Source organism: Malus domestica, chromosome 14 (assembly GCF_042453785.1).
Source record: "Malus domestica chromosome 14, GDT2T_hap1".
NCBI classification, from domain to species: Eukaryota; Viridiplantae; Streptophyta; class Magnoliopsida; order Rosales; family Rosaceae; genus Malus; species Malus domestica.
This window is the reverse complement of record NC_091674.1, coordinates 9,609,412-9,753,590: the sequence shown is the minus strand read 5'-3', so window position 1 is coordinate 9,753,590 and position 144,179 is coordinate 9,609,412. Positions and strand designations below refer to the sequence as shown.

Below are 144,179 nucleotides of genomic sequence, written 5' to 3'. Positions count from 1 at the left end.
CCTAAGCCTCTTGGGGTGGGATGAGCTTAAAGCAAGAGCTTTTGAATTGGCCATAAAGGTAAAGTTAGGAAAGAGATAGTAGACAGAAAGGCAAGAGAGATAAAAAGAATTAGAGACAATGAACAAGGTTAGAGCAACCCAAAACAAATACACCTGCTTAGGGGGAAGCCAACAATCATACATGCACAAAAACGAAACGAAATAATTATAAAAAAATCCAAAAGGAAGCCAACCATAGCATCAGTCATGATTGCCCACAAAGACCGAGAATTGAGTTTAGGATAGCTAGGTTGGTAAGGAGGAGTAATAATGATTAAAACCTAGCTTGAATAGTAAAGCATGGAGAACGAGGCTAAAAAATCTTGACAACCCAACCGCCCCACCTAACCCTAGCAGACCCATGTACATCTTTTGTTCATGCCCTCTGCAAGCACATGATATGGACGTCATGCACATGTCTCATGAAATGTAAAATTTATCCATAAATTCCTAATTAATTATCTTAATACAGAGCTTTTAAATTGGAGTAAGTAAACTTTTGATATTTTGTTATGTTATTTTAAGCATAACTGAAAGATGGTGAACTAATGCATGAGTGCCTAGCAAAGTGGGCCATAAAGTGGCGCCAAAACTTGTTCTCTTGGCTTATACAAGGAAGGGGAAAATTGCGGCAAAAATGACAAGTGGGACCAAGTGTTGTGGGTCTAGGAATTCTCTTGAGCACTTGCTACCAAAAGGGACAAGGCTTACCCCAAATTTTAAAGGTTTTTTATCTTGGAAAAAGCACCAACCGCATCTTAGTGTAAATCCCAAACTAAAAACTACTACTTGCTTAGCAATTTTTGGCTTCCATGGTTTGTTGCTAAATGAATTGGTTGGCTTCATAATCTTAGTGATAAGACAAAGTAGATATAAGGTTTTGTAAAATTTACTATATCATTTGCCTCTATCGTTTGGGTTCCCAAAATATTTTGGGATGAGCTCTTAATAATTTGATTTGCATGCTCTTACATGGTAATGATAAGACCTTGGGTACCGTCTATGACTACCATTCATTGTTGGTAATGATGAGACCTTAGATTGCCCATGAAGATCAAGGATTCGCTTAAAGTGTAAACAACCTTACCGAAATCAGGAATCAACCTTACCGAAACAATGACAATCAAAGAGCAATATGCAAAAATTGGTCAATTTCAAAAGGCTGTGTTGGAATTCAAACGACATTATTACAAGAAAAGTAAAGGAAAATAAACAAATTTACTCAACCTATCTTTACCATATAATATATCACAAAACATACTTACTTCATGATGCCATTTGCACGAATTACAGCTACTGAATTTGTCACAGTCAAAGAAATCCCAATGTGATCAAAACGTGAAAGGACCATGTGGACTTCCACATTCGTTGCATGCTTTTAGGGTAGCATTTTCATTGTGAACTTTTATAATTCTAGCTCTTACCTCCCTATCCACCCAAAATGTCGAAAAACACCGTTGAACCATCTCTCTACATTCCATTACGCTCAACCATCCCAATTTGTGATGGTTGAGAGAATAGAAAAGCTTGAGGCCTTCCTACTTCGAATCCCCACCGTAGCACACCAAGATCACGCCATACACGTACATTGCTACTTCATGACCCTTTGAGATTGCCATCTTTAAAGACTCAATTTCAGGTTCTATTATATTGTCTTGGAAGTAGTATCGCATCCCTAGCCTGTACTGGACCTAAAAATTGCCGAAATCCCTGCATCGTTTCAGGAACATGGAAACATTTTCATATCTGTTCCATGAATTAAGCAGATTGAAGCTTTCAAATTTGCTAATGTCTATGTGTTCGAATATGCAATCGTCTTGGGGGATTTGGTTGAACTTTTTGCAACTTATCTTTGCTGAAAACAAGTCATTAAAAGAGCATGAAGCAACCTTCGTGAGTATTTGGACAAGAAGCTCGTCCAAAAGAGATTATACGGACGATGAGGTGGTTCTAGCTTTCTTCACACTCTGGTTTTGGATTAAAACATAATTTCTACAAGAAAACTTAAATAGATGGTTTATACTTCAATAAGAAGCGGAAGATTTGTATGGACCCAATAAGGCGTTAACACTGCCTTCAAATGAAGTAGATAGTAAATACAAATTCATGGATAATAACAAATACATTTAAAAATAGGTTTTTGTTATCGATTACAAGTCCATGTAAACCCAATGCATGAATTAATAACAAATAAATTTTAAAGATGGGTTTATGCTATTAATTACAAATCCATAGTCCAAATACATGAATTATAAGGTCACTAATTCTAGAAATAATGGCCAATTGTTAGTTATATGCTATTGATTACAAATCCATGTACAAATACATGAATTATAAGGTTAGTAATTCTAGAATAATGGCCAATTGTTAGTTATATATTACATACCTTCATTGTTCCGAAAACATCACTACCAAAAGCAAGTATCAAATATGAAAAACATCACCACAAAACACAAGTAGTGCGTGATCTAAGAAAATGGCATCAAAGCTAACAACTTCTTCTCCAGCTTCCGCTGTTACTTATGCACACCACATGCACTCATATGTACACTATATTCATGATCTGCACAAAACTGGAGATTGGGCAGGGAGCTGCTTCTGACATTTATAAGATACATTAATAGCATGTTATTCATCTACTAGATACAATTGCAACATAATCCACAACGATCACATATATAAGTTTAGACTAATGGTTAAATATATGTGAAGAATTACCATGACATCAGAAGAATCATATGGTCACATATAAAATTAGAACATAATCCACAACGATGGCATACATAATCCACAACAATCACATACACAATTATAATATAATCTACAATAGTCACATAACAAATTAAATATTAGCATGACATCGGAAGAATCATGTGGTCTCGGGGATTGTAACAAGTTCCCTGCAAGTTTGCTCATTATAACCAAGCTTTCGGCAACTCCTTTCTCTTCACCGCCTATGCACTCCTTTTCATTATCGCATGTTACCCGCCTCCCACTGTAACAAACCATTACAGGTACTTCCCCCATGTTATGTTGCACAAACTTGAAATTACATATAACATACATGCATCAAAACTAGTGAACATTCCTGCTTGTCATATTAAGTTACAGCCACGCACACCAGGAAATTTTTCCCAAAATTCCCAAATTTTATGAATATCCTAAATTTGTGCAATTGAATACTTGAAACAGAAATTAGAACATACCCAGTATTCTAGCATGTCAAAAATAAAGTTTTTTCCACAACCCTAGCCCCAACATGAAACATAGACCCTAATTGACCTTCTAAGTATTAGTTCATCTTACAAACAACCCACATATCCCATAAATCATTGATATAGGACTTGGAATTGAACACCCTACCTTACTAGCCTCCAAAATCGAGCCAATGCTTGGGGTGCCGAAATATGTTTGTCGAAGCTAAAATAACAGTCAAAATGGAAAATATAGTACAAACGTGTTATCTTTAAGGATGGAAGACTTTGTTGTGTTTGGTTATGGAAGAATAACACACATAGCTCACAAATCTAAGCTTAACCAACCCCGACCTCACTATTCTCACCTCACTCTCGACAACGATGTGTTCGAAATCAGGGCTCAGAGTTCTAAGCTAAACCCAAAACGCACGAGCTCACTCTTTTATGCTCTATCTCGACTTCCCTCTCTTCAAAATTAGAGCTCAATAATTTGCTCAACCCAAAAACTCAGAGTTCACAACTCTCTCTCTCGACATCCTTTTCTTCGAAATCAAACAAATGACTCCATCATCTGTGAATTTTTACAATTTTTATGTGCGTATTTTCGTCATTTCACTATTATGCACGGTGAGCATGGAGTGTACATGGCAGGTTTGTCCTATTTTGGTCCCAAGAACAACAAAATGGCCAATTTGTGCCAATTTCCCTTTTTTATATGAGTTCTTCGATTAATCTCACGGTATATTAAGCTATCAACTTAAATATTTTTTGTTACACAGAAATAAAATATTAATTGATAAAAACTAAAAAACTAAAAAAAATAAGAAGAAAAAAGAATGTTTCACATCATATATCAAATCTCTTCCATCTACAAAACCTGGTCACCTAATCAAATATCTAAACCCTCTAATTTAATAACTTTACATCCAATTTCATTCATTCTTTTATCAATAATATTCAAACCCATTTAGTTAAAAGCACCCCAAAATTGAGATTGTGTGGCTTCGAAAATTCGGATATCTTTTTCTTGAATGAGTGAACGCTTTTTCATATGAAATTTTCTAAAGACAGTGAAAATTTTGAAATATATACATCTCCCTTTTTCATGCGAGAAAAGGAAAAAACAAAAAGCTCAAGAGGAGAGAAGGAGAGTGAACAATCGAGAGAGAGATGGATAAAAGAAGGGGATGTGGAGGAGAGAGAAGATAGGAGAAGAAGATGGAAAGTTTCATATGATAATTTTTTTTAAATTTAACTACTTCACAAATTATTGTGTTTCAATGTAATAGGATTATTCAAGTTGATAACTTAATATATCATAAAATTAATCTAATGGCTCATATGAAATACATCATCCATCTTATCCCATTAAAAAATGTAACAAGTAGGCTACTTGTGTGTATAGACATCAACAATGTGAACTCAAGTCTTCATTAATTAGATATCATTTCTATATTAACTGGTCAGTACTTAGTACTACATTGGATGCTTAAATTATGAGATTATATCTCATTTCTTAAACAAATTGTAACAACTAGATTACTTGCATATATAAATTTATTCCATAGTGGCCCTATATATAAATTATGCTTGACCATAAAAATAAAATAACAATTGTTTTGTGTGGGATGCTTCATATTGAATTCATAATTAGGTTAATATATTTTATAGTCAGAAAAATTGATAGTTTTTATTTATCGATGTTCTAATCTAATTCGATTTATGAAAAAGAAAATTAGAATTCAAATGAGCACACTATTCTAATCAAGTCAAGTGCAAAAGGAAAGATTAGGTTTAGTCTCATTTCAAAAAAAAATTTAAGATGGAGCTAATTACTCTACATTTCATGTACAATCGCCACAACAACAACAACAACAACAACAAAGCCTTTTCCCACTAAGTGGGGTCGGCTATATGAATCCTAGAACGCCATTGCGCTCGGTTTTGTGTCATGCCCTCCGTTAGATCCAAGTACTCTAAGTCTTTTCTTAGAGTCTCTTCCAAAGTTTTCCTAGGTCTTCCTCTACCCCTTCGGCCCTGAACCTCTGTCCCGTAGTCACATCTTCGAACCGGAGCGTCAGTCGGCCTTCTTTGCACATGTCCAAATCACCAGAGCCGATTTTCTCTCATCTTTCCTACAATTTCGGCTACTCCTACTTTACCTCGGATATCCTCATTCCCAATCTTATCCTTTCTCGTGTGCCCACACATCCCACGAAGCATCCTCATCTCCGCTACACCCATTTTGTGTACGTGTTGATGCTTCACCACCCAACATTCTCTGCCATACAACATCGCTGGCCTTATTGCCGTCCTATAAAATTTTTCCTTGAGCTTCAGTGGCCTACGACGGTCACACAACACGCCGGATGCACTCTTTCCATCCAACTCGTATTCTATGGTTGAGATCTCCATCTAATTCTCCGTTCTCTTGCAAGATAGATCCTAGGTAACGAAAACGGTCGCTTTTTGTGATCTTCGCTAGATTGCTCCGGTCATTAGTGTGGATAAGTATATAAATGGATAGAGATAGGAAAGCAAACACAAGATGTACGTGGTTCACCCAGATTGGCTACGTCCACGGAATAGAAGAGTTCTCATTAATTGTGAAGGGTTTACACAAGTACATAGGTTCAAGCTCTCCTTTAGTGAGTACGAGTGAATGATTTAGTACAAATGACATTAGGAAATATTGTGGGAGAATGATCTCGTAATCACGAAACTTCTAAGTATCGGAGTGTGGTGTCGTCTTGACTTGCCTTATCTGTCTCATAGGTAGATGTGGCATCTTCTCTGGAAGTACTCTTCCTCCATCCAGGGGTGGTATCTTTAACTGGTGGAGATGCACAAGGTAATGTATCAATTTCACTTGAAGCTTACTTGTAGTTTCAGGCTTGGTCAAGCGCGATACAAACCATGTAGTAGGAGTCCCCCAAGTCGCCGAGCTAGGGGGTCTGCTGAAAGAGGTGACAGACAAGGTAAGCAATCAGAGCTCCGACTGATTGTTCACATTCTCCCCATCTTGCAGCAGCATGAAGGATAAAGAGAAGAAAAATGAGAAGAGATGATATGAGATACTTTTGCTTTTGAAGAAGTAACTTTCCACAGGCTTATTCTTGAACTGAGCTGGAGGGTTTTCTGGTTTCCTCCAGAGTATAAGGCCGACTGAAGAATTTGAGGGTCAAAACAAGTCCATCAAATCTAGAGTACGTTCCACCCTGCTGATATGGGATACTTTTGCTTTTGACAGAGTAATGGATGTATCGGCACGTGTGCTGTTACGCTTGTCTCCACATGCTTCCTTGTATCCTTCGCACTTGCCCTATCTGTTCCTCAAGCAGATGCGGAATCTTCCCTGGAAACATAAGATGATGAAGATGAGTACTCGAGAGCAATGCCAGGTAAGTAATCAGGTAAGGGGTTCCAGGCAGTCAGTTCCTGGCTGGAAGCTTGATTCCAAGTGCTGACATATTGCTCTCTTTCTCCTTGTCTTGCAGGTAAAAACAAGGCCAAAAGAAAAAACAGGGAAAAAGCATGATATGGGATACTCTTGCTTTTAACCCTGATGATATGAGATATTCTTGCTCTAGTATAGCTTGTTTGCAGAGGTATTATCGGGGGGAAAGAAAGCTGAATATTTCGAAAGGCTTTGTTGGGAGTGCCCTCTCAGATATGATGAAGGGTTGAGCATTTTTGCAGGTCTGCCTGTCCGTTGGGATGGACGTCGACATATATAGGAGTCTCCCTAACAACAAGTAGTAATGCTATTCCTTTACCCTGCTTGGTCATAGCACGGTAGTGGGAGCTGCCAGTTTCACATGTTTTAACTCTGTCAGAGCACTTTGAAAAAGTGGTCTGTGGTATCTGGCTCTCGAGATTCGGAGAACGATGCCTCTTCGATTTTTGAGAAAGCAATCATGCTGGGGGTCTGACTCTCGAGATTCGGAGAGCAGTGTCTCTTCGATTTTTGAGGAAGTAATCATGTTGGGAGTCTGGCTCTCAAGATTCGGAGGGCGGTGCCTCTTCGATTTTGGAGCAAGCAATCTTGTTGGGAGTGTTGTCTCGAATGTGAGTAAAGGTTGGACATGTTTGCTAGTCTACCTTGCCACGAAGCACAAAGGTTGACACACAGGGACTTTCCAATTATCCAGCAATGGTACTGTTCCTTTACCCTCTCTTCGATTTTGAGAAAGTAGTCATGTTGGGAGTCTGGCTCTCGAGATTCGGAGGACGGTGCATCTTCGATTTTGGAGCAAGCAATCTTGTTGGGACTGTTTTCTCGAATGTGAGTAAAGGTTGGGCATGTTTGCTAGTCTACCTTGCCACGAAGCACAGAGGTTGACACACAGGGACTTTCCAATTATCCAGCAGTGGTACTGTTCCTTTACCCTTGTGGGTAATAATATGGTAGCTAGACCTTCAAAATTTATGTGTCTAAACTTTGTTAGTGCTGTTTCTTTGCTATTCTTTTACCTTTCTTGGTCAGAGCGATGTAGTGGGAGCTGCAAGCTTCACGTGCTCAACTTTGGCAGAGAACTTTGGCAAAGTGATCTATGGTACCCATGAGTTATTGTTGCGTGTGGGAAGTGGGTGATTGAACAGTAAGATTCATGTGCTTTCTACTTCACCAGAAGTCTTCGACAGAATGCCCATAATTTCTGCAAAGCTGAGTGTGCGTGTGACAGGTGCTGACAAGGCTAGAAAAGTAGATGCCTCTTCGATTTCTGAGATCGGCCCTCGTGGTATCTGAGCAGCCCAGCTTTTGAGAAAGCGAGCGCCTCTTCGATTGATTCGGAGAACGGTGCCTCACCGATTTTTGAGAAAGCACTCATGCTGGGGGTCTGGCTCTCGAGATTCGGGGAGCAGTGTCTCTTCGATTTTTGAGAAAGTAATCATGTTGGGAGAGTGGCTCTCGAGATTCGGAGGGCGGTGCCTCTTCGATTTTGGAGCAAGCAATCTTGTTGGGAGTGTTTTCTCGAATGTGAGTAAAGGTTGGGCATGTTTGCTAGTCTACCTTGCCACGAAGCACAGAGGTTGACACACAGGGACTTTCCAATTATCCAGCAATGGTACTGTTCCTTTACCATCTCTTCGATTTTTAAGAAAGTAGTCATGTTGGGAGTCTGGCTCTTTAGATTCGGAGGACGGTGCCTCTTCGATTTTGGAGCAAGCAATCTTATTGGGAGTGTTTTCTCGAATGTGAGTAAAGGTTGGGCATGTTTGCTAGTCTACCTTGCCACGAAGCACAGAGGTTGACATACATGGACTTTCCAATTATCCAGCAGTGGTACTGTTCCTTTACCCTTGTGGGTAATAATATGGTAGCTAGACCTTCAAAATTTATGGGTCTAAACTTTGTTAGTGCTGTTTCTTTGCTATTCTTTTACCCTTCTTGGTCAGAGCGATGTAGTGGGAGCTGCAAGCTTCACGTGCTCAACTTTGGCAGAGAACTTTGGCAAAGTTATCTGTGGTACCCATGAGCTATTGTTGCGTGTGGGAAGTGGGTGATTGAACAGTAAGATTCATGTGTTTTCTACTTCCCCAGAAGTCTTTGACAGAATGCCCATAATTTCCGCAAAGCTGAGTGTGCGTGTGACAGGTGCTGACAAGGCTGGAAAAGTAGGTGCCTCTTCGATTTCTGAGATCGGCCCTCGTGGTCTCTAGGGAGCCCAGCTTTTGAGAAAGCGAGCGCCTCTTCGATTTCTGAGATCGGCCTTCGTGGTCTTTGAGCAGCCCAACTTTTGAGAAAGCAAACGGCTCTTCGATTTCTGAGATCAACCCTCGTGATCTCTAAGCAGCCCAACTTTTGAGAAAGCAAACGCCTCTTCGATTTCTGAGCAGGCGCCTCTTTGATTTCTGAAGCTCCGTCGAGTGCAGATTTTTATAGAGGCTGGCATTAAGTTCCAAAGCACACTTGAATCTCCACCAGTAGAAGCTTCATTCTTGCACTTCTAAGATCTTGATTTGTCCGACCTCTTCTCTCTTCAACACCTTTGAAAATGTCTGGCCCCTCCGACCGTCGTTTTGACTTGAACCTTGTTGAAGAGGCAGCCCCGCCTTCTCCAGACAACATATGGCGCCCATCCTTCGTCTCCTCAACTGGTCCTCTTACCGTTGGGGATTCCGTGATGAAGAATGATATGACCGCTGCGGTGGTGGCCAGGAACCTTCTCACTCCCAAAGATAACAGACTACTTTCCAAACGGTCTGATGAGTTAGCTGTTAAGGATTCGCTGGCTCTCAGTGTTCAGTGTGCAGGTTCTGTGTCTAATATGGCCCAACGCCTATTTGCTCGAACCCGCCAAGTTGAATCATTGGCGGCTGAAGTGATGAGTCTCAAACAGGAGATTAGAGGGCTCAAGCATGAGAATAAACAGTTGCACCGGCTCGCACATGACTATGCTACAAACATGAAGAGGAAGCTTGACCAGATGAAGGAAACTGATGGTCAGGTTTTACTTGATCATCAGAGATTTGTGGGTTTGTTCCAAAGGCATTTATTGCCTTCGTCTTCTGGGGCTGTACCGCGTAATGAAGCTCCAAATGATCAACCTCTGATGCCTCCTCCTTCTAGGGTTCTGTCCAGTACTGAGGCTCCAAATGATCCCCCTCCGGTGCCTTCTCTTTCTGGGGCTCTACCGACTGCTGAGACTTCTCCTAAGCAACCTTTGTGAAGGCTCCCTCTTGTGTGTTTATTTTGACTCATGTATATGTACATATTTGTAGCTTATCGGGGATATCAATAAATAAGCTTTCCTTCATTTCAACGTATTGTGTTAAATACACCAAAGCCTTCTTCGCTAAGTTCTTTGAATTTTCTTTTGTTGAAGCTTGTATGTTGAAGCTTTCTGAGTGGAGCATGTAGGTTGGGGTAGTGTTCCCTTAAGTTCCCGAGTGAGGAAAACTTCTTGGTTGGAGACTTGGAAAATCCAAGTCACTGAGTGGGATCGGCTATATGAATCTTAGAACGCCATTGTGCTCGATCCTGTGTCATGTCCTTCGTTAGATCCAAGTACTCTAAGTCTTTTCTTAGAGTCTCTTCCAAAGTTTTCCTAGGTCTTCCTCTACCCCTTCGGCCCTGAACCTCTGTCCCATAGTCGCATCTTCTAATCGGAGCGTCAGTAGGCCTTCTTTGCACATGTCCAAACCACCGTAACCGATTTTCTCTCATCTTTCCTTCAATTTCGGCTACTCCTACTTTACCCCGGATATCCTCATTCCTAATCTTATCCTTTCTCGTGTGCCCACACATCCAACGAAGCATCCTCATCTCCGCTACACCCATTTTGTGTACGTGTTGATGTTTCACCGCCCAACATTCTGTGCCATACATCATCGCCGACCTTATTGCCGTCCTATAAAATTTTCCCTTGAGCTTCAATGGCATACGGCGGTCACACAACACGCCAATATATATAAATCGATGAACTGGAAAAAGCAGCAAATGATCGAGCGATGGTGAAAGAAATGAAGGTCGAGATCATTTCAAGAAAAACAATTAGGCCATCCTCCCCAACTCCTCATCATCACAAAAACTTCAAGCTCTCTCTTTTGGACCAAAGACATAGTCCTAATTTGTATGGCAATATGATCTTCTTCTACTCGTCTACCAGCAACTATGATCATACTTATGGCGACTTCAATCCCCATGCATTGAAAATGTCAAGCCACCTTCAGAAGTCGTTGTCCAAAACCTTGGTTCATTTCTATCCACTTGCCGGGCGGCTCAAAGACGCTGCTACCATTGAGTGCAATGACCAAGGGGTTTATTTTGTAGAAGCTCGAATGGATTGCCACCTCTTGAATTTTCTCTCCCAACCTGATTCCACCTTATTCCAGCACTTTATTCCCACCTCCAGTGCTGAAAAGGAAGATGTTATTGTTCTGCTTGTTCAACTCACTGTCTTTAACTGTGGAGGAATTGCTATTGCAGTCTCTCTTTTACACAAGATCGCGGACGCTTCATCCTTGTGCACTTTTGTCCAAAGTTGGACGGCAGCCAGTACTGCTCTTGATCAATCAGAATTCATTGGTCATGACCAGAGATTAGGTCAAGTGCTTCCTTTGTTTATTGGATCGTCGTTGCTGCCGCCTTCAGAGATGTTGATCACACGCACCTTGGACATCCCAGACCCACATCAAAATTTCACCACTAGGCGTTTTGTGTTCAGCACCTCAAAGATGGCCAGTCTCAAGGCAAAAGCAGCTATTACTACTAACAACCCTACAAATGTGGAACTAGTATCTGCAGTTGTGGTCAAATGTGCTATTGCTGCTGCACAGTCCATATCAACATCGTCATCAAGGCCATCGGTGTTGTTCCACGCCATGAACTTGCGCAAAAGAATGGTCTCTCCACTGCCGGCCAATACTGTAGGTAATCTCGTTTGGGCGTTTCCAGTGCTTATTGAAGAAAGTGATATAAAATTACATGAGGTTGTTGTCAAGTTGAGGAAAGGCTTAACGGACTTTTGCAACGACAAGGCTAATAGGTTTAAAGGCGAAGATGGTTTTGCCGTGGTTTCCGAATATCATACAAAGGAGGTTGAATTCATCTCAAGGGGAGTTAATATTTTTCGTTGTACAAGTTTGTGCAAATTTCCAATATATGATATGGATTTTGGGTGGGGGAAACCCACTTGGGTTGCTACTTCTATGGGCTTTAAAAACTTTATAGTTTTGATTGATAGTAAACTTGGTGAAAATATTGAAGCGTGGGTAACACTGGCAGAACAAGAGATGGCTATCTTTCAAAGGGATGAGATGCTTCTTTCATTTGCTTCCTTAAACCCCAGTGCAGCTGTCCATGAAAGCCGTATGTGATGGAAGTATATGGTGAATTTATGGTTGTAATAAGATTGTTCATCCTATATATCTTTGTGTCATCATAACTCTATAATTTATAGTTCTATATAAATGTCAAAACCAATTTCGATAGTTTTTGTTAAGCAATGGAGAAGCAGCTTCTGGCTTTTCAAAACCAATTTATATTTCTAGTCCAATAGGTTATTCTACTGTTTTGCAGGTAGACGCTATGGCGTTAAAAGCAAGCTCTAAATTGGCGACTTTCCTCACTCATTAACGATATATGGTACTTAATGATCTAATTTCTTAACGATACCATATATATGTTACATACATTGAGAAGCTAATATGATTGCAGAAGGATTTGCTAATATCGGACATCTTCGATCAGTCTTGTATTTGGTTTAGCAATTTCCTGTTAACATCATAACTAACATACATTACGATTTGTATGATTGAGGAATCTACAAAGGATCCTCTTTGTAATATTCTTTAGTTTGTACACAATTACAAGCTACGCCTTGGAATGAAAGACAATTTCGAATTCACTTTATTTAAAAACAAGGAAGCTATAAGCAATAGAACTTTGAATCTCCAATTCTCCATGTTTGGAGGAAAATTACCATCCAAAAATACGGAAAGAGGGGGACTTTTTACTACCTTAATTTAATAAGCAGTTGAATATTTTCCATAAACATCTGTAAACAACAAATTTGATGTAACATGCAGAATTTTAAGTCTAATCAAATTTAAGTACACAGTTTAAAACGCTGACATAAGCAATTATAATTTGAAAGATAATTGTCATTAACACTAAAAAAATCAACATGAACTTCGTCCTTTGTTATTTATTTCACTAAGGAGTACAGAATGACATTTTTTGTGTGGAATGGCTGGTTCAAGGACATTTGGGGCCTCCTCTCTTGGTCTTCCAGTTGTTGTAGCAAGGGCAGAATTGCTTGTTCCCATATGTGCCTGGAGGGACGCACAAGCACTTGGCACAGCACTTTTGGCAGAAAAACAAACATGGTTTCTTGTACTGTGTGTTTGAGCATCTTGTGGTGCAACGAGGACCGCACTCTACAATGTTTCACTTAATCAGTTTCAATAAAAATAATAAAAAAATTTATCTACCTTTTTTTTTCATTTTCCCTTTTTTTTTTTTTTGGTTAAGAAGCATTTAATTTTTAGGAAATTACACGTAAAGTTACATTATAAAACTATAGTTTAGAAAGAGATAAAGTTTTTTATTTATTGCATAGGGGGACAAAATCTACCCACGTGGCAAGTAATGTCATATACCCTTTTTATTTTAATTGTAAATTGTCTTTACCTTGTTCCCTTCTTCAAATTGTTGCCTAGATTTATGAGTGTTTTTTTCCTTATATGAAAACCATTGGGATTTTTAATTTTGGCTTTTTTATTGTAGTATTTTCTGAAAGTATTTGATTTTGAGATTTTGATGATTTGGAATTTGGATGCCTATATTTTGAAATTGATCTTACAAAAATGCTAAAAGTTTGAAACTAATCTTTCAGAATTGTAGAATTTTGAAACTGATCTTGCAAAAGTGTAAGAATATCAAAACTGATCTTGCATAAGTGCAGTAATTTTGCAATTAATCTTGTAGAAGTGCAAAAAATTTGAAATGAATCTTGCGGAAGTGTAGAAAATTTTGAAACCGATCTAGCAAAAGTGCATGAATTGTGAAACTAATCTTGCATAAATTAGTTTTTACAGATCTAAAATCAATTTGGAGTTTTTTATTAATGGTGTAGTTTTGGACAAGTCTATTAGGGGCATAGCTGGGATTTTAAAATTTTGGTTTGCTTGTTTTTTAGCTAGATTTGTTGGGGTTTGGGCTTTTATCTCTACTTAAACTGATTCAAAACTAGTAAAATTGTATAAAATGTAATTTGTGTTTTTGTCTCTCTAGGTAAAGTTTCCTTAATATTTTAAATATTGCTAATACGATTGTAATGTATACATGCTTAATTAGCATCCCTACCTTGAGGTTGAAGGCTGCCTTCAGTGATTCCATTCTGAATTGCATAAGAGCAAGAGATAATTATAAACTTGAGATTTCATTTAATTAACAATCTAATACTGTAAAAAAAATGTATCTAAAACTGAGGCAGAAAAATCAGATAATTTAAAAAAGTTGCAGTCTGAAAATAAATAAATTTCACCATGGTATGGTTGTTACTGCTTTGGGGCTGCGGTGCTGGAGCTTCAGTGCCAGTGGCATTAGCCTGCTTCATTTTCAAGTATACTGTTAGAATTCAAGCAAAGGAATAATCTACATGCATGCACTCAATAATTTTAGTTTTTTTTTTTTTTTCAATTTAAATTTAACACCCAATTTCTTTGCGAGTGTCTCGGCATATAATAATGTACATGCCTTCTTTTTTTCTGAATAAAACATTCTGCTTTGTTTTTACAATCCTACTGCAATGAAATTATCTCTGTTTCAAGTATACTGTTAGAATTCAAGCCAAGGAGCTAACGGCAGGTTAAGATGGTCAACATGGAAAGAATTTTCATCTGACTACAACTTGCAGATCTTGCTAGTAGAAAGCAGGCATGTTATACAAATTTATAATTTTTTTTTAATGCAAGCGATATTCCTACTCTAAACTATATTAAGTGAGTTCAAATTTGAAATGCAGTGGGCCGACAACAACCCCACACTTGCATGACCAGGTGTATATATATGTGTGTGTATATACAATGATGCATATTTATCTCTAGAGGGAGAGAGATGAAAGATGGCTTACATGGTTCTCTACTGTTAGGGCAAAGAACAGTATAACAAGGAAGAACATCACAAAATTTAAAGCCCTTGCCATTGCCGGCTGTACCAGAAAAATAAAATTCTTGAACTCAAGAAGCAACTAGCTAGAGAGATAGAGAAGAGTGAGAATTATATGTTTTCCTGAACTGTGGCCCTGTGGGTGGAGTTAGTCATATATATATAGGGCTATTTATATACAAGAGAGAATTCTATGTATGCCTTTTGCATAGAAAGGGATGTGTGTGTGTCATATATATTGCCATGCATGCAAGTAAGTTCTAGGGATCAACATTATTTTTATGCAACTTTGTTGTTTTCAACATGTAAGACGCAGAAAGTCTAGACCACGTACTGACAGAAACGACCAACTCACCACTTACAGTTTATTAATTACTTTACATATAAAAAGGCCTTCTTTTGGTAAATATGAAAAACGCTTTAGTTATTACCCGAACAAAGACGAGGTAATTGCATGTTCAAGTTTTGTAGTTGAGAATTATTGTGAGAACTAGCAAACACTATATGAGTCCAAGAAATGAGAAGAGACCAAAAAAATAAAAAATAAAAAAAAATTGTCTTTGAATCCACGAGACATGTGATGAAAGTTGAGAACCACATGTAAGCAACAGATTGCAAGTTTTCTTTTCCATATAAGTTACCTAAAAAACTAGAACAAAAGTTTATTTAATTAATTAGAACTGTATGACAAATGTTAATATTAGTGAAAAACGCTTCAAGATATCAAGTTTTTGAAGGAAAAAAATAACTACATTTATTCTGATTGGATCTTGGATATATATCATGGATCGATATATTTTGCTTTCCTCAAGTTTAGTGATTCTTCTCATGCATGTGAATGATGGCATTGTGAAAGCGATAGGGTATATAGGATGCCACCTCACACATGTGCCCTCACATGTCCCTGCTACTGTTAGGCCGGTTTCTAATGGCCAACATATATACAACTGATGAAATCAACTGAATCGTTAGAGAGTGAAACATGCAAGAACATAAAACTATTATATATTACAACCATGCAAGCACTCACCTCTCATACCCACTTCTCTGTTTGTCCTCACAGGAAAGCATTGCCAGTACCGTAGAGCCCTTTCGTTTGGTCTAACTTAACTCAATGCCCGTGACCAATTTTGTTTGCTCCCTCCCTATATCTTTTTCTTTCTGTTTTTTAATTAATTCTTGGAAATGTGTGTGTGTGTGTGTGTGAGCGAGAGCGAGAGAGCCTACATCAACCATATGGAAACTAGAGTTTATGTGTTGAAATCAGCTATGTTAGTTTGATCTCGTGAATCATTCATGTATGATAGTTATGAATTGTTTTCGTTGCTTAGACAGCATCCAAGGAAAAAATCCACAAGAAAACCAAAAAATTGTTGCCAGGTGTTACACTATACGGTGTTGAAATCAGTTATGTTAGTTTGATCTCGTGAACCATTCATGTATGATAGTTATGAATTGTTGTCGTTGCTTAGACAACATCCAAGGAAAAAATCCACAAGAAAACCAAAAAAATGTTGCCAGGTGTTACACTATATGATGTGCATTTAGTGACAAAGTCAGAATTTCATGTGAAGATAAGTCTTTTCACAATGTAAAAAAAGGCAGGTAATAATTACAAAACTATTAACCACAGCATAACACTATTACAGTAAACAATTTTCGCTACGAACAAAAGTTCATCACATAAAGTCAATTTTCGTAGCATAAACATTGGCTCAACGAAAACTTTGTCTCGCAGACGCAGTCGCGCAAGGCTCTTTCCTTGACAAATAATGCGTTTGTCACCTCAAAGATAGGGGAACGAAGCGTACCGTAGCACCAAACTAAAGGGTACGACAGCTTGTTGTCAGATTGAGTTTACAGCGACAACTAGTCGTTAGGTAAGACTCAGTGTGACAAATTTTTTCATTGAGTAAACAAGGATGCTACGAAATTTGTCCAATAAAATTTGGATTTCAAGTATTTTAATATTTTTGAATTATGAAATTTTCGTTGTCCAAGGCCCTGCGGGATGAAAGCTTCCTTTTTAATCATATGCAACGAAGGTCTTTCGTCGAACAAAGGTTTTTTTTTTTTTTAATTTGTTTTCCTTTATTTATGATTTTATTAAATTACTCATTTTAATTTTTTTTTGTAATTATTTTAATTAAAATAAACAATAATTAAAAACAAAAAAAAATTATTTGTTTATAATATATATGAAAATGTATGTACATGCTGAAATATTTCTATAATACCCGAATATAACAAAAAATACCAAAAAAGGTTGTCAAGGTCTGCTGGGTTAGAATGCTAGGTGGACCAACTACGAAACAATTTTATAATACCAACAATTCTACTACTGCGTCTCCGATTTTGACTTCGTTTGTCTTTCGTACTTACTTTTTACGCCCCTTTTCTTTTAACTTGAATAGGATCCTTAAGCACCTTGGTTTGAGAACTCCTGCCTCCTTCTTCAGTTTGTTTTCTTTTCTGACCACGGTTACCACCTAGGGGTGGGCACAGGCCGGGCCGAGCCCAAATTTGAAGAATGGACTGGATTCGTTAAAAAATGCAACGGGACAGGCGGGGTCGGTTATAGGAAATTTGAGTTTTGAAACCGGACCTAACTCAACCCATTTAAAATGGGCCGAATCGGGATTGGTCCATGGGTCCAATCCATTTTTTTTTTCCAGAACAGTTGGATTCAATCAACAGCTTCGTCAAACAATCGAATTCAACAATTAACACATTCTCCAATTATCAAAATCACAAAAACGCAATACTGTGGATACACAATTTCATCAATCAGTTAAAAACATATAAAATTTCCAAATTTTTTTATCACAAAAAGTGTTCTTCCTCAACACCGCAACAATGAACACACATACCAATAAACATGTCAGTATTAAGCCACCCCAATATTTGCCCACCAATCCCCAATGCCCTAAATCTGAAAATTCTCATAATTCCAATCTCATTTAAAAACAAAATGCAAAGCTTCAAAATTAGAAAACTAATCAGTCAATTCCATCATCAGACAACTAGAAATTATTAGGTCCACACCCCCAAAATTCCTATATCTAAAAAATCCTAAATCCTAAATCTCTAACAATCAATACATTAAAATTGAAGACTCCGAACAGAATAGCAGAGTGTTGGTCGGATTTAAGAAGATATGATGGTGGTGGTCGGAGTGGGGAGAGAGAAAGACCTTAAGGTTGTGTCTCAAGTTGGGTAAATTTGAGGATAGAGTCGACAGAGGAGAGACCAAGAGACGAGGGATGGATGAAAGGAGTACTGTGCAGCCACTGCCGTTACGAATTCGAGTCAAGAGACAAGTTCAATACTTCAATTTGAGTCTTTGAGGAATCAAGAAAGGTGGAGAGACTCAGAGAGAATGAAAACGGTGGAGAGAGAGTGATCTAATGTTTAAGAAATACATGGTGAAGATTTAATCTCATATAATGGACAATTGAATCAGTCTGGGCCCGGGGCCCATTTTCTCATATATTGGGATCCACCCCACCCCATTTTGAGTTTACAATATTTGTACCCGCCCGGAACAGTATGGACCCTCCCCCCAACCCGCAGGTACAAGGCCCGTTTGCCCACTGCTATTAACACCACCTAAAGAGTTGAGCTTCATATCCTATGATTTCAAAGCCCGGGATAGAAGTTGGGTACCTTCCTCCAGCATCAACGCCTTGCTAATTAAATCTGAAACTTTTATTGAAAACTGAGCTCTTTTGAACAAGATAGAATTGTCGGCGTGTTTGCCCACTTCTTTCCCTCCAGTGTAAAAAACAATGCCGGATTTGGCGACTTGAAGCCACCTTTTCAGTATGTAACGTTCCGGTAACAACTCTATTTGTTCCATTCTCAAATCGACAAATATGTGTCAACAAGGAAGTCCCCAAAACTTCATCTATTTGCAGCTGCATTTAGCATATCCCGAGATCGTATCAACCACCAACCTCTTCATCTTTGTCACCCTGCAGCACTCTCAAGTACTTTGTACAATGCCTTATTGCCATCCCACCACTGCTCCCTCAAGAAATAAGTCGAACTCTTCAATTCCTCACTTAAAATTTTTCGAACATAAATCGTGTGTACAATTTGGCCAATTTAGTTTCCACTGAGGTGCAAAGCTGCAATGGAAGGGCACGGTTTTCATCATTAAGGTCACCAACCACCTCTTTCTGACGTTGCCGTCTAAGAGCTCGATTTAATGGAATGATGAATTCAATCAAAGAGTGCTTCATATGCACATATTGCTTGAAAAAAGAATGACAACTCTCGGCACGTTGACTATTTGACATTTCGACTAAAAAGCATGCTTACAAAATGTTGAAACCTTGCACGCAACTTATAAATGTTCTTAAGCCACGTTTTATGAACCAGTTCATGTTCTTCTACCAACACCTTCCACCTTGCCTCAAATTCTTCTTTGCTTTCAATATCTCATATGCAAGCATGCAATCCTTGAAAACGTCCTCAACCCAACCCTTGTCATTGAACTTATTAATAATATGTCATATGCAGTACCGATGAAAGGTGGTTGGTAGTTTGCTGACATTAACCCTTGCTATAACTTCATCTTGATCTATAGTTATGACATTTGGCGACTCACTCAGTTAAGATTTAAGCATTTCTTCAAACAACTACTTAAAGATCGTGGTTTTTTCATTTTTCAAAATGCACAACCCAATACCATGGTTTAACCGTGGTTATTAACTCCTAACAAAGGAGCAAGCATCATCCCGTGCACATTGGTATTGCAAGTGGTGTCAAACACAATCACATCACCAAAATGGCAATAAACACGTCATGACTTAGCATCCGCCCAAAATGAATTCTTAAGTGTCCCACCTTCATCAATCTCTATCTTGAAATAAAATGAATCATTTTTCTCTTTCTCATCCTCAAAATGCTCTTTCAACATTTTCGCATTATGCCTGATTAGATGAGTTCGCAGTTGTTGTTCAACGTTATACATATTCTTGGGGGTGCAACCAATATTTCTAATTCCTCCATTTTGCACCTCCAATAAACCCACTTGTTTACTTATTGGAATATTGTCCTATGCACATTGTTCAATCATCACCCTCATTGCCTCTAAAACTCAACGAAGTGATCTAAATAAGTGTGATGCACTTGACATAGGGTGCTTTTGTCAATCATTGAAAACTATTACACCAAATGTTTCACAACCAATTCCCTTATTCATCGCAAGTTTCGCCTTTGCACTCAGTTCTAGCATCTCCCCTCCTACCTTTCATATTAGGTATGGGATTAGCATCCACCCTCTTCTTGCCTTGTTTGTAACAAACAATTTCATAACCAACTTTCACTGTACCTGGACTTTTTACTACTATACTCATGAATCTCAAACCCCGCTACAAGTGCATAATTGTTGTAAAAAGCATACCCTTCATCCAATGGCTCAAACTCCATTTTTAATTTCAATTTCAACTCATCATCTACCGTTAGAAAAAACTAATTCAACCCTCCTTGCACCACATTGATCCCCCATATCTACATCCTCTCTTTCCATCACAATTTCGTCTGTTTCTAACTCATCCCCATCGAATTACACTTCTATGTCTACCTACTACCAATCTACACCACTTATCACAACCCAGCACAAGTTTTGCACATATGTATCTAATATCCAATTTCACGATTTTGACTAAGTAAAATCCCAGAATTGTACAAACCGAAATGGAATGGAAATTGATTATACCAGAGGTTCTAAAATTCTTCAAAAAGTCACCTTCACAATCTTGGTTTCTTCACAGCTTCTGGATGAACCACCATTGTCAACTTCAACACAAGCACAACTTCACATGAAATCGAACCTTGACACTCTTCACCACCTCCCTCTCTCCGCCTCTCTTTCTCGACGAAGACAACCCTAATCTCTCCCTCTCTTAATGACAAAAAAAAAATTAAAAATTAAAAAGAAAAAAAATCTAGTAAACCAAAAGAATTAAAGGTATAAGATTACTAGGTCACCGCCACAACGCAATTTCAATCCAGCTAAAATCGGTTCTTCAGCTCAGCTCCCTCTCAGCCTCTTTTTCCCTCTTCAGCGCACCAATATTACCTCAACTACCCACCTACCCCTTTCTCTCTGGCAACAAGATGCCTAATGAAGAAAAAAAAAATTAACGGTATAACATGATTGGGTCACAATCGCAACGCAACTTCAATCCACCTCAAATACAATCCTCACCCCAGCTCACACTCTGTCTCTTTCCCTCTTAAACGTGCGAACTCTCAGTCCCCCCCCCCCCCCCCTTTTCTCTCCAAATAAAAGATACCTAGTGAAGAAAATAATTAAAAATAATTTAATTCCTTTATATCACACCAATCGAGTTCTACCGTGAGCTCAACAAATCAAGACTGTCTTATTCCCGTCTGCACGCAAGGTCTATTTCTAAGGTCTGCACCTCAGAAATGCCCAAAGGTCCATATAGATTCATTGAGTTCATTTTGGACTTTTCAAATTGGGTGGACAAGTCCATTAAATTTTGACTTTAAAACATAAAAGAGCATATCTAATGGAGATCCCAAATGTTAATATGATGGCTGACGTGGCTGATCGCTGTCTAACACCTAGGCGGCCGCCTAGGCTGATTTTTAGAACACTCGTATGTATCACAAGCACGAAAGTCAACAACAAGTCAATAATTACCTTAAGAGGCATTTTTGTCATGTCACAATTTCAAAAAATAAAATACACTTAAAATTGGGAGATTTAACCACATGTCCAGCCATCTTTTGATCTAGAGCATAGTAAGCTTTTCGCACAAGGAAACAAAACAAGAATAAATGTAGGTCGGCATCAACTCAGTTTTATGCAGCAATCATAGCCTTGAAACGTGTGGGTTTTGCTTCTTTACGAAAGTACTGGTCTTCACTTGAGATCTGCAACTTAGGCAGAACATGAAGCTTCCAAGTGTAAAAGCATTTCGTAACGTTTCTGTCTGCTTTTCAGTTAGCTCTCTGCCGGCTGAATTGTGACCTAACTAAGCCCAACAATAGCTCTGTCACTCGATGTTAGTGCAATGGAAATTCTCCCCGGCACATTTTTATTCTCGACCGAACCGTTAACACCTGTTATCAATTATCCAGGTATGGGCGTCGGCCCGTGACTTGCAACTGCAGGTGATGACCCCACTGAAAGGAGACAAGCAGTGTTATAGCTCAATTCATCCCAGTTGAACCGTCCACACCTGTTATCAATTATCTTAGGTCAGAATCAACCAACAGCACACTTCCGATCGCCTGAGACTTGAATCACGTCAATTACGCAACAGAGCAGACATTTTAGATGAAACAGATGAATTAACTATAACAAATTTAAAAAATAACTTGGTTTTCATTTACCAAAAAAAACCCTTCATCCTACAATCCTTCAAAATTGAATCGGATATGTTGCCTGTACGGTCCTAAACAAATCGATGAACAGAAAAATTGGTTTACATGGGAGAACAAAATTTCAGGTTAGGTTAAATAAATGCAGTTAGGTGTTAACTGGCAGCAGCAAGACTGGTTACATGTCACGCTCTGTAGCATACAAGAACTGAATCGCGGCAGAGACGCCAATACTCTTTGTAGGAGATTAGCATCCACGGAAATGTTGGAAGATCAGTTCCAATTGAAGATGGAATCCTGGAATCAATTTATTAAAAATTTAAAATTAAAACAGCCATGAAAACGATCAAATTTGAATTCAATTTTCAACTCACCGTCTGCCAGTGAGGACTCCATAAGCTGCAGTGGCAACCAATGTCCGAGGTTTCCCAGAAAGAACCTTGTTGTAGTGAGGCATGACTATTTGTCCTGGTATATATATTCCATCAATATAGTTACGAGAAAAGCCAAGACCGAGTAATTAACATGTGAAACTTTCAGACTTGAGATACAGTAGACTACAGAAATATCACTAATGCACTAGACAGAGATCAAGCTCTCACCTACAGTCAAGAAGTTACTATGAAGAAATGAAACCACCACAGATGATTTTTCTCCGGTGAGGCCCTTTCCGGGCTGCAGTTTCTCTGACGGTGAATTAATATCACTAGGAGAATCAATTCCACCACTCCAAACAGATACAATTTCAAACCATATCCCAGATGGAAATCTTCTCGGCCTCACCAACCAAAGGAAAATTTTGATATATGGTGTGGCATGAATGAAAGATATAGTGACTTCAATCAGTATACACATAAGGCTGATAGTTGTGTTCATAATGGTAAAAAAGATGTAGAAAACAGAAGTTGTCGGTAATAGAAGTAGGAGTGGTGTGAACAGAAGAGATCCAACGATGTGCTGCTTGACAGTATAGTCATAGCTATCTAATCTCTGACGAAGAGGATTCCACTTTCGGCCCCTGAAAAACATCCAGTAAGTACATGAGCACCTAGATGTAGTAAAACAGCAAAACAATTACTGATAAAGGACATATTTTACTTATACCTTCACCAGCAATATACAATTGAAATTCTAAATTTATAATTGAATTGTGGTCAGGTGCGCAATAAAAAGGGAGCTTTTCTCAGAAAATAGCAATTTAAGTCAATTAATTATAACAAAATTAACTACAATACAATATAGACAAGCATGTCTTGTATGGGCGTACATTGTATATTATTATGGGAATATACATACAGACATTATTCCATACATATATGAGTATATCAACAGATAAATAGATATAAAAAACACAGCAATATTATAAAGGGAATGTTGTACTTTTATGCGCAAACGGAAGCGAATTATAACAAAGTACCAAATATCAATGTCGTAGGTGAAAGCTAAAACAAACAATCTCAAACTAACACAAGAGATTTACGTGGTTCAGCGTAAAGCCTACTCCACGGGTGAAGCACGGCGAGGAATTTTACTAAACAAACGGAGATTACAAAAGAGTGTTTAAACTCTCACAACCCAAATCCCACAAATTACAAACCCTAAACCAAATGAGTAGAGAACCCAAAACTAACGGAGAAGATTCTCCCAAATTGCTCTCTAACTCACAAACTCACAAATTGACTCTCACCAAATTGTCACACGAATGAGCCACCTAAAATACACTAACCCTAAGGTCCTATTTATAGTGCATAGGACTTAAATTACAATAGGAATCCTAATAGGAAATAAATCCAAATCCTAATCAAATAGGTAATTAACAAACACTCTCCACCAAGGAAACTAACTAAGAAGTCAAAACCAAACCCAAATAGGACACCAAAACCAAATAGGTAACACAAACCTAAGCATAGAAAAGCGTATGATAGGGTCCCAAAAGACATTCTTTGGAGGATTTTAGAGAAGAAAGGAGTACGAGTAGCATATATCCAAGCTATAAAGGATATGTATGAAGAAGCAAAGACTGCCGTAAGAACTCATGAAGGACAAACCGAAAGCTTTCCCATAACTGTAAGATTACATCAAGGCTCATCCTTAAGTCCTTACCTTTTTGCGTTGGTAATGGATGAGTTAACAGGACATATTCAAGATGATATTCCTTGGTGTATGCTTTTCGCAGACGATATAGTGTTGATAGATGAAACTCAGGAAGGGGTAAATGCAAAGCTTAACCTTTGGAGAGAAGTGTTGGAATCTAAAGGTCTTCGCCTAAGCCGATCAAAGACAGAATATATAGAGTGCAAGTTCAGTGCAAATGGAAGCCAAAACGAGTTAGGGGTGAGGATCGGAGATCAAGAAATACCAAAGAGCGATCGTTTTCGTTACCTAGGATCTATCTTGCAAAAGAACGGAGAATTAGATGGAGATCTCAACCATAGAATACAAGCTGGATGGATGAAGTGGAAGAGTGCATCCGGCGTGTTGTGTGACCGCCGTATGCCACTGAAGCTCAAGGGAAAATTTTATAGAACGGCAACAAGGCCGGCGATGCTGTATGGCATAGAATGTTGAGCGGTGAAGCATCAACACGTACACAAAATGGGTGTAGCGGAGATGAGGATGCTTCGTTGGATGTGTGGGCACACAAGAAAGGATAAGATTAGGAATGAGGATATCCGGGGTAAAGTAGGAGTAGCCGAAATTGAAGGAAAGATGAGAGAAAATCAGTTACAGTGGTTTGGACATGTGCAAAGAAAGCCTACTGACGCTCCGATTAGAATATGCGACTATGGGACAGAGGTTCAGGGCCGAAGGGGTAGAGGAAGACCTAGGAAAACTTTGGAAGAGACTCTAAGAAAAGACTTAGAGTACTTGGATCTAACGGAGGACATGACACAGGACCGAGCACAATGGCGTTGAAAGATTCATATAGCCGATCCCACTCAGTGACTTGGATTTTCCAAGTCTCCAACCGAGAAGTTTTCCTCACTCGGGAAATTAAGGGAATACTACCTCAACCTACATGCTCCACTCACAAAGCTTCAACATACAAGCTTCAACAAAAGAAAATTCAGAGAACTTAGCGAAGAAGGCTTTGGTGTATTTAACACAATACGTTGAAATGAAGGAAAGCTATTTATTGATATCCCCGATAAGTCACAAATATGTACATATACATGAGTCAAAATAAACAAACAAGAGGGAGCCTTCACAAAGGTTGCTTAGAAGAAGTCTCAGCAGTCGGTAGAGCCCCAGAAAGAGCAGGCACTGGAGGGGGATCATTTGGAGCCTCAGTACTGGACAGAACCCTAGAAGGAGGAGGCAGCAGAGGTTGATCATTTGGAGCTTCATTACGCGGTACAGCCCCAGAAGACGAAGACAATAAATGCCTTTGGAACAAACCCACAAATCTCTGATGATCAAGTAAAACCTGACCATCAGATTCCTTCATCTGGTCAAGCTTCCTATTCATGTTTGTAGCATAGTCATGTGCGAGCCGGTGCAACTGTTTATTCTCATGCTTGAGCCCTCTAATCTCCTGTTTGAGACTCATCACTTCAGCCGCCAATGATTCAACTTGGCGGGTTCGAGCAAATAGGCGTTGGGCCATGTTAGACACAGAACCTGCACACTGAACACTGAGAGCTAGAGAATCCTTAACAGCCAACTCATCAGACCGTTTGGCAAGTAGTCTGTTATCTTTGGGAGTGAGAAGGTTCCTGGCCACTACCGCAGCGATCATATCATTCTTCATCACGGAATCCCCAATGGTAAGAGGACCAGTAGGGGAGACGAAGGATGGGCACCATATGTTGTCTGGAGAAGGCGTGGCTGCCTCTTCAACAAGGTTCAAGTCAAAACGACGGTCGGAGGGGCCAGACATTTTCAAAGGTGTTGAAGAGAGAAGAGGTCGGACAAATCAAGATCTTAGAAGTGCAAGAATGGAGCTTCTACTGGTGGAGATTCAAGTGTGCTTTGGAACTTAATGTCAGCCTCTATAAAAATTTGCACTCGACGGAACTTCAAAAATCGAAGAGGCGTTTGCTTTCTCAAAAGCTGGGCTACTCAGAGACCACGAGACGTTCGCCTTCTCAAAAGTTGGGCTGCTCAAATACCACGAAGGCCGATCTCAGAAATCGAAGAGGCGCTTGCTTTCTCAAAAGCTGGGCTGCTCAGAGACCACGAGGGCCGATCTCAGAAATCGAAGAGGCACCTACTTTTCCAGCCTTGTCAGCACCTGTCAGCTTTGCGGAAATTATGGGCATTATGTCGAAGATTTCTGGTGAAGTAGAAAGCACATGAATCTTACTGTTCAATCACCCACTTCCCACACGCAACATTAGCTCATGGGTACCACAGATAACTTTGCCAAAGTTCTCTGACAAAGTTGAGACACGTGAAGCTTGCAGCTCCCACTACACCGCTCTGACCAAGAAGGGTAAAAGAATAGCAAAGAAACAGCACTAACAAAGTTTAGACACATAAATTTTGAAGATCTAGCTACCATATTATTACCCACAAGGGTAAAGGAACAGTACCACTGCTGGATAATTGGAAAGTCCCTGTGTGTCAACCTCTGTGCTTCGTGGCAAGATAGACTAGCAAACATGCCCAACATTTTCTCACTTTCGAGAAAACACTCTCAACAAGATTGCTTGCTCCAAAATCGAAGAGGCACCGCCCTCCGAATCTCGAGAGCTAGACTCCCAACATGATTACTTTCTCAAAAATCGAAGAGACACCGCTCTCCGAATCTCGAGAGCCAAACCCCTAGCAGGATTGCTTTCTCAAAAATCGAAAAGGCATCGTTCTCCGAATCTCGAGAGCCAGATCTTCGACAGGATTGCTTGTTCGAAAACCGAAGAGGCACCACTTTCCCAACTTCAAGAGCCGGATCTCCTTGGATAAAGCTTGTCTGTAATCTTTACATGCAACATCAGCTTTCCAGATACCACATACCACTTTTTCAAAGTGCTCTGACAGAGTTAAAACATGTGAAGCTGGCAGCTCCCACTACCGTGTTATGACCAAGCAGGGTAAAGGAATAGCATTACTACTTGTTGTTAGGGAGACTCCTATATATGTTGACCTCCATCCCCAACAGACAGGCAGACCTGCAAAAATGCTCAACCCTTCCTCATATCTGAGAGGGCATTCCCAAAGAAGCCTTTCGAAATATTCAGCTTTCTTTCCCCCCGATAATACCTCTGCAAATAAGCTATACTAGAGCAAGAATATTTCATATCATCAGGGTTAAAAGCAAGAGTATCCCATATCATGTTTTTTCCCTGTCTTTTCCTTTGGCCTTGTTCTTACCTGCAAGACAAGGAGAAAGAGAGCAATCAGTCAACACTTGGAATCAAGCTTCCAGTCAGGAACTGACTGCCTGGAACCCCTTACTTGATTACTTACCTGGCATTACTCTCGAGTACTCATCTTCAACATCTTATGCTTCCAGGGAAGATACCGCATCTGCCTGAGGAACATATAGGGCAAGTGAGAAGGATACAAGGAAGCATGTGGAGACAAGCGTAACAGCACACGTGCCGATACATCCACTACTCTGTCAAAAGCAAAAGTATCCCATATCAGCAGGGTCGAATGTACTATAGATTTGATGGACTTGTTTTGACCCTCAAATTCTTCAGTCGGCCTTATGAGGAAACCAGAAAACCCTCCAGCCCAGTTCAAGAATAAGCCTGTGGAAAGTTACTTCTTCAAAAGCAAAAGTATCCCATATCATCTCTTCTCATTTTTCTTCTCTTTATCCTTCATGCTGCCTGCAAGATAGGGAGAATGTGAACAATCAGCTGGAACTCGAAATCAAAGTTCTGATCTGGGACTGATTGCTTGGAGCTTTGATTGCTTACCTTGTCTGTCACCTCTTTCAGCAGATCCCCTAGCTCGGCGACTTGGAGGACTCCTACTACACGGTTGGTATCGCGCTTGACCAAGCCTGAAACTACAAGTAAGCTTCAAGTGAAATTGATACATTACCTTGTGCATCTCCACCAGTTAAAGATACCACCCCTGGATGGAGGAAGAGTACTTTCAGAGAAGATGCCACATCTACCTACGAGACAGATAAGGCAAGTCAAGACGATACCACACTCCGGAACTTAGAAGTTTCGTGATTACGAGATCATTCTCCCACAATATTTCCTAATGTCATTTGTATTAAATCATTCACTTGTACTCACTAAAAGAGAGTTTGAACCTATGTACTTGTGTAAACCCTTCACAATTAATGAGAACTCCTCTATTTCGTGGACGTAGCCAATATGGGTGAACCATGTACATCTGGTGTTTGCTTTCCTATCTCTATCCATTTATATACTTATCCACACTAATGACCGGAGCAATCTAGCGAAGATCACAAAAAGCGACCGTTTTCGCTACCTAGGATCTATCTTGCAAGAGAACGGAGAATTAGATGGATATCTCAACCATAGAATACAAGCTGGATGGATGAAGTGTAAGAGTGCATCCGGCGTGTTGTGTGACCGTCGTAGGTCACTGAAGCTCAAAGGAAAATTTTATAGGACGGCAATAAGGCCAGCGATGTTGTATGGCACAGAATGTTGGGCTGTGAAGCATCAACACGTACACAAAATGGGTGTAGCGGAGATAAGGATGCTTCGTGGGATGTGTGGGCACACGAGAAAGGATAAGATTGTGAATGAGGATATCCGAGGTAAAGTAGGAGTAGCCGAAGTTGAAGGAAAGATGAGAGAAAATCGGTTACGGTGGTTTGCACATGTGCAAAGAAGGCCTACTGACGCTCCGGTTCGAAGATGTGACTACGGAACAAAGGTTCGGGGCCGAAGGGGTAGAGGAAGACCTAGGAAAACTTTAGAAGAGACCCTAAGAAAAGACTTAGAGTACTTGGATCTAACGGAGGACATGACACAAAACCGAGCGCAATGGCGTTCTAGGATTCATATAGCCGACCCCACTTAGTGGGAAAAGGCTTTGTTGTTGTTGTTGTTGTTGTTGTATCCTAATTTTGAGCCAAAAACCCAACAGGGAAACATACAAGAAGTTAGTGGATCCAAAGATTTAACATTTTAGCTTACACGAACATGACTCTGCTACAGGAACCAAGAGGTGATATTAATAAAGTGACTGCAGTTTTGAGTGCACGCTAGTTGTTAGCTCAATATGTCGTAATAAAGTGCAAACGGAGTAAAGTGCCTAAATGCAATGCACTTGAAAGTAACATGCTGTCGGACTGATGCACTGTGGTAAAATTTGACTGCATACATAAAAACATATATTATGCTTCAAAGCACACTTGTTACGGGGTTTCCAATTTCATTTTTTAGCATTATGGGCATTCTTATTGCAGATGGCAGCTGCATATATGGTAAATCTAATACTACTATACAATCAAATCCCCACATAAAAGCACAGTAGCAACTAGCTAGACAAATAAAAAGGCCAAGGTTAAACCAACGAGTAAAGTTCCATAACGACAGTAATCAGGAACAGAAGTGCCTCTTTATTGGAAGGTTGGCTAATAGCAGAACCAGGTCAAGTCACACTTTCCCTGTAGTTTAGCCTGCTTTCCACATAAATCCCTGTGCTTCTAAATATTTTCACTTTCATGCCTATCCCTTTGCTACATTTGCAAATTGAGGACAAAACAACTGCATCTAATAAATTAACGGAGTGGTGATGTGGTAGATGTCTCAAAACATACCTATGATATAATTTTCACGTTGCCAGACTGATCTACATTTAGTCCTGGATTGCAAATGTAATCAAAATACCAGGGTTCAATTAAAACATATTTAAAGTACAGGGAATTGGAAAATGGGCAAAACTGCAGGAACTACAAGTGTAATTTGACTGAAGAACTATGTATTAAAGACCTACAAGTCCAACCAGCAGGTTCTGAATAAGCATATGACATGTCTTAAGGGATAGAAAATAGGTTGGTTAGAAAAATGACCCTATCGCATGTATACAATAAGCAAAAAAAGTAAAAACATCCTGTATTTAGTTACTGCAGCTGGTGTCGTGTGAAGTTTTAAAAACTGAAAAAGGAAGAACAAGACATCACAAAATAATACCTGAAAAGGCGCCACAGAGCTGCTAATGCCTGTATCTGAGTTGAATATAAAAGCGATATCAACCAATGAAGAGTAGACACATGCAACGTTGCTAGAGCAATCAAGTCGATTATCAAAGCAGCAGGTATAGTCACCCCAAAAATGATTCCTGATATGGCAAGTCCTCTAATGAAATAAAGAAAGTGGGACACCAAAAAGATCCAAATGGTAGACCAAATCTGGATAGCAGTTAAAGAAATCATCCCAAGAACTTCTGCCAATTCATTGTTTAACTTAAAACCTGCAGGTACCCCCATCAACCACACACAGCCTGAGCGCAATAACTCATTTGTAATGTCACTGGAAAATTTTAATATCCATATGCAAGCAGATTCTGCATGATACAACAGTACCAAACCAAACAAGTTTCCCAGAAGTACATCAACAGCTAAACTTGACCACATGGAATGCTTATGCAATGCAGCTTTCTCCGCGTATTCCACACTTGATAGCGACCTTTCAAATCCAGAATAAGGTGATGAAATAATTGCAGTTTATTCAGGAAAGAAATAAGAGGAGCCTACTACCACAACAACAACAAAGTCTTATCCTACTAAGTGAAGTTAGCTATATGAATCCTAGAACACCACCACGCTCGGTTTTGCGCCAAGTCATCCTTTAGCTCCATGTCTTTTCTTAAGACATGGCGATGGAAATACCAGAAAGAAAGAAAGAAATGGTGACGGAACACAAGAATGGTGATGGAACAATACAAAACAGACTCATCAGTAAATGTCTATTGGATATAAAAGGTTAAATGTAACACGAGAAGATGAAAGGGTTATTGTCAACGCAGTAAAGTAGTTGATGGAAGAGATCAGGTAAACGGGTCAATCATGGTCTTAACCAAACCTAAATCTCAGCCTACAAAGTACAGATAAAAAACCCTGAACACTTGCAGGGTAGAAAATTTATAAATAGGAAAATTTTCTTATAAACCAAACTGAAGCAAAATCTAATAAATGTTTGGATTTATAAATTTTATCCAAAATTAGAATGCAAATGAAAGGGAATTTAATGCCCAACTTATCAGTCAGACAACTCCACAGGATTCAAAACATATTCCATATTTGTAGTTAAAATTTTCATCTTACCTCATTCCATTATATTGAAGAAAGATCGGCCAATACAAGATCTGAGAACCACGGATTCTGATATTTATCCTTGAGCTGCTGAATACCTTTACTAATATAAGGTTTATACATGAGTCCGATGCATAATTCAGAAGGCTATAGAGAAACTGAAGAACGACATAGAATAAAGTGGATAATGAAGCCACAGACATGGCGAATAGTTGCCATGTGAAGCCCAGAAACCTGAAAAGCCACAGAATAGCCATTTAAATACTGCAGATAATGCCGGGCATAAAAAGGAAAAGTAGTTGAGAGGCTGAATGTGTGAATAGATACATGTAAACAGTAGAAAAGCACACAAAAGACGTCTTGGGACCTATGCATTTTTCAAAAACAATTTCAGCGGTAGCGGAGCTATTAATTGCCAGAATGACTGTATCCTGCATTTAAACAATATAAATAGCGTATCAGTGTATTAACAAAGAAAAGTCCCAATCTACAAAAGAATTCTTACAAAACTCTTACCAAATCAAGGAGTGGTTGCTTTTGGTGAAGTTCATCAACCCATTTGGGTTTTCTCATAGGCGCACTCACTTGCTCAAATGAATTCCAAGGATGTAATGAGAAATGGTGGGCACCATAGGTAGGAGTCTCATATAATATTAGCTAAATTTGATCAAATGAAAAACAGGATATTAATCACCAAAAAATACACATGATGATCAACTATAAAAGATAACAGTTAAACAAAGTCCGACACATGCCATTGAAGCATTCACGACTTACATACGTGGACATCACATCGAGACACGACCTTCCCATTCCAGTGAACGTGATGCAGTTTAGGAATCCAAGTAATGTCCTTTCCAATATGTTCTTGAGGATCACATAACATCCGAATCCAATAACCATTTCCCTCGAAATTTTCCCTACATGGTCCTACTGATCCACTGAGCTTGTGGCACCCACAAGAAGAATGAGATTGATCTTCTTCTATTTGGTCCTCAAAAATTTGACCCAATACACACATCATAGACTTATCCTGAAGCAACACAGGCATCCTTCCATTCGTGTCGCGAAGAATTCCCTGAAAACAATATATGATTTCAATGTACCAATTTCCCAAACCCTACAAAATAAGCAAAAATTCATTGCATCCCAAAATTTAATCAACAAAGAAGCAGATTGAAACCGAGCCACATAAATTGCAGATATAAATTATCGAAATCTGATTAGCATTCATTATTTGAAGACGTTTATGTACCTGGAGGGTTGATTGGATACCAGAAAGCGCAAGCTCAGTGCACGCGAAAGCGACGACGACGTCGAGAGAAGACGGAGAGGAAGAAACGAACCAACCAAGCAAGAAATTAGAGGATGATGACGATGGTTTCCTCAATGATAGTTGCTTTGGCCACCAAACCCTACATCTCCTTCCCATCATCGTTGTGAGTATGGTTGCTGATTTCTGGGAGAATAGGAGACAACCCAGGGACGTGGGTGGAGATGCAGACGAAGTGACCAAGACGCTGTATTTCAATATTGATTCTAAAAATAATAAAAACACAAAACAAAATTAGAGGTAACTTTTTTTGGTAAAATAATAAAAACACAAAGCAAAATTAGTGGTAATTTCTTTTGTTTTTATTTCTCATTTGAGAATAGTTGTCTAGAGAAAAAAAAATGATTGTTTAGAAGTGTTTTTAAAATGATTAAAATTACTTTTCGTGAAACCGTTTTTAGGTTTTACTTGCATTTTTACTAAGTATTGGTTTCAAAAATATTTCTATCAAAAGCGTTTTCTGTTATTTCAAAAACATTTCCAAACACACTCGTAATTATTCACAAGCGCTTATAGTAAAACTTGTAAAAGTACTTTCATTATAATCAAGTTGAAGTCCTATTAAAAATTCAAGTGCCTCATGAAGAAGCATTGATATGTGTTTATCTAACAAGTGTTTTGATAACCCTGAAATGCTTATAACTTTGTTTTAGTCAATCATTTAATACTACGATCTAAATTATTTACCCCTTAATGTAAACACATTGTTTTATTTCAATAAAGAAAATGTTTTGTTAAACTGATTTAGGCTTAAGTATAAAGTGTCCTTTGTTATGTGGTATTGTGCTCTCTCATTTGTATCCAATTTTGAGTTCCTTTCTGGATAGTTCGGATTAATCTAAATTATACTAGCATTTACCTACGCACTTTGTGTGTATGAACACATTTTTTTAGAAAATGAGAAGGAGAGAGGGAGAAAGAGAGAACGGGGGGAGTGGGAGGTTTTTGTTTTTGGGTTTTTTTTTTAATATTGGAGGTATTTTAACATCACCTATAGGTGAGGCTTCAATAAAAAACAGTAAAATTTGGGACCTATGAAATTACATTATTGCCCATTATTTTTTTTGTGATAGAAGACTAATTTATCTTTTCACCCTCTTTTGGTTGACAAAGAGGGTTTTATTAATTAGTATAGATATTAATATAACCCTCTTTATCAATCAAGAGAGGGTAAAAAGATTATTTAGTATTCTATCACAACAACAAAAATTAAGGGCAGTAATGTAATTTCACAAAACAAAAGTTTACTAGTTTTTTGTTTAAGCAACAATTATAAGTGATTTTAACATCTCTATTTTTTTTAAATTAAAAATTGAAAAATAAACTTCTCTATCTCTCCCCACCCTCACATTCTCTCTCACTCTCTTCCTCTCTTCTTCAATTTTAAAAACAAAAACAAAACATTTCACACACAAGTTGTGTGGCCATGTACTAGTTTGATGTAAAAAAACAGAAATCTCCATGAGTTGTCCTTTTTCATATTTTGTTTAATTTCAAGCTTCTTATTATATTTTTACGGTCTGATAATATTTCTCTTCACTTATAACTGAGAGGTTATAGGTTTGAATCTCAAAAATAACGAGTTCGATATTTAATTTATTTCTCCACTCCTTAACGTAAATATATTGTATACAATGGCGTAGCCACCCACAAGGATAAGGTGGGCTCAGGGAGGTTTTCTATAAGAGTAGTACTATCTATGCACTCATTTTTACTTCTCATAAACCATTCTTAATTTTCGGTTGTTCGAATCGAATGAGTTGGAGATGATCATTGACAGATAATTAATAAGGTTGTGTTAGAGGTTTATACCATACTTAGGGTCTCCGTATTTAGACCTCGTATAAATACTCGGATGACTTAAATGTAATTATGTAATAAATGGAGGGGTAAGCATGTAAAAATGGGAGGAGCCCTTATTCTATAAAAGGGCCTCTTCACCCTCACAAACCTTAAGCCTCTCATCCCTTAAGGAGAGCCTCACTCTCACCCTTAGAGGCCATTTCCTAGGCCATGAGGATCCTCACACTATCTCCCTCTCAATCCTCTCACAAACAGAGAAATACAATATCAATATGGACGTAGCCCAAACATTGGGGTGAACCACGATACATCTTGTGTTATTTACATTTCTTGCAGATTCACGGTCGAATTTACGTTGTTCCAAGACCTCCAGTTTTGTGCATCAACATTTGACGCCGTCTGTGGGAATCGATACGAAAAGTTGTGTCAGTTCTCTTTCATTTTTCACCTACGCCATGAATCTGCAGAAACCAAGAACCCAAATCTTTTCCAGAAAACCCCCACAAACAGCAAACCATCATGTCATCTCCTCTCTCTTTCTCTCTCTATTCGTTTCTGTGTCCTCAGAGAAAAGAACTCTCTTTCTCTCTAAAAAAAAAAATTCTCCGGGACTCTCACCCTCCTCCTCACATTCCTCAAAATTCCCCTCTTACAATCATAAAAGAAACCATTGTCCAGTGTGTTCAAAGCATCCGTGAAGGTAAGTCTCGTCCATCCAATGATGAAGGTCGCCAACCTAGATGGTCCTGACCTCGTCGTTGGGCCCCTGTTTTTGTGACGGCGACTGCTACTGCTGCAGCTGTTTTGGCGGCTGCTGTTACCGCTGATACGCCAGAAGGTCTGTAAGCAATGCCTTTCCATATATTTGGGTTGTCGGATCTACGGTGTTGAAGCCCAGTAGATTGAATCTCTCCCGATGCCTTTCCAGTTTCTCCTCCGGTCAAAACTAGGTATGTGGTCATGGTTGAAAAGAATGCCGCAATGCCTTACTTTCACCAAGCCGTATCTGTTTACAATAGAACTTCTGCAGCAGCTTCTGCCTTACCTTGGTCTCCGGACAAGAAGACGCAGCATGCTCCTCCCAAGGCTCTACACCCCTTCACCGGCAGATCTTGAAGTTTTTTGTGCTAAGAGTAATGAGAGTAAATGGTTTTCCATGATTGGACTCCAAGCTAGCGACAGCTGAACATTTCTTCTTCAGTAGATTTCACATCCCCGACAACACCTCAAACCCTGTTGGTGGAAAAGTTACCCCTGTCAATGTGGGTCAAATCCCAGGTCTCAACACTCTCGGCATCTCACTCGCTCGCATCGACTACGCACCATGGGATGTTATCCCACCCCATACTCATCCCCATGTCACTGAGATTTTAACCGTCTTAGAAGGCAGCCTTTGTGACATCAAACCCCGACAACAAGCTCATTTCAAATGTGCTTAACAAGGGTGATGTGTTTGTGTTCCCTGTTGGACTAGTTCACTATCAACAAAATGCGGGGAATGGAATTGCCATTTCACTCTCTTCTCTGAGTAGCCAAAACCCAGGAGTCAACACCATTGCTAATGCTGTGTTTGGATTCAATCCCGTAATTTCAGAAGATGTTCTGGCTAAATCTTTCCAGCTCCAGGTACACTTGTGATTTGCAATTTATGAGTTAGATTTGTTGGAAGTGTGTATTAAAATCTCCTTAGGGATGGTGAGAGGAGGCGAAGAGGCTTGGACATGCTCTGTTCTGCTGCTCAACAGCAATGGCATTTGGATGTGAATTGAATAAGAGGGGAAGGGTAAAATGGAAAGAAAGAAAAGCACTCTGATGGGTTTTTTACATTTGGAGTACACCAGCTTATGTTCAAACAGCAGAAAAAGAAAAAAATGATGAGGCATATATACCAAAGCTGCTTATGTTGGTGCAGATCTTATCGGCAAGGTTGAAAGAAATATTCCCGAGGATGACCCAAGAAACCCAGCTGTGATAGCTGATAATTGCCTGCGCACTTCCTCAACCAATACGGAAGCGTTGTCTGCCATCTCCCAAAAGGGAAAAGAGAAAGCAAAAGAGAAAGCAAAAGCAAGGAATAAGCACCCCACCAGAATGATGTGATTTACTTTTCTTGGCAGATGTATGATGTGATTTATTTTTCTTATCTTTCGGAGACATCTGTATAAACCCTATCAGAGGGTAATAAAAATAAATAAAAAAAAAAGTCAAGCCCAAAATAAATGGGCTGGAATGTTGTGTGGAGGGCGAAGGCCCATAAGCCCAAAATAGCACCAACCAGGTGACCAAAAGTACGCCCAGTACTACAAAAAATTATTCGACACCCCACTGCTATTATCACCAACCAGGTGATCAAAAGTACGCCTAGTACTTCAAATTATACATGTGCATTACTCATGTCAATCATACATAAACATACATGAGCATTACTCATGTCAATCATACATAAACATTCATGAGCATTACTCATATCAATCATACATAAACATTCATGAGCATCACTCATGTCAACATCCATGAGCATCACTCATATTAATCAACATAAACATTCATGAGCATCACTCATGTCAATTAGCTTCAAAAGCTTCATTTACAGAGCTCCAGCTTCAAAAACTTCATTTACAGAAAGCTCTAGCTTCAAAAGCTTCATTTACAGAGCTCTAGCTTCAAAAGCTTCATTTATAAAAGCTCTAGCTTCAAAAGCTTCATTTACAAAGCTCTAGCTTCAAAAGCTTCATTCACAAAAGCTCTAGCTTCAAAAGCTTCATTTACAGAGCTCTAGCTTCAAATCTTCACTTGCAAAGCTTCACCTACAAAGCTTCAGTGCAGAGTATACAAAATACCGGTTCCGAACAACCGCCTCTTCGGCCCATACATAGATTCAATTTGAAGTCTTCAGCCAACAGACTTTATTGACCGAAGACTTTGGGGACTACATTATGTACCATATATTGTGCCTCAACTGAGCCTCATGAAAAATACTTGGGGGACTTAGCCCATTATTCATGTACTGAGAAGCGAGCCCTTATTTTATAAAAGGGACTCTCTTACCTTCATTAGAGAGTATCGCAGCCAGCTAAGCAACAGCCTTACCATGAGCATCACTCCTAACCCATTATTCATGTACTGAGGAGCGAGCCCTTATTTTATAAAAGGGACTCCCTCACCTTCATTAGAGAGCATCGCCGCTAGCTGAGCAACCGTCTCGTCGCGAGCATCACTCATAACCCATTATTCATGTACTGAGGAGCGAGCCCTTATTTTATAAAAGGGACTCCCTCACCATCATTAGAAAGCACCAACTATAGCCCATCATTTTTGTAATGAGGAGCGAGCCCTTATTCTGTAAAAGGGGTTCCCTCACCTTCAATGCCACAAGCCTAGCCAACTAAGGCAACACAAGCAGAGCAGCCTCGCAACATGTGCTACTTCTAGTTGAGCATCATTTCAGATTGGGCACCGCCTCATATCGAGCATCAGTTCTAGACAATATCTAGTTACTTCGGCTCACACATGGACTGAATTTCAAGTCTCCAACCAAAAGACTCTCTTGACTGAAGACTTGGGGGACTACTGTTTATACCATACTTAGGGCCTCCGTATTTAGACCTCGTATAAATACTTGGGGGACTCAAATGTAATTATGTAATAAATGGAGGGGCAAGCATGTAAAAAGGGGAGGAGCCCTTATTCTATAAAAGGGCCTCCTCACCCTCACAAACCCTAAGTCTCTCATCCCCTAAGGAGAGCCTCACTCTCACCCTCAGAGGCCATTTCCTAGGCCATGAGGATCCTCACTCTCTCCCTCTCAATCCTCTCACAAACAGAGAAATACAATATTAGTGTGAACGTAGCCCAAACATTGGGGTGAACCACGATACATCTTGTGCTATTTACATTTCTTGCAGATTCACGGTCAGATTTACGTTGTTCCAAGACCTTCGGTTTTGTGCATCAACAAAAGTAAAAATGTGTTTGTGAATAAAACTATTCTTTTGTAAAATCATGTTTATAACTTACTCAATTTCAATAGAGATTATTATTTAATGTATATTTTATAGAGGATAGGTAATAAATAGTACGTTTTATGCTAAAAATTATAAATTAGCTCTATCTCCAGTCCCTCTTTGTAATACCCTGAAAATTTAAATATATGAATTATATATTCATAATTATGAAATGTGGAGAAAATCGGAAATTAATCGATTTATGGTTATGAAGAAATTAATTGAGAACTTCTAAGTTTTGGTTTTCGGAAATTATTAAAATTTAAGTATTTTTATGATTGAGATTTTATCTTAGTTTTGAGAATTTATATTAAGTTATTTGAGTTTAGTTTTAAATTAAACTAGTTACGAGGTTTAAAGTTTGGACCTTAATTATTTAAAATATGTAAACCTGTCGAGGTCAAACTTTATATTTTTTAATAGAGCTCGACCTCACGAACGCGTAGGCACAAACCGTTCGTGAAACGGAGTTAGAACAAATAAGTTATTAACGTTTAAAGTTTGGGATAAATTGGTAATTTTAAACATGTATAGAAGGCTTCAGAAAATCTAGAGCCATGTAACATGCCACACGTATGGCTGAAATGAAAGGAAGAAACAAAAATGGACGGTTGAGATTGAAAGAAAAGAATAGAAAGGAGAGAAGGGGGAAGGAATCAAGGGGGGATGGCCAATGGGGGTAGACAGAAAGGAGAGGAAAGGAAAGAGGGGAGAATGAGGGAATCCTTCGACCCAGTTATAATTACGACCCGACCCGGTCGGATCTTTTGATTCCGGCCACCTTAGATGACGGGAAAGGTGCCAAATTGATCCTTACTTCAAACTCAATCATTCCCTCTTCCTAGTACACCCCAAAAATAATATATTTGGCCTTGAAATTAGGAAAAATGCACCGGTGGGAGCGGCGGCCATTGCTCGGGATTCCCCAAAGTTTGAAATGTTTCCATCCAATTACTACCACCAAAACACTCTCCTTAAACCCAGGAACAAAGCCCATGATTTGGTTAGGGCGCCAGAGTGGTTTTGGAGTCGAATCAAGAGCACCCAAAAATAAGGGTTCCGATGGTTTGTGGACAATTTGAGGTGTTTCCTGGCTAAATTGGGTTTGACCACAGGTATGAAAGTTGTTCTAATCATTAAGATCTACTTGACTGTAAAATTTGGAAATTTTTTTAAAAAGTTGAATTTTCCGACGAGTCGGGGCGGCCGACCGCCACCCGCGGCGGCACCTGGCCAGTGGGCCGACTCTGCCTTTTTCATGCTAATTTTGATGTTCTAAATCCATATTTTATATTCATATGGTGTGATGAAAATGTTTGGACTGAATTTGTGATTGTTGGTCACTAAAATGTTAAAGTTAATGAATTAGGAAGTGTATGTGAACTACGAGAGGCTTGATCCCGCTCAAGGGTACGTAGGCAATCTAACGATGTTAGATGCAGCTTTAAATAATCGAGAATTTTATTTTAGTTGAGAATTATTCTTAGATCGTAAATTTATTTAAGTGCAGTAAAGGTAGTAAATTGATAAATATAATTGTTATGCTTTGGTAAGAGAATTAAGGTTATAGAACGTGTGGAATTAAGGAACTTAATTAAAGAGTCGTGAATATTGGCAGCTAAATCAATGAGAGTTTAAATTTTGGGCCTATCACCGATAATTATTGCTGAAAATAAATCATTTCGGGGGTGGGATGTTACACTCTTTATCATATTCTTTAAGGAAATAGACCATTTACCCTATTTAATTTAGCCTTTGTGCTTCTTACTCAAGAAAAGAAAAATAATTTCTTTAAATTTGCTAAAATATTTACTCTCTTGAATTTTATTTATAAGCTCCTCCTTATTTTGTAACTTATAACTATCTTCATATGTATTATCATTTAATCTCTTGTAATTATAAACTATTCTAGCCTTACCTCTCTTTAATTCTGAATGTTTTCTCACAATAAATGCTGATGATCTATGTCTAGACTTAGAGGGTCTAATTACTTTTAAATTTAACACCTCTTTTATTTGCTGCTCAAACTCTTGTTTATCTATTAAACTACAAAGCATATCAGCCGTCTTAATGCTTAAATCTGGGTTAATTATATCTAATTTTGTTAGTATTTTATTTTTACTCCAATGTAACTGTGGGTCTTCTCCTATATTTCTAGTTTGTTCTGCTAATTGTAATAATTCTTCTAAACTCCTTGGTTTACTTAATTGTAATATTTATATACGGTTTCCTTATTCTAAAATCGGATATTCATGTTCAAATATGTCTTCATCAAACTCTTCTAAGTTATTATGCCATCATTTTCTTTTGAGTTTTCTAAATGAAAACTATCTTGGCCACTATACTCTTCTATACTTATGCTTTTGTATGTTTCTACAGTATTATTTTGATCAGTTATTGTAATGCCTATTTTGAAAAATGTTATGTTAGGGTTCATAAATAAAAAACCTTGTAAACTTTTCAAAAAGTTTAAACCTAAAATGAATGGATATGATCCTACTGGTGAAACAAATGTTAATGGTAAATTAAACTGTTGTTTTTCTACTTTGATAAACTCATTATTTATACAATGTGTTAAGTAAACTGGTCTCTCATCAAATTGTATTATTTTAACTGGTTTTGCTAATTTTTGTCTATATTTTTCTGGTACTAACTTTTCTCTTATGCCACTCTTTGTACTCCCTGTATCTATCATAGCTGTTGTTTGTATCTTATGTTCTTTTGCTAATTCTATTTCACAATTTATGGTAATTGAAAAACTATTTTTTGGTTTTTCTATACTATGAACAATATTTCCTAATATTTCAATACTTTCTTGTGATTCTGCTAAATTAACTTCTAGTAACCTATTACTATAATACTTTTTACATAATATTGAATATGTATTATAGTATTTATTTGCAACTAATTTACTACACTTATGATATTTTTCTGGCCAACCTAAATTAATGTATTTATATTCTTCTTCATGCTGTTCTTCTATGAATGCACACATATACTCTTCTAGATCACTATTTGTGCTACTTAAATCTTCTGAGTCTGAATCTATCATGTTAATGCTCTTTATACTATAAATACTCTCATTATCACTTAAATCATCTTAACTGTATATTGATTGAATATCCTCATCTTCTTCTAACTTAAACAACTCCATCAAATGTACTTTTTCTTTCGACTGTTTACTTAATTTTGGACATTTAGGTCTAATATGTCCAGTTTCTCTACATGAATAACATTTACAATTACTCTTATATTTTGGCGTTTTATATTTTCTAATCCAAGGTTTGCCACTTCTTTTTCTAAATTGTTTTGGAATATATTTTCTCTTCCTATATGTTCTTGAATGTCTTATACTGAAATTCTTATGTTGTTTGTAGGGTTTATATGACTTATATTTCTTTTTGTATATTTTTCTTATGCTTATTTTTCTTATGGCAACCATACTGTTGTGGTAAATCTATATTTTTACAACTCATGTAAAATGGTTTCCTAATTTGTCTCCTAGCTTTTATTTGACTACACTCTTGTCTAAGTATATTATATACATGTTGAATTTTAGGTCCTATTGCAATATCATTCTTCTTTGGATTTTGCCATCCATTCCATCTTTTCACCTATTGGTCCTTTTATTTTTGTCATATAAGTATCAAATAAATTAATATCACTAATTCTACCTGTTCTTCCTAAATATTTAAATAAATTTGTGGTATACTCAGCTATATACTGTAAATCACAAATTTGTAATTGTTCTAAATTTGTAATTGCTCTTTTTTGTTCTTGTTCGCTTCTGCCATCTAACTTATTATGATCTAAAAACTCTTGTTTAATCGAAGTAACAAAACCATCAATATTAAAATGTGTTTTAGCTACCTGATGGTGTTCTGGATTTCGGACTTTCCATGATTGGAAGTAATAAAAAACTAAACCATCTAAAGTATACTCAAAGTAATCTAACATATTTTGTGAATTACTAAAATTTAACATTAATGTTGCATGTACGCATCCTTTTTCCCATCTCTCAATCGTTATTTCCCAATCTTGAGGATCTACATTATCTAAATTTAATATATTACCAGCTATATTAATTTATTCTAACCCTCTCAAATATGGAATCTTATTTTTTCTAGGTGGTTTTATCATACTTTCTTCTATGTAATCTACTTTTAATTTTTCATTATATTGTTCATTTGTTGTTCTAAAAAAATGTTGATTAATTCTACTTGCGTGTCCTGGATTTTCTACTCCTAATGTACTACTTTCTTCTACTGGATTACATTCTGCTTTCAATTCTAATAAATTATTATATTCTTTTGATCCTAAAATATGTTCTACTCCTATTTCTAAGATTAATTTTTTCATCTCTTTGTCTGAAGTTTTATGTAGTCCTAAATCATATGTCTTATATTTTTCCAAATATTGTTCTTCATCTAAATAATCAATATCTTTTATAAGCTTATCTACAATATGATCAAAATTTTGTTCAACTAAATTAATATCTAAATTATCAAAAGTCATATGTATACTCTTATTTTCGATCTCACTCTCATCCTCTTCTATTTTTTCTAGTTGCTTATAATTACTAAACCTAATTGTTGCTTGACCTGTACTAGTTTCATAAATTTGTACTTTATCTTGTTGTCTATTTGTTACTACTTGTAAATTAGGTAATGTCCATTGAGTTCCTTCTAAAAAGCTATTATCTACGGGTTTTGCTTCTATCATATTTACATGTTTACTACCAAATGTTTGAACAAAATTTTGAAACTCTAAATTAAACTTATGATTATATCTATCAGACACTTTACCTATATACATTAAGCTAATACACAAATTTTTATACTCTCCTTTCATATTATAATTTTTTGTTCTTATGCTCACTTTAATATATTTACTAAATTCATTAATTGTCATAACATAATTTGGAATGCAACCTATGACTGCTAAGTTTGAACTTAAGTCTACTTCAGCTGTTGCTATTGCTGCTTGTTGGTGATTATCCCTTCTATCATCATATATGTATATTAATGCTTTTGTGCCTATTTGTTCTCTGGTTAATTCTGCTATTCCAATTAATATTGTTCCTATATGAATCTGACTAAACTGTAATTTTCTCAAATGCATAACTGCTTCCTTACTAATTAAATTAAGTGTAACTTCTTTATCGATATAGCTAACTTCATGTTGACTGATGCTACTTACAATTCTACTTCTGTTTTCAAATAAACCTAATTGATACAAATTATATTTATTTTTCTGTGCTCTCTCAAAACCTCTTCGAATAAATTCTTGTGCTTTTTCTTCATTTGGATAAATATCTTCAGCTCTAACTACTTCTTTTCCTTTTTTCCTAAAGAGTTCCATTTTCTATTATCAAAAGGATTTAGCTTAGGTCTTCTAATATTATTATTTGTACTTAAAGTTAAATTTTCTAATTTATCTAGCAAAGATGGTGGAAGTGATGAAGATGCGTTATGTAAAACTTGGTTTATTTATGCTATTTGTTCTTCAACTTGATCTAATTTTTCAGCCAAACTTAAAACTAATTGAATAATCAAATTATTTTGCCTAATGGGAATATTGCTACTGGATACTTGTGTTGAAAAATCTGTTAAACCTACTAGTTCTTTATCTAACTTACTAATTTCTTTCAAAGCTTGGATATATTTTCTGCTAGTTCTAGAATCGGTCATTAAACTAATAATTTATCTATTTTATTATGCAACTTATCTACTTGTTCACTCAACTCCTTTTGTACTAATTGAATTTCTTGAACTTCTAATTTTAGCTGCTCAACTATTTCTAATGATCTAAGTTCTACTTACTTTGGCTTACTACCTATGAGATCAACAAGCTCTTTTATCTCTCTTTTGCTAGGAAACATTTGAATATTTTTATTATTATTTTCTAACTGAGATGTAATATAATCTAAATTTTGTCTAATTATTTTTATGTAATTTTTCTGAAAATGCTCTAACAAGTGGTTTAACAAATGATTATGCTTATTATTTTCTAATTTTATATTTTCTGCTTGACTAATAATAAGATCTACAATACTATTGGCTTGTGGATTTTCTTCACTATGCAAAATATGATTATGCTTTCTCAATGGAAAATAACAAACTAAACCATTTTGGTCTACCTTTCTCTAATTTATAAATTAAGATAATCTATCATAAACTATAGTCTACCTTTCTCTAAAGTTACTACTAACTGGTTTCTTAGAAACTCTTTTTCTTCTCTCAAGGTCTCTCAAACTTGATCTGTTACTCTTTTTGCTTCTAAAACTTTATTCTACACTTCTGTGTTATAACTTATTATATTTACGAATAAATGAAGGATGTTCAAGATAACCAAGATAAAACTTTTGCTTCTTCAAAGTACTGATAATTCTTTTGGATATATATGCTAATCTTCTCCTTATGCTAGTTATAGTTGGGTGTCTGGGACAATAAATACTTGGTGGTTGCAGTTGGCAAGATCTACAAGGACAATAATATTTGTTGTTCATACACAATAAACAAATATGATATCAATTGTATCAATGATTTCCGTCCTCAAGGTACTTTACTATTATAATTATACTATTAAAATGCTAAACTTGGCTCTGATACCAAATTCGCACAGCAAGGCCCGGTTAAATAATCGGATGACCATCAACTAGACATAGAACCTTGCACATGGAACTCAACATGTTTCAGCATGACGACCACTCACAGTATAAGTATAAGGCCTTAACGACTGAACTCAGAGGTACGAAAAACTCAGAGGTACCCTGGTTAATGTCCAGTTATTTATATGGCAAGCATTCAACTATAACAGAGTGCTCGAACAAAATATGATCGTCAGTTTAGCAAGTTAATAATATAACTACAATAGTGTTTCCCTGTTTTGGACTAAAAGTCTAATGAAACAAACACACTAAAGAAAGAAAAAAAAAACTTACTTAAGACTTGGAGGTTGCCTGAATATGTACACTTGAACTTTTATTGATATATAGAATGTTTACAAAGAGAAGTGTTTACAAAGAAATATTTACAAAGGATGCTAGGAAGGTATTGGATGCTTGAGTGTATAAGGATTGAAGGTTAGTGTGAGTATGGTGTTTCTCTGCTGTGTTGTTTCCGTGTTCTTTACAATGAAAGGAATTTCTCCTTATATACACTGAATAAGGATGCTAACATACAAAATTCTTTACAATTGAATGGTATGCCTTATCTTCCCTTTTGGCACTGTTTCTGAATCTGTAGACACTGTTTCTGATTCTGACAGGATCTTGTCGTTTCTTTCTTTTGCTTTAATAAAGGCCATGTGAATCCTCATGAATGGTTTATATTCTGAAGCTCGTGCCCTTACTTTATCATTTTGCATTCAATTGTTGTCCAAAAGTTTTCAAGGGTTGCTGCATGTTTTGTTTTGTCACCTTTCTTATGCCCAATTTGGGTATTACCAAAAAAATTTGTCCTGATGATTAAAAGGAAACTTTTCATGGGCTTTTGGTTAGTTTTCCATTTTTTTTAATCAATTTTGGGTTCATACCTTCTTTTTTGTAATTTTGGTAGATAATGATGGTTGCTCAACTCTTTGTCTCTTTTTTTCACAACATGGATAAGTAAATTGCACATCGTTTATAACTTTTATTATTTTTTCTTTATGTGGTTTTATGGGAATTTCTAATTTGTTACAATTTCTTCTTCATAGGATAAATGGAGAACATCTGACCAACTTATGTTGATTAGTTAAGACCATACACGAAGGCAGACAAAATCAAAGTTCGGATATGCAGAATTTGGAAATCGACTATTCTAGGAATTGTTTTGAAGTAACTGCATTGTATATTGGTTGATGAAGCAGTGAGAAATAATTGTTCGATTAGTTTAATCAAAAGTACAGACAATGACAATTAACTCAACAAATAATGTTCATGTTGGGATAGTTTTTAACATGTCACATGATTAAAATTAGTTGTCTTATTGACACACCCGACCTTGATATTCTCCCAAATACTATGGTAGGCACGTACTGGCCTACATCCGAAGTTGACAAAGCCATATTAGAATGCATGAGAACAAGAAATAAATAAGACTTATAAATTTAAATATAAATAATATGCAAATGAGGAACGCGTTCGGAGCATATAACTAATCTAGAACACTAAAATATATATAATTGAATGAATAAAGGAATGAGTCCTACACTAAGAGGACTCGAAGATGCAACTGCAGGAGTGCCTTAAAGTCGAGATTGTATGCCTTGATTCTAAGTCCTGAAAGGGCGCAAAACAAACATATATATATATATATATATATATATATATAATATTGAAACAGTTATTAACATACTAACCCCCAAAGTTTAAATGAAAACTCATAGCATAATAAATAGTAGGTTTTCCGAAAACCCTAGCATGCCATAAAACTTCTCATGAAACATATCTCGTATATAGGGTGCTAAATAGTGGTATCCAATAACAATGTCTCTACGCCTGAAGCCAGAGATTATTTCTCCCAGCCCAATGCCAGCTCTATGTCTCTCGGCCCAAAGCCAAAGATTATTTCTCCTAACCCGCAGCCAACAACCATATCCCTCACCCATAGGCGGCACGGTAACCACTAGATACGCACAAAATCATTGAACATAGTCTTTCCAAACATAGGTACTTATATCTCAAAGCATCTTCATAGCATATAGTCATCCATCATATATACTATAAAGAAGTGTAAAAACATGTTCATAAGAAGTATATAGTCATCCATCATATATACTACAAAGAACATAAGTTCGATAAAATATGGTATTCTAAAATATTCTCAATAAGCATAATATCTCATAAAACGTAATCATTAAATCATGCTTTTCATGTATGTATTTTTACTATTAAAACATGCATTTTAGAAGGGGTCCACTCATAGATACTTTGCCGCCGAAGAGCCACACAAACTAACAAATGCAGAATTGCCACAATAAATGCCCCTAAGCACATAAAGGGTCCAATTAATAAAACTCTAATATAACGGTTGAATTTGGGGAAAAAGATGTTAAAAAAAAATTCAGGACGTCGAATTACCCTAAGAAGGGTCCCGGGTAAATTTCGTAAAAGTCAACACTAAGAATATTCCAAGAATATTCTAGAGAGTATTCCCTGAAGAAATATTCTAGAGAATATTCCATCAAGGTTGGGCTGGTGGGTTTGGGTCGAAGGGTCATAGGCCCAAAGGCCTGGTTTTATAGGATTTAGGGTTGTGTTTCAAAGGAATTGGGTTTGCCCATTTAGCCTGGTGTTCCATGGCCCAAGGCCTGGGTTAGGGTTTTACAAATATGGGTTTGGGTTTAGATAGGGCCGAAAGCCTTAGGTTTGGGCTTTAACAGCTGGGCTGGGTTCATGGCCTAATGAGTTGGGCAAGTTTAATTGATGGGTCAGGTTGGCCGAATTTCAAAGAAAGGAGAAAGTTGGAGCTTTCATGCTATGTTTAACCTCGAAACGTGACCAAAACATGCAAACCAATATACCAAATTGAAGCCCGTGAAGCAAGGAAGAGATTCGTACCATTGAAGGTCGAGAGGTGGCCGGAGTTGGTCAGAAAATGCCTGCAAACCTCCGGTCTTCGTCGGAAAAATGGAAATGCTTCCCCCCGAAGCATTTTCTGCGTTCAAATGTTCCAAGTTTCTCAAAAATGACCCAATCTAACCTATAACAACAACTAAAGAGGTATAAAGTGCTTACCACGATCGGAGATTCAAGAAACACGCCAGAGGTCACAAACACATTGATCGTGCTACTGTGCCGAGAATAAGAGAGGAAGAGATGGTTATCTAGCCTTACTTGGTCGTCGTAGTCAAAAGGTGGTGATGAGGGTGTGTTGTTGTTAACGTTGTAGGTGTGTAAGTATGTGTGGGCATTGATCGTTGGGGTGGAAAAAGCACTGAGAGTCGAGAGGGAGAGCTGAGATAGAAAGAAAGAGAGAGAAATGGGAGAGGTGAGGGAGAGAGAGCAATTGGGCCCGAGGGACAAAAGTTAGGGGTGGGCCCCTTGGCACACCCATTAAGTCCCAAAAATAATTTTAAAAGAAAATTATCTAGCCCAATGTGCAATTTCATGAAAATACCCCCTTCGTTCCGATAAAATCGAGACTGGTTGTTACAATTTACCCCTACTAAATAAAATTTCATCCCAAAATTTGAAATAACTTGCTACACTGAAAAACTCGAAAATAGGAAGAAGAAAAATATATATTTACGTAACGAAGAAATCAAGTCAGAGCGGTTGCACAAAAGGGAAAATGCCACACCATTGCGATCGGGTTGCAATGATTCCATCTTTCGTGCCTCCAGGCTCATACCTTCTTTCCCCATCTGTGTAAAAGTAGAAAACATACTTTGTATGCATATAAAGTCGAAAACACATATTGAGGTAAGGTGAAAAATATGTACGTAAAATACGATAGCGTCAAAATATATATGTGTCGAAAAGTTCTTATTGAAGTTGTTGATGCACAAAACCGGAGAGGTCTTGGAACAACGTAAATCTGACCGTGAATCTGCAAGAAAGTAAAGAACACAAGATGTATCATGGTTCACCCCAATGTTTGGGCTACGTCCACACTGATGTTGATTGTATTCCTCTGTAACTGTATGTATGGATTGCAAAGTGTTGTTGTGTTTGTGAGGGTATTGCCCTCTGTTGGGTTCACAGAGGAAGAGAGTTGAGAGATGGATGCTCTGAATATGAGAGCCTCTGTTTGGGGATGTGAGGCATGAGGATTATGAGGGTGAGAAGTCCCTTTTATAGACTAAGGGCTCCTCCCCTTTTACATAGATCATGGGCTCAATGTCTAGAAGCCCAAGTAACGAGGCCTAATATAATATGGTACTAACAGAAGTTAACACTGAAAGTGGAAAAGACTCAACCAAACATTTGTAACTTTAGAAAACAAATATATAACTATAATAAGGTAAGTTAAAATACGTGTACTGAAAACCAAAACTGAAAATGAAAATGGGTCTCGCCCAAACATACGTAACGTCACGTACTACAAGAAAAATTATATTTGGGTCGAGCCCCAACAATCACAAAACCGTAACAGCTATCCGACGGGTCTTCCTGCCCACTTGCTTAACAAATCCAACAAATAACTTATCGATACAACAGTCGGCTGCTTGTGATATCGACCACACATTTGTTGTCTCGATAAGCAAGCAGTAATTTCCCAAGGGTCACTACTACAAAAGTCCTCATTAGTGTCGGTTTAAAAACCGACATGAAATGTATAACACTGTCTGAAATTAAGCAAAATCCGACAGAATGGGTGCAGTGACGGATATAATAAGCGACAGAATTGCCTGCGTCAGGAAATGAATTTTTCGACAGAAAATACTCTAAACCGACAGAAAATGTGTTGGATATAACCAACAGAGAATATATTAATAAACAATAAATTAGAGTATTCTGTGTCGGATAAAACCGACAGAAAAGACTAAAACCAACATAAGTTCTGTCGGTTATAACCGACAAAAATTATAATAATAAGGAATAAATAAAATCATTCTTATCGGATAAAACCGACAGAAAATATATTAATAAAAAAAAATATATACCGATGCGTCTCATAGTCGTCTTGGGCAGAGTAGCACCCTCATCAGCAAGGAAGGAAGTTTCAAGGGATAAATGGTAAGCTGCAAACACTGCATAATTTCATCACAAATGCCTCTCCCCAGAATGCATAACGCCAGCTGAAACTGCATCCCACCTAAACATTGATCCAAAGCAGAATATCATTACAAGGAGACATCTACCCCAGTCAAAATCACCATGATATACAAGGATGCTACCAATAGACAAATAAGATAATCATAATGGATGAAAAATTTAATACGCCAAAACAAACTCACCACAACACACATGCTTAGATCCTTGCAACAGAAGCCAAATTTCATTATGTTTTTCCTTCTTTTCTACTTCTTTTAGTCACGACAGCACCAACACACCCACCACAGCACACATGCTTAGATCCAATCTTTAGACAACACACAATCCAATCCAATTCAAACCCAATTCACAAATCCAACAAAAATCAATCCAAGAAATTGAATCGAGACATGTGTTTATTACCTTCTGTGAGCTATGGCAAGGAAGAGCTTGATGAGCTCATCAGTGGACATGTCGAGAAGAGCAAACCGACGCCCGTGAAGCTGAACTTATTGAATGTTCTCTTCTTTGAGACTTCAGCCGCCGCTTATTCTCAACGTCAGCCTGAAAAAGCCATAAAAGGTAGTGAGATTTTGGAGACAGAAACTAACAGCGAATGATTCGATTTAGAGACGGGAAAGTGGGTTGGGTATCGGAGATTTACCATGGTGGTGGAGATTTCAGAATCAGAGATGCATGATCTGCTCTATCCTTGCATGACTGAAAAAAAGAGGACCTGGGCTCTGCAATTCGCACTGGCCTAGGATTTGTGGAAGTGATGAAGGCGACTAGGGTTTGGTTCTCATATTTATGCATTAAGAGTCGAAAAGGTGGAATTGGGCTCGGGTTTGCAGAGGAGAGAGTCGAAATGGCGCTCTCTTTGAAGAGAGTCAAGTTTTTGGGTGCCATGTCAAAATTTTGAAAATGAAAAGCTGAAAATAAAAGGCGCCATGCCAAAATTTTGGCAGCCCTCCAAAACACACGGTCACTTAGATTAAATCCTATTGCTATTATTGTATTAAGTTTTTTTAGTAATTTTTTAATTAATGTAGAAGTGAAAAATATAAAAAAAAAAATATATATATATGCTCGTAATGATAAGATCTACAACTTTTGTGAAGATGTCAACTCCAAAATTTAACACTATAATCCCATAAACCATAGATTAAAATTTAATTGTTGATAAGAATGCAATGAATGAATTCGATCTTCAATTTAAAATATTCACACTAGTGTATAAATCTTATTTTATACTTAATGGAAGTATAACATTAACTCTTAAGTGTTTATTTAATCTACCGTTTTGATGTGATACACATTGTACGAAACTTTTTTCAATGATCTAACCGTCAAACTTGTTTGTACAAACTCCGAGATCACTTACGTAAAAAATCACAAAAAACAAACGTTCAGAGATTAGGTAATGGAACAAAAGTTTTCAACGGTTATAAACGAAAAATCACAATTTAACGGTTATTTTAGCTCCAGTTTTGATGATTTTTTTTACAGCTACACTCCTCGACCCTATAAGAATGCAATGAACGAATTTGATCTTCAATTTAAAATATTTACACTAGTTGATACCACAAAATCTTATTTTATACATAATAGAAGTATAATATTAACTCTAAATGTTGGTTTAATCTACCGTTTTGATGTGATACACATTCTATTAAACGTTTTTCAACGATCCAACCGTCAAACTTGTTTGTACACACTCCAAGATCACATACGTAAAAAATCGTAAAAAACAAACATTCAGAGATTAGGTAACGGAACAAAAGTTTTTTATGGTTATAAACGAAAAATCACAATTTAACGGTTATTTTAGCTCCGATTTTGATGATTTTTTTGCAGCTACACTCCTCGATCCTATAAGAATGCAATGAATGAATTCGATCTTCAATTTAAAATATTTACACTAGTGGATAAATTATATTTTATATTTAATGGAAGTATAACATTAACTCTTAAGTGTTTGTTAAATCTATCAATTTGATAGGATATGCATTCTATGAAACTAGTTTCAACGATCCAACAATCAAATATGTTTGTATATACTCCGAGATCGCATACCTAAAAAATCACAAAAAACAAACACTCAGAGATTAGGTAACAGAACAAAAGTTTTCGACGGTTATAAACGAAAAATCACAATTTAACGGTTATTTTACCTCCGATTTTGATGATTTTTTACAGCTACACTCCTCGACCCTATAAGAATGTATTGAACAAATTCGATCTTCAATTTAAAATATTTACACTAGTGGATAATTTTTTATACTTAATGGAAGTATAACATTAACTCTTAAGTGTTTGTTAAATCTATCAATTTGATAGGATATGCATTCTATGAAACTAGTTTCAACGATCCAACAGTCAAATATGTTTGTATATACTCCGAGATCGCATACCTAAAAAATCACAAAAAACAAACATTCAGAGATTAGGTAACAAAACAAAAGTTTTCGACGGTTATAAACGAAAAATCACAATTTAACGATTATTTTAGCTCCGGTTTTGATGATTTTTTACAGCTACACTCCTCGACCCTATAAGAATGGATTGAACAAATTCGATCTTCAATTTAAAATATTTACACTAGTGGATAATTTTTTATATTTAATGGAAGTATAACATTAACTCTTAAGTGTTTGTTAAATCTATCAATTTAATAGGATATGCATTCTACAAAACTAGTTTCAATGATCAAACAGTCAAATATGTTTGTATATACTCCAAGATAGCATGTGTAAAAAATCTAAAAAAAAAAAACATTCAGAGATTAGGTAACGGGACCGTGAGTGAAAAAAAAATATTTAAACCATTTGTTTATTTATTTATTTATTTTTAATCAATATAACATTTTAAATAATATAATAGTCAATTTCTGTCGGTTATAACCGTCAGAATAATAAAATAATAACCGCCAGAAAATAAAATAATAAAATAGTCAATTTATGTCGGTTATAATCGCCACCATTAACTTAAAAACCGCCAGAATATGTTAAAAATATTAAAAAAAAAAGAATTCAAAAATACTGAGGGTTAAATCCGCCAGAAATTTCTGTCGGATATTTCCGACAGAAAGTAACTTTAATCCGACAGTAAATAAATTATGTGTCGGATATCTTTTATCCGTTTGAATGACTTATTAACCGCCAAGATCGTCCGACACCTAAAGCTAATATTGTAGTAGTGGGTGCACAATTTTCCATCTCATAAATTTGATCTTCCGAATATCATTTTGCCCCGCAACATGAAAGTGTACAAAGATCGTACGATTCTCGCCTCAACCGCTGTGTTGTACTGTTCCAGAGCACACCAATCAGATCTACTAAAAATGTTTCGACATCCACATACTCACGAACAATAAGGTCCTAGAGTGAAGCAGTGGAAAGATGCTTTGAGGCGAACACATCTCATCATCTTGCTACAATTCATAGGCATCATATCGTTGGAAAAGATCTACCATAGTACAATATGATTTTTATGAATTGTAGCAAAATAATAAGAGGTGACTATTCATTTCTATATGGAGATAGTGATTGATGATGTAATCCGCTAACCACCTGCACTACAACCTTCATCATACTCTTACTAAAAGACAGCTCAAACCCCACATCCACGTGGAACTCTTTGCGAATAATTGGTAAGCTTGTGAAAAGGTTATGCTCCTAACGTTCCTGTCTGAATCGATACTAACTGAGCGCACATTTCAGCCGAGTCGACCCTTCGTGACATCCTTACGGATTAAGAGAGAAACCATGTCAAAAAGGCTAAAAGAACACTCAAGAATTTGAGGGTCAAAACAAGTCTAAGGATAATTCGTATTTCACAACTTCTGTGAGCAATTTCAACTTACAATGGTCACAACCCCTTTTTGGAAATTGATGAGAATAGTGTATGCTACTAAAGAGTCTCCCAAGAAAAGTATAAAATCTAAACGAAGTCAACGCTCGAAGGATTTGGTATGAAGCTGACAGTCAATGGTTAGGGAACTTGACTTCGTTGTTGGAGTAAGCAAAAAGGTAATCGATAGAACAATCGTTGGGGATTGTTCTAAGGATCCACATAAACTTCCACAGCGGGAACGACTCTGAGAATGTTGATTTGATCCGACCAATTACCACTTACAAAATTTCTTAACAACTAGCGTTTACTCGCTTTCTCTAACACGTATTTAGAAAGTTTTGAATAATTTCCGTATAAATGTGACTTTGCCCACCATTCTTAGTGATCGCATGTCGTAAAGTAACATCATCGTCTTAAGTCTCCAGTTGGTCTTAACCAACTTTCCGTTTCCTAACATTCCTATGTAGATCTGACTCCATCTGCAATTCCTAGGGAACACATGTTGTAGAATGACATTGCCATCTCGGATCTTCAACTGGTTTTAACCAAACTTCTTCTTACTGAGATTTCGAAATCATGTCACTTCAATGTACAACCAATTGCTCGCAATTCCTAGAAGATGCATGTTGCAGAGTATCGATCTGACGTTGAAAGCCATTTAACAAACTAATTGTTGGAAATGTGCCCTAAAACCAATCATGTGATGATACTTTACGGACATTTCACATGTTAAACTAATCTAGTTTAATATAAAGGGCAAAGATTATTGTTTGAGCCGTCTCATATAAATGTTATATGCTTAAACGATAAAGTCCAAGGAATATGTGATTGGAAGAATGTAATCTAATGAAGTTAGATTCATGAGACCATTCTTTCGTAGACACATCCTAAATGTTCCTGATCATAGGATTGCCAATTGGGCATTGACAGTCCGTCAAGATCGGTACGTGCTATGTCTTCTCTCAGGGAGAGTGACTAGTCTCGAGTCATTGGTGTGTGTGACATCAAGACAAGTACGTAGGTGCTCAGTAAAGAATGAGTTCACTGAACGTGATCAACGAAGAGTTCTCATACTCATGTCACATGAGAACTCATGTTTGGGATAATGCAAATTAGTCCTTTGACCTGAGGCATCACAGTTGTCTTGTGGTTAAGTCCTTGATCTTTGATTATGTCAATGTCACCCCATCGGGGTGTCCACGGCATCGTTGGGGTTAAGCCACTTAGTCATGGAGGCAAGTGAATGCGCAACAAGGGATCTCTAACCTTCAAATCGTTTGAGGGAGAATACTCTATGATATGATTTAGAATCTCTGGCCAGAGTATGAATGAGATTTAGGAATGCGTTCCAAATCACATTCAAAGTAATCATATATGCACAAGATTCACATTGGATAGTAGACATGAATAAATTATCAAACCAAACAATGTGGTCAAGAGTATTGTATTAGAGAAGGACCGTATTGCATTTGTAATCCTAAACTGAATAGGTTCTTAACCTCTTATGATTAGCTTGGGTAACCATGACATACGGCTAGGTGTCACTCATGGTTTGTGGAAGCCCTAAAAGTGTATTATCACTAAAGGGAGAATTGAAAGTAAGTTTCAATTCATAATCGATTTGAAAGAGTTTTGATCGCCCACTGCCTCGCTAAAAGGAACCTAATGGATCGTACACCGTATAAGGTGGAGATGGATGAAACAAACTAAATGAGTAAGAATAATTGAATAGTTTAATTATTTATGGCAAGGATTAATTAATATGTTAATTAATCAAACGAATAAGTTCGTTAAAGACCTCGGGATAGGTTTTGGACCTTAAGGCCCAATGGGCTTCGAACGTCAAGCCCATTGACTTAAGTTGTATGACAACTTAATGAATAATGATTCACTAAGACCCAAAAGCCCAAACAACCCCCCATGGCCGGCCATATAGAGAAAGGGTAGTGAACTTGCTTTAATTACAAGTTTGCCACTCAAATGAATAAAGGTATAAATATGACTTTATAGCCTTTTATTTATTAAGGGTTTGTTTTGGGGAAAATTGGTGAGAATTGTCTCTCCATTTCTCTCTAGAAAGGCCGGCCACCATGGAAGTTATAGCTAGCCATCTATTCTTCCATGGTCACTCATTTATCATCCATGCTCTCCTTGGTGTAGATCCATCCAAATCCATGGATCTAAGATGCAAGGAATGAAGGCCCTATCTCTTGGGTGATTAGCCTTTGTTTAAATACAAAGAGGAATCTACAAAGGTATAAATTTCAACTCACTATGTTTTGAGTTGATTAATGGTTCACCAATCTACTAGGCTTTGAATTTCATGGTTAAAGTTTTGTTTTTAAGTGCATGCAAGCATGATTCCGCCTTTAATTGTTAATTGCATGCTTATTGATGTTGCTTAAATGAACTTGCTTTCACAAAATAATCCTTCACTAATTCATCACTGATAAGGCACAATCCCGACGTGAATTTCTTATTCTTCAATAAGATGTGACTATTCACGCAGAATGAGGGTCGCACTACCGTGCCGAGAGGCAACAAATACGGAAGTCGTGACATCCAAATGATGTCATGACAGACAAACTACTACAGTAATAATAGATCCTAAGTATGCTTTGGATAAAGCACGCTCTGATACCAAATTGACATGCCCGACCCTGATAATCTCCCAAACACCAGGGTAGGCACGTGTTGGCTGACACCCAAATGTGACAAAGCCATATTAGAATGTATGAGAACAAGAAATAAATAAGACTTATAAATTTAAATATAAATAATATGCAAATGAGGAACGTGTTCAGAGCATACAACTAATCTAGAACACTAAAAAGAAATAATATAAAATTGAATGAACAAATGAGTGGGTCCTACACCGAGAGGACTTGAAGATGCAACTGTGGAAATGCCTTGACTCCGGGATTGTACGTCTTGATTCTAAGTCTTGAAGGGGCGCAAAATAAACATGAGTGGACCAAGTTGATATATATAATACTGAAACAGTTATTAACATACTAACCCCCAAAGTTTAAAAGAAAACTCAATGCATAATAAATAATAGGTTCTCCAAAAACTCTAGCATGCCATAAAACTTCTCATGAAACATATCTCTTATATAGGGTGCTAAATAGTAGTATCCAGTAATTATATCTCCTGGCCCAATGTCAGCTACTATGTCTCTGCGCCCGAAGCCAGAGATTATTTCTCCCAACCCGCAGCCAACAACCATATCCCTCGCCCGTAGGCAGCACAATGACCACTAAATACGCACAAAATCATTGAACATAGTCTTTCCAAACATAGGTATATATATATATCTCAAAGCATCTTCATGACATATAGTCATCCATCATATATACCATAAAGAAGTGTAAAAACATGTTCATAAGCAGTATATAGTCATCCATCATATATACAACAAAGAACATAAGTTTGATAAAATATGGTATTCCAAAATATTCTCAATAAGCATAATATCTCATAAAATGTAATCATTAAATCATCCTTTTCATGTATGCATTTCTACTATTAAAACATGCATTTAGAAAGGGTTCACTCACAGATACTTCGCAGCTGAAGAGCCACACCAACTAACAAAGACGAAAATGCCACAATAAATGCCCTTAAGCACATAAAGGGTCTAATTAATAAAACTCTAATATAACGATTTAATTTGGGAAAATGAACGTCAAAAATGGATTCAGGACGTCGAATTACTTTAAGAAGGGTCCCGGGTAAATTTTGTAAAAGTCAACAAAAAAGTCAACACTAAGAATATTCTAGGAATATTCCCTAACGAAATATTTCAGAGAATATTCCATCAGGGTTGGGCTAGTAGGTTTGCACTGAAGGGTCCTAGGCCCAAAGGCCTAGTTTCAAAGGATTTTGGGTTAGGTTTCAAAGGAAATGGGTTTGCCCATTTGCATCAGTGTTCCATGGCCCAAGGCCCAGGTTAGGGTTTTACAAATATGGGTTTAGGTTTAGATAGGGCTGAAAGCCCTAGGTTTGGGCTTGAACAATTGGGCTGGGTTCATGGCCCAATGAGTTGGGCCGGTCTAATTGATGGGTCGGGTTGGCTAGATTTCAAAGGAAGGAGAAAGCTGGAGCTTTCATGCTCCGTTCAACCTCGAAACATGCAAACCAATATACCAAATTGAATCCCATGAAGCAAGGAAAAGATTCGTACCATTGAAGGTCGAGAGTTGGCCGGAAAACGCCTGCAAACCTCAAGTCTTCACCGAAAAATTGGAAATGCTTCCCCAGAAGCATTTTCTGAGTTTAAATATTCCAAGTTTCTCAAAAACAACCCAATCTAACATATAACAACAACTAAAGAGGTCTAGGGTGCTTACCATGGTCGGAGATTCAAGAAACATGCCAGAGGTCACAAGCACAGTGATTGTACTACTGTGCAGAGAATGAGAGAGGAAGAGATGGTTGTCTAGCCCCTAGGTGGTCGTCGTAGTCAAAAGGTGGTGATGAGGGTGTGTTGTTGTTAACATTGTAGGTTTGTAAGTATGTGTGTAGGCGTTGGTAGCCGAGGAGAAGAAAGCACCGAGAGTCGAGAGGGAGAGTTGAGACAGAAAAAGAAAGAAAGAAAGAAAGAGAGATATGGGAGTGGTGAGGGAGAAAGAGCAATTGGGCCCGGGGGACAAAATTCAAGGGTGTGCCCCTTGGCTCACCCATTAAGACCCAAAAACAATTATAAAAGAAAAATATCTAGCCCAAGGTGCAATTTCACGAAAATACCCCCTTCGTTCCGATAAAATCAGGACGGATTGTTACACTTATGGTTAGCGAAATGTGTGCGTTGACCGTCTGTTTTCTCTCTTTGTTTTTTTTCACAGTTCTTCAGCTTCTGCGCTTATGTTTAACGAGTGGTGTTTTTTCTCTCAAATTTTTGTGCAGCCTTGAATTTTGCTTTCCATCTTACCTGAAATAATTTAATTGTTCTAATTCATTGTGTTTCGTTATGGTAACAATTTGATTGATACAATGTGAAGCAACATGTGATGAAAGGTTGTACATCAAATGTTGATTTTAAGGTTGTGGCTTCCAAATTTGAAGTCAGTGGATGCTATGAAATAACTGATTTTCGAACTATAAGAATTAGGGGACAATACAGGGTAGTGCTACATGAAACCAGGTTTTGTTCAGCTCGAAAACAATATTCCGAAAATTAGTGACTGTATTCCCACATATCCTTCGCCATTGAATTTTTCTGCAGGATTATAACACATTGTACCCTCGCTTGAACACGGTTGACATTCTCACAGGTACTATTAATATGTATGTGCATGTGTATGGGTTAAAGTGTGTTTATATTTGTTTTCTAAAATGGTCTTTTAACGATTTGCCTCTATTTATGTTTTAAATAATAGAATGGCATTGGTCGTATTAGCACTATACAACCTCTCAAACCTAAACAGATTAATCAGAGGATTACATACAAGTGTGATGTTCATATCGAAAATATAAGGTTATTTTTTGTTTCCTATGGATGTTGTCTGCACTTGTTTTCAATATTTGTTAAGTGATGAATTTATTTGTTGTTCCCTTTGTCAACAAGAAAGAACAACTAATGGTCACGTTGTGGGCAGACGTTGGAGAAGAGTTTTCTTCTTTGTCAACGGACACTTTTTCTTTGCCAATTGTTGTTGTTTTCACAAGTCTGAAAATGAAGCTCTACTTGGGTATTTTGTTTTCTTAAAAACTTATTTTGCATTGTTTATTTTCATTTGTGCAAATGTTGTTTCATTTAAATTCTTTGAATGTTATATCGTTTTGTAATTTTATTATTTGTCTTTGGTCAGATTTGTCATTATATGTTTTCCTTCTTCTTTATCAATTAATTTACAAGTATCTTAATATATCAATCATTACTGACTGGTGCTAATCGCTTTCTTACTTTCTTTTCTTTTTTATTGAACCATGTCTGTTAAGTAGATATCAGGATTGGTTTTTCATTAACGGTTACAAAACAATGAATATTGTGTTAGGAATGAGTTAGTTGGTTTGAAATGCACCACATCATAAAGTTCATTGTGCCACCATTTTGTGAAAACTTTTTAAACAGTTGAGTATTTGCGTATTATCAATTATCTATATTGTGTAGTTTTTTTCACAAAATGTAATTAGCTACCTTTATTAATATTTTCTCTTTGTTTTCTACACTACCATTCCAATGTGCAAATAAGATCGTTTTGAATAGTACTAGTTCGTCCTTTTTTTATTGATCTAGACATCCCCGAAGTGAATGCGTATAAGTCAATGTGAGTGTATTTCTCATTGTTAAAAAAAATAAATAAATAAACGCTCTGTTGGTTATTTTTGTAAAGAATGGTTTGTTTTTTTTTTCTTTCAAATTGTTAAACTCATTAAATGTTTTGATGCCTACAGGTTTTCTGATTGCAAAGAACCTTTGAAAGTGCTCCCCCCTTTCAAAAGAAGCAAATGAAGCTGCAATTTTGCAAACTGCTAGAAGGGTTACGACTGATGAATTGGTATTTTTGGATCCGGAGTTGCACAAGGTATCAAAATTTCATGATTCAAGTTTAACATTTTCAACATAACTAATTATGTAGTTGTTCTGACTGTTACAAATGTGTTAAAAAAACATATTACAAGATGACACATTTCTGTGCAAAGCATCTATTAAGCGTTTTCACATACGCTTTGATTGGTGGTACAGTGCTTGCCCAAACTGTGTAAAACAGATGCACAATAATCTAACCATTGGCCAACTCATTTGCCAAAAGCATCCCAACCAGATTCCAATGCATTGGTAATGTTACATTAAATATTTAAACTGAAGCTAACAAAAAATTTGCTCTTTCTTGTTGTCGTGTAGTTTGTTGTCGTTAACCAATTGGCACAAATAAATACAGAGAAGATTATTGACATCCAGTACGGAATATACAAATTTAGTTTGATGCTTTCTATAATCACACTTTACAAAATTTATAATTCTGGATTGCCAACCATTTGAACAATGGCCTTTTTTTTTTCCTGTTTTTTTCCTTTTTCTCTCTTTTTTCTTATATGTGGTTATATACGATTGTTATATTACTACATGTGTGTAATCTATTTTCATTCTACTTTTTTACGTAATGAGTTTCTGGTAATCTGTGATTCTCAAAAATCTCATCAGGTTGAGTTTTTAAATGTAGGTACAAAGTTAATTTCATTCTCGAAGATGAAACAAATGAAATGAATGCTTTAATAATTCAGTAAATGTGGCGAGAAACTTTTTGGCATGCCCTGCAAAGACCTGGTAATGAATTAGCGACTGGTGGAGCAATGACAACTACCAAACGAGTTTCTCAGGCTTATTGGACAAAAGAAGATTTTTCACCTGCAATTTGGCAATAGGAGGAATACTTTTAATTCAAACGATGTGCTCATTCACAATGTGACTGAGGATATGACTATGTAAGCAATGACTCCGCAACCTTTGTCAAGAGAAATCATAGTGTCCTCCACTATTGTTTCATCTTCTACTTCAACGGCAAAAACCACTGAGCAATCATATAAACAGAAGAGGGAATCGATTAGGAGAGCTTTTTTCACTGTCGGAGAACAAAGGTTTATGCCGTAATTGCTTTTACAACTATCAATTTCAAATTTCCATATATTCATACTATTTAACGTTGAAAACCTATTTAAAATAGTGAAGTCGAGGAAATTTCAAACACAGATCCAAGAGAATTGGATGAAGTACCGATCAAATTGCTTAAGAAGAAGTCATCCCCAACTAGAAAGTTGGACCCCACTCCTCCAAAAAGAACCTAGGTCACTATAATTTAATGTTGGTTTTTTTTTCGGCAAAACTTATTCCAACGTGTCACATCCTGGCCCAGGCCCCCACCACATCCCGGGCTCGACTCCACCGTAGCACGATATTGTCCACTTTGGGCCCCGACCACGCCCTCACAGTTTTGTTTTTGGAAACTCACATAAGAACTTCCAAATGGGTCACCCATCATGGGATTGCTCTCGGGCGAACTCGCTTAACTTCGGCCTTCCGATGGAACCTGAAGCTAGTGAGCTCCTAAAAGGTCTCTTGCTAGGTAGAGATAGGAATATACATATAAGGCTTACATGATCCTCTCCCCTGAGCGATGTGGGATGTTACACAACGTATATTTAATAGCCATCTGACCATTTTAATTTCTTTCGTTTCTCTAGGTTGGTTTTTCAAAAATGGACAGTACAGTAGCAAAAGTTGATCCCAACGCTAAAAAATGTTGATGCTTTTTTGTTAATGTGTATGAAACAATATTTATCCTATTTGTTTGCCATGTAAATATCTCTCTAATCTGAACTTCATAATATCATTTGCCTGTACATAGACTAGCATTTACCAATTTCTTGTATCTGAATGCTGGATGCACTTGAAGGGTGCTTCCAAGTGCTAAAATCCAACACATGTGTTGATGTACAAAATCAGTGAGGACTTTGGTACAACAGAAAGTGTTAAGTTTGTGACCTTCGCTAGATTGCTCCGGTCACTAGTGTGGATAAGTTAGTAAATGGATAGGGACAGGGAAGCAAACACAAAATGTACGTGGTTCACCCAGATTGGCTACGTCCACGGAGTAGATAAGTTCTCATTAATTGTGAAGGGTTTACACAAATACATAGGTTCAAGCTCTCCTTTCGTGAGTACTAGTGAATGATTTAGTACAAATGACATTAGGAAATATTGTGAGAGAATGATCTCTATTTATAGAAGAGAGTTTCTAGTTTCATTCTGACATTGACACATGTCGTGTTGTGATTGGCTTCTGATGTTGACACGTGTCGCACTATGATTAGCTTCTGATGTCGACACATGTCGCGCTGTGATTGGCCTCCTGGTTGGAGGGAAACTCTTCTGAGTCATTGACGGTGTAACGTTAACCGGTGCTCAGTAGTTTCGGGATTGGTCAAGTATGGTACAAACAGTGCTCCCCTGAGTTCCCGAGTGAGGGAAGCTCCTCGGTTGGGGACTTGCAAGATCCAAGCTATTGAGTAATCACGAAACTTCTAAGTACCGAAGTGTGGTATCATTTTCACTTGCCTTATCTGTCTCATATGTAGATGTGGCATCTTCTCTGGAAGTACTTTTCCTTCATCTAGGGGTGGTATCTTTAACCGATGAAGATGCACAAGGTAATGTATCAATTTCACTTGAAGCTTACTTGTAATTTCGGGCTTGGTCAAGTGCGATACAAACCCTATAGTAGAAGTCCCCCAAGTCGCCGAGCTAGGAGATTTGCCAAAAGAGGTAACAAACAAGGTAAGCAATCAGAATTCCAAGCAAGCAACCTGGATCAGAGGTTCGACTTTGGCTTCCGGTTGATTGTTTTCATTCTCCTTGTGTTGTAAATTGCACCAAGGATAAGGAGAAGCAAATGGAGAATAGATGATATGAGATACTTTTGCTTTTGAAGAAGTAACTTTCCATAGGCTTATTCTTGAACTGGGCTAGAGGGTTTTCTAGTTTCCTCCAGAGTATAAGGCCGACTCAAGAATTTAAGGGTCAAAACAAGTCCATCAAATCTAGAGTACGTTCGACCCTGATGATATGGGATACTTTTGCTTTTGACAAAGTAGTGGATGTATCAGCACGTGTTCTGTTACGCTTGTCTCCATATGCTTCCTTGTATCCTTCTCACTTACCCTATCTGTTCCTCAAGCAGATGTGGTATCTTCTCTGGAAGCATAAGATGTTGAAGATGAGTACTCGAGAGCAGTGTCAGGTAAGTAATCAGGCAAGGGGTTCCAAGCAGTCAGTTCCTGACTGGAAGTTTGATTCCAAGTGCTGACTGATTACTTTCTTTCTCCTTATCTTGCAGGTAAGAACAAGGCCAAAGGAAAAGACAGGGAAAAAGCATGATATGGGATACTCTTGCTTTTAACCCTGATGATATGAGATACTCTTGCTCTGGTGTGACTTGTTTGCAGAGGTATTATCGGGAGGAAAAGAAGCTGAGTATTTCGAGAGACTTTGCTAATAGTGCCCTCTCGGATGTGAAGAAAAGTTGAGCATTTTTTTTATTTGCATGTTTGCCTGGCTATGGAGGATAGAGGTCGACATATATAGAAGTCTCCCTAACAACAAGTAGTAGTGCTATTCCTTTACCCTTCTTGGTCATTGCAATGTAGTGAGAGCTGCAAGCTTCACGTGTTTTAACTTTGTCAGAGCACTTTGAAAAAGTGGTCTGTGGTATCTGGAAAGCTGATGTTGCGTGTGAAGATTGCAGATAGGCTTTATCCAAGGAAATCTAGCTCTCGAAGTTCGGAGAGCGGTGCCTCTTTGGTTTTTGAACAAGCAATCCTATCGGGGATCTGGCTCTCGAGATTCAGAGAACTGTGCCTCTTTGATTTTTGAGAAAGCAATCTTGTTGGGAGTCTGGCTCTCGAGATTCAGAGAGCAGTGTCTCTTCGATTTTTGAGAAAGTAATCATGTTGGGAGTCTAGCTCTCGAGATTCGAAGGGCAGTGCCTCTTCGATTTTTGAGCACATAATCCTGTTGGGAGTCTGGCTCTCGAGATTCGAAGAGCGGTGCCTCTTCGATTTTTAAGAAAGCAATCCTGTTGGGAGTCTGACTCTTGAGATTCGGAGAGCAGTGTCTCTTCGATTTTTGAGAAAGTAATCATGTTGGGAGTCTGGCTCTCGAGATTCAGAGGGCGGTACCTCTTCGATTTTTGAGCAAGCAATCTTATTGGGAGTGTTTTCTCAAATGTGAGTAAAGGTTGGGCATTTTTGCCAGTCTGCCTTACCACGGAGCACGGGGGTTGACACACATTGGGACTTTCTAGTTATCAAGCAATGGTGTTGTTCCTTTACCCTTGTGAGTAATAATAGGGTAGCTAGACCTTCAAAATATATGTGTCTAAACTTCTTCAGAGATCTTTGGCAAAGTTATCTGTGGTACCCAATGAGCTGATGTTGCGTGTGGAAAGTGGTGCTTCTTCGGAATCCGGATAGTGGTGTCTCTTTGATTTTTGAACCAACGACCATGTTGCCCTTTCCTTTATAAGGGCACCAATTATGTGCAAGAAGTACATTCAGAGAGTTATTGCTTGTAGGAATTTTCCCTTTACTTCAGAGAGTTATTGCACCTCATTTCTCCTTCATCATTTCTGAGAATGCATGGCCCATCTAACCGTGGTTTTGACTTGAACTTTGGTGAAGAGGTAGCCATGCCTTCTCAAGACAACATATGACGCACATCCTTCTTATCCCCTACTGGTCCTCTACAGTTAGGGACTCTGTGATGAAGAATGATATGACCGCTGTGGTGGTGGCTAGGAACCTTCTCACTCCCAAAGATAACAGACTACTTTCCAAACGGTCTGATGAGTTAGCTGTTAAGGATTCTCTAGTTCTCAGTGTTCAGTGTGCAGGTTCGGTGTCTAATATGGCTCAACGCCTATTTGCTCGAACCCGCCAAGTTGAATCATTAGCGGCTGAAGTGATAAGTCTCAAACACGAGATCATAGGGCTCAAGCATAAGAATAAACATTTGCACAGGCTCGCACATGACTATGCTACAAACATGAAGAGGAAGCTTGACCAGCTGCAGGAATCTGATGGTCATATTTTGCTTCATCATCAGAGGTTTGTAAGTTTGTTCCAAAGGCATTTATTGCCTTCATCTTCTGGGGCTGTACCGCGTAATGAAGCTCCGAATGATCAACCTTCGGTGCCTCCTCCTTCTGGGGTTCTGCCCAGTACTGAGGCTCAGAATGATCACCCTCCGGTGCCTACTCTTTATGGGGCTCTGCCGACTGCTGAGACTTCTCATGAGCAACCTTTATGAAGGCTCCCTCTTGTTTGTTTATTTTGATTCATATATATGTACATATTTGTAACTTATCGGAGATATCAATAAACAAACTTTGCTTCATTTCAACGTATTGTGTTAAATACACCAAGGCCTTCTTCACTAAGTTCTTTGAATTTTTTCTTTTGTTGAAGCTTGTATGTTGAACCTTTGAGAGTGAAGCATGTATGTTGAGGTAGTGCTCCCTTAATTTCCCGAGTGAGGAAAACTTCTCGGTTGGAGACTGGAAAAATCCAAGTCACTGTGTGGTCATGAGACTTCTGAGTATCAAGGTGCAGTAGCATATGGTAGGTGTCCCCTAAGTCTCCGGTCGAGGGAGTTGACTAATGAGGCATTTCCTTTCTAAGTGGTAGCCCAAAACTCCTCCTTCATATATATTTGTTATGAAAATTGTTAGGCCCAAAGAGGAGGAGGCCTAAGCAATTTTTTTTTTTTTCAAAATTTTGAATTTTTGAATTTTTTTTTGAATTTTCGAATTTCCAAAAATAATATATATATATTTTAAGCTTTGTAGGTGAAGCTTTGTAGGTGAAGCTTTGAGGTTGAAGCTTTGTTGGGCACCATGAATTGATTTTGCTTCACACTATCTTGATCAAGATAGTGTGAAGCTTTTGTAGGTGAAGCTTTGTAGGTGAAGCTTTTGTGTTGAAGCTTTGTAGGTAAAGCTTTTGTGGGTCAAGCTTTTGTGGGTCAAGCTTTTGTAGGTGAAGCTTTTGTGGGTCAAGCTTTTGTGGGTCAAGCTTTTGTCAGTCAAGCTTTTGTAGGTGAAGCTTTTGTGGGTCAAGCTTTTGTGGGTCAAGCTTTTGTGGGTTTGTGGGTCAAGCTTTTGTAGGTGAAGGTTTTATGGGTGAAGCTTTTGTGGGTAAAGCTTTTGTGTTGAAGCTTTTGTGGGTGAAGCTTTCATGTTGAAGCTTTTGTAGGTGAAACTTTGGAGTTAAAGCTTTGAAGCTTTTGTTGGGTGAAGCTTTTGTAGATGAAGCTTTGGAGTTGAAGCTTTTGTTGGGTACCATGAATTGATTTTGCTTCACACTATCTTGATCAAGATAGTGTGAAGCTTTTGAGAATTTGTAGTTGTCCTCCATTGATGAAGCTTTTGTTTGTGAAGCTTTAAAGTTAAATCTTTTGTTGGTGAAACTTTTGTTGGGTACCATGAATTGATTTTGCTTCACACTATCTTGATCAAGATAGTGTGAAACTTTTAAGAATTTGTACTTGTCCTCCATTGATGAAACTTTGTTGAATTTCCCTTTTTTTTTCTTTTTTTTTTTGGGAAACTAGAAATTTGAAAATGTGGGAGAGACAACATATACAAATTTTGCTTCTACACTGTTGAGCAAGAGATTGTGATGCAAGCCACACTTTGTAGTAGTCGAAGGTTTGGATGAACCATATAAATTGAATTTTCTTTGAACAATCTTGAATTTTCTTCGAAAGTTTGAGAATTGTAGTTGCCCTCCATTGATGAAGCTTTTGTTGACACCATAAATTGGTTTTGGTTCACACTGTCTTGATCAAGAGTGTGTAAAGCTTTTGAGAATTGTGGTTGAACTCCTTTGATGAAGCTTTTGTTGGCACCATAAATTGGTTTTGCTTCACACTGTCTTAATCAATAGTGTGTGAAGCTTTTGAGAATTGTGGTTGCCCTCCATTGATGAAGCTCTTGTTGTCACCATAAATTGATTTTGCTTCACACTGTCTTGATCAAGAGTGTGTGAAACTTTTGAGAATTATGGTTGAACTCCTTTGATGAAGCTCTTGTTGGCACCATAAATTGGTTTTGCTTCACACTGTCTTAATTAAGAGTGTGTGAAGCTTTTGAGAATTTTGGTTGCCCTCCATTGATGAAGCTCTTGTTGGCACCATAAATTGGTTTTGCTTCAGACTGTCTTGATCAAGAATGTGTGAAGCTTTTGAGAATTGTGGTTGAACTCCTTTGATGAAGCTCTTCTTGGCACTATAAATTGGTTTTGCTTCACACTGTCTTGATTAAGAGTGTGTGCAGCTTTCTATGAGTTGTAGTGTTTGCATTGTTATAGAGGGGAAATGTTTGAAGCAGATGCAAGAGGGCTGAATAGCTTGATCTTCGTATGCCATGCACTAAAGTTGTTGTTGGCTTGCAATAAGACTTTGTTGGTGATTATAACTCTGGTTGGGCATAAGTGCTCCCCTAGTTGAGTTGTCAAGCTTGAGGGTTTTTTATTATTTGTGAATGCTAGAAGTTCATATGTACAAGTTGTACCACTCGTCTTCTAGTAGGTGGAATGAATGGTGAGTTGCTTTCATCACTTGGTTGGTGGTACGAATGTGAGTTCCTTCATCACCTGGTTGGTGGCACGAGGATGAGTTCCTTCTTCCCCTGGTTGGTGGCATGAATGGCAAGTTGCCAAATGATATTAGAGTACGGGTTGTACATTTCATCACCTGGTTGGTGGCATGAAGGAGAGTACGGGTTGTACATTTCATCACTTGGTTGGTGGCATGAAGATGAGTTCCTTCTTCACCTGGTTGGTGGCATGAGTGGCAAGTTGCCAAATGATATTAGAGTACGGGTTGTACATTTCATCACCTGGTTTGTGGCATGAAAGAGAGTACGGGTTGTACATTTCATCACCTGGTTGGTGGCATGAAGATGAGTTCCTTCTTCACCTAGTTGGTAGCATGAGTGGCAAGTTGCCAAATGATATTAGAGTACGAGTTGTACATTTCATCACCTAGTTGGTGGCATGAAGGAAAGTACGGGTTGTACATTTCATCACCTGGTTGGTAGCATGAAGATGAATTCCTTCTTCACCTGGTTGGTGGCATGATTGGCAAGTTGCCAAATGATATTAGAGTACGGGTTGTACATTTCATCACCTGGTTGGTGGCATGAATAAGAGTACGGGTTGTACAATTCATCACCTTGTTGGTGGCATGAAGATGAGTTCGTTCTTCACATTTCATCACCTGGTTAGTGAGAACAAGGGCAAGGTGTCTAGGTACATTGTAGCAAGTGTTGAATGACACAAAGTATGTTGAACCCTTTCAAAGCACAGTTGGCTTATGTATGAATGTGTTGGAATGTATGATTGAACAAATATACTGTGAAGCTGTTCATTTATTTGTATAGTCTTGTTGACATATAATTAGACTTTGTTTCATGTTGGAAACATTCATGTTGAAGCTTTGAACCCGAGTGTTTCATTGCTAGGAATGTAAGAGGATTAGGACCGAGTTGTCTAAATCACCTCTTTATTGAATTCATGCCAAATAGTCTTCGTTACATAGGATGCCGAACGGCTGAAGCTACACTTGTACAATGTGAGTTTACTTGTAATAGTACTTCAAGTGATCAGCATTCCATGGATGGCCAAGCGTCTTGCCATAAGAGCTTCTAAGCGTGTAGGAGCCAGGGCGATTGATGCCAATAACTTCAAACGGTCCATCCCAGTTTGGACTAAGTGTTCCTTTACTCGGGACTATGTCGCAAAGTAATCTTTTTTTCAATACTCAGTCCCCCACTTTGAAAGAACGTGGTTTGACCCTTGAGTCATAGTAGTTGGAGATGCGCTGCTTGTAGGCGACATTCCTCAAATGAACCTGGTTTCTGTGTTCCTTGACTAGATCTAAGTTGAGGGTAAGTTGTTTATCATTTTCGCTTTGCACGTAGTTCTGAACTCGGAACGTTGCTTGCTCAAGCTCAACTAGGATAACTTCCTCTGTACCAAAGGTAAGTGAGAATGGGGTTTCTCCTGTTGATGTCCGATACGACGTGCGGTATGACCAAAGAACTTGGGGTATAAATTCTGGCCAACAACGTTTAACCTTGTCCAAGCTGGTTTTCAAAGTTCACTTGATTATTTTGTTGATAGCTTCAACTTGTCCATTAGACTGCGATAAGTTGGGGAGGCATAACATAAGTTGATGTTGAACTTAAAGCAGAACATCCTGAACTTATTATTGTCGAACTGTCGCCCGTTGTCAGTGACTATCGCATTGGGAATGCCGAATCTGCAAAGAATGTTCTTCCATACGAAGTCTTCTATTTTTACCTCAGTAATGGTTGCCAAGGGTTCTACTTCGGCCCACTTTGTGAAGTAGTCAACTGCAACGATTGCATAGCGAACTTTGCCCTTCCCTGCAGGCATTGGGCCAGTCAAATCAAGTCCCCATTGGGCGAAAGGCTAAGGGCTGATCATAGGAGTGAGCGGCTCGGGAGGGGAGTGAGGAATAGTTGCGTAGCGTTGACATTTATCACATGAGCGGGATATTCTGATGGCATCTTGGTGGAGTGTTAGCCAGTAGTATCCTTGGCAAAAAGTCTTGTGTGCTAGGGATCGAGATCCAGCATGATCTCCACAGACTCCTTTATGTATTTCCCGAATGACAGTTTCCGCCTCTGCGAGCGTAAGGCATCTTAGGTATGGTAGGTTAAAACCCCGCTTGTAAATTTGGTCATTAATGATCAAGTAATGGGTAGCCTTGTATCGAATTTGCTTAGCTTGGACTTTGTCATTTGGAAGGGTGCCATAAGTAAGGAATCTATAAATCGGGGTAATCCAACTATCCCCCTGTTGTAAGTTGCACAACTTCCGCAGCCATGGTGCTTGGTGCTGCCAACAATTTGACTTGAATTTTTCTCCCAATCTTGTCTTCCACCGCTGAGGCGAGGCGAGCCAAAGCATCTACATGACTGTTTGCCGTTCGAGGAATTTGGGTGATTTGGTAGTGGAAATGCTTGAGTAGCAATTGTGTTTGTGCCAGATATGCTGCTATGAAGCTATCCTTAGCGTCAAAGTTGTTGGTGACCTGGTTAACCACCAATTAGGAGTCACTGAAGATATAAATTCGTTTAACCCCAAGGTGTTTGGCCAAACGTAAGTCTGCTAGGAGGGCTTCATATTCGGCCTCATTGTTCGACGCCTTGAATTTGAAACGAAGAGCATACTCCATTGCCACTTTGTCAGGGGTCGTAAGGACTAGTCCTACTCCACAACCGTGTTAGTTGGACGAGCCATCAACATATAGGCTCCATGCTAGGGCTGTTGGTTCTGTTTTCTGAGCTTCCGAGGGTAATGAAACCACTTCTTTAGGCATAGAAACAATGTCAACAGGATATGTGAAGTCGGTGATGAAGTCTGCCACTGCTTGGCCCTTCTCAGCTGGCTTTGGTTGGTAGGAGATGTCAAACTCACCCAATGCTATCGCACATTTGATCATTCGCCCGGAAGTGTCAGGACTTTGGAGTATCTGTCGAAGAGGATGATTGGTAAGCACGATGATGGAGTGTGCTTGGAAGTAAGGGCGAAGTTTTTTAGTAGACATGACCAATGCTAAAGCCAATTTCTCAATGTTGGAGTATCGTGTCTCCGTATCTTGTAAGGCCTTACTAGCGTAGTAGACATGCCATTCGACATTACCATCATTTCGAATGAGAACGGAACTTACTGCTGAAGCTGATACCGACAGATAGATAATAAGAGTGTCACCAACCTCAGGTTTGGAGAGCAAATGGGCTTTACTCATGTAGTCTTTGAGGTTCTTGAATGCCTCAGCACATTCATCAGTCCATGTAATGTACTTCTTACTTCCCTTAAATGCTTTGAAGAAATGAGCACATCTGTCTGTGGCCTTAGAGATGAACCTAGTTAAGGCTGCCACCTTGCCAGTAAGGCTTTGGATGTCTTTTGAAGTTACCGGTTCCTTCATGTCGAGGATTGCTTTGATCTTCTCGGGATTAACCTCACTGCTTCTTTGGCTTACCATGAAGCCTAAGAATTTGCCAGAGCCTACACCAAAGGCACATTTATTGGGGTTCAACCTCATTCGATACCTCTTCAGAATGGTGAAAGTTTCAGATAAGTTGGTGATGTGTTGGTCAGCATGTTTGCTCTTGACTAGCATATCATCAACGTAAACTTTCATGCTCTTCCCAATCTGTTCAATGAACATTGAATTGACCAGTTTCTGATAAGTCGCTCCTGCATTCTTTACGCTGAAGGACATGACTTTATAGCAATATAGTCCCCTATCAGTAGTGAAGGCTGTGTGTTCTTGGTCTGGAGGGTTCATGAGGATTTGGTTGTATCCTGAGTAAGCATCCATGAAGCTCAGGAGTTCACACCTTGCTGTAGATTCTATAAGTCTGTCTATGAGAGGAAGAGGAAACCTATCATTCGGGCATCCTTTGTTTAGGTCGGTGTAATCGACACACATTCTCCAGAAGACCTTTTGGAGCAAGAGACTTTCTTTGGTCGGATTCTTCTTAATAAAGACAACATTTGCTACCCACGTTGGATAATTGACTTCGCGGGCGAAGCCTATGCCTTTGAGTTTTTCAACTTCTGCCTTCATTGCCTCGTACCATTCAGCGTCATAGGATCTTCGCTGCTGTCTTACTGGCTTGGTCTTGGGGTCAATACTTAAGCGATGACAGATGATATCGGGAGAGATGTCTGGCATGTCCTCGTATAACCAGGCGAAGACCTCAGTGTTCTCTTGCAATAAAGAGATCAATGCCAACCGAATGGGTGGTGACAAGGTGGTGCCAATCTTCAACATGCGATCTGGATAATTTTTTGAGATAGAGACCTTCCCCAACTCTTCAGCGGGTTGTGCTTGCTGGGTGAAAGAGTCATTTCAAGGATCGTCGGCTTGACTGTTGCCACCATGAAGATCCAAGTTGGCTTTGTCTAGGTTGGTCTTTATGACTTGGTCATGTATAGAAAGGGTTTCCTTGGGCACAGGCAGGTGCTGTTGCTTGACCGAAGTGTTGTAACATGATCGTGCACTGAGTTGATCTCCTCTGATGTAACCATTGCCATAGGGGGTTGGAAATTTCATCAAGAACATATGTGTGGATACCATGGCCTTGAGATCATTGATGCACGTGCATCCCAAGATGACATTGTATGTCATTGGGCAATCAACCACCAGGAAGTTAGTGGTAATGTTAGCTGTGTAAGGGCTTGTACCAATGGTGAAAGGTAAGTGTATGCTCCCCAAAGGTTGCACGATATCATCGAAAAAGCTTATCAGAGGGGAAATCGAGAAATCGAGCAAGTGTTCAGCTACATTAAGTGCCCTGAAAGCTTCGGTAAACATGATATTGACCGAAGCCCCCATGTCTACCAGGATTCGTCGTATTTCAAAGTTGGCTATGTGAGCTTCCACAATCAATGGGTCGTTGTGAGGGTAGATGATACCTCTTTCTTCCTCAGGGTAAAAACATATTGGATCCTAGTTAGGCTTTTGATGTTTGCCTTCCCTGATGTCTTCCACGTGAAACATTGGGTGGCCAGACCTTAAAGCTCGTTCACTATTTTTCATGGCCCTGTTGGAAGATTTAGATATGGGTATGCCACCACTTATGGAATATATCACATTCACCTAGTGTTGGTTATGGTTACCCCTTGGAGGGTGAAGGAGGAATTGATCAATTTTTCCTTCACGTGCCAAAGCTTCAATATGATCATGAAGGGTGATACACTTCTCGACGTCATGGCCGTTATACTCGTGGTAGCAGCAAAACGTGCCCGTGTTCTTCGTGGACTTGTAATTCGGGTGCCTCGGCTTTGGCTTCGGTATCAGGTGTGCTATGCTGGGGTAAATGGCCACGCATGTGGTGTTTAAAGGTGTGTATGCCTCATACCTTGGGATAGTGGTTGTCCTGATACGTGCTTGACCCACTATGTTGACTGCCTGGGGTCGGGGATTATCGTGGTGATACCCTTGGTTATCGCGGTAGTGTCCCTTACTCCTTTTACTAAAATGAGACTGGTGATGATGGAAATCTTTCTTTTTGCCCTGAGATTGATATGTCTGTTAACTTGGCAAAGTATTAAGTAAGGCAGGGGAAGGCACCGCTGCCGTTTTGAATGTCGAGGTCGTCTCATGTGGTTAGATCTGGCTTCCATTCCCTACTTGCTGATAAGAGGTGGTTGTGGGGGGTTTCCCTTGATATGTCCTTGCCTCAGCGGAGGCATTATTGTAAGTCTGTGCCATCACCTCAAAGTAAGTCTTCCAAGTGTTGGCATTGATCATGTACTTGAAGAAACAATCATGTAGACCTGCCATGAAGGCCTTGAGGGCGGTCTTATCATCTACCTCAGCGCAGCGAGAATACTCATGGCTGAAGCGACCGGCATACTCTCGTAGTGACTCGTCCGGCTTCTGGCGAATAGTGTACAAGTCATTTACAGAATGCAAGCGATCGGTCTGGAAAATGTGTTGAGAAACAAACAGTTTCTTCAATTCCTCAAATGAGTCTATCGTCTCAGGTGGAAGATGGCAATACCAATTTAGAGCTTCGCCAGAGAGGGTCGAGGGGAAGAGAAGACATCGCTCTTCGTCGGTGTGCATCCGGTATGCCATGGTGGACTCAAAGAGGTTAAAGTGTTCAATCGGGTCCTCCTTTTCAGTATAGAGTTGCAAGCCAAGCTTCTGTTTTGTCTTTGCTTGGAGAGGGGTGTCGAGGATCCTCCTTGTAAGAGGGACAGGCCTAGGTTGGTTCCAATCAGGTATCTCAGCTTGTCGTTCGGCCTTCAACTTGTTTACTTCCTTAAGAAGCTGTAAGACAAGAGGGTCCTGAGTGGAGTCATGTACCACTGGAGCTTTCTTTCGTAAATCTTCATCTCCTCTTAGAAGTAGGAAGGTTTGATCAAGAGCATGTGATTTTTCCCTAGACTCACCGTACTGACTTTCAAGGTATGTCTGTCAAAACATCTATGAGTCCCCTATACCTTCGTGTTTCTTTATGACTTGTTGCCCCTTCCCCAAATTGGTAGCTGGCTTGGGACGTGGGAGGGGACCGAGTCTTTCAGAAACCCTTGGGTTATTGATTTTCGAGCTTATGTGGAAGGGATTCTCTCGACGTTGCTTTAGGAAGTCTCGGCAGTCATGATAAACGGCTTTCGATCCTTCCAACCTTTATGCAATGAGGTGTCTTCCTTCACTTCTCCTGCTTCGGGTCGAAGCAGCTGGGTAGAGAGAAGTCTTATGTTGATCAATGTTTTGATGATTAGCTCGCTCCTCATCAGGGATACCCAAGTCGAAGGAAGGTGACCCTCCTTGTTGGGAGGCATCCAGATGATGGTTGATGTCCACAAGGGTAACGAGTTCGCATGTTTGAGTATGCCTAGTTTCATGGAGCATCTCAAAGAGCTTCTCATACTGCTCCTGGAGGACCTCATTCTTCATTGCTATCTTGTTGTTTTGAGATTCTAGCTCATCGACTTTAGCTTGAAGAGCAACCCTCTTTCCTTCCTTCTTTCGTTGCTTCGCACTAGGTGCAAGAGGGGTGTCATTCTGTGTGTTGTGACTTCCTTCGCTCCCCATGTTGGAGAGGGATGCCTGATCAAAAGAGAGTGTACAAATGGTGGAAACCAGCTTAACAAAGCTGAAGAGATTGAGAATAAGTGTCATTCCCACAGACGGCGCCAAATGTTGATGCACAAAATCAGTGAGGACCTTGGTACAACAGAAAGTGTTAAGTTTGTGACCTTCGCTAGATTGCTCTGGTCACTAGTGTTGATAAGTAAGTAAATGGATAGGGACAGGGAAGCAAACACAAGATGTACGTGGTTCACCCAAATTGGCTACGTCCACGGAGTAGAGGAGTTCTCATTAATTGTGAAGGGTTTACACAAGTACATAGGTTCAAGCTCTCCTTTAGTGAGTACTAGTGAATGATTTAATACAAATGACATTAGGAAATATTGTGAGAGAATGATCTCTATTTATAGAAAAGAGTTTCTAGTTTCATTTGGACATTGACACGTGTCGTGTTGTGATTGGATTCTGATGTTGACACATGTCACGCTATGATTGGCTTCTGATGTCGACACGTGTCGCGCTGTGATTGGCCTCCTGGTTGGAGGGAAACTCTTATGGGTCATTAAGGGTATAACGTTGACCAGTGCTCAGTAGTTTTGGGATTGGTCAAGTATGGTACAAACAACATGTCTGTAATATTTTTTTTGTTTGTATGTAAATAAACAACTTTTAGACTGTTGTATTTTCATTCTACAACTTAAACATTTTGTTTATAACCCTTTTGTGAGCTCTTTATTTTTTATGATGTTTGTATTAAATCATGCCATTTCTACATCTTGAGCGAAAAGTAATCAAACAAACAAATTTTGGAGTGATTTCAATTAAAAGATGTTAGTGAATCTTTCAAGATGATTGTATCAAAGTTTCATATTTTTCTACTAGCCGTTTGACCGTGGTAATGAAATAAAGGTCCAGAGCGTAGCTTTTCCAGATTGATGTTTATGGATATTTTGGGTATTTTGAATGTCAAGATAGCATATTTTGAGAAAGATTCCTTCTGAGGATTTGTAGGGGATGACATAACCTTTCAAAATAGACCTTTGGGACCAAATCGGAGTTGATTTGGTCGGTCAAAAGATTGATTTTCTGATAAGTCTGAATTTTAGTTCCAATAGGAAACCTTTTATTTTCTGTTTTATTATTTTATTACATTGCCGGTCCCAAGCCCGGATAAAGGAGGAGGGGGAGGGCGTCAAGTAGTCGACAGCCGGCACTCCATGATCACGTCGAATCCTTATGAAAATGAATCCAGAACGAAATAGCGCTAAAGCTAGGGCGTCACCCGTAAGTGGCGCGCTGTGTGGCCCGAGCACAGTGATAAGTGAGCAAGGGTCGCTGTATCTCCATCGGCACCCGGATGCAGTGTTAAATGAGCAAGGGGGCTATAGAAACTTCTTTTCGAACGACTCCACTCAAAGTTGTTTGGGAGCATATGCTCCTATCAACTTTACACGGGACACACAAAAGAAGTACTTTGATCCTATTAGACGGGGAAGGGTGAAGAAGCTAGGACAAAAGGGTAGAGTTCAAGAGAGCAAAATGCGTTTAGGAACGTGGAATATAGGAACCTTGACGGGAAAATCTATGGAAGTAGTAGAAGTTATGGTGAGGAGAAGGATAAATATTATGTGCCTACAAGAAACTAAGTGGGTTGGGCGTAAGGCAAAGGATCTAGAAAACTCAGGGTTTAAACTATGGTATTCGGGCGCACATAGAACGAGAAACGGTGTTGGCATCATCGTGGACAAGACCTTGACACAAGATGTTGTAGATGTCAAGAGGGTAGGAGATAGAATCATGGCAATCAAGATTGTAATAGGACAAGAACTTATCAATGTGATTAGTGCGTACGCACCTCAAGTAGGGTTGGATACGAGTTCGAAAGAGAAATTTTGGGAAGATCTTGGAGACTTGGTGCAAGGAATTGCTCAGACGGAGAAGTTATTTATAGGAGGAGATTTAAATGGACACGTGGGCAGGGAGACAGGCAACTATGGAGGTTTTCATGGTGGCCATGGTTTTGGGGAGAGAAACGAGGATGGGGAAGCTATCTTGGATTTTGCAATGGCATATGATCTCTTCTTAGCCAACACCTTCTTTAAGAAGAGAGAAGAACATGTGATCACCTACAAAAGTGGGTCGTCAAAAACACAAATAGATTTTCTTCTAATGAGGAAAGGGGATCGTATAACTTGATGGTGGAATCTAAAAGAAGAAAAACAAGCCATTTTCAAAGAGAAAGTAATCACCCAGTGTGTGTGGGATAGAGAGGGGGAAGCTAACCAAATGTGGGATTCCATGGCTAGTTGTATCCGAAAAGTAGCAAAAGAGGTATTAGGAGAGTCCAAGGGCTTTGCCCCACACCAAAAGGAATCTTGGTGGTGGAATGAGGAGGTACAAACAAAGGTGAAGGCTAAGAAGGAATGTTGTAAAGCCTTATACAAGGATAGGACCGATGAAAATGGTGAAAGGTATAGAAAAGCGAAGCAAGAGGCGAAGAAAGTTGTGAGAGAAGCTAAGTTAGCGGCTTATGACGATATGTATAAGCGACTAGATACCAAAGAAGGAGAGTTGGATATCTATAAACTAGCTAGAGCAAGGGAAAAGAAGGCAACGGACCTAAACCAAGTGAGGTGCATCAAGGATGAGGATGGAAAGGTTCTTGCTACAGAGAACGCGGTTAAAGACAGATGGAAAGGTTATTTTCATAATCTTTTCAATGAAGGACATGAAAGGAGTGCTTCTTTAGGGGAGTTGAGTAACTCAGAAGAGTGTCGAAACTACTCTTTTTATCGTAGAATCCGGAAGGAAGAAGTGGTTGTAGCTTTGAAGAAGATGAAGCATAAAAAAGCAGTAGGCCCAGACGATATACCAATCGAAGTGTGGAAAGTTTTGGGAGAGACAGGTATAACATGGCTCACTGACCTTTTCAATAGGATTTTGAAAACGAAGAAGATGCCAAATGAGTGGCGAACGAGCACTTTGGTGCCTATCTACAAGAATAAGGGCGATGTACAAAATTGCATGAACTATAGGGGTATTAAGCTAATGAGTCATACAATGAAGCTCTGGGAGAGAGTCATTGAGCATAGATTGAGGCAAGAGACACGGGTTTCGGACAACCAATTCGGGTTCATGCCAGGGCGCTCAACCATGGAAGCAATCTATCTCTTACGAAGATTGATGGAAAGATATAGAGATGGGAAAAAGGATTTACACATGGTCTTTATAGATTTGGAAAAAGCGTATGATAGGGTCCCAAGAGACATTCTTTGGAGGATTTTAGAGAAGAAAGGAGTACGAGTAGCATATATCCAAGCTATACAGGATATGTATGAAGGAGCAAAGACTGCCGTAAGAACTCATGAAGGACAAACCGAAAGCTTCCCCATAACTGTAGGATTACATCAAGGCTCATCCTTAAGTCCTTACCTTTTTGCGTTGGTAATGGATGAGTTAACAGGACATATTCAAGATGATATTCCTTGGTGTATGCTTTTCGCAGACGATATAGTGTTGATAGATGAAACTCAGGAAGGGGTAAATGCAAAGCTTAACGTTTGGAGAGAAGTGTTGGAATCTAAAGGTCTTCGCCTAAGCCGATCAAAGACAGAATATATGGAGTGCAAGTTCAGTGCAAATGGAGGCCAAAACGAGTTAGGGGTGAGGATCGGAGATCAAGAAATACCAAAGAGCGACCGTTTTTGTTACCTAGGATCTATCTTGCAAAAGAACGGAGAATTAGATGGAGATCTCAACCATAGAATACAAGCTGGATGGATGAAGTGGAAGAGTGCATCCGGCGTGTTGTGTGACCGTCGTATGCCACTGAAGCTCAAGGGAAAATTTTATAGGACGGCAATAAGGCCGGCGATGCTGTATGGCACAGAGTGTTGGGCGGTGAAGCATCAACACGTACACAAAATGGGTGTAGCGAAGATGAGGATGCTTCGTTGGATGTGTGGGCACACGAGAAAGGATAAGATTAGGAATGAGGATATCCGGGGTAAAGTAGGAGTAGCCGAAATTGAAGGAAAGATGAGAGAAAATCGGTTACGGTGGTTTGGACATGTGCAAAGAAGGCCTACTGACGCTCCGATCAGAAGATGCGACTATGGGACAGAGGTTCAGGGCTGAAGGGGTAGAGGAAGACCTAGGAAAACTTTGGAAGAGACCCTAAGAAAAGACTTAGAGTACTTGGATCTAACGGAGGACATGACACAGGACATAACACAATGGCATTCTAAGATTCATATAGCCGATCCCACTCAGTGACTTGGATTTTTCAAGTTTCAAACCGAGAAGTTTTCCTCACTCGGGAAATTAAGGGAACACTACCTCAACCTACATGCTCCACTCACAAAGCTTCAACATACAAGTTTCAACAAAAGAAAATTCAAAGAACTTAGCGAAGAAGGCTTTGGTGTATTTAACACAATACGTTGAAATGAAGGAAAGCTTATTTATTGATATCCCCGATAAGTTACAAATATGTACATATACTTGAATCAAAATAAACAAACAAGAGGGAGCCTTCACAAAGGTTGCTTAGGAGAAGTCTCAGCAGTCGGTAGAGCCCCAGAAAGAGAAGGCACCGGAGGGGGATCATTCGGAGCCTCAGTACTGGACAGAACCCTAGAAGGAGGAGGCATCAGAGGTTGATCATTAGGAGCTTCATTAAGCGGTACAGCCCCAGAAGACGAAGGTAATAAATGCCTTTGGAACAAACCCACAAATCTCTGATGATCAAGTAAAACCTGACCATCAGATTCCTTCATCTGGTCAAGCTTCCTCTTCATGTTTGTAGCATAGTCATGTGCGAGCCGGTGCAACTGTTTATTCTCATGCTTGAGCCCTCTAATCTCCTGTTTGAGACTCATCACTTCAGCCGCCAATGATTCAACTTGGCGGGTTCGAGCAAATAGGCGTTGGGCCATATTAGACACAGAACCTGCACACTGAACACTAAGAGCCAGAGAATCCTTAACAGCCAACTCATCAGACCGTTTGGAAAGTAGTCTGTTATCTTTGGGAGTGAGAAGGTTCCTGGCCACTACCGCAGCGGTCATATCATTCTTCATCACGGAATCCCCAACGGTAAGAGGACCAGTAGGGGAGACGAAGGATGGGCGCCATATGTTGTCTGGAGAAGGCGGGGCTGCCTCTTCAACAAGGTTTAAGTCAAAACGACGGTCGGAGGGGCCAGACATTTTCAAAGGTGTTGAAGAGAGAAGAGGTCGGACAAACAAAGATCTTAGAAGTGCAAGAATGGAGCTTCTACTGGTGGATATTCAAGTGTGCTTTGGAACTTAATGTCAGCTCCTATAAAAATCTGCACTCGATGAAGCTTCAGAAATCGAAGAGGCGTTTGCTTTCTCAAAAGCTGGGCTGCTCAGAGACCACGAGGGTCGATCTCAGAAATCGAAGAGGCGTGTGCTTTCTCAAAAGTTGGGCTGCTCAAAGACCACGAAGGCCGATCTCAGAAATTGAAGAGGCTTGCTTTCTCAAAAGCTGGGCTGCTCAGAGACCACGAGGGCCGATCTCAGAAATCGAAGAGGCACCTACTTTTCCAGCCCTGTCAGCACCTGTCACACGCACTCAGCTTTGCGGAAATTATGGGCATTCTGTCGAAGATTTCTGGCGAAGTAGAAAGCACATGAATCGTACTGTTCAATCACCCACTTCCCACACGCAACAGTAGCTCATGGGTACCACATATAACTTTGCCAAAGTTCTCTGACAAAGTTGAGACACGTGAAGCTTGTAGCTTCCACTACATCGCTCTGACCAAGAAGGGTAAAAGATTAGCAAAGAAACAACACTAACAGAGTTTAGACACATAAATTTTGAAGGTCTAGCTACCATATTATTACCCACAAGGGTAAAGGAACAGTACCACTGCTGGATAATTGGAAAGTCCCGGTGTGTCAACCTCTGTGCTTCGTGGCAAGGTAGACTAGCAAACATGCCCAACCTTTACTCACATTCGAGAAAACACTCCCAACAAGATTGCTTGCTCCAAAATCGAAGAGGCACCGCCCTCCGAATCTCGAGAGCCAGACTCCCAACATGATTACTTTCTCAAAAATCGAAGAGAGGGTAAAGGAACAGTACCACGGCTGGATAATTGGAAAGTCCCTGTGTGTCAACCTCTGTGCTTCGTGGCAAGGTAGACTAGCAAACATGCCCAACCTTTACTCACATTCGAGAAAACACTCCCAACAAGATTGCTTGCTCCAAAATCGAAGAGGCACCGCCCTCCGAATCTCGAGAGCCAGACTCCTAACATGATTACTTTCTCAAAAATCGAAGAGAGGGTAAAGGAACAGTACCACTGCTGGACAATTGGAAAGCCCCTGTGTGTCAACCTCTGTGCTTCGTGGCAAGGTAGACTAGCAAACATGCCCAACCTTTACTCACATTCGAGAAAACTCTCCCAACAAGATTGCTTGCTCCAAAATCGAAGAGGCACCGCCCTCCGAATCTCGAGAGCCAGACTCCCAACATAATTACTTTCTCAAAAATCGAAGACACCGCTCTCCGAATCTCGAGAGCCAGACCCCCAGTAGGATTGCTTTCTCAAAAATCGAAGAGGCATCGTTCTCCGAATCTCGAGAGCCAGATCCCCGACAGGATTGCTTGTTCGAAAACCGAAGAAGCACCACTTTCCCAACTTCAAGAGCTGGATCTCCTTGGATAAAGCTTGTCTGTAATCTTCACACGCAACATCAGCTTTCCAGATACCACAGACCACTTTTTCAAAGTGCTCTGACAGAGTTAAAACTTGTGAAGCTGGCAGCTCCCACTACCGTGCTATGACCAAGCAGGGTAAAGGAATAGCATTATTACTTGATGTTAGGGAGACTCCTATATATGTCGACCTCCATCCCCAACGGACAGGCAGACCTGCAAAAATGCTCAACCCTTCCTCTTATCTGAGAGGGCACTCCCAACGAAGCCTTTCGAAATATTCAGCTTTCTTTCCCCCCGATAATACCTCTATAAACAAGCTATACTAGAGCAAGAATATCTCATATCATCAGGGTTAAAAGCAAGAGTATCCCATATCATGCTTTTTCCCTGTCTTTTCCTTTGGCCTTGTTCTTACCTGCAAGACAAGGAGAAAGAGAGCAATCAGTCAGCACTTGGAATCAAGCTTCCAGCCAGGAACTGACTGCCTGGAACCCCTTACCTGATTACTTACCTGGCATTGCTCTCGAGTACTCATCTTCAACATCTTATGCTTCCAAGGAAGATCCCGCATCTGCCTGAGGAACAGATAGGGCAAGTGAGAAGGATACAAGGAAGCATGTGGAGACAAGCGTAACAGCACACGTGCCGATACATCCATTACTCTGTCAAAAGCAAAAGTATCCCATATCAGCAGGGTCGAACGTACTCTAGATTTGATGGACTTGTTTTGACCCTCAAATTCTTCAGTCGGCCTTATCTCTGGAGGAAACCAGAAAACCCTCCAGCCCAGTTCAAGAATAAGCCTGTGGAAAGTTACTTCTTCAAAAGCAAAAGTATCCCATATCATCTCTTCTCATTTTTCTTCTCTTTATCCTTCATGCTGCCTGCAAGATAGGGAGAATGTGAACAATCAGCCGGAGCTCTGATTGCTTACCTTGTCTGTCACCTCTGTCAGCAGATCCCCTAGCTCGGCGACTTGGGGGACTCCTACTACATGGTTTGTATCGCGCTTGACTAAGCCTGAAACTACAAGTAAGCTTCAAGTGACATTGATACATTACCTTGTGCATCTCCACCAGTTACAGATACCACCCCTGGATGGAGGAAGAGTACTTCCAGAGAAGATGCCACATCTACCTATGAGACAGATAAGGAAAGTCAAGACGATACCACACTCCAGTACTTAGAAGTTTCGTGGTTACGAGATCATTCTCCCACAATATTTCCTAATGTCATTTGTACTAAATCATTCACTTGTACTTACTAAAGGAGAGCTTGAACCTATGTACTTGTGTAAACCCTTCACAATTAATGAGAACTCCTCTATTCCGTGGACGTAGCCAATCTGGGTGAACCACGTACATCTTGTGTTTGCTTTCCTATCTCTATCCATTTATATACTTATCCACACTAATGACCGGAGCAATCTAGCGAAGATCACAAAAAGTGACCGTTTTCGCTACCTAGGATCTTTCTTGCAAGAGAACGGAGAATTAGATGGAGATCTCAACCATAAAATACAAGCTGGATGGATGAAGTGCATCCGGCGTGTTGTGTGACCGTCGTAGGCCACTGAAGCTCAAGGGAAAATTTTATAGGACGGCAATAAGGCCAGCAATGTTGTATGGCACAGAAGGTTGGGCGGTGAAGCATCAACACGTACACAAAATGGGTGTAGCGGAGATGAGGATGCTTCGTGGGATGTATGGGCACACGAGAAAGGATAAGATTGGGAATGAGGATATCCGAGGTAAAGTAGGAGTAGCCAAAATTGAAGGAAATATGAGAGAAAATCGGTTCCGGTGGTTTGGACATGTGCAAAGAAGGCCTACTGACGCTTCGGTTCGAAAATGTGACTACGGGACAGAGGTTCAGGGCCGAAGGGGTAGAGGAAGACCTAGGAAAACTTTGGAAGAGACCCTAAGAAAAGACTTGAGTACTTGGATCTAACGGAGGACATGACACAAAACCGAGCGCAATGGCGTTCTAGGATTCATATAGCCGACCCCACTTAGTGGGAAAAGGCTTTGTTGTTGTTGTTGTTGTTGTTGTTGTTGTTGTATTATTTTATTATGTTTCCTAGTTTTATTCTAAGACCTTTTAGGGTTTTATTTTGTAGTAGTATAAATAAAGATATTTAGCCATTAGGCTTTTAAGAAGGAGGAGGGGAGAACACATGCAATGCTTAGAGAGCTTTTGACGATTGAAGTTTATTTTCAAGGTGTTTTCTTTCCATGTTCTGAATAATATTTTGTTTTATGATTGTTCGTAACTAATTTCTTTTGCTAGGGCGAGGCCACGAGCCTTACCAAGAATATGTAGTTTCTTTTCAATTTACTTATGATATTATGCATGCCTGTTTTGAATTATTAATCTGTTTTAAACTATCTAATTGTCTTAGTGATTCGCGACCATTAGGACATTTAGAAAGGTAATTTGATGCAATTTTGGTCGGAACGTCCTGAAATTGGCTCTGGCTTCTTATGATTAATAATTGTAATTTCACTTAGGAAAAACACCACATTTTAAGAGTTGCATGTTTTTTCAAAGGGTTTTCATAAAACTTAATGAGTCTTGCATGTTCATATTTGATCCGAACGTCCAGACGGGTTGTATTTTAGATATACGTTATATGTTGGAGGTTCTAAGTAGAATACATATTAGGAAAACCTAACCTGCAAAGTATGCATGGATAATTCATAAGTAATTGGAAGAACTACGTACGATTGTTTAGATGACGGCTGAACCCTAGGGCTTTTACAAATTGATTTTCTTTAAATTGGTTTCTAGTTGATTTATTTAATTGTTTTTTATTTAAATTCGTTTTTATTATTTTAAATTTTAAAATCAATATTTTTCAAACTATGTTTTAAATAATTAATTAAGAGTTGGTTTTAAATACAAATCATTCAATCCATATGGAAAACAACCTTACTTGAGCTGCTATATTACGACAACATTGTCCTCTTGCAAGGATTTTTAAGTGTTTTTATCTTTACTTTTGTAGATGGTAAAAATCCTATTAGCTGTCCCAGGCCCAAGCATGTCCATACCCAAGTAAAATTGTACATGGAGGATCGAATTTTCTCTTTTGCACAAAGAACAATTAGATTAAAATGAACGGATGAGATGGAGAATTTGGTTTGAGTTACGAGGGGTCAAATGAACCTGATTTTGAACCAAATTAAGTTGAAGATCCACTAGAAAATGATGGTGTCTCTCTTGGCAGAAGCCAAAATTAGAAAGATGAAGAAGCAAGGAGGAGCATGTGGTCCAATATCTTAGTAGATAAGATATTGGATTTCCATCTATTTATCCAGGATCGAAATTATCTTTCTCATAAATTATTGTAATAGTTTGAGAGAATCTAATAATATTAAATTTCTTTAAAAAAAAAAAAAAAAAGCAACGAGAGGAGGGAAGCAAGAAGTGCTTTATTTGCCAAGTTTTTTTTCATAATATTTGTAATCTGATTACATTTCTTGTCTCCCTTTATGCCATTTTTATTTGTCATTCTTCTCTCCTTTTATGCCAGTTTCACTTCCCTTTTCTTCCGGCGGTTTTTTCACTTCACTTTCTCCTTTAAATGTTCATGTTTATTCAAGTGGAGCCACTCTCAAAGAGCTACAGGACTTGCGTAATTTTGATTTTGAGATGATTTCTGCTCTTTTCACCCTTCCTCCTTTCTCTTTAGGGGATGTATTCAATTGGAATTTTGAGGGAATTTAATTCTTTTAATGAAACTAACGTGTATTCAATCAGGATTTTAAGTAATTCTCTTGAAATTTAATATGTATTCAATCAGGATTTTAAATAAGTTTATAACATTTCAAGTGTATTCAATTAGAAATTGATTTTAAAGAATTTGAAAAAGTTGAGGAATTAGAGGAAATTGGAGAGATTTCGTAGTGTATTTTAAGCATCCACAAATCTCACCCCCATGAGATTTCAAGGGAATTGAATCAAAATTTTACATGGAATCTCTACAAATCAATTAAACTTCATAAAAATCCATGGATTTATAAATCAATTTAAATCTCTTAAATTCCCAATTGAATACACCCCCTCAATTCCTAGGGTTTAACCATTTTCTAATTTACTTCAATTCAATCTTTCACAAAATCAGCTCATATCGTCAATTTCTTTAACACGTAGTTAAGTATTATTATTTCTACCAAACAATGGATTAAAAAACAAAGTATTTCAAGACAATGCCACTTTTAGTCGTTATACCAACAAGATCTTTTGATGAGAATTCTAGGGATCCGTGAATCGTGTCCGTTCATCATACATTATGCGATCAGTTTTTGTCAAGTACTATTTGTATTTAATTTTAAATAAAAATATTTAAAATAATCTCTGACCGCACAATATATGATAAATGAACACGATTCACAAATTTTCGAAATCATCACAAAAAGAATCCGACGAATATCCAGATTTGTCGTTATACACATCTCACAACACTTCAAATTTTTTATTTTTAAAATTACGCACATAGTGTCCATCTAAGTATAAGGGGAAATTTGGAAAATTAGCCAAATTTTGAAGTCTAAATAGAATTTTAACCAACAATTACAACTTTTTATAATTCTAACCAAAACTTGACATAAAAATACTACAATACCCTTTATTAACTAAACTAATTACAAAACTTTATATATTCCATTGTGCAGTATTTCCATTTGATTTTTCATACTTCTTAATTACTTTGACCGCGAACCATGAAAATACTATCGGCCAAACTTTCGCTGATCATTGAACTTGTTTCTCTGGTAATAATCTTAACATCATATAGATTTTTCCCATACTCTTAAAAGCAATTATTTCATCAAATGGTGCTTTGTAAATAGTCTCACTTGAATGCACTTGTGCTCAAGTTTCTTCCAACAGAGGATACAAATAAGATCCAAAGTAATGTTGAACCGATCGAAATTATTAATCTCGTCCACCTGAAAAGGTAAAGGTTCAAAAGCAATACAATGTAAGAGATTGCAAACCACCATTAGAAAACTAATCACAGGAAATATATGCTACAGTAGGGTTCAAGATTCAAGACCAAAGACAGCAGCTTTGCCGAAACCAAGGTGTATTCCTGTACCTCGACTACTGTACAGTCTCAACATAGAAACCTCACATAGATTTCAACTTAAAAGGGTTTTTACTCCTCTGGTTTTAGATTCAAATTTTGCTTCACATGTTCAATTCTTGATTAATTTTTAGGCTTTTTAGTTTACTAGTTTCCGTACAGTTTTCGCCTTCTTTGATTACATTTGAACAGGCCCATTTAAAGGAAGGGTTCCCCATTTTTCAAAAAAAATGGGGACACCTTCTTAACCATGAGATTTGACTTTAATGAAATTATGTGGTTGAAATTAAATTACAGCCCACAAAATCTCAATCACAGGATTTCATTAAAATCAAATCCAATGATCAATAGGATATCCTTATTTTTTAAGGAAAACTAATGAAAAGGGTTTGAAAACTTTGAGTTTTAATGATAAGGACAAAATAAAGGGTAAAGTAAATAGTACCAGGATTGACTTTTTAGTATAAAAATGTGGTTTTTCGTTAAAGTGAATAGTACCGAGTGCTTTTCGTTAAAGTTCCCTATTTTTTAAGGATCTCTTCCCTTAAAGACTTCCTACATTTGAATATGTATATCTACTCAATATATATATATATATATATATACACACACAGGATATATAGAATAAGAGTGTAAGAAATGGAGGGGTTTGAGAGTAGGGTAGTATTCAAGGGGCTACGTTCCTCAAGATCTCAATCAATTGCTTTTTTTTTCACGATTAAAAGTAATAAATAATTTCAGTTTATAAAGATATATCAGTACTTTTATGTCAATTTTTATTGTAATTATCATAAATTTAAAGAAGTAACTATAATTTTATATAAAAGATAAATTTTAATTATTTTTTCAAATTTGCCAAGTATAAACTAGTAGTCATTTTCTCGTAATTGGGAGGGTATGATTGTGACGTATGCCCTTTTGCCTGGCAGGAACCACACTTGGCAGGATATGTGTCACATCCCTCTCATCCGATCATATCCAGTATTTTACCCAACCGACCGCCGGCCAACCGCCCATGTGCCAATACGCGCATGATGCGGAGCGGAGAAATCAAAACCCCCGGCGGGGTCCACCTCGAATAGATACGTCACCAATTCTTCCAAACAATTGAATATTAGCCGTTTGATTAAATAAGCATACATCTTTTTTTTTCTTTTTTTATTCAGGGATGCTTTCCACCAGTTATCCATTTCTTTTCATTCCTTATGGGTCCGGATAAGTTATGAAAAATTTTATCCTGTCTATAACGATAGTTAAGCAGACTTACTAATTCGGAATACCAAACTTAAAATCTCTTATTTTTTTATTAAAAAATCGTAATCTCCGTCTTTACCACTAAGGTACTTGTTATGGTTCCGTAAGTGTTTGGGTTGGAAAGTCTAAACCAGGCTCACATGGAGGGGTCCCACCCCGACCTTCCGACCTTCCGACCTTCCGAAGTATTAATTAAAGTCATTAACGAATCCTAATGTGTATTACGACACAAATACAAGTTTCCAGAACTTTTGGTGATGACTGGAGGGTGTACAATCATGGCCGTTCAAATATCCTACATGCATCTCGGATGGCTCATGGGCCCTGATGAGACGTGGGCCTTAGTTGGAAGGAACGACTGTGATTGAATAGTGCAAACCATCAGGATGGACCCTCGAGAAATAGAAAGTACCTCTTTTGTCGTTATCGATAAAGGTCTTATGCCATTGCCACGCACGCACTATCACCTCGGCAGGCCAGGAAGATAAAAAAAAGGGATCACATCACATCCATCCCTAATAATAATATAATTCCAAGGCATATATTTTATTCAAATGTGATTTATTATTCTTTTACTTTCAAATAATAATTGTCCTTGCACCAAGTGTGCAAATGATCCATTTTTTGAACATGCTAAAGCATGTGGAAGGTATACCTTTTCATTTTATACAGTTCTAGCTTTCGTGCACACGTAAAAGACATTTTTTGAATCAAGTGTACTATACTTAATTTACATATTTTAAATGTATTTATATGTGTGAATTGTTTCAATAAATTTTTTATGAAAAAAAAAAAGTCAAATATTTGAAGTAAATAAATAATATTCGACCATGCTAGAAGAAATATCTCATAACCAATCAAAGCAGCTAAATCCACGTAATAAAGTCGGTTTTTTAATTTCCATATACATTATATTAAATTTAAATTAAGAATAGAGAAAATAATATTTAATAAATAACTGATTGAATTACATTATTGCTAGAACATCGTTTGTTCAAAAAAAAAAGATTATGTGACAACTAATTGAATCACATTATTATGTGCGCGCGGCTAAGCCTACCCCCCCCGGTAGTGTAGAAAACATCATTTGTTAAAAAAAAAAACCAAAAAACGATCATGTGCAAAAGGTCTTTTTTATAATTAGCACTACGTGCCTCTTACGTGTTTAAAAATAGAGAAAATAATATAACTGATTGAATCACATTATTATGCGCGTGTGAAAGACTTTTTTTTATCACTGGCGGTACGCTACTCTTAAGATGTTTTAGACATGTCTAAAAATAGAGAAAATAATATTTAATAAACAACTGATTGAATCACATTATTGCGAATCCAATGTGAGGTTAAGCCCACCCCTTCTTCTTAGTATAGATAATATCGTTTGTTCGAAAAGAAAAAAAAACAACCATTTGACAACTAATCGAATCATATTATTATGCGCGTGCGAAAGATCTTTTTTATAATTACCACTACGCGCATCTTAAGATGTTTTGAAAATGTTTAAAAATAGAAAAAATAATATTTAATAAACAACTATATGAATCTTATTATTGCTAGCTCATTGTGAGTCTAAACTCATCTCCTTTCTCTTAATGTAAATAATATTGTTTGTTCGAAAAAAAAATCATTTGACAACTAATTGAATCACATTATTATGCATGTGTAAAAGACCTTTTTTTATAACCTACACTACGAGCCTCTTAAGATGTTTTAAACGTGTTTGAAAATAGAGAAAATAATAATTAATAAACAACTGATTGAATCACAATATTGCTAGTCCATTATGAGGCTAAGCCCACCTCATTCCCCTTAGTGTAGATAATATCATTTGTTCAAAAAAAGAAAAACAATAATTTGACAACTAATTGAATCACATTATTATGCACGTGCGAAAGATCCTTTTTATAACTAGCACTACGTGCTTCTTAAGATGTTTTGAACGTGTTTAAAAATAGAGAAAATAATATTTAATAAACAACTGATTGTATCACATTATTGTTAGCCTATTATAAGGTACTAATTATAAAAAAAATTAAAAAATTAAAAAAAATGTACCAAAAAACTGTACAAAAATAATTAATTATTAAAAAAAAAATATTTATATGACGAAAATACCTCCTGCATTATTTGGTGCATTATTTTGGTTTGCTTTTGAAGTTTTTTGTATGAGGGGCATTTCTGTTCAATTATTTTTGGTGAAGCTTGTGACACCAAAAAACACTCTTCACTGGGCTGTTGGCTTTATATATATATATATATATTATGTTATATTGTAAACATTGTGGTTTCATTAAATTGGATGGATAAGTTATTGTTCAAATTAAATAAAAACAGTTGTGCTTAATTTGAAAGTTCAAGTTGAATAGTTCAAGCTGAATTGCTTAAGAAGAAAATTTGATATTGTCTCAACTTAATTACTTATTATTATGTATTGAGTTTTATGATCTCGGTAATATTAAAAGTTAACTTCCAATTAATAAGTTGCATCTTATATTATATCTCTCGGATATGAAGTTTATTCTCTATCACGCCTATTCATGAATGGCCCCATACAGTCACATGATAAACCAATTCTCACATAAAAAATGGTCAATTCATCATGTCGGAGCTAACAAAACATTTAAATAGCTCGGTCATAATTCATTCAGTAGAGCTAACGCAACTTTTTGAAGGCCAAATTCTTCAATACCCTTAAGTTCGAACTAGTTGCAACTTTTTGAAAGTCCAACTTAAGAAAGCAAGTTCGAACCTAGTAAATTAGACTCGTGACATTTCTAAGGAATAATTTACCCTGACACCATAATAAAACTATTAGCCCATTATGATCTAGAACTACATTCGTTGTTTGTTAATATTAGTATGATTTATTCCATTCACTAAATTATATTTTTCTCTGCAACTAGTATAACTTATTCAATTCAAAGAGAAAAAATTGAGTAACAGAAAAAAATTGGTGTGAAATTTTTTTATAGTACAACAATATATCATAAACATTAAGCTTGAATGTTCAAGTCAAACGAGTTTCTCACATGACAACACGCGCTAATAAGAAGCTCTCAAGTACATTTAGCCTTTTTATAGTTCTTGGGAATATGGAGAATGGACTCAGTTTTAGGTTTGAATATCGTGGATATCATATTTGATATCAAATTAGGTTGCCTATTGTATAACTTAGTTGAACTTCCCTTTCCATTAGTATAAAATATATCGTTGTACTTTAAAAAATAAGTAAAAAAAACTTTGAACCACATTAAAAAAATTTGTAGTTAGTCAAACTCCCCCTCCTATGGTCTAGTGGTATTCCTCATCACTTATAAGTAAAAGGTCTTATGTTCGATTATGATCAAATACGAATTTGAATCACATTATTGTTAGCTCATTATAAGACTAAACCCACCATTTTTCTTTAATGTAAATATTATTGTTTGTTAAAAATAAAAATAAATTCATCAATAAAAGTAAGTAAAAGGGCACATTATAGTAGCTCTAGCGTTCACTAGAGCCCGATGGACAAACGACTTGTGCAACCCAATAGCCCCAGCAACAACCTCAAACCTCCAACCCAATAGCCACAACTTGGATGACTTGACGGGAATGTGAGGCTCTTTGGCTTCTTGTTTCACCATCTCTTCTTCTACGCTCCTCATCCTCATCCTCATCCATCTCATTTTCGCCCACCTGGAGATTGAACATTTCTTCCCCTTGCTTAAATTTTTTTTCTCTTGCTTATCGATTTCCCACAATATCCTTGAAGAAGACATTGTAAAAATGAAGCATAAACTATGAATAATGATAGAGATTTTGATTTTGGTATGTGATTTCTTATGATGAATGGTGGGTTATATGGAGGAAAAATGGTTGTAGATAATGCCACGTGACATGCCGTTATTCATTAAAAATCTGATCCAAATCTATCTTTAAAGATTGTAAATAGACTGTGACACGTGGTGCGACGTGATTGGTTAAAAATCTTATCGGAAATCTATCATCATCGATTCTGAGAAGGTAATGACACGTGGCAAGACGGCATTTGATAAATATCTTATAGAAATCTATTACCAAAAATTATCTTTTCGGATAATGACACATGGCGCAACGAGAACGATAAAATCTTATCCGAAATTACAAATAAAATTATTTTGTATTATTTATAAAATAAAAAATACTAATATTTTATTACCAATTATCATGATTATTCAGTTTAGTGGTGGATATGTAAAATGCAGTTCATTAAAGGAAATTACTGTTTATTAAATGCTATTCAATAATGAGTTGCTCTATCTTTACAATGCTGAAGTTGCTCTTAAAAGCGATATTTGCATGATCCCGTGTGGGAAACGTGGCACGGTTTTAATTGGTGTTTTCTCAAACCAGTCAAAGTCAATGAACTACAGCTTATTACCGCGTGACACCGATAAGGAAAATCAACGGCTGATAACTGCGCAATATCCAGGAGTCCGTACAGCGCAAACATCAGGTCGAACCTCAGGTTCGTAACTCCAAACCAGCTAGGCTCATATTTCCTTCACTATATAAACCCACCCTCCTCCCTCTCGCACTCACACGTATTTCTCGCTCTCTGGTGGATCCCGTTGGCTGATATTTCGCACCCAGATATTTTCTCGTTCGCTCGAAGCCTCGAAGAGGTATTGAAAATCTTTCGGTTTTTGTTCTATTTATTGAATTTATTTTCGTTAATTAATGGATCTGATTATTTGTAAAGAAAAAAGATATTGTAAACATCTTTTTGGAGAAAATGGAGGAAAAAGAACCAAATTGCAATCTTGATTCTTTGAATTCAGGTTCTGGTGTCCGAAAAAAATTTAAGATTAGAAGGTTCAGGTGATTAGGTAAAATTGAGCGAATGATTTGGCTGTGAGGGTTTGGTTTGTTTTTAATTTCTGATTGGTAGATCTGGTTCTGTTTGGTTGTTGAGAAAATTTAGAAAATCTGATTTATTTATTTATGTGTTTAATCTGCTGTTTTGATGGCTTTGATTTTGTTTTTGGTTTTTATTTTTAAGAAAAGCTTCGTATTTATTTCTAAAGAATATATTTTCCTTTTTAATTCACAATCTTTTTCAAATCCGCCAAATTGCCTTCATTCAAATCGACTAGGTTTTACTGTTCTCGTTTGATCCTAAATTCTGGTCATGTGAACTTTGAAATGTGAAAGTTTGCGAGTTCATTGATCAATTGAAAATCATAGATTTGGATGAAATTGCGTCGTATAAAACGTCTTCCATGGATTATTGCATTTGTTCTTTTCTGATGTACGTGTGTGGAACCTGAAAACGAGAAGATTTCGTAACTGATTGACTGTTTTTCCGATGTAGTTGACTTGCGCTTAGCCAAAGATGGCCCTGGTTTCCGGAGGATCAAGATTGAATCCCAACGCCCCTCTCTTTATCCCTGCGGCTCTCCGGCAGGTGGAGGATTTCTCCCCTGAATGGTGGCAACTGGTCACAACCTCCACATGGTACCACGACTACTGGCTCAGTCAGCAGGGTGAGGATGGCTTCTATGATGATACCCAGAATGAAGTTGACAATGTCGCTGATTTGCTTCCGGAGACCTTTGATCTCGATGTTGGTGATGAATTCTCCGGTCTAGAAGCTCAGTTTGAGGAGTTCCTTCAGATGTCTCAGACTGAAGGTAAAGATGGTAAGAACAGATACTCTGAAAGATTGTAGATTGTTGGAAACTGGGATGAACAACTTTAATGCAGTTTCCGAATATGCTGTTCGATTGTTGGACTCAAATTTTGTGTTGGAACAACAGCAGGGTTTGAGAAGGGCGCTGCGGTCTTGAAGAATTTGAAGTCACTGGAGGACAGACGTCCGAAGTCCCCTGTGGAGCCAAGGAGGTATGCTGAGAAGCCAGCAAAGCATGTGAGCCCGAAATGCAGCCCCCGTTTCATCCAGCAGCCTCGTTGAACCTTGAAAGCAGCTAGCTTCCCTTGTGTAGTTTAGCCGATGGCAAAACCGAGTAATTTGTAGTTTCTGTAATTTCTGTATTCTAATGCAGCTTTTGTTCAGTTTACTAAAAATACCCTTGGGGGTAAGAAAGTTGTAAAAAAAAAAAGTGTAAAATTTCAACAAAACAAGTAAAAAGGAGAGAGTTTTCTAGTTCCTCAGGTGTATCGAAACACAATTTTTAACAATCTCGCTCAAAGATTAAGCTCTGTAGCCGAAGCTGTCTGATCCACCACGGGCGGTTCAGTCGGAATTTGATTCTGCAAGCTAAACACGTAACGCAATGATAGTCTCAACGAGCTGTCGTAAAACCCTCTGAAAAGCCAAGCAGACTTGCAGAGCAAGCTGTCGTAAAACCCTCCGAAAAGTCAAGCTGACTTGCAGAGCAAGTAGAACGAGGTGAATCGTGTTGCTGGTCGAAAATGAGGTAGAACATCACGCTTCCCTTCTCTTCAAATGGAGACCTCGGAAACGGAATCTGCACTCTCCATTTGAAGCTATTTCCTGTGAGCTTTAACTTCACTCTAGTTACCAATTGCCTCAGATATTGCTTTCGGTAGCCAAAATCCGGGTTCTCTCAAGCATATGTCCACAATGCCAAGGTTGCTTCCCCTTTGAGACCTAACGAAAACCAACCTAAACCAGCTACTGCAATATCGATGCTATTCACATCCCAGCTTGCTCCAGACACCTTGATTTCCCTCTCTTCCCGTTTTCTCATCTCAGCAGCACGATCGGCGCCAATTGGAGGCTGCAAAAGTGTAAGGCGGAGTCCAGTCGGTAAAAGGTAAGGAGCCGCTGCATTTTGCAAGAACACAAAGACTAGTTCCGTCCTATAACTGCTGACCAAAATTTAAAGGATGAATCCCACTCAATATTGTTCATATGCAAAATGCATACATAAAATAAAATTTCATTAAGAATCATTTGATAACACTTGCAGATATCAAGACTATGATATCATTAAGAATTTGTATCCAGAATCAAATCGAATTGAACTATGCGATAAAATGCAAAATAATGACAAAAATGTAACCAACTGGGATAAAGAATCACCTGCAACCTAATACCACCATGTTTCCTCCATGTCTCATCAGCATTTTCTATCTTCTCCATATGTAAAGAAATATTTGGCGAAGCCCAAACTGTCAAATAAATTGTTTCAACAGAAGCTTGAACAAGATCTAGTCTTGCTAAACCACCAACATGTATGGTTTGCCCTGCCTGCAGATTTCAAACACAGGATTCAGCAGCACTTGGATTTGATCATTAGTCCATTCTCATGCATTGAAAAATTACACATGTATGGATGGATTACAAGGACTTTCTTGTCGTTAAAACACTTTAAACTCAACAGATTATTGAACTCATAACCTCCAACAGAAATTATAAGCTAGAATCTTTTGTACAAGTAAACGATAGAACCTGACATCTACGGCATTGTTAAAAGGCATCTGTGTGGAATTTGAGCCAAGAAATAAGCATGTTCTACCAACTTAAATTTTAAGATAATTTGAGCAAACATAAATCAAACGAGGCTCCAAAAACCATTCATATCTGCAACTTAAAATAAGAAACCCGAATAAGTGAGTGCTTACAAATAAGGTCAAGTCTCATGGACACCAAATATGGATGCCCAAGTCCTGGAGTGTCAAACAACACTGCCTTAGCTGACAAGATCCCTGATGCGAAATATATAAGCACACAAATTAAACCCTCTTTTTATCAATTGTAGCAAAGTATGTAAGTAGGGATCGTTCTAGGCCGGGGATTAGGAGGGATTGCTCAATCACTTGAAAACCGACTCAAAACGTAAAAACAAAGTTTAAAACACTAAACTAGACTCAAAGAATGCAAAACTAAACTCTAAAACACTAAAACAAACCAAAAGACTCAAAACAGCCTAGAAACACTCAAAACTGCCTTAAAAACACAATCTGGGCAGTTTTGAACACAAACACAAATTTGGACGAAAATAGGTTATAACTTGACTCAAGACACTTAAAAACACAAACTAAATTGATTTCTAACTAAGATGACTCAACAAAATAAAGGGGGATTTGGTTTTGACGAAATTAAAAACAAAACAGAAACTTTGTAACTTGAACAGATTTTAAAACGAATTTGGCTAAAGTGAATGGATGGAAAGCTAGCTAAGGGGTTCTTCTCCACACATGTCACACTTGCATACAAAACGATTTCCAATTGCTTCTCAATAAACCATGAATTCCCAACACCCCAAGTGAATTAGATACGCTTAAATTAACTTTCAGATTTCCCTTAAGTCAATGAATTGGATGGAAAAAGCGCATCGCAACCAAATTATTCCTCAAAAGTTCCCTACATGAAAGCGCATAATAGAGATACAATCAAAGATCATTACGTTCAATGGAAATCATAAGTATTGATGAGGCACTCGTAACTATGAAAGCGCATGATACTTATGCCAAGAATTTACTTAACATGATTGTGATCAACAACCTTTACTACTTGCGAATATAAGTTCATAATGATTAGGTGAAAATCCCTTATATCCTAGCATTAGATTTATGCATGAAAATTAAGCGTGCACTCTCAACCAACACACACAAATCAGTTTAATTCAAATAGATAAGCAAATTGAATCCACAACTTATGAAACGCAATTAGAAGTAATCAAATCATATAGCAAGTATAAACATGGTTTCGAATCCCCCCTAGCCAAGGGGGGTTTAGTTCCTCATACGCACAAAGCAAAGATAAATAAGTTTAAACATTGAAATCCAAAGAAAGAGAACACCTAGACACTCCAACTTGGGCAGCAGGTGCATCCACGAAATTCCTCCTTCGTCCTTGCTGCAGCACAGAGATTATGGACAGGTTTTGGGTGGTATTTGTATGGGGGAATGGATATGGAATGGTATGAGAGTGGTTAGGGTGGATGATAGGGGCGGCAAGGGTTTGTTTTTGGCAGAAATTAGGGAGAATGGTGATGGAAGGCTGCGGCAGAGAGTGGGGATGATTTCTGGCGTGATTTATGTATTATGATGGGTGGTGGTTCGGCTAGGGCTGAGATATGAGTATATATAGGCACCTAAAACCCTAGGGTAATCAGATATGGACTTGGATAACCCAAATCCACAAGGAAAAAGGCTTAGAAATCATAATCCACAAGGAAAAAGGCCTAGGGGGTGCGGCAGGTTTGGATAGGGTAAGATAAGGCTTCTAGAAAGCCTTGCAAGGCAAGAAAACAGGTTCTAGATAAGGATATGCACGGCATGGGAAGGTTCCTTGCTGAAATTGGTTTGACATCTTTCTAGAACAAGGATTAAGGTGTCCTACAATGTTTAGGACTCATCTTTGTAACTGAAACCTTTGCACATTAGGAATAGGAAAGCTTGTCTTGATCAGTCATTCTTCTTTTTGGATTCCTTTTCCTTCTTTGACTTGGAAAACTTATTTGTTGCTGAAACTCAAGGCCAATTAGGTTTAACTTTCCTACTTCAAGTAGGAAACCTTGTTTGAGTAGGAATCTTCATTCTTCTAGGAATCCATCTTCAACTAGGAATCCTTCGTTGGTTAGGAATCCTTCTTCAATTAGGACTCCTACTGTGATTAGGAATCCTTCTTCAACTAGGACTCCTCAAATCTTCAAATCTTCATTTTCGTCCATTCCCTTGGCTCCAAGTATGTGACATCCATTCCAAGCTCCATTTTGCTCCAAAAGGCTCCAAAATGCATCATTTTGTATATTTTGCCCTTAAAACTTGAAAACACATAAAACTAGCTTAAAAGACTACTTAAACTAAGAAAACATAACGAAAATGCATAAAAACTAGCTAACTAAGGCGCATAAATATGCTCCTATCAATCCCTCCAACTTTCCATATTCCTAATGTTGTCCCAGGAATTGGAGCTTCCGTGAGCTTTGTGACCTTTGCTCCTTCTTTCTTTGCAAGTGCATTTATGAGAGTGGACTGGCCCGCATTTTGAGCCCTGATAACCCATACATTCCCTCGAGGACCAGCCCATTCTTTGAGGAAGGACAACAGATTCCTGACGTTCAAATCCTTACGAGAACCAACCATATACACCCTACTTAGTTTGGGTCCCCCTCCAGCCTTAGCACGATGGCGGACCCATCTATCCAATCTAGCAGGTGAAACTTGTGACCGGAGGATATCAACCTTTGTGGCCACAAGAACAAGCTTTGGCAGTCTTTCCTAAGCTTGGGATCATTTTCAGTTCCTTTTAATGCTGCAAACAATGACTTTGCAGCCCATTTAGGGAACGATCCATCAAAATCAATGCAATCAACCACCATAGCCACAGCAGGATTGGCACTCGTAGCAGGTTTAATCAACCTATATCAAAATCAGGCATCAAGTTTTCAGCTGCTTGGTTCTTCACCTGCCCATAGTTTCTTAGTGAATGACATCGGGCACACATTGTAACCTCTTCTTTCTCTTTGTGAGCCTCTCTTGGCATTCTCTTCTGCATCCTCTCTATACTCTCCTCTTTGATGTTACCGTACCCAACCCCTGCCGGAGTAAAACCATCCAAATCCAAATCATTTTCTTTCTTCCCCAACAACTTGGCTTCAAACTCATCTGAATCAAAACCAAACTCATCCCCCATTTCCAATTCACTTTCTTCAAACTTCCCTCAATTTCATCCACTGACCCTTCCTCCTCCCGATCTCCAATCTTTAACCCTATCTCATTTAAACCCTCCTTCATTTAGTCAAAGACCCTCCTACATTTGATCTATCAACACTATATCATATGCCAAATTTATAAACCAAGAGTATCATCTTAAACATACCTCATCAACTCATCCATTACAAATGCAAAAACATAAGAATTAAACCTTACGGTTATGGAAAGCATTCAATTTGTCCTTCATGAGTTCTTGCTAAAGTTCTCCCTCCATCATGCATATCCTTTACTGTTTAGATATATGCTATTTGTACTCTTTTTTTTCTCTAGAATCCTCCAAGTAGTCACTTTTGAACTATATCCTACATTTTCTTTTCAAATCTGTAAAGATTGTGCAAATCTTTTGCATATCTCGATACCGTTCTATCGATCTTCGTAATATAGATGGCCTCCTTAATCGTGCGTTCTAGCATGAACGTGAAATGATTGTTAGGACGTGTGTATCTTACCTTGAAGTATGCTAATATCTTCATTGTATGACTCATTAACTTAATACCACTATATGTCATACAATTTTGTATGCCCTTAGCATCTTATTCATTTTTAAAATCTTAATGAAAACGTTTATAATACGAGTGTAATGCTCAACATAGTACAATATGTTTATGAGCGTGGAACAAGGACCAAAATATCGAAAATATCGGCGACGTTTTTTTGAGTTATTGATATTTTAATGGGTATCCAATGAGTTTTCGTCAAAATATCGCGATATGAAATCCAAAAATACTTGAAATTTTCTGAAAAGTCTTAATTTTGAGCATAGAGGGATTCGAACCCCTCCCATTTGACTCCTTAACCACCATATCACTTATGTTGTTGTGATAATATGCTAAAATATTTATATATATGGTTTTGTTTTGAATTCTTTTTACAAGAAACAAATTTGCACATATTCCAAATTTTTTGTGGTATTATTTTTTAAATTGTGTCAATTAATTACTTAGTCAATGGCATGTGGTTTTTAATTTTTCTATTTTTTATTTGGTCACTTACATTGTGGTATTATATCATCTTAAACATACCTCGTTAACTCATCCATTACAAATGCAAAAACATAAGAATTAAACCTTACGGTTATGGAAAGCATTCAATTTGTCCTTCATGAGTTCTTGCTAAAGTTCTCCCTCCATCATGCATATCCTTTACCGTTTAGATATATGCTATTTGTACTTTTTTTTCTCTAGAATCCTCCAAGTAGTCACTTTTGAACTATATCCTACATTTTCTTTTCAAATCTGTAAAGATTGTGCAAATCTTTTGCATATCTCGATACCGTTCTATCGATCTTCGTAATATAGATGGCCTCCATAATCGTGCGTTCTGGCATGAACATGGAATGATTGTCAGGACGTGTGTATCTTACCTTGAAGTATGCTAATATCTTCATTGTATATCTTCATTGTATGACTTATTAACTCAATACCACTATATGTCATACAATTTTGTATGCCCTTAGCATCTTATTCATTTTTAAAATCTTAATGAAAACGTTTATAATATGAGTGTAATGCTCAACATAGTACAATATGTTTATGAGCGTGGAATAAAGGAATCTTAAATGAAAAATCTATGGAAGTAATGAAAATTATGATGAGAAGAAGGATAAATATTACGTACCTCCACGTAAGTGGTTTAGTCTTAAGACAGGATTTCAAAAATTAGGTTTTAAGCTTGCATATTTAGACATGAATAGATCGAGAAAACACTACTGGCATCATTGTGGATAAGAATTTAACAAAACATGTTGTAGTTATTAAGAGGGTCACAAATAACTAGATCATAATAGAACAAGAACTCCTCAATAAAACTAGCGTGAAAGCATCTCCAGTTCAGTTGTGTAAGGTCTCAAGAAGAAATTTTAGAAAAATCTTGAAAAATTAGTTCAAAAGAATTTTTGAGAAGGAAAAGCTACTCATAGAGAATATAGCCATGCGTGCAAAGAGGCATGCAAGTAGAGAGGATTATATAGCCCTAGATTTGAGGAGAAGAAAGCCATTTTGAATTTAAGGACGACATACAATCTCATTTTAGCTAATACCTTCTTTAAAAAGAGAAAGGAACATGTAAAAAGGAAGCCAATACATTCTTCCAAGTGATCACATACTCTTCACTCTTCTTAAAGACGATATTAGCTGGAAAGAGATCATAATTCAAAACAGCTTCTTCTTCCTCTCGTCTCTCCTCAAATTTATGGCCCCCATAAAAATCTTTATAGTTGCATGTCTCCTTGAGCCATGTCCATTTAAATCTCCTCTTATGAGTAGCATCTCTGTCTGAAAGACATCTTGAACAAATTCTCCCCAACTTCAAGCGCATAAACACTAATCTCATTGATGAGTTATGATCCTATTAAAATCTTGATTACTATAACTCTATCCTCGAGCTCTTAATATCTACATTTTTGTCAGAATCTTATCCGTGATAATACCACACCGTTTCTCAATATAAAATTGTGTCTGAATACCTATGATGCATGGATACTTTTGTTTGGTTCCGTATCCCGTATCCGATCTAGTATCGAATACGATACTTGCCCAATATTCTTGAATACTCGTCCTATACGTATCCTGATTGATGGATATGAATTTGACATGATAAATACATGTATCCTACATTTAAGATACACGTATCCGGCTTTTAGGATACATTTACACTTTCAAAAAAAGGTAATGAGGAGGAGAAAATTAATAGGAGACATCTATAATTGAAATGTGATGAATACAAAGAGCTTCCTTCTGATTAAAACCATGAACACGACTCTCACTTCTTCTACTGTATAAAGAGGTTTAGTTTCGAACTTTTCTTCTCTAACAACTCAAATGTACTTGAATTTGAATGATGAATTATGTTTTAAAATGTATAGTTTTGTTGCTATATGCATTTTTATTTGTTGCATCCATAGTGTATCGTATCTTAATTTTCAGAGATTTTCCGTATCGCCGTGTCGTGTCGTGTCATATCGGCGTATCCGTATCCATATCCATGCTTCATAGCTGAATACCGAAACTTAGAACCTAAATGATGATCCTTTCCCTCATGAACATCCCATCTAGTTTCCTAGAATGACATAATACTTATGATTCTTCCATAAAATTTCCCGTTAATGTTCATATACTCTGCATTTTTAACGCATTCGACTCACTTAAACCACATCCGCATGTTTTATATTCCAAGTCATAAACGCATTCTACTTTCAACCCCTACCCTCATGTCCCACCCACGTATCCTAGCTAGCTTCATATCCTACTCTTTATTAACATATAGAGCCTAATGAAATCCTTTTGTACAATGTTGATAACTTGATATATCAACAAATTAATCTCCCCATCGTAATATCAACGTAATAAAAAAAACAAAAAAAGAAGCATTCCACGTAATTAAGATCAACGCACTTAGTAATCCATAAGTACACACAATCCACTAATGACATTATACGGTGCCTAACGAACAATTCCATGAAACATCAGATTATAATTTTCTACTCACATTCCACTAATTAATTCCAAAAATAATAAAGAAATTACCCGTTCCTTTGCGTTAATAAAACTAATCATGTAACTAAAATTCATAAAAATAAAATAAAAATAAAACAACACAAAACAGAGCATATAAACATACATGAGCAGATCAATTTGCTAGTTGATTAAGATTGATTCATACAACACAAGGTAGAAGAAAGTGTTGCAAGTATCTTAGAGCATCATCAATACTCACATATCTCCAATCTCCAACACTCAACATCCCAACACTCACTTTCTTCATCCTCCTCCCATCACAAAACCCCAACTTCAAATCCGCCACAATTCCGCTAGTAACCACGCTCGAGCAGCACCCCGCCGGCGAAGGAAGCTCCTCAGAAAACCACCCCTCCATCCCTTTCCCTTCACAGTCCATCATCTCAAAAACACCCCTCCACCCTTCCAACACGACATTCCATGTCACTCTCACTGCTCCCCGATCCTCCCACGCTTCAAATCCATTGTAGTCACTAACATCAATATGGAACTTAAAAATCCCGCTGGGATCCATAACGAGTTCGCTTCCAGATTTTTCCAGAGACAGGACATTGCTTGATAAGTTGGGGTTGAAGATGTTGATCGTGAAGATGAGGCTATCAAGGGAGAGGCGAGGTTTTGAGGGGGTTTTCTGGCGGCGTTTGGCGGCAGATCGACCGATGACATAGAGGCGGCTGTAGGAGACGGTAGGGTTAGTGAGTTTAAGGGTAGAAAGAGTAGGGAAATGGGAAGTGCAAATGGGCCACCAAAGGTGGTCGGAGGACATGGAAACGAACCATGACTTGCAGACACAAGAGGATATGGCTAGGGTTTTGGGGTCAAGGTGGTGAGAAACTAGGTCAAAGACTTCCCATGAGGCCATGGCGACGACTGACGATGGTGAATATTGAAATTGCTTAGCGGTCCTTGTTTTTCTCTAAATTGTCAAACTCTGTTTGAAAACCAAATGGGAGGGAGGTCAAAGAAATGAGTGGTTTAATAGTTGGCGGTGGTTATGAGTGGAGGGCGGTGGTGGTTTCGGGGAAGGGAGTGGCACGTGGAGTGCGACGGTGCTATGCATGGAGATGAGTTGCCACGTAAGATTACAGCAGGTGTGGTTGAGGAATCCCCGTGCCGGTCATGAATGTACACGTGCCATTTCCCTTTCTATATCTTAGCTACAGTTTGATGTTTCTTACCTCCACCACCAGATGAAATTATTGGATAGTACAGTATTACCACGTCAACATATAACACTTCCACTCAGAATTAAACACATGTACAATTATTATCCAATTGAACTTAAAAACTTATTTTAACATAAAAAATAAATTTCAAAAGATAAATTGCATCACAATTTCATACTTTATGTTTTAAACATTACAATATCATTTATTAACTTATGAATTCATTACAATGTTAGACCTTCATTAATTTTTCCATTAATTTATCTATTAAATGCGAACTTAGCAGGTGAGGTGCCCACTCTCTTACCCAATTAGATTAAAATATTAATAAATATAAATAATTTAATTTAATTTTTTATAAACCATAACTCATCCCTTTCTTCTCCGATGAAACCACCAACCTAGTCTTTCTTGTCTCCGGCTACCCCACCTCAACCTCTCTCTTCTTCGACGAACGTCCTTCCCTTCTCCAACGAAACCCAATATCTCTCGTACGGACCTCGTCATCCCATCTTCCAATATATCGATCTCCTCATCATCCCACCCCCTCCCTTTGACAAATCTGAAGCTGCCGCCGGCCATCCTGAGATGCGAGGCCATCCTCTGTGACCAACTCGAAGTCGCCTTCCAGGCCGTCAAGCTCTAGATAGCTGATCGGGTAGTTTTGCTAGTCGAAAACTCCCTCAATGGGGATGCAGAGCTCCGTAATTTGACGAACCTCGAGGAATGGCTGGGGTTGCACAGCGCCATTTTGGAAGGTGGGAAGGTGAAAAAATTAGGGAGATCGGCCTCCTCCTAGCGTGCATGGAAGGTTTTCCGTTGATGACCTCTCTGCAACTCAAAGTTGTGCTTGCTAAACCCAAGTGTAGGTGTCGCGTCGCAGTATAAATTCAAAGTCTGAGTATCGTATTCCTCAAAGAGCGTTGAACAAGAATGCAGAATTATCAAGACTAAAACAAAGAACAATATCGAATGAGATGTAACTTATAGAAGAAAAGTTCAACAATTAAAAATACTAAAGCATCAGGGTTCCACCCGCATACAACTATGCAATTTCGCTATTTCGATTCATTTTTTTAACTCAACTGAGATACCAACAACAAGTGATCTCAACCGGAAAATATAGCAATTAAGTTTTCCTCATATAAAACCTCTTGAGAGGTGATTTTCATTGTAGATATTAAAAAAAAAAAACGCCCATTCAATTTCTTATAGAAATAATCCCAAATATAATTTGTACCTACGACAACAAAATATTAAGAAATTACTTCGTCGAAATTGTACCAGTCTAGTAATTTATTCAATTCATTAAAAGCATGAATGTGAAACAAAACTATAAGAAAAACATGATTAAACTTATGAATCATAACCAACATTCATCAATCCGAAAATAGAATAAATAAGAAATTGCATTGAAAATCCACAATGTAAAATTGACATTGAAACTCTGAAATAGAATCGAAATAATAAAACTACATAATCGTAATATAGGTTTCCCCCTTAGCCTTAGCTAGGGAGATTAGTTCGCCATAAACTAAATAGAAAAAGAATAGTCTAAAATTATGAAAGAGCGGGCCACATTTGGAAAACAATCAAATGGAGATTATATAAGCTGCTGCTGCAGCCAACCTCCCTTCATATTCTTCTTAAATAATGGTCATTCATCAACTCATTATTAATATGTTAATGCCAATCCCCATAACCCTCTGAATAATGGTCATTGATAAGCCTTAATGCCATATTGAAATGGTAATGAGGGCAGATCTGGATTTGCATGTAATGTGCTCTGAATTTTTAATGAATTTTGCAAATTTTAAAGTCTTGAAGGTTGCATGGTGTTGTTTCATGTTCAGATGAAGGAAATTTGGTTGTGTTTAAGAAGGACGAGGAAGAAGGGGAACAAAGGAGGGAGTGAGGGAGGACGAAGGGAGACGAACGACGTTCTGGAGAGAAAATGAGGAGAGAGTTTTTTTTAAAATTAATTTTAATGGTTGAGTAGGCCTCGTTCTTGATATGTCATTGTTTAACAATCAACTTGACAAAAAATTTAACAGATGTCTGATATTGTGAGGAAATCATAAATTGAGGCATGACATTGTAATGTTTAAAACATGAGGTATGAGGTATGAGATTGTGATTCTGACTTATAGTTGAGATAGTTTTTTGTAATTTACTCAAATTTAAACCTCAGACTCACCTTCTTCCCCATCCCCTCTCTCCTCTCTCTGATGCACTAACCTTCATGAGGCTTGCATCGTCGTCTCGCTTGATATGGCCGAGACCTTCGCTAGACTTGCTAAGGCTACACTTAGACAGCAAGCCAATGTGGTCTATTCGGATGACAAGCCCATCCCGTCTACTGATTTCCTGCAAAGGCTACGCTCCTCCACCAGCTTGTCCACTGATTTCCAACAGTCGGCAACCATGGCTGCGAAATTGGAATTATTTTTATTTTAAGATTTTGATTTTGTTTGAACAAAGTAGATATTTAAGCCAAGGGTAAATAAGTTGAATATATGGCAGATAGAGGAAGTGGCAGAGAAGGGAAGTAATGGAGGGATATAATTTCTCCAGAGGGAGAAGGATGAAGGAAGGGGACAAAGTGAAAGAATTGTTTTTTATTTAGGGACAATTAATGAAATTTTTAATAAAACATTAATTGTTCATTTTAGTTTCCATCTCACTCCTTCACATGGCAGTATCTGATTAGTGAGTACCACCATTTGGCAATGCCACGTGGTAATACGATACTAGACTATAATTTCTTCATCAGTAGGGTGAAATTTTTTTGTTATTCTACTGTATTAATTTTGTATCAAACATTAATATATGACACTTGTATAGAACTAAAGATATGTAGTATGGTATTGGTATTGGTATCAAAACCAATATCGATAGTGTAACCATACTGAAAATATCTATTTAAACCATATTTTGTAACTCATATGACGTGGTTGTTGATATTGAATTATTATTTAAATGTTGATTAACTTGTTTATTTTCCATTGATGAGACACAACACATAATTGCAAAGGAGGAAATAGAATTTAATACCTCAAATGCATAAGTAAATGTCTTTAACCCTTTCAGCTACAAATTCCTTGTGACACCACTTAAAACTAGGGGTGGGTTCGGTACGGTTACCGTACCGAAATCCTTGTACCAATTACCGTACCAAACTTTCGGTTTGACAAAATCTATTATCATTACCGTACCAAACTTTTGGTATACCGAAATTTGGTATTGCCAAATAGTTCGGTTGGCATGGTATGGCAAAAGTAATTGCCACTTTGTTTTGGGACAAAATCTATTTTTGTTTTTTTAACCCAATTCAAGGGCATTTATTTTTTGGGTACCTTTATTTCATACATTGTAGCATAAATTCATCTATTATTCATCATTCACAATTCACACACACAATAATTCAAATGATGCATCAAGATTCATGATGAAAAATTAAGCTTACAATCCAAATAGAAGTTAAAGTTTCAAACCAAATGAAAATTGGAACTAAACTTCAAAAAGTAAAATCCATTGATCAATATTTCAAGTTTGAAATGTTGAAGTTTTTGAAGGAGGCATTGAACTTGTAGAAGATTGAGTTTGTGTCAAGCCTACATTACAAACAAAGAAAACATATTAGTAGCAAGAAGAATTAAAGTTGAAAACCATTTAATAACAAATTTACTAAAAAAATTAAACATATCTTACTTGTTTCCACTTCTTCCATTTCCTTGTAAAATTAAAGCATATCTTTCGTTGGTTCCTTATAGAAATTTACTTCATCCGCCCTAAGCTAATCACTAGTACACACTAGTGCCTCTACCATTTTAGGGGTACAGGATACCCTAAAAGGGTCCACAACCCTCATCCTTAGGCTAAATGCATTTTCACTAGCAACGGTAAAGGGCATTACAAAGATATCATTGACTATTTGTGAAAGAATTGGGAACTCTTTTGTGTTTGACTTCCAACAACTCAAGAGATCAAAGCCACAAACAATAATGCTAATATAAGAAGCGGCGTAGTACTTATCAACTTCATTGGAAATCTCCAAAAGGCGTTGATCCCTCATTTCTTGTATAAGCTCCTACATCATTTCAATTTTGTTCTCATCACCTTCATAAGCTTGAATTATGAACTCTTCATTTAGTTCCACATCTTCCAATAGAGCCCCAAGGGTAGTAGAAGAACCCCTCCTATACTCATTATACAAATCAAGCAAGCAATGAAATATTATAAATGTGTTAACATAATTATATATTATATTATATTTTCAGTACGGTACGGTAATATCGTGATAATGATATTTATTACCAAAATCGTACCATAAAATTTCAGTACGGTACAATACCGTACCATTACTGATTGACACAAAAAATTTGGCACAATCGGTATGGCATGGTTTGGCAATTTGGCAAAAAATTTCACCCCTACTTAAAACTTTGATTTGGCACGGTTGCAAAACTTGGAAACTTATTTTGGGGTTTCGTCAATGGACAACTATGAATCATTTGACTAGAGGGGTTTCTCGATAAGGATTTTAGGATGTGTTTGTTTGCTGTTGTTAGGTTTCATTGGACTGGACTAGCTTAAGTGGTATTATTGTCCGGTGTTTAGCATGAGCAAGAATTGCTATTAATGAGATTAAGTCGGACTCGTTCCGACTAACCGCCTCACTAAGGGTCGATATCTAATCCGGAGCTGCAACACGGTATTAGCTAGGATTACCATCCTTCTTCCCTTCACCGCACTTCTGGTAAACTTTTCCTTATGAAATAGTGTCCCCTCTCTCTCTCTCTCTCTCTCTCTCTCTCTCTCTCTCTCTCTCTCTCTCTGTTTCTCCCTTTTGTCCTTCTTACCTGGGTTTGGTCTTTGCTTTTCGAGTCGCAGATTGATTTCTGGGTTGGGTTTTTCGAGTTGTTGTTCAAAGGCGGGAAAGGTGCATATGTTCATACAAATTGAAGAAATTGAATTGTAGTAATGAAAGAAAACAGAAATTTTAGAAGAAAATCCAACTTAGTTGGGCGCGATCTGGAGAGAGAGAGAGAGAGAGAGAGAGAGAGAGAGAGAGAGAGAGAGAGAAATTGTCTGGATTGGGCTTGTGCAGTTGGAGTGGCGGTGAGGAAAGTAGACGTGAGCAAGGTGGTTTGTCTAGGTTTTACAAATAACAATATCTTTTCTTTTCTTTTTTCAATTTTTTTTTTGTCTTTCACATTTATAAATTCTGAAAAAAGAAAGGATTTTTCATTACAATTTTTATTTATAGAGTGCATTTTAGGTTTTTAGACAAGAAAGTGAAAGTTTGCATAATTAAAAATAAAAAATAAAATAAAAATTTACTCCTAACTAGTCCAGCACTGTACCAAACACTTCTCAATTCTAGTACTACTTAGTCCATGCCAAACCAATCCAGCTTAATCCCTTAAGCTAATCTAGTCTGAGATAATCTGGTGCAACAAACGCTTGTACACGAGCTCCTAGTCAAATTGTCCCCTTATGCAATACAAGAAAGGTAGTTACAACTAAAGGATGATTATTGGGTGTTGATAAATCTTTATATATGAAGCCAACAAGCGCTTTTGGGGTCACAAGCCTCATCGAAAAATTTTGGACAAACATACACCCAAAACAAAAAATTTCCAAAACAACCAAAATAATGCACCAAATAATGCAAGGGTATTTTCATCATTTTAACAGTATTTTTTAATAATTAATTCTCTTTTGTACAATTTTTTTTTTAATTATAACCTCACAATAGACTAGCAATAATGTAATTCAATCAGTTGTTCATTAAATATTATTTTCTCTATTTTTAAACAAGTTCAAAACATCTTAAGAAGCGTGTAATGCCGGTTATAAAAAAAAGTCTTTTGCACGTGTATAATAATATGATTAAATTAGTTATCAAATGATTTTTTTTTAAACAAACAATATTTACACTAAAGGAGAGGGTAATTGGCTTAGCCTCACAATGAGCTAGCAATAAGATGATTCAATAAGTTGTTTATTAAACATTATTTTCTCTATTCTTAATATAAATTCAATAGAATGTAGATATAAATTGAAAGCCCAATTTTGTTATGTTTATTTAGTTGTTTTGTTTGGTTTGTGAGGAGGTTTTTTTTTAGGAAAACTAATGAAAAGGGCTTGAAAACTTTGAGTTTTAGGAGGGTGTATTCAATTGAGAATTTGAGAGATTTTAATAGATTTTTATGGAGTTTAATTGATTTGTAGAGATTCCATGTAAAATTTTGATTCAAATCCCTCGAAATCTCTTGGGGAGAGGTAAGATTTGTGGATGCTCAAAATACACTACGAAATCTCGCCAATTCCCTCTAATTCCTCAACTTTCTCAAATTCTTTAAAATCAAATTCTAATTGAATACACCTAGAATGTTATAAACTTCTTTAAAATTCTAATTGAATACACCCGGATTTCTAAGGATTTTCATAAACTATCTTAAAATCCTGATTGAATACACATTGAATTTCAGAGAATCACTTAAATTCCTGATTGAATACCCCTAGATTCATTAAAAGAATTAAAATCCCTCAAAATCCTAATTGAATACACCCCCCTTAATGATAAGGACAAAATAAAGGGTAAAGTGAATAGTACCAGGATTGACTTTTTAGTGTAAAAATGTGATTTTTCGTTAAAGTGAACAGTACCGAGTGCTTTCGTTAAAGTTCCCTTTTTTTTTAGCATGATCTAAGATTATTTATTTACTTCAAATATTTGACTTTCCTTGTCAATTCAAGCATATAAATGCATTTAAAACGTGTAAATCGCATGTAGCACGCCGTGATTCAAAAATACCTTGTGCACGCAAATGCACGAAGGCTAGTGACATGTTAAGATGGGGCACTTCATCACTGTTTTAGTGTGCTCAAAGTTGCAGCCCACATAAATCCGAAACAATCACCTCGGAACAGGCTATCATGAAAACCTCCTCCTCTTAAACACCTATTCAGAGCCAAGTCAACACATTATCTATCAGTCTTTGAAATCAACTGAAAACTAGACGACCTGATCGTTTCAACACTTTCAAAGCTATGAGATGAATCATGTTACCAGTTAAAAATGAGGCTGATCAATCAGGCTTATCTTTTCTTCGAATGGTAGCCTCAGAAAGCAATCTGCACTCTCCATTTGAAGCTTTTTCCTTGAGCTTCAAGTTACTCTGGTCGCCAACTGCGTCTGCTTCTGGTATCCAAAACCCAGGATGGTTCTCCAAAAGTAAATGCAGTGCCATCCCATGTCCACAATGCTAAGGTTGCTTCCCCTTTTGAGACTTGACAAAAACCACCTGAAACCAACTACTGCAATACCGATGCTATTTACATCCCTCTCTTCCCATCTTTCGCATCTCAAAAGCACAGGTCGATGCCAATCAGAAGGCTGCAAAAGTGTAGAGCGAGTCCAGTCAGCAAAAGGTACAGTTAACTCAAGGAGCCCTAGCATTTTGTAAGAACAAAAAACACAGATTTCACATTGTTTCTTGAAGCATCCAAAGAGAAGGATTATCAATTAGAGAAAAAATGAAAATATATAATGATTAACAGTTAAAGGAAGTGATCCCCCACATCTCTTTTCTCCACCTGAACCCCTCTCTTATTTCTGCCGTCAAGGAACAGAGATATAGAGAGGTGTGCAGAGGAGAAAGGGATGTGTAGAGAATTAGAATCACTTCCCACTCAATTAAATTGGCAGGCTTCTGAGAACGTTACCGTCCATTTAACCTTCCCATGATATGTGTAAATTGTGAAGTTCCTTCCAAGATGATCTTATAAAAGTATCAAATATTAAAATAGCTTACTTTAATGGTTTAGTGTGCAAAGCAAGTCGTGAAATGAACGCATGCAAAAAAACTTTCAAGACGCATTTTCCATGGTAAATCATAACAATGATACTTGTGTTCTAAGATAAACCATTTCAAAGCAGACAAACAGCGAAGAGGAAACTCAATTTTCTTATGCTGTAAAGTATGCTACAATGCTAATCCAAGGACAGTCAGACAGACAACTCAAACCATCATTTCTTCATTATGTTTGAGCACTTGGCTTCATTTATAGTCCTAGACACAAGGTACAGGTGTGTCATGGAAAATTAACAAGTTGTGGATAAATCAATGGCTATGATACACCATGAACCCCGACTGTTACTCCTGTACTATAGATGAAATTACCAAAATGTATATAAACATTGAAAAAGACATTAAACAAATTTTTTGCCATATTTCTTTAGGGAAAAGTTCATAAAAGAAGAATTGGTTAAAATAATAACTCTATGACTCTGTCTCTTACGCTGACAACTAAGGACCTCAAAAGCAATATGAGTGCAAGCAAAGTGGCAAAAACCAAAACGTTTTAAGCGAACAATGATGCATGTATATAAAATAGCATAACTAAAAACCCCAAATGACATTATCAACCTAAGTGAATTAAGAGGTCAATAGCTTCAAATCCTAAGAAAGCCCAACGAATGCTTCTAGCAACAATGACATTTTTAGGCAATTACTGATGCATTCATTTGAAGTAACAAAAATAAAAACCTACGAAGCCACAGTCATTTATCAATTAAAATGACTGAAGAGTTCATATGTTCAGATCCTCTTAAAAATGATATATTATTTAATTTTCTGAAGCTGCTTTCTTGGGGAGACAAGAAAGCAATGTGATAGGAACATACATGCTGCAATCACAAAATGCTAGGGAAAAAAGGGCCACTAGAATAAACTTCTTCAAACGGGCAAGCATCATCTCCAGACGGTCAGTATTACCACTTCTGGAGGGATCCAAAACAATGTCAGGCCATTTCGAGGTCTACTAACTGCCTAAAGATGACACTCCTCTACAATTGTAGAAGAGTTTGGAGTTGACAAAACCGCACACACTATTCGTGTGCAGCCTGGTTTGGCAGAACTCAACAAAACCAACCTAATTGGGAATCATTTTATTCTCATGGAAGAACAGAAATCTACAAACTTTCTAAGAACAAAGAACGAATATGTTGCCAAAAATCTCATCCACTTACATGTTTATGTGTTATCTTGTGGTTATGCTTGTTTTGATATGTCTTTTCTGTTAGTCTTTACCTTTGGATTACTTCACAATTAATGTATATTTTTTCGCGGATTCTACAAATAGGAACCTGCATTATGATGTAATCAGATCAGTTGAGTTTAATACATTTTTCTTTTATCTTCTTCTCTTCTTCATATCTTCCCCCTTTGTTATACAACTTCATATTGTACTTTTGTCTGGTCAGTATGTTTGTGGAGCCCACTTCCTCTTAAGATACAAAGGCAGAAGAAAACTAATGACAGATCAGATTAGTGGTCAACATTACATGCACAAGAAGAGGTTTACCCATTGATGACTACAGGGTAAAGCTGGAATCTTCAGAGGATTTAGAGCACCAGTCTATTCTTCAGAAATATGATTAAAGCTGCCAGTCATCACATCCAAAGAATCTGGTCAAACATTTAAGGAATCTCACTCAATATTGGTGATATATAATATGTACATATATATATGTATAATGTAATAATATTGCACTTAGAACTTACAATCACTTTATATTAACTTCGGATATCAAGATTATGATATCCTTAAGATTGAGTACAAAATCATATTGTATTCAGTTAGCTATGCTATAAAATGGATAACAATGGTAGAATTTATCCAACTGGAATAAAGAATTACCTGCAACCTAACACCACCATGTTTTGTCCAAGTCTAAACAGCATTTTCTATCTTCCCCATATGTAAACGGCATTATTTAGTGAATCCCAAATTGTGGAAATAAACTGTTTTGACAGAAGCTTCTCATTAAATCACCAACTTGTATGGTTTGCCCTGCCTGCAGATAACAAACATATGATCCAGTAGCACTAAGGTTTAATCAAACCTTCCCCTCCACAATTAGTCCATGCTCATGCATCAAATTACATATAAAAAGATTACAGGGACTATTCTCATGGAAATACTTAAAAGTATAATCTAAATAGATTATTGAACTGATAACTTGTTCTTTCCATATCAACTGGAATTATGAGTTAGTATCGTTTGTTCAAATAAACAAAGACATAAAACTGAATTTTCTAAACGCCTCTGTAGCTGCTTAAGAACAAAAAAAATCAGACATTTGAGCCAGGAAACAAGCACATCCGTAAACATTACAGTTAAGATAAATTCAGCAAAAACAAATCAATGAAGCTCCACAATATTCGTATCTGCAACCTAAACTAAGAAACAAGAAGTAATTGCTTATAAATAAGGTCAAGTTTACATGTCCTTCAATCGGTTATTGAATACGTTCATCTGCAAAGAATCAACCTGTACCCAATATGTTATTGAATACATTAAGTATGACCAATCATTACATGTTTAACAAGATCTGGCCCAGAACTCAATTTATAACACTTACAAGAAGTCTGAAAAATTATCATATACTAACTTTAGTCAAAATACAAAAAATGCACATAACAGTTACATGCATGCAAATTTAAAGAAAAAATGGTCCAGAAATAAAACAAAATTGACAGAAATAACTTGCCTTTAAGATTCTTTCGGCATATGATTCCTTTCCCTGGTTCAGATACAGTTGCTAATATGCATCTATAAAAGAAACATTATAGGCCAATAAGATTAAATATGTAATCGGCTAAAATTTCAGAAGTACAAGAATGGCAAGATACAAGGAGACACCAAATTGCAGAAAGAGAAAGAAATCTAATCAGTACCATGTGGTGGTCCTTGAAACATCATTCATTCAGCATCCTAACCTTTTGTAAGTGTGCCCGTATAAAGCCCCATAGTTTCCTGGGCAATAACATCTGGGGAAATACCCCTCTCCTTCATTTCACCAAATAACTGAATTGCTCTATCAATATTCCCTAGTCTAAAATACCCAATCATGAGCACAGTGTAAGTCACAGCATCGGGAATAACATTTTTTCTCTTCATTTCGTCAAACAAGAAGCTGGCAAAATCCATGCGCAAGGACTTACAAAACCCATCTATTAAACAGGTATAAGTAATTGCATTGGGCAAATGGTTATTCCTCAACATTTCATTGAACAATGCCCATGCCTTCTTCATGTCTCCAATTCTATAAAACCCAGCAATTAGAGATGTGTAAGAAATGACATCCACAACCAAACCCCTTTCACTCATTTCCTTGAACAAGTTATAAGCTTCACGCATTTTGCCTCCATGGCAGAATGTGTTAATAAGGATCGTATATGTTACTGCATTGGGCATGACACCAACTTTCAGCATTCCTTTGTACACAATCAAAGCCTTCTTTGTACTTAATTTCTTTGCAAAACCATTCATAAGAGTATTATAATTTGCAACTTCTGGATGTATATTCCTCTTGAGCATTTGAGGGAAAAATTCCCACGCTTTTTCGGGTTGCCTTTCCTTGCACAAACTCTTGATGACTGCATTATAAGTATATGAGTTAAGGTTTATGCCTTGGTTGTGCATCTCATACATAAATTTCAAGGCTTCCTTCAGGCGTCCTTCCCTACAGTACCCTTCAACAATGAGAGTGCAAGTGATGGCATCAGGGCGCACCCCATCAGCCACAAGATCACGAAAAATATCCAGTGAGTCATCCACCAACCCAATCTTACAAAGACCACATATCAGTGAGCTATAGCTAACTAAAGACGGTTTAATTTTATAACGCTCCATTTCTTCAAACAAAGTGAGAGCAATCTCAATATCTCCTTCCTTGCAAAGTCCATCTATCAAAATGGTATAGCAATAAACATCTGGTAGTGTCCCATATGTCTTCATTTCTTCCAAAACCTTCAAAGCTTCATATGTTTCACCATTTTGGCAAAAACCAAAAAGTATGGCATTATAACAGTAACTATTAAGAGGTTGATTTCTGCATCTCAAGTTCCGAATAAAGTCCAAAGCAAACTCAACCCATCCAACGTTACAAAGTGCATGAATATATTTGGTGTATATCACAACAGTTGGGTGTTTCCCACTCTTCTCCATTTCCTGAAGAATGTCGGTCGCTTCATCTATATCTACACCCTTCCCTTCATGTCCTTGGCAGTAAAAGTTCATCATAATAGTGTAAGTGTAAACATTAGGTGAAGGACCATACTTTCTTAAACATTCGAATAAACTTCTAACAGATTCCAATTTGTTTGCTTCAGCCAAACACTTGAGCAAAAAATTACAAGACCCAATGTGTGGTTCAAGCTGCATGTTTTTGGTCTGCACAAAAGCATCGACAGCATTCTCAAGCATCGAGTTGGCAGCAAAAGTCATAATGAGGGCATCAAATACAAGAGTTCTCGCTCCATTGTGAGGTGAATCAAATAAATATGGGAACAACCCAAACGCATCGTACTTAGCATCTCGATAATAGCAAACAATATCACTGAGCAAAGACTGCACTTCCATTTTCATCCCCGCCAATGCAAAGACATGAACAATAACACTAAATGCGCTTAAAGAATGGGAAAAGCCATACTGCTTCACAGACCTGGAGAACCTCAGGTCCCATGCAACCTCCCAATCCAAAGATTTATACACTCTGGTAACAACCGGATAAAGTTTCTGCTTTCCCCGAATACTGGACCTTTCTCTCACAGCTTTAATCTCCTGAATCACATAGGCATCAACCGGCAATGGGTTTTCCTCAAACACATGGCCATCTGTCGTCAACAGCGCAGATGCAGTGGCGTAATACGCTCTCAAATACCCCTTCTCCACAAGAAACAGTGAGTTTCGGAGAAAACCCGAATCAACCAAACATGATTTGAACATGGGCGGATACCCATTACAACCCTGTCAACGTTCTTCAAGTAAAAGGTAACACATTGCCTTATCCCAACTCTCCGGGTTGGCCAAAGGCATGCCTGAACGCAAAACCCAAATCAAAGAACTGAATTCGTAGCCTAAAATATCAATATTTCCCAAAAAAGCTAGTTTGCGGTAAGATAAGTTAACTGAACTTGTACCCTAAGTTTCAATCTTTCCCCAAAAAAGCAAGTTTTCGACACGATTTATATCAACCAAAATCTAGCAGAAAGAAAAACAGAGCAAAAATTGGAGGCAAACTTGAAGAATTGAGATTACATACCTCGGAGAGAGATACAGGACGAACCCTCCAACCGAGAAGTCGGGCAGTAAAGTCGCGAGCAAGCGGCCGGCGACGCTGGAGAGGAGACGAGAGAGAGAAGTCGAATGAATTGGGGGTTTTGCTGGGTAAAATTTTAAACACTAACCAAAAACCTTTCGAATTTGCCCGGACAAGTGGCCCAATAAAATAATGGCATCTGTCACTCTTAACTCTTTAACAGAGGGATTGTGGGCGGACGCGCCAGAGAAGTTGGGGGTTGATGCCGGTGTCGACCAAGACGGAGTGAGAAGATAGGAATTGAGTGAGGTCTCGTAGTGTTTGCTGACGGGGATAGCAAGTGCTTTGGAAGAGAGTTTTTAAATGAAGTGTAATAATATTATTGATCCACGTATCGTGGTGAGTAATTACTTGAAATAAAAAACGAATAAGGATTCTCTTCGGATCCTGGGGTTTCACGTTTTGTCCGTTCATCGTATATTGTGCAATCATAAATTATTTTAAATTTTATTATTTAAAAATGAACACAAACAGTACTTGAGGAAAACTGACCGTTCGATATACGATGAACGAACACGATTCACGAATCTTCGAGATCCTCACAAAGAAGATCCAGATTCATAAAAAACCACACAATCGTTTTGTTAGGGCCCCAACTGCCAATAGAGGCAGCATCTTCGTCTCCATCGATCCCAATCGGTGAGAACAAACCCTGAACTTCCAACGTTCAAGAATTTGGACTACGACGATCCACAAGGCTCAACACAATGACGAGTGGAGCGGCACCACCCCCATGAGGCACCACCGTGGCAACTCATGACGAGACCCGAGCCCAAGGTGAAAGCTTACCTTGCAACCGCAAGCCCAGACCTATGCCATTTTGCAGCAGCAAACCCAGGCCCGGGCAACGAGGGAATCCAGCTCGACTTAGCGTAAGTAAGCCCAAACAGCAGCAGCCCAGGCCTCGCGGGCCCGAGGCTAACTCAAGCCCAGCAAGCCCTAAGTCCAAGCTGTGTCACTTCAATCTACACAGGCCTAAGCCCAAGGTAAGACAACCCAAGCACTAACCTGGTGGGAGCCCAGCACGCTCTTGAGTCGAGCCTAGGTCCAGCACTCACGTGCGCTACATATGGACCAGCCCACTCCTGTGGCCTCCCAAGTAGCTCAAACCGGTCCAAGATCGGTTCAACCGTCCTAGCTTTAGATTTCTAGACCGACGATTGAACCGGGGGTATTTTTACCCTATTTCTCCTCAGGTTCGACATTTCCCAACTCAAATCTCGCGCCTGGAGTCCATTACACTTCCACTACTCAAGAAGGTGCATATAGTCAAAGCTCTTCCAACCCAAATGGTGAACAACACTTGTCTCGACAAGTCATGAAGTTGACAAGCGCCTTTGCACATCAGACGACCTTAGTGAATCAGCTCTTACAGTGCACCGAGATACAACATGCCCTAGACGAGGTGTCTCAAAGTAGGACAAGGTAGACAAAGAACCTCTTTAGCAGCGTCCCAGTTAGCAGCCACTCGACCAGCCAGGAATTGAACGTTCCGACAGTATACACTCCCGATTAGGCCCTCGAGATAGTGTATACTCTCATCTAAGACTGCGGAGGAGCGTGCACTCTCGGTTAGGCCTACGGGCAAGCATACACTCACGGTTGGGACCATACTCTGATAATCAACATGAGCAACCTTCAAGGCGAAGTATTCATTCGTGGTTAGGCTCGCAAAGAACATCATCTACCTTACATTGGAGTAAGTAGCACGATGAACGGAAAAAAGTAGTCACTCAACCCAACTTAGGTTCAACGGCAACCTATGAAAAATTCACTCGCTTGCTAGGAATGTACCATATACATCACTGTCGCAACATAGACGAGCCAAACACATATAAGAGCGGCCTAGACCAGCAGGTCAAGACCGGGGGCAGCCGAGAGCTACGCTACCCCAACAAAAGCAAATTCAAGAAGAAGTAGAGAGGCTCATGACTGAGCAATTGCACGATTTCCAACATAACCAACATAAGTAGGTCACCATTCACAGACGAGATCGAGCAGGCAGAACCTTCATGTAAGTTCAGCATGCCATATTTCACATCTTTAAAAAAAGATGGAGATCCGAAGAGACACTTAAAGCATTACCAAAGTACAATGGTCTTTTATCGAAATAACGATGCTCTTATGTGCAAGATATTCGCCACCACTCTACAAGGCGATGTGCAAGATTGGTTCCATACCTTGCCACCACAATCCATCTGGAGTTTCAATGAACTTTCTTTGGTTTTTCACCAAAGAATAGTCATCATACTGCTCGATCGAGAAGAAGTACGACCATTTGTTCCATGTCAAAAAGAGCCCAAGGGAGTCGTTCCATGACTATGTGAAGAGGTTTAAAGCAGACAAGCCACCCGAGCAGCCTTGAAAAGAAGTAACTGAAAAGAATGAGGACAGGAAATAGTATAACAACAAAAAGAAAGTAGAAGGCCAAACGTAAGGATCGATCCATGACTAAAGAAGGCCCAACACCCAAGAACTACTATAAAGTTCTTGATCCTAATCCACAGGATCATCTGAGACATCAAGAACGAACCATGGTTCAAGCTACCGAAGCAATCAAAGGGAGATACTTCCAAGTTGCACCATACCAAGTATTGCACATTTCATCGAGCCCCCAGTCATACAACTGACGACTGTTACACTTAGAAAAACTATGTAGAGAAGTTGGTGAAAAAGGGCAAGGTCGACACATACTTGGACAAGTCAACTGGGTAGCCTATAAGGAAGACAGGCGCCAACGAAGAACCATCGACCACGACAATCTGGATTAATGGCATCTTCTCGAATCATAACACTTTGGGGGCCACCAACAACTCTAAGAAGAGGAACATCCAACAGGCTTTACTAGTTTCACACGTCCAGGTAGTTAACACCCAACCTGGACCCATCATTGGCTTCATCGAGCATGATGTCGAAGGCGTCGATTTCCCACATGATGACGTACTAGTGGTATCTGTCCAACTAACACAATCTATAATCGACAGAATGATGGTTGACAATAGCAGCACAGTCAACCTACTTCAACTCTTAGTCATTCAGCGGATAGACTTGTAAAACACGATCATACGTCGAGCGAATGTATGCACCAAATTCAATGGTCATACCTCAACTGCCATCAGTGAAATAACACTCGATGTGAGAACATCCCCAGTAATCTCAAAGCAGACGTTCACAATAGCTAGCGACCCATCTCCCTATAACGGGATTCTAGGTCGGCATCAGCTAGTGAGATAAAGCGCAATAACCTCTATCGAGTATCAAAAAATTTGATTCCACATCTCGGGATGAGGAGTCGAAGATATCAAGTTAAACCAGGCCACATCTTGATGATACACTGTGCAAGTACTGAATGAGTCTAAGAAGAAGTCCTTTACACCCGTAGAGGCTACTGAAGTGTAGAAAGATAACTCTACCTTAACCGAAGACGAGTCAATAGACGCCGAGCACATATTTCCTGACCCAAAGTAGCGGTCAAACCATATCAACAACTTAGCGAAAAGTTTTGACATTCTTAGAAAGTACAAGATAAAGCTCAATCCTGCCAAATGTACATTTGGAGTGTCTTCAAGCAGATTCTTAGGGTACCTAGTAACCCAATAAGGAATCGAAGCACATCTCAAGCAGATATGAGCAATCCTAGAAATGAAGTCTCCAATTTCCTTGAAGAAGATTCAAAGTTTGACTGGATGATCTGTGAAATCCCATATTTTTATAATATTATTTGGAGATATTAGAGTGAATTGTAAATGTTTACTACATTTCAACCATGTTAGCCGTTATGCATGTTGCAAGCTAAGTGATTTCATGCTTACAATTACATGACTAAGCTTTATAGCTTAGTCAAGTGGACTAGACAAAGAGGATATGGCTTTGGATTTGCTTACAAAGGACATGTGAGTATGTGACTCATGAAATTTAAGCAGGAGGTAGCCATTTGTGAGAAGATACAAGTGCTTAGTGAGCATTCTACATATTGACTATGTGAAGCTATATAAGTGGACGTGTCTTCTGGTTTTTCTATGCAATTGACACCTCATTGCCATTAGGATAAGAACCGGTCTTAAGTTTCTATATTTTATTAGTATTTTTACTTGGTTATTAAGTTTACTAACCGCCTCCTACTAGTATAAATAGGAAAAGCTCATCATCATTTCTATTCAAAACCAAAATAAGCACTTGAATGAGAATAGGATGGCATGCAATGCATGCATTAGTTTATGTAAAGATTGACGTCTATATGCATACATATAAATATAGTTCTATAGAGATTAGAATCGAAAAGAGATTGGAAGAATTACATGGCAATTAAGGAGTTTGCCCAAGTATGTGAAGTCAAGTTTTGCGGTAGTGATATGGATCTTTGTTTTAGCTTTGAAATCCAGATAGGGAAAATAAGGCAGACCTTTCCGGAAATTGATTTTATTAAATTTCGTAAAGTGTTATAATATTCTTGATCTTTTTGGTTGATTAATGTGGTTGGATTTTAATTGGCTAATTGCTTCAGTTAAGTGTCTACTTGTTATTGGTTATGGAATTATTGTTGGAATGTTATTTGTTGAGAATATACTATGATACATTTGAAAATGAAACGACAATATTTGTGCATCATTCATGTTGTGGATGTGGTTGGAACTTTAATGTTGAGATTGGAATTCGGAAAATGAGGGTAGTTGGAAATGATCTTTTGTGTAGTTGAATCTATTCATTGTGAAACCAGTACCAGGTGAGCCTGGTGTGCACATTAGAAGATGACATCAGCGGGATAATTGTTGATATCGGTGATTTGGGCTGGAAATCAATGAATTAGATAAGATAACTAGCAAAAGGGGTTTAAGAACTTGAGATATCGTATGAGGGTTGGTTTCTATAATAGAACATTTAAACCACCAATGCAGTGGTAAAATGAATGGTATGGGACGTGCAGGTCCGCGTGTTTTATTAAATAAATTAACAGGGGTAGCTGAAGAGGTTGCATTGCATTCATGCATTATTATCAATAATGATTTGATATTTGGCTATATAATTTCATGACACTTAATTTAATATTGTCAATTTACTATGGTAAGATTATGTCCCTATTGAGCTGTAGAAACTCATCCCTCTATTGTTATATAGGTTTGCGAACTAGACATTTAAGAGAGTAGGTAAGATGAGGCCAGATTAGATTGGAGAATAGGAAGTTCATTCATCTATTTACTATAGGTTGTAAAGAATTCTTGATTTGTTTAAGAATCTGATAGGATTAAAAGCACACCACAAAGAAGCACACAAATGTCCTATTGATTTTCCTTATTAACACTAAGATTTGTCAATTGTAGCATATGAAAATAAGGATCTTTCCCGCAAAAGATTGTTTTATCTAACTACTTAAAATGTCACAAAAACTGGTTGTTGTCCCTACTGACCAGCCACAGAAAAATAATTATTAGACCGACTTACACTTATCTAAATTCTACGAAATTTTAAATGAAGACACTAGACACAAAGAATTATACTTCTACAAATATTTGGGATTTTTGGAGTTGATTTTCTATTTAAATTAAATTGAACAAAAACAGAACAGAAACAAATTTTAAGTAGTTCACAAATTAAGAAAAACAATTTAGGGGAATTCCTATCCACCACCAAATAATCATGCAAACATGTTATGTTTCATTCAAATTCCTTTTATTTCCGGATGAAGATGCTCAAGTTGGCTCAATGTTAGAACTCAACCTATTACTCTTTCTTACGTATTATGTTAAGAGAATGGCGTTTTCAACTTAACTTAGTCCCTAGCATGCAATCTAGAATGGCGTGTTCATAGATTTAACAAGCAGAAATTATTAAGAACGAAAAGAGTTTGAGTCATTATAAGGCATTGTAAGTACTGGCGTTGTCTTACTTATCATAGAAATTGGGTCACATGTTAGTCACAGTTAACAAGTACTACTCTAGAACATATGTAGGTCCTCATTCGACAAGGGCAGGCACACACATATTCATAGCTTTAGAATCCTAGATATGATTACTAAGTATGCATTCGTAGAAAACACATAAAGTATTCATCAATGAGACAAGTAGTGAATCAATTTTCATCCATTAATAAAAGTAATTCAAACAAAATGTTATAACAAACTTGCAATCATATTCGGGGCTTCAAAACAGCCCCTAACTACTAAAAATTTAGTTACACATTATTATCAAATAAAACCAAAAGAAAGACATGAGTTTGAGAAGATAAAACCGAGAGATGAGAATGCCAAGATTTCCTCCTTCTTTTCCGCAAAACTGCCTTGTCCTCTTTCTTTTCTATTTTTTTTCTTTCTTTTTTTCTCTTCTTTCTTCAACCCTACAACCTACACCCTTTCCCATTTTTAACCTGCTACCCCATTTTCTTCTTCTTAACTCACCCACTAACAGCCATTTAGTGATGGCAATAAGTGGGAGGAAATGGTAAAACAATTGTAACTCTTTGGGTAGCCTTTATGCCAATTACTCCCACTTAATCATCATCTTTATTTCCATTTCCTTTGATATTTGAGTAGGTATCAGCTGGCTTGTTCTTGGCTGAATCAGTTTTGGCTACTAGATTTATTGGGTTTATTGCTTTCATTGTAGTTACAAACTGCCCAGTCTCTTGTGAACCTTTCAGTGTTAAAAAAGCCATAACTTCTTCTACAAAAACGATATTAACAATCAGCGAAATGCTCCAGAAAATAGACATCCGTAGCTTTCCAAGCATATCTAATTCATTTTGAGCTGTTCACAACTTGCTTCCAAAGTTAGCTGACCTGCACAGGCAGTTTTGATGAATTTGTTACTTAATATCCAACTTGTGCTATTTTTCTTTTCTTGGCTTGACAAATCCCACAAAACACAAAAACAATGTAAATAGCTCAAAAATATAAGGAACTAACTAAGAAAAGACAAGTAAATTTGATGTAAAATATATATAAATATGAGCTTATCAGAATCATAAGTTATTTTTATAAAAAGAAATTTATTTTCCAACCCATATCAATTTCATTTTATTTATTTAATTTTTAACTCATGTTTCGGATTCTGGTTCGAGTTTTTGTTACCGATTCTGGGTTCAAAGAGTGACATGATTAGCCATGCTCAACTGCTCTCTCGTGGTCCACCGATCGAAGCAAGCTTTTTTCAAAGCAATTAAGAGGGCACAACGAGACAAATGAGGAAGACTTATACATCTACTTAGCAGTCTCGGAAGTAGCGGTAAGCTTTGCCCTCATACGAGAAGAGCTAAGGGCTCAACTACCTATATTCCACAATTTAAAAGCTTTCCTCGATGCGGAAACCAGCTACCAGAAATTCAAAAGCTAACTTTGGCGATAGTTGTTGCAACCCGGAAGCTCAAGTTATACCTTCAGACGCACATTGTCATTCTCATGACGTACTATTCCACCCAATCCAGACACGCAATGATAAAGGCACAGACTCTGGCAAATGCAAAGTTTTCTGACAAATGCAACAACTCAGCCTAAAAGGCGTGCCAAGGACAAACGAACACTAGAAGAACACACTCAGAAGTAAGTTTTATCCTTGTCACCCTAGAAGATTCTACATAGGAGCAACATGTACTGACAATAAGCACCACCTCCTGCTGTGCGTCACATGACCCCCAACCCTTGCTTTATAATTCAGCTTTAGAGTGACCCAATACCAGTAGTTGAACATCTCCTGCTACTTGTATCATGGCCCCAGCTCCATGGCTCCTTACCGCACCTTTACGCCTAGCCTAAACGACGCAATAGAACAACCCAATGACGCTTCAGAGGCAACCAAACACGCCCTAGCCACGCATGCTTCACCCGATGCAGACTTCTAGCATTTGTACGTTGATAACGCATCCAACTACAAAGGCTCGGGAGCAGGCATAATCCTTGTCACCCTAGACGGTTCGATGCTCGAGTAGGTAATCACTCTAGGCTTCAAAACATTTAACAACAAAGCAGAGTACGAAGCCCTACTAACAGGCCTCCAAATGGCAAAATACTTGGCAGTGAAAAAGCTTACAATTCATTCTAATCTCCACCTAATCACGGCAAAACATCCAAAGATAGTGTAGTACCTAGAGAAGGTACGAAAGCAACTTGAGGCATTTCAAACTTACACTCTCACTCAAGTTACGCAGGCAAACAACGCTCACGCACTAACTGGCCTAGGCTCCGCCTTCGACCACCAACTCAAATGCTCTATTCCGGTGGAATATCTAGACAAGCTAAGCATAGAGGCGGAGCCAGCAACCGAGGTGTCATAGGTTAGTACAACTCCAAACTGGCAAGATTTCAATATAGACTACATGGTCAATGACACACTCCCCATGGAAAGATTAGAGTATAGAAAGCTTCAAACGAAGGTAGCACGTTACTACATGTGGAACGACATTCTCGTTCGAAGATCCTACACTGGACCACATCTCCGCTACCTAACGCCTCTCAACGACCTAAAGGTTCTAAGTTCAATCCACGAAGGTGTTTTGTGAAAATCACTCCGGAGGTCGATCCTTAGCACAAAAGGCTCTTAACAAGCTACTACTGACCTACTATGCATCAAGACGCTAATGAGTTAGTACAAAAATGTGACCGTTGCGAATGCTACAAACCGGTACTAGCATTGCCTGCCAGTGAACTACACCTGTAGACGAGTCATTGGTCGTTCCTGTAGTGGGCAATCGACTTGCTAAGGCTAATGTTGCCCGTTACTAGGGGTAGAGGCATGATGATCGTGGCAACTGACTACTTCACCAAGTAGGTAGAAGTAGAGCCCATGACAACCACAGCTTAGACGAACATATAGCGTTTCATATGGAGAAACATCATTTGTCAATTTGGCATCCCTCAATCCATCATCACAGACAATGGCCCACAATTCGTAGGCAAAAATTTGGCAAAGTTTTTCCAGAAATATGGCGTCAGGCAGCATATGTCCATGTCGAGGTATCCCTTAAGCAATGGGCAAGCCAAAACATTCAAGAAGATGATTCTCGACTACCTCAAGAAAGCCTATTCCGATAAGTAGGGAAAATGGCCAGACAAACTTTCTGGATGCCTATAGGCATATCGCACAACCAAACGATGAGCAACTGGTGAGACTCATTTCTCTTTGGCATTTGATTCAAAAGCAATCATTCCTCCCAATGTCATCGTGACAAGTATCAACATTCTACTGCCAAGCATCGAGCAGAATAGAAAGGAAATAAACACAAACTTAGATCTGGTAGAGGAGAAATGCTAGAAGGTCATCACCCGCATTGCAGTCTACCAGCAGCAGCTTATCTCCAGCTATAACAAAAAGGCCAAGATTCGGTAATTTTAGCCTAGAGATCTAGTCTTACATCACTGCTCGCAGTGGAACATCTACAATCTAAGGAAGTACCATGCGTGACCTCCCGTTACATCAAAGGCTAAATACTTAAGCAGCTCGATAGGTACCACCTTGCAAGCCAATGACTATCCAGTTGTTATGCAGTTCCTACGTTACAGCTAAGTTTTCGTTCGTTTCACTCATTTTTCAATGAGGAATTTAGAAGTAATCTATAACTTGGCTCGGCTACATGCTTACAACAACTGATCACTCTTACACTTCAAAAGAAGACAACACCCTTCTTAGGGACTTATCATAGGAATTATGCCCTTTTGGGTTTGGTCTCCAATGTGGGGGGATAAACTATACACTTTGAATATCCAGACGTGGATGAGTCGGGCTGCCCTGGTGTAACTAGGTGCACAATGGCTTGTGCCGAGATTCCTAGAAGTAGCCACAATGGTATTTTTCAAGGCTTATCTAACTGAAGGATTTTGGGTCTCTTGGCCTAATCTGTGGGGAACCGGGCCTCGAAGACGGATAAGGCACATTACGCAGTACACTCTATAGACGGCTGCCCTGGAACCCTAAAGCTACTACCGAGTGCACTAAGGTATCCTACGGTTTACAGAAGACTACCTACGACTTGCCCTTCGAGTAGTAAACTGCGCTAAACTTATATAATTGCACATTTTTGTGAAAGGTTAAATAATTAGTGTGCATATACGAAGCTCTATCCACTGCCAACATGCTACGCAGTCGATAAGTTTCACCTTTGCCAGATCTACACTAATTCCTAAAGTGTTGTGATACTTGCTACGCAACCCATATAATTGGTTACATAAAGAGTAAGGAGTTTTCTTGGACCTTTGCTTACAAAATTCCATACAACCGCGTACTTTTGATATAAAAGGTTAGCGAATTACATGACCTAAAAATCTTTAGTATGTTATGATGTAGGCCACACAACTCAAGGGATTAAAGAAAGCCAATGTTAAAAGCCAAGTGGTCACGCGAACTCGTCTGCTTCTGTAAGTAAGGCGTCCAACTACTGACCCTATGGTTAACAACTTTGCAAAAGTTTTAAACTAACACCTATGACTACATAGGCTACGAGGGCCTGTCTGCTTATAGAAAAGTAGCATGCCTGCTGCTAGTCTATAGGTCAAAAGTTGGGTGTAAACAAAAGAAACGAAGATGAAGAAAAGTGACTGAAGCAAGTTTATTAAATTTTCTAGCAAAATTGATAGACAAATAGTAAATGCCGAAGAAGTTCAAGCAAAGTAAAAAGCAACAAGGAAAACAAAGAAAATCCTAAAGGATACCTGGAAGATTACTCTTCAACATCTTGGACATCTCACGACTACTCGTTCGCCACACCTTCAGCAGTTGCGACACTCTCAGTAACGGCATTGTCCAGCGTTTCACCTCTTGTTGCCCCAACCTGGGCACCAACTTCTCTGACTACTCCACCAATGGAATCCTCAAAAGTAAAGGTAAGCAAGTCTTCCAAAAAAATAGAGAATGTCTCGAAGTCTTTCCCAGCAAACTTAGAGTCAAACGGTCTACCCAAAAGATAATCTACATAACCCAGCTTGAAGAAATCAGCCTGACTTTGAACAAACAAAGCCTTAAGCCCAGCCTTCTCACCCTTCAGCTATTCATTCTCCTCGAGCAGACCAACACTGACGCGCTGCAGCTCATCTACTTCTTTTTTTAGACTTTCGTTGATCTTTAGTACACCTTGGAGTTCCAACACTTGGGGTTCAAACAAGTCGACAATCTTCTTGAAGTGGATCACTTGATTATATGCAGCAATCAACTCTTCATCCTTTGCATAGGCAGTGGAACGAAGTTCAGAGATGGCACGCTCAAGATTTTGAATCTGAGGTATGTAACATCCAATCTCATTCTCTGCACTTCAATACTTATCTTGGATCATGTCAAACCTAGTTTTCAAATCAACGATCTCTTGGCGAGTGGTCTCAAGCTGCAAAAAAGTGGGAGCAGAGATATTAGACCCCTTCAAAGCGACGAGCTCAAGACTCCAACCTCTTGATCTTCTCAGATGAGGAGTAAGCTTTGGCTACCATAGTCTTTGCCACTTGCTTAGCATCCTTGGTATCCTCTTAGTTAAGGAGCATAGACTCAGATGCTAAAATCATCATTTTCTACATCATAGCAAGCAGAGCAGTCCTCATATATTTCGTCCTATGCTTAGCAAATGAATTTGGGCAGACAACCATTTTAACGCCATTAACAAGCTTGGCACATGCATCCATGTCTTCAAGTAGATTTGGTTTCAAGAGTGCATAAATCTCAGCAGCCTCTCTAGAAACAGGCTTGGTGGATTTCTCATAATTGCCCACGCAAGCAGTCTCCTCTTTCTCAACAGGCGAATCAGTCTCAGCAGTGAAGGGAGTGGGCTTTAGTGCCATTCTAACAGCAGGGTCCACTTTATCGCTCTTCATAATAGCAAGTCTCTCCAAAGGTGAACCAGACTTAGCCCTCAACAGACGTTTTAGCATAAATTTCGACACTAAGGGCACGACGGAACCTCTACGTTGAGCAATCATATCAGCAATCATACTAGCCACCTTTGGAACGGCAAACATCACTAGCTCATATTTAGCAGCCTTATCTTTCTTCCCCTTGGAAGAAGTCAAGTTAATCACAAGCTTATCAACAGCGGGCGAACCCTCATGAGCAGCAGAGGAAGTCTTCGCCTTTTTCTCAACCAACATCTCTTGAGCATGTGGGGAAAATCTCATTTTTCCACCTTTATTCGCAGCAAGCTCAACGACAGCAATTAGGCGAGCCAATACTTCCGCCTTGATTCGCTTTATCTCTTCTCTCGGGGGCATCCCACATTTCTCTCAGCGAAGAGGACTAAGTAGCCAATGTCATTCACGATACTCAGTGGGGATACTTAGAGCAACATGCACCTTCTTCATATCTGAAGAAGTCTTAGGAGTTAAGCCGAATTTCAAATCTACAAAAGCAGAAGAGGGCAATCAGTAAATCAGAAAGCAGCTCACTAAAAGTACAAAGCAGCCTAGAGATTAAGCAGTCTACTTACCGGTGATGAAAACTGTCTGAACACGTAGCTCAGAAGAAGAATCAGACTCCCACTTTCCACTTGTCTTCAAAGCCTCATTGGCCCAATCATGATCTCCTTTGCTCAAATGATCAAAGAACCTATGATGAGATCGCAGCTGCCTAACTCATTCTATGTGGCTTATGTCAAAGAAGTACCAAAATTCGTTGACGGTCAAATCCAAGTCAAAGAATTAGCTTAGATTGAGGAACCCCACCAACACACGGACCGCGTTTGGAGAACATTGAGCGGAGACACACTTCATGGAGCAAAGTACTTCTTGGAAGAAATGTGGCATAGGAAAAGTAAATCCCAACACAAAGTAGTAAGGGTGAAACTTGATGGCTTTCCGAGCCCCACCACATAGCTCATAGCTACTACCTTTCTTGACATGCTTCAAACGCACCCCCAATAGAATGGGGTGCCTATATGCCTCAAGAAAGTCTCTAAATGAATCATCGGAGCTAATTTTGAAGTTAGCAGCCTTAAAATAGCCTACCTTGCTCAAGGATTCGCCTTGACGATACAACGGCAGTACACCATCATCACTTTTGTGGCCTAAAGAAGACATGCTCAAAGAAATTTTACAAAGACAACAGCCAAGGAAACCCAGCCTGGGCTAGCTCACATTTCTCCCTCTTGGCTCGACATGCTAGGCGGCCCAGCGCACCAAGAAGCCCAGCACGCTAGGCAGCCCAACGCTCTAGATGCTGCTTTCTTCTCAGCCTAAAGGCCTTGCGGCCCAATCCAATTGAAGAGGGTTGATGCCCCTACGCCTCCCTCATTCTCTCTCCACGAACGGGCCTAAGCTCAGTGGCCCAAGGCCCCTCTTTCCTCACTCGCTAGCACAGGCCCGTGCCCAATAAAAAAATGAGAAAGGGGTTCCGCGCCTTTTCGGCTTAGTCCAACACACATCCTGGCCCGTGCTAGGTTTAGCCCATCGCCTATCAGCTCGGCTCAAGCCAAGCCGCTCTTGGCCCAGCCAGCCGCCGCCGTCGCACCAAGCTGACATTAGCAAACCACCCACGGCAGCCGTGTTGTGGCTTTCCATCCACCTTTTCACACCTTCTCGACCCCTGTTTAGCTAAATTTCAAGCCTCGAGTCTCCCAAAAATTACGAAGACAAGGAAACATTAATTTTTTTCTTACCTTGGTGCAGCGTGAAGACAAAGAAAGCAACAAAAGATGGTCATTTGCATGGGCAAATGTAGAAGATTGCTAGGGGATGGGGAATAAACATCCTCTAGCTTTCTCTCTCTTATAGGGTAGAATAAATCGCTCTCTGAAGTTGATTTAATCATCTACTTAAGGTAGACTTAAATAGACTTTGGAAGTAATTTATTTCCCTTTCTTAAAATGATCTAATTTCCAATTAAAGAGGGAATCTACATCAAAATAGGAAACAATCCTATGTTTCCTAAAACAAGAGAAGATATCTACACCTGCTGCCCTTTCTTGCAAGTAGCCCAATAGGTGTGGGGGCATTTGTGGAGCGAAATAATCAACCAAATTATGGAGGCGACACGTGGACTTTTGGGTAAAAAGACAAAATTACCCTTGAGACATACCAGGATTCCCACATGCGTGCAACAGACAATAACAGCTCAATCAAGATCAAGGGAGATCAAAATGGTATTTATTCAAAACCCTCTCTTCACTCCTTATCAAATCCTCACCCACAAGTAACTTCCAATTGTTCTTTTCAAATTGGGATTAATTACCAAATTAATTGCAATATATTATTTGATATAATATCTAGCAATTAAAGCAAAAATTCCACCATAAGTGGCCGATCCCTATTTCTTGAAATAGGGCCGGCCACACCCCTATATATAGCCCCACATTTCTCTAAAAACCTAAGTTCATTGTCTTCCTAAAATTCTCTGAACACTTTCTCTCTCAAATTCTAACTTTGGCATCGGAGATTCTTCAGCCAAAGCCCCCCATTCATCGTGGACGTATGAAGCTCTTGGCCTTGATCTTAGGTGTTCTTATTTTGCAGGTGCATCTCCGTCAAAGGAGTAGAAGGCAGAAATTTGCACCACAATGTATATCACATATATGATGGTCTTGAAGCAGTGTATGAGACAACTAGTGTCGCAAAGCATGTGAATTCATAAGTTTAAATGTAAGTGCATCCTTACAACGTGTCTAAATCAGTTGTGTTTCATGTATATCTAAAACTGTTGTATTAACATGCTAGCTGAAACATATGACTAAATGCATGTTAAAAGGGTGCATTACAAAATCAAGGAATATATCGTATTCAACTCATGAGTTATATCTGAAATAAGACATATATCAGGATTTAATTTGGTCTTCAAGCTCACTGCTACCCAGATTTTGGTTGCAATTTGTTTTATAAAACTAGTATCTTCTCACAATATGTTGATATGCTACTGCATGCTCAATCTCTATTTGGACTAGTTAAAGTTTTCAATTTAATATATGTGATCAAACCGAATAATTGATATAAATAACTAAAACTGGAAAAATCATTCATATATATCAAAATTTAGTTGCCTAATATTTTGCAAAAGTCATGCTAGAATTGCTTTCAGTTTTTCAATTCTATAGCAAGCTATTTTTCTTATCATGCATATATGGAACTAATGCATGGTTAAGATCCTGGATGAAATTAGCTTCACATGTGTTAAAATATTAGGTCTAATTAAACCGGAAAATTGTATGTTTTCTCTAACTTTGCTAAATAAGCATGCTCTTCAATTGAAATTTTTAGTATTAAGACATGCTAAAAGTTATCATAAGATCAATGTTTTTGAGATGTTCTTGGGTGAATGGGACACAACAAAACCGTTCCATTGATTCAAGGGTTGCTAAAAATTTCAAAGTTTAGTTGATCGAATTGCATTAGTAGTCATAATAATATGACTATATCCCCAAACAAAGGTGTGACTAGTCTTATTGGTTCGATTACTAGTGGCTTAGTGTAAAGTATGGATTATGTGAAGCCTATGATAATTGATTGCCAAACAAAGGTGGATAGTTTTCATGTCTATATTTTGCTCACATGATTTATATTTTAACACTAAAAACTAATTAAGCTACAACCAAACAAAGGTGTGAGTTGTCTATGGGGTATTTGTTCATTTGTGAATATAAAGTCTTGGTAGTTCTATGTTTTAAAGTTATGAATGCTTTTCATATGAGCCCCTTTAAATCCCATATTGGGATAGATAAAGCATGACATAGAATTTGTTTGGTCTTAAGGCTTCTTGACCAAATGTAACCTTCATTGGTTTAAATTAATTTTTGGATAGAGATACACGTTTGATTAAATTTGTCTTAATTCAGTTCAAAAGTGGCATAATGCAGTGTATTCAGAGATGGTGGTATGTTTATCTTGTTAAAAGTTTTGGATTTCTTCAAGATTGGCTATGTGATTTAATGTTTGTTATGTGTTGAGACTCTTCTCAAAATTAAATGGAGCATATGTTGTTGAACACATGAAGGATAATCACAAATTGCCTAAGGTACACATTGAAATTTGCTGCTATGTTGTTTATTTGCATATCTTTATGGTCCAAGATTTATTCATGATAAAGCTATATGTTGAAGTAGACGTCTTAAAGCTTCTTTAGACACCAAAATTACGAAAATACATGAAGAATTGAATTTTTGGTGGTTTTATCAAGTTGACATAGATGCACAGAATTTTTCCTGCCGGAATATGTATTTTGAAATTAACAAACGACTAAGATATTAACCACCAAATGACTTAAAATTTGAATAGATTCTTCAAATATATTTCTATTATTAGAATGCAAAATTTTGTGATTTTTGGTTGTGTATTTTATTTATGGGGGTTTTATTAGTAACCCGTGCTCAGTTGAAAGTATAGTCTGGCAGTTTTCATTATTTCAATTGAGTTTAACAAACGAATGATTGAATGACCTTAGAATGACTTGAAATTTGGATATGTTGTCCATTTCTCGGTGAAATCTCTTGCATTTCACTGTTGGAAGCTAAGCAGCTTCTGAAGTCGAAGCATCGAAGGCAACAAGGAGCTACCAAGTATGGTTGCTGTCTGCATCAAAGAAGAAAGAAGAAATGAAGGGTTTTAGTCCCAACGGCTAGTTTTTCAGTTTAAATGTATGTATGAGTGTGTGAGTGACAAGTGTACACTCCATATTAGATCACTTAAAACCCAAATGAAAGGCTAGGATTCAATCTGGAGTAGTAAAGCTGAAATGGTTATTAAGCCTCTTGTCAATCACTATTTAAACAAGTATAGGTTATGGCAATGTACCATACCCTACAAACATTCACCTACTTAATGAAATTATTGTTGCTGCTCCTTGCACAGCCTTTGAAGCCGTCAATCACTTCTCAAAATCCTCTTCATTCTCTGCTAGTTTCTGATCTTACAACTTTCTGGGCGTAATTTGTACAAGTTGAGATCTTTGGGAGCACCTACGTAGTGTCCTCAACAAACTACCCTGCAAATGAAGGGATTAAGTAGTAGCAGTGAGCTAAAAGCTCAAGTCTTTGATAGGGAGAACTATGATTTTTGGAGAATAAGAATGACAACCATTTTCAAGTCCTATGATATATGGGATATGGTTCAACACGAGTATGAACTACCTGAGATGGAGGTCGATGCTCTAGAGGAGGACCTCAAAGAAACACAACTCAAAACACTGAAGCAGAACCGAATTGAGGATGCTAGAGCACTTAGAATCATCCAAGGTGCTATCTCAGACACCATTTTCCTGAGAATAACAAATGAAGAGAGTGCAAAGGGAGCTTAGGAAGTTTTACAGCAAGAGTACAAAGGAGACACCAAAGTCAGAAAGGTAAAACTTCAATCCCTTAGAAGAGATTTCAAGTATACAAGAATAAGGGAAAATTACCTGTTGAAAGATTACTTTACTAGGCTATTTGATGTTGTAAATAAGATGAAAACACATGGTGAGGAAATACCTAATGAGAGAGTTGTCCAGAAACTGTTGATCAATTTGACTAAGCCCTATGATTTAATAGTGAGTGTTATTGAAGAAACCAAAGACATTGAAACTCTTAGTGTGCAAGATGTAATGGCATCCTTAAGAGCTTTTTCCCAAAGACTCGAGAGGCATGCTGATTTTGCCACTGAGAAAGCATTTCAATCACTCTCTGTTGGATCTAGTAGTCAAGCTAGTGCAAGCAAACAAAAACCACAGTAGAATGGCAAGAACAAGAAATGGGAAGGAAATGGGTATCAAAACCCTAGACCTAACCAAGGCGGCAACTCAAATAAAGGTCTAATAACCAAGCAACAATGCAAGCACTGTGACAAATCCCATTTTGGGGAGTGTTGGTTCAAAGACAAGCCTAGATGCACAAATGTAACAAGTTCAGGCACATCATAAGGGATTGCAGATCAAAGAATGTGCAGCAAGTGAACTATGCAAACCAAGTGGAAGAAGAAGCAAATGTGTTTTGTGCCTTCAGTTCAAAAGTGGAGAAAAACATTGAAGTATGGTACATTGATAGTGACTATAGCAATCACATGACTGCACATAAGTCATTACTTATTGACATTGACACAAATTTCACTGGAAAAAGTGAAAATTGGAGATGGAAACATTGTTAAAGCCACTGAAAGAGGAACTCTGGTCATTAACACCAAGAAAGGAAAAAGATGCATAAGGGAGGTGATGCTAGGGCTTGGATTGGATGAGAATCTACTTAGTGTGGGTCAAATGATAGAGCATGGCTATTTCTTACTCTTTGGGGAACTGTGGTCGAGATCTATGATGACAAGTCCCTATCAAACCTAGTGACTAAAGTGAAAGTGAAAAACATAAGCTTTCCACTTATGTTGAAGTACCTAGAGGAAGTAGCAAGGAAAGCAAGTGTGACAGGTTCTATGAAGCTATGGCACAAGAGGCTTACTCACTTAAACATGACAAGTCTAGAAAATCTACAAAAGCATGAAAGCTGGATCAATGCAGTGAAATATATGAAGGGTGTGTGTTTGGAAAGCATCACAGAGATCCATTTGAAGCTGGAAAGGCTTGGAGAGTAATAAAACCACTCGAGTTGATTCACACGGATGTGTGTGGACCAAAGCAAACAAAAATAATAAGTGGAAATAGGTATTTCCTAACCTTCATTAATGACTACTCATGGATATGTTAGGTGTATTTCATAAGGTTCAAGTATGAGGTATTCACAATATTCAAGAAGTTCAAGGCAATGGTGGAATTGAAAAGTGGATACCAAATCAAAAGACTAAGAAGTGATAAGGGAGGAGAGTACACCTCTCTTGAGTTCAATGCATTATATGAAGATGTGGGATTGGAGAAACAACTCACAGTGGCATATTCACCACAACAAAATGACATTGCAGCAAGGAAGAATAGGACTATAATCGAAATGGCTAAGTTTATGATGCATGAGAAGAATATGCTCTATACATTTTGGGGTGAAGCTGTGAACACCTCAGTGTACCTATTGAATAGGTAAGCTTTGGATAAAAAGACTCTATTTGAAGTGTTCAGTGGAAGAAAGCCTTCTATGAAGCATCTGAAAGTGTTTGGCTCAGTGTGCTACACTCACATTCCTCAATAACTAAGACACAAGTTGAAATCAAGCAACAAAGGTGATTTTGTGGGTTATGGTACTAGTGAGAAAGGGTACAGCGTTTACAATCTGTCAACTTAGAAGATAATCCTGTTAAGAAATGTTATCTTTGATGAAAACTCAACATAGAATTAGGAAACAAGTGTAGAAAAGAAAGACAGTGTCTCTCTACAACTTGACCTCAACAATGGGCGACCCTACAGCAAGCAAACATGAGTCCACAACTGAGTCTGTTGATGCACAAAATTCGACGGATCTTGGACCAACTTAAATCCGACCGTGAATGACACAAACGCACAAGAACACAAAGATATATCTTGGTTCACCCCAATGTTTGGGCTACGTCCACACTAATGTTGATTCCATTTCACTGTATGAATGTATGGATTACAATAGATCGGCAAGAGAGCTCTCTGTGGATACAGCATTTGCCATTTTGCTCTCTATTTAGCTGAGAGGGTATTGCCCTCTATTATTGTGAGGAGAATTCTATGAGAGTGATGTTGTGTCTCTGGATGTGAGACCCTCTATTTTTCCCTTAGTGAAGGTGAAGATGATCTCTTTTATAGAATAAGGGTACCCTCCTCTTACATAAATTATGAGCTTAATAATGAAGCTTAAATATTAAGGCCCAAATATCGAAGCCCAATATATGGTACAAACAGAGGTCCCCCAAGTCTTCAGTCAAGAGAGTCTTTTGGCTGGAGACTTCAAATCCAATCCATGTACGGGTCAAAATGACTAGATGTCGTCCAGAACTGGTACTCGACATGAGACGGTGCTTAACATCAAGCAATACGTAGCTAGAGGTAGCACACGTTGCGAGGCTGCTCGGCTAGAGGCGATGCTCTCGGCGAGGCGGTGCTCGTTGGGAGGCGGCTCGGCTTGTGGCGTTCCTCGTTGTGAGTATGCGCTTGATGTCAGCGTACGCTCATTATGAGTCAAGGTTCGAGCTCAAGGGTGTCAAGGCACATAGGTGTCCAAATGAGCAAGTGTCCGAGCAAGTGGGTATCCAGTCAGACAAGAGATCACTGTTCGAACTAAATATTTGTCACCATAAGCATGTGACCCATCAGTCTATAAGTTAGTAGACTTCTTTAATCAACAACAATGTTGATCAGTGGATCTAGTTGCTTAATAATTCCTGACAATAAATGACAGTATAAGTATAGCCGTATAATGAATAAATCAAATTGACAAAGTTTGTCAAGACAAAATATTGTACTATGTGCCTTCTATAAATAAATAATTTATTCAGTCATGTGGTAAATCACATGTTGTATGACATAATTTAATGGTAGTCACAATACTCTAGGCTAGGAATAAATATTGTATAAGTAATTAGACACTCACATGTGAATAAATATTGTATAGTTATGAGGCAGTCACAATTCATGCACATATAACTATGCATATCAGTTTGTACTTGTCACTTGTATCAGTAGCTACATGACTCTATTTGTCATGTTGCACATACCATGTCATGAACTATTAATCAAATGCAAATGGTACTATCTAAATATCATGTTGACTGTCACTACGACAAGATTGAAAAAAGTGCATAAAGCAATTACGTATATATATAGTGGCACTTAATGTATAGTGAACAAAATAGGCAGTATGGCGTGTATGACGCATATACAGTAATTATGTATGAAAATAATATTTAAATAATAAATATAGTGTTCATAATGATTAAAATTGTGTTATTTTAAAAGAAAGTAGCCGACACTTGTAACAAATATCATAATATAATAACAATAAATTATTAAATAGATGATGAAAACATAATGATGTTTGCTGAAAAGGAAAAGTAAAGTTTTTTTTTTTCTTTTGGCAGGTGGCAGACAATATCAAGGGGAATAATAATAGAATTATTATAAGAAAGCTTATCTTCTTCCTAGTTTTCCACTGGTGGTCATGGTATTCGCAAGAGATGGGATCCTCGCAACCGGTATCGATGGCGGTCTATATAGACCCATCTCCGAGATTAATCAACTTTCCGATATCATCAATATACGTATCTGCACCGCGAGGAAACATGGTCCCGCCACCAGGGAATCTAAACTGATCCCATTCGTAATGAACCCAATTCTTCATCTTCTTCTCCACGGCCAACTCCTTGTGAGGCACATTTGCATACCAAACTGATTCTCGACTCTCCAGCCATCAAAACGACACCGTGTAGCCGTGAGGCGTTGGAATCCGACACTGCAAGAGCTTCTCTTTGTCCGGGCAATGCCTCTCCCTGTACACCAACTTATCTATGTCAAACTTGAACGATCTCGTGACGTCTTCACACGGGGTGTACTCGCTGTGCTTGGCGTCGCAGGCCAGCAGGTGAGCCACACACGCAGCAACGGGAGGTAGGGGGAGGTCATCAGTGCGGTGGTGGGCGTTGAAGTCGAGAGTGATTGTTGTGTTTGTGGTGATTGGAGGACATGAGGCGATGACAGAGACAGGTATGTTAATTACGGCGCGGCTGGTTGAGTGCTGCCAAATTCCGACGAGGTAGCAGATCGTGCAGAGGACTGCGGCTACCATTGTGTAATAAAGGTTGGCTTTTTTGGGTTTCAGTGAAAAGTTCTGTAGTGGAGTTTGGAAAGTCATCATTTTAGAGAGAGAGAGATGAGAGAAAGAGGCTTTGATCTCCGACGGTGCTTCCTTGACGGCGAGCTTGAAGCGTCGCTGCAAACAGAAGCACACTCTGTAGGTCTGCTTCGACATAGAGGATCGCCTTATTTGGATAGGACTTTGGAGCCGGAGGATTCGGAAGAGATTCACTCGCGTCGGTGTCCGGTTGGTTGGTGAATTTGAGAGATGGATGAGAGAGTACAAAGAGTGTGAGTATACTGTAGAGAGAGAGTGGGGGTTTATGATTTCTTGGGTTTTACAGATCCACGGTGGAGACAGGTGGTTTGATGAAAAATTGAAAGAGAACCGACATAGCTTTTCGTATCGTTTCCCACAGACGGCGCCAAATGTTGATGCATAAAATCCGGCGGATCTTGAACCAACGTAAATCCGACCGTGAATCAGACAAACGCACAAGAACACAAAGATATATCGTGGTTCACCCCAATGTTTGGGCTCCGTCCACATTGATGTTGATTCCATTTCACTATATAAATGTATGGATTACAATAGATCAGTAAGGGAGCTCTCTGTGGATGCAACCCTTACCATTTTGCTCTCTGTTTGGCTGAGAGGGTATTGCCTTCTATTGTTATGAGGAAAATTCTATGAGAGTGATGTTTTGTCTCTGTATGTGAGACCCTCTATTTTTTCCCTTAGTGAAGGTGAAGATGATCCCTTTTATAGAATAAGGGTACCCTCCTTTTACATAAATTATGGGCTTAGTAATGAAGCCCAAATATCGAGGCCCAAGTATCGAGGCCTAATATATGGTACAAACAGAGTCAATCACAGATAACAACTCGAAGTTCAACTCTAGTGAGGTTGAGAAGCTTGGATGAGATATATGCTACATGTAATTACTGTGTAGTGGAACAAAAAACATATGAAGAAACTGAGAAAGACAAAGCTTAGAAGAAAGCAATAAAGGAAGAACTTGAAATGATAGAGAAGAATGACACTTGGGAATTTGTAAATCGACCAAGTAACAAGCCTATGATTGGAGTAAAATAGGTGTACAAAGTGAAGCTAAACCTAGATGGTTCTGTGCAGAAGAACAAGGCAAGATTGGTAACTAAAGGCTACTCACAAAAGCCTGGTGTAGACTTCAATGAAACCTTTGCACGAGTAGCAAGGTTAGACACCATAAGGATCTTGATAGCCCTAGCAGCCAAGAAGGGTTGGAAATTGCATCAATTGGATGTCAAATCTGCATTTCTAAATAGAGTGCTAGAGGATGAGGTGTTTATGGAACAACCTCAAGGGTTCACAAGTCAAGAGTTTCTAGAGAATGTGTACAAGCTAAGAAATGCTCTTTATGGCCTAAAACAAGCTCCAAGGGCTTGGTACAGTGAGATTGATTCTTATTTCACTGAGATTTGATTTCAGAAAAGTCCTAGCAAAGCTACACTATACACCAAGACAGAAAGCAACAACAAGACACTCATTGTCTCAATCTATGTGGATGATGTTGTCTACACTAGAAATGATGCTGCAATGATTCAAGAGTTCAAAGAAGAAATGATGAAGAGGTATGAAATAACTGACCTAGGCCTCTTACATCATTTTCTTGGCATTGGGGTAATTCAAGAGGCAAACAACATCTTCATTCATCAAAGGAAGTATGATGAAACCTTGTTTGAAAGGTTTGGTTTGAAGGGTTGCAAACCGGTATCTACACCTCTAATTGCAAATAAGAAGCTTAAGAAGGATGATGGAAGTGAACCTACGGATGTTAGTCTTTACAAAAGCATTGTTGGCAGTCTATTGTACCTAACTATAACAAGGCCGGATCTAATGTTCTTAGCAAGCCTACTCTCTAGGTTTATGCAGAATCTTAGCAAGATACACATAGGGACAGTAAAGAGAGTTCTAAGATACGTGCAAGGAACACTTGATTATGGCATCAAGTATGAAATGGGGAAGTCAACTATCCTAATTAGATTTTGTGATAGTGATTAGGGTGACAGTGAAGAGATAGCAGAAGCACATCGGGCTATGCTTTCACTTTTGGTTCAGGGATTTTTTCATAGGCTTCTATAAAGCAACAAAGTGTCGCATTGTCCACAGCCGAAGCAGAGTACGTGAGTGCATTAGAAGCAATGGCTCAAGCTATTTGGCTAAGGTTTATACTCAAAGACTTTGGCGAATTACAAGTTGAAACCACACCACTTTTGTGTGACAACACCTTTGCAATTGCCATGACCAAAAACCCAGTATTTCATCAGAGAACAAAGCACATCAAAAGAATATATCATTTCATCAGAGAGGCATTGCAGGACAACACAATCAAGCTAATATATTATAGCACAGAAGATCAGATCGCATATATTTTCACAAAAGCATTACCGAATGAAAGATACAACTACCTGAGGGGATTGCTCGAAATGACTCCCAATAGTAGTTTAGAGGGGAGTGTTGGAAGCTAAACAACTTCTAAAGTTGAAGCATTGAAGGCAGCAATGAGCTCCAGAGCATGGCTACTGTCTGCATCGAACAAGAAAGAATAAATGAAGGGTTTTAGTCCTAACGACTAGTTTTTCATTTTAAATGTATGTGTGAGTGACAAGTGCACACTCCAGATTCGATCACTTAAAACCCAAATGAAGGGCTAGGATCAATCTGGAGTAGTAAGGCTGAAATGGTTATTAAGCCTCTTGTCAATCACTCTTTAAACAAGTATGGGTTATGGCAATGCACCATACCTTACAAACATTCACCTACTTAATGAAACTATTGTTGTTGCTCCTTGCACAGCCTTTGAAGCCGTCAATCACTTATCAAAGTTCACTCCATTCTCTGTTATTCTAACTCTAAGAAACCGATCCAGACTATCAACCAAAAACATCAAAATAAACAAACTTTATCAGTCACCTGGGTAAGTTCTCAATCCTATTATTATGGTTTCTAACTTATAAATGGTGTTGGAAACCTTTGCGTTGATGCATGCATGTTGTCGGTGCATTTTTCCAAATTTTCCGACGAACTCGGGCCATCACTGTCACGTCTTCTTCCGACGACCTCCGACCAACTTTTGACCTTGAAATGGGTATAATCTTATTCCTCTCAATCTAACTTCGTTTTGATATATTATGGGAAAATCTTGGATGTAAAATGGCTCTGAACGAAGTGTTCGAATTTTCCCCAGATTTTCCTACGAAAATCTGCGACAAATCAGAAAAAAAAAAGCCCAAACCCAAACCGGCCCAAATTCATAACCGGATCAATGGGCCAGTTTTGACCCGAATCCATTTCTGAAATAAAAAAGGAATATTCTCTTGGAATATTCCAGTTACCTTTAACAAAATATTCTTCTGTGGAATGAATATTCCGTTAAAGTTAACTTTTGATAGTTAGTTGACCAAAGTTGACTTTTTTGAAAAATTTCTCAGGACCCTTCCTAAAGTTTTTCAATGCGCTGATTCCGTTTCCACACTCCGCTTTTTCAAAGTCAATACCAATTGTCTCCAAATTCCATTTTTGAGCAAACTAAGGGGAAATTAGGTATTTTACATCAACTATTATTAGTTTAATGATTAGTATAGTAATTTCCCATATAGGAGAGGACCACCCAGAGGAGTACCACAGGCAAAATAAGTTGGGCGGCTACGACCCTGCGACATACCTGTGAGTGGGTCTTTTGGTTTTAAATATATATATATATATATATATATATATATATGATTTTTCCGCATAATTGTTTCTTTACTTAATTGATGTGACATGTCATGTTTATCTTCTTATCAGAATTTCTACACTTTATATTTTTATTAACTGCGAATATAAAATGTGGCATGACATCTTTATTCATTATATCTGCTCATTATTACATGTTTGCATGATGTTTATTAGTTAGTTGTACTGTCTTAGGCCAAGGACTAGCTTCACGTTTATGTTCACATGCACCATTTACGTTCTCTTTAGATCCAGAGGTAGGTGTCAGCTTGTCCCTAGGTTTGCTGTTTAGACTCGTATGTGATGAGCGCAGCGCCAGCTCCACATGATGTAGTACTAGAATGTAAAACCTACACCTAGTATGTTCATGCAGCTACTTTTTGTATGACTTGTGTGCCTACATAGATAATGAGCAGTGATTTTCATAGCAGTTTTGATGATTTTCATAGTTGTGATTTTATGACAGCTATTTGAGTTTTGATGATGAGATATTTTGTAATAGCACCCTATATCTTTCAACTCATTTATGCTACAGGGATCCTTACTACCTATTATTATAGTATTACTTTGAGAAATCATATACTTGTTTTACAGTGAGGGGTTGCACATTTTCAAAAAGGTTTCAAAAAACTTTATTTTATAAGCCCACTCACCCTTATTTTTCGCCCCTTCAAGATAGAGATTGAGCTCGTGGGAGTACGAGGTTTCAATGGAAGTAACTAATTGTTCTTCTGTCAAAGTAGGTTGCTTATGTATTAAATAACCATCCTTTACGAATGAGACAACTTTTATCTTTCTGCACTATGCTCTGAACTTCAAGTTTTGTAATAAGGGTTATCACCCAATCACATTGTGCACTCTGACTTATTTATTTAAAGTTTAAATTTATCCTCACTTTTACACATCAACCTTACTTTATGACTTCGTCACCCTTCGGGTGTCGGCCAGCACATCACGATTCAGATGGACACGAGGACATTCAGAGTTGGGGTGTGTCAATAATAATCTAAAATTATTATAATTTAAGTATAAACAATTGTCGTATTAAATTACTAACTAATTAGCCCTTAACGCTGGTTAAAGTATTGCTTTATGAGTTTTTATATGGTCAATTTTCTAATGATGACCCAAAAAATTATGAATTTAGATTATAGCATAAACAACAATCGTCGTTATAAGATCAGTTCCACTCTTAAAAAAATGTGCCAGCATCCAACCCATTTAATCCACTAAGGCCATCTCCAACCGAGGGCTGGCCAGAGGGCTCGTTTGAGCCCTCTGGCCCTCCAAGATTCCCCAAGATATTAATATTTTAATGAACAGTACAGGGCCATATTTGCCTCCGTCTCCAACCGAGGGCCAGAGGGCCAAAGGGCTCGTTTTAGCCCTGTCACAAAAAACCGTCTCCAACCGAGGGCCAAAGGGCCATAGGGCCAAACATAATTTATTATTTAAAAACTACAATTTAATGTTGTATAAATGGCCTAGGAAGTTGTACGAAAAAAATAGAATTGAAAAAAAATATGAAACAAATTTTGTGAAATAGAAGTTATAGGAAAAAAAATATGAAAAAAAATTTGATCCATATGAAAAGGAAAAAAAAAAGGGAAAAAAAGAAGTTTAAATTCATTAAAAAAAAAAAGAAGTTTAAATTCATTAAAAAAAAAAAAAAAAAAAGAGGCCTAATAATCCAACGGCTACTAGCCGTTACATTAAAAAACATTTCAAACTATTAGTGTCGGTTATAACCGACACTAATAGTAGAACTATTTAAAAAAAAAAGAAAAGCTCTTTAATGCTGTCGGTTTTAACCGACAACAATAGGAAACATTAAAAAAAAACATAGCCAGCCCCCGGGCTGGCTGGCTGGCCGAAAGCAGCCAGCCCTCCAGCCCTCTCCGATCCCGTGGGGCCCTCCCAGATTCCAGAGCCCTCTGGCATAGCCCTCGGTTGGAGACGGTTTTAGGGCTATTTTCGGCCCTCTGGCCCTCTAGACCCTTCGGTTGGAGATGGCCTAAGTGAACATTGATAGATCCCAATGAATAGTAATAGGCCAAAGGCATCTCCACCTTAAAAAAAT

At 38.2% G+C, this 144,179-nt stretch overlaps 7 protein-coding genes and 1 pseudogene across 27 annotated transcripts; 2 read left to right on the top strand and 6 right to left on the bottom strand.

The window, feature by feature from the left end:
- Window positions 1–10,691: 10,691 nt before the first annotated feature.
- Window positions 10,692–12,059, top strand: LOC103454600 (limonoid 7-O-acetyltransferse-like). Its single transcript, XM_008394199.3, has one exon. The coding sequence runs from the start codon at window positions 10,692–10,694 to the stop codon at window positions 12,057–12,059; it is 1,368 nt and encodes a 455-aa protein (XP_008392421.3).
- A 765-nt stretch (window positions 12,060–12,824) lies between these two features.
- LOC103454553 (protein GAST1) lies at window positions 12,825–15,126 on the bottom strand. Of its 2 annotated transcripts, none has more exons than XM_008394152.4 (4): window positions 14,819–15,126; window positions 14,231–14,293; window positions 14,050–14,083; window positions 12,825–13,121 (listed from the first exon to the last, which is right to left on the bottom strand). In XM_008394152.4, exons 1-4 carry the CDS (start codon window positions 14,888–14,890, stop codon window positions 12,940–12,942), a joined length of 351 nt encoding a protein of 116 aa, XP_008392374.1. In that variant the 5' UTR covers window positions 14,891–15,126; the 3' UTR covers window positions 12,825–12,939. The 2 variants fall into 2 exon arrangements, with proteins under 2 accessions (XP_008392374.1, XP_008392373.1); XM_008394151.4 differs by having other exon boundaries at window positions 14,231–14,296; window positions 14,819–15,059.
- A 6,384-nt stretch (window positions 15,127–21,510) lies between these two features.
- LOC103454552 (N-acetylglucosaminyl-phosphatidylinositol biosynthetic protein gpi1-like) lies at window positions 21,511–32,938 on the bottom strand. 8 transcript variants are annotated; one of them, XR_011575348.1, is made up of 11 exons: window positions 32,664–32,937; window positions 32,190–32,486; window positions 31,925–32,065; window positions 31,736–31,839; window positions 31,421–31,642; window positions 30,288–30,782; window positions 28,083–28,285; window positions 27,625–27,992; window positions 22,818–23,233; window positions 22,590–22,683; window positions 22,200–22,512 (listed from the first exon to the last, which is right to left on the bottom strand). XR_011575348.1 is itself a non-coding variant. In XM_008394147.4 (9 exons), the coding sequence occupies exons 1-9, from the start codon at window positions 32,841–32,843 to the stop codon at window positions 22,401–22,403; spliced, it is 2,103 nt and encodes a 700-aa protein (XP_008392369.3). In that variant the 5' UTR covers window positions 32,844–32,937; the 3' UTR covers window positions 22,200–22,400. The 8 variants fall into 8 exon arrangements, 4 of the variants coding, with proteins under 4 accessions (XP_008392369.3, XP_008392370.3, XP_070668125.1 ...); XR_011575345.1 differs by lacking the exons at window positions 27,625–27,992; window positions 28,083–28,285 and adding an exon at window positions 21,511–22,073 and having other exon boundaries at window positions 22,228–22,512; window positions 32,190–32,528; window positions 32,664–32,935; XR_011575346.1 differs by lacking the exons at window positions 27,625–27,992; window positions 28,083–28,285 and adding an exon at window positions 29,915–29,958 and having other exon boundaries at window positions 32,190–32,528; window positions 32,664–32,938.
- Window positions 32,939–92,602: 59,664 nt separating this feature from the next.
- Window positions 92,603–94,394, top strand: LOC103454551 (protein EARLY RESPONSIVE TO DEHYDRATION 15-like). Of its 4 annotated transcripts, XM_070812510.1 has the most exons (3): window positions 92,603–92,913; window positions 93,603–93,930; window positions 94,048–94,394. In XM_070812510.1, exons 2-3 carry the CDS (start codon window positions 93,624–93,626, stop codon window positions 94,200–94,202), a joined length of 462 nt encoding a protein of 153 aa, XP_070668611.1. In that variant the 5' UTR covers window positions 92,603–92,913; window positions 93,603–93,623; the 3' UTR covers window positions 94,203–94,394. The 4 variants fall into 4 exon arrangements, with proteins under 4 accessions (XP_070668611.1, XP_028948426.1, XP_028948425.1 ...); XM_029092593.2 differs by lacking the exon at window positions 92,603–92,913 and having other exon boundaries at window positions 93,624–93,921; window positions 94,051–94,394; XM_029092592.2 differs by lacking the exon at window positions 92,603–92,913 and having other exon boundaries at window positions 93,624–93,921.
- LOC103454599 (GTP-binding protein BRASSINAZOLE INSENSITIVE PALE GREEN 2, chloroplastic-like) lies at window positions 94,050–98,858 on the bottom strand (annotated as a pseudogene).
- Window positions 98,859–102,493: 3,635 nt separating this feature from the next.
- Window positions 102,494–103,501, bottom strand: LOC103454598 (probable F-box protein At5g04010). Its single transcript, XM_008394197.4, has one exon. It carries the CDS (start codon window positions 103,313–103,315, stop codon window positions 102,593–102,595), a length of 723 nt encoding a protein of 240 aa, XP_008392419.3. The 5' UTR covers window positions 103,316–103,501; the 3' UTR covers window positions 102,494–102,592.
- Window positions 103,502–110,431: 6,930 nt separating this feature from the next.
- Window positions 110,432–116,993, bottom strand: LOC103454549 (pentatricopeptide repeat-containing protein At1g62914, mitochondrial-like). 10 transcript variants are annotated; one of them, XM_070812509.1, is made up of 7 exons: window positions 116,740–116,993; window positions 114,371–116,515; window positions 114,184–114,245; window positions 113,331–113,487; window positions 112,815–113,098; window positions 110,698–111,024; window positions 110,432–110,589 (listed from the first exon to the last, which is right to left on the bottom strand). In XM_070812509.1, the coding sequence occupies exon 2, from the start codon at window positions 116,421–116,423 to the stop codon at window positions 114,408–114,410; it is 2,016 nt and encodes a 671-aa protein (XP_070668610.1). In that variant the 5' UTR covers window positions 116,424–116,515; window positions 116,740–116,993; the 3' UTR covers window positions 110,432–110,589; window positions 110,698–111,024; window positions 112,815–113,098; window positions 113,331–113,487; window positions 114,184–114,245; window positions 114,371–114,407. The 10 variants fall into 10 exon arrangements, with proteins under 10 accessions (XP_070668610.1, XP_070668606.1, XP_070668603.1 ...); XM_070812505.1 differs by having other exon boundaries at window positions 112,975–113,098; window positions 113,331–113,483; window positions 114,180–114,245; window positions 116,740–116,926; XM_070812502.1 differs by having other exon boundaries at window positions 112,995–113,098; window positions 113,331–113,483; window positions 114,180–114,245; window positions 116,740–116,926.
- Window positions 116,994–137,959: 20,966 nt separating this feature from the next.
- Window positions 137,960–138,334, bottom strand: LOC139191144 (probable methyltransferase PMT16). The gene has a single exon (XM_070811705.1). It carries the CDS (start codon window positions 138,332–138,334, stop codon window positions 137,960–137,962), a length of 375 nt encoding a protein of 124 aa, XP_070667806.1.
- Window positions 138,335–144,179: the final 5,845 nt, after the last annotated feature.

Bases quoted from the DNA above. Each gene is read 5' to 3' on its own strand.
- LOC103454553 (XM_008394151.4), bottom strand. From the start codon at position 14,890: ATGGCAAGGGCTTTAAATTTTGTGATGTTCTTCCTTGTTATACTGTTC. The intron at 14,297-14,818 runs GTAAGCCATCTT...TTGAAAATGAAG, and splicing joins CCCTAACAGTAGAGAACCAT to CAGGCTAATGCCACTGGCAC. The intron at 13,122-14,049 runs GTAGGGATGCTA...GAAACATTGTAG, and splicing joins AGGCAGCCTTCAACCTCAAG to AGTGCGGTCCTCGTTGCACC.
- LOC103454600 (XM_008394199.3), top strand. From the start codon at position 10,692: ATGGTGAAAGAAATGAAGGTCGAGATCATTTCAAGAAAAACAATTAGG.
- LOC103454551 (XM_070812510.1), top strand. From the start codon at position 93,624: ATGGCCCTGGTTTCCGGAGGATCAAGATTGAATCCCAACGCCCCTCTC. The intron at 93,931-94,047 runs GTAAGAACAGAT...TTGGAACAACAG, and splicing joins TCAGACTGAAGGTAAAGATG to CAGGGTTTGAGAAGGGCGCT.
- LOC103454549 (XM_070812509.1), bottom strand. From the start codon at position 116,423: ATGTTCAAATCATGTTTGGTTGATTCGGGTTTTCTCCGAAACTCACTG.
- LOC103454598 (XM_008394197.4), bottom strand. From the start codon at position 103,315: ATGGCCTCATGGGAAGTCTTTGACCTAGTTTCTCACCACCTTGACCCC.
- LOC139191144 (XM_070811705.1), bottom strand. From the start codon at position 138,334: ATGGTAGCCGCAGTCCTCTGCACGATCTGCTACCTCGTCGGAATTTGG.
- LOC103454552 (XM_008394147.4), bottom strand. From the start codon at position 32,843: ATGATGGGAAGGAGATGTAGGGTTTGGTGGCCAAAGCAACTATCATTG. The intron at 30,783-31,420 runs GTAAGATGAAAA...TGGATTTGAAAG, and splicing joins CTTCAATATAATGGAATGAG to GTCGCTATCAAGTGTGGAAT. The intron at 22,684-22,817 runs GTGAGAGCTTGA...TATATATACCAG, and splicing joins TAGTAACTTCTTGACTGTAG to GACAAATAGTCATGCCTCAC.